At 45.6% G+C, this 136,230-nt stretch overlaps 2 protein-coding genes and 3 long non-coding RNA genes across 8 annotated transcripts; all 5 read right to left on the bottom strand.

Moving 5' to 3' along the window:
• Positions 1-24,209: 24,209 nt before the first annotated feature.
• LOC138765341 (uncharacterized) lies at positions 24,210-128,775 on the bottom strand. The gene is made up of 9 exons (XM_069942382.1): positions 128,750-128,775; positions 126,060-126,122; positions 125,277-125,446; positions 121,887-122,062; positions 113,283-113,380; positions 110,977-111,059; positions 106,317-106,414; positions 37,535-37,617; positions 24,210-24,374 (listed from the first exon to the last, which is right to left on the bottom strand). Exons 1-8 carry the CDS (start codon positions 128,773-128,775, stop codon positions 37,567-37,569), a joined length of 765 nt encoding a protein of 254 aa, XP_069798483.1. The 3' UTR covers positions 24,210-24,374; positions 37,535-37,566.
• Positions 41,316-57,326, bottom strand: LOC138764002 (uncharacterized). Its single transcript, XR_011357955.1, has 3 exons — positions 57,231-57,326; positions 54,936-55,023; positions 41,316-41,484 (listed from the first exon to the last, which is right to left on the bottom strand). It is a non-coding gene; the product is annotated as an uncharacterized lncRNA (long non-coding RNA).
• Positions 74,464-89,961, bottom strand: LOC138764000 (glycogen synthase kinase-3 beta-like). 4 transcript variants are annotated; one of them, XR_011357952.1, is made up of 5 exons: positions 89,691-89,961; positions 87,386-87,468; positions 82,876-82,973; positions 78,529-78,603; positions 74,464-74,742 (listed from the first exon to the last, which is right to left on the bottom strand). XR_011357952.1 is itself a non-coding variant. In XM_069939164.1 (2 exons), exons 1-2 carry the CDS (start codon positions 89,946-89,948, stop codon positions 74,662-74,664), a joined length of 339 nt encoding a protein of 112 aa, XP_069795265.1. In that variant the 5' UTR covers positions 89,949-89,961; the 3' UTR covers positions 74,464-74,661. The 4 variants fall into 4 exon arrangements, 1 of the variants encoding a protein (XP_069795265.1); XR_011357951.1 differs by lacking the exon at positions 78,529-78,603 and having other exon boundaries at positions 89,691-89,944; XR_011357953.1 differs by lacking the exons at positions 78,529-78,603; positions 82,876-82,973.
• On the bottom strand, positions 91,252-98,152 carry LOC138764001 (uncharacterized). Its single transcript, XR_011357954.1, has 3 exons — positions 96,845-98,152; positions 94,241-94,556; positions 91,252-91,327 (listed from the first exon to the last, which is right to left on the bottom strand). It is a non-coding gene; the product is annotated as an uncharacterized lncRNA (long non-coding RNA).
• LOC138764003 (uncharacterized) lies at positions 114,687-121,212 on the bottom strand. The gene is made up of 3 exons (XR_011357956.1): positions 121,096-121,212; positions 119,567-119,654; positions 114,687-114,855 (listed from the first exon to the last, which is right to left on the bottom strand). It is a non-coding gene; the product is annotated as an uncharacterized lncRNA (long non-coding RNA).
• Positions 128,776-136,230: the final 7,455 nt, after the last annotated feature.

Below are 136,230 nucleotides of genomic sequence, written 5' to 3'. Positions count from 1 at the left end.
AATTTTGTGACCAAAATTGTACACAGTACTCCAAATTTGGCCTTACCAATGCCTTGTACAATTTCATCATAACCTCCCTACTCTTGAATTCAATACTCCGATTTATGAAGGCCAACATTCCAAATGCCTTCGTCACCACACCTTCTATCTGAGTATCAGCCCTGAGGGTACTATTTACCATCACTCCTAAATCCCTTTGTTGCTCTGCACATCTCAATAGCCTACCATTTAATGTATTTGACCTATTTAGATTTGCTTCCACTCTCTGGCACCTCTATCTCTGGCACCTCTCTCATCCTCCACCTCTCTGGCACCTCTTTCTCTGGCATATCCCTCATCCCTCTCTATGTCACATCTCTCCCTCGGATAACTCTGCCTCAATCTATCTCTTTCCACCTTGGATGAAGCTTTCTCTATTTTACATGAGTACACTCAACACGCACCCCTCCCTCCCTATTTGGGACATCACCATCTCAGTCATCATGGGATACTCTCTCCATCTCAATCTCTATGCCCAACACCCCCCAACCCGTGACATCAACTTCTTCCCTATGGGATAACCCTCTGTCTCTGTGCTGGACAGTTCTGCCTTTTTGCCTCAAGTGACAGGGCTGCCTTCCTAAACTCTGGTTTATTACTCACCGATATTCGAGATGTCGTCAGGAGCTCTAAAGATGAGCTCTGGTGCTCGATAATACTGGGGCCAATCAAATCTATGTGGTGGAAAGCAGGGGTGGATCAATCGAAAATAGCACCTATGGCAGTGGTGGCCATCCTCTTGCAAGAGCAGGGCTTGATGGTGGCCATATTATCTATACAGATCGAGAGGAAATACTGAGCGTTTGTGTTCTTTGTACCTTTGATAGTGCCCCCACCCCCACCCATCCAGTGCCGGCCAAGTCATCCCACCCCCCCAACAACACACCGTTAAACTGTCGGAAATCCATGCCTGGGGGTCGATGAGGGATCAAACGTTCCATGAAGGGGTTGATGGTCTAAAAAATTTGGGGATGTCCTTGAGACACACCAAGAGTCATAGCCTCCAGTCAGAGAGCCAGTCATCCACAACCACCCTCTGGTTTCTCCCACAAAGATAATGCTGAAACCAATTTACGCATCACCTGAAATACCAAGCAACTGAACCTTCCTCCCATGTGGGAACATCTTAAATGCTTTACTCAAGTCCATGTAGACAAGTCTTTTCTTCATCAATGTTCCTAGTATGTGCACAAAGCCGTGTTGGCTGGTCCTTATTTGTCCCTAACTGTCAAAATACTTCTATATCCAATCTCTTAGAGCACCTTCTAATGACTTGTTTACTCCTGATTTTAGGCTCACCGGCCTATCATTTCCTAGGTTATTTTTGGAGCCTCTTTTTAAACAACGGGACAAGATGAGCTCCCCTCCAATCCTCCGGCACCTCACCTGTGGCTAAGGATGTTATTATATCTATCTGCCAGGGCGTTTGCAATTTCTGCCCCAGCCTCCCTCAAATTCCAAGGCAACTGGGGATTTATCCCCCTTTATTCACTTTAATACTACAAGCACTTCCTCCTCTTTATCTAGGTTCCCTGACCTCACTGCTTATATGCCTCGCTCCCCTAGACTCTGTGCCAGTTTCCTGAATAAAAAGAGATTTAAGAAAAATCTAGAAGATCTCCCCCATCTCTTGTAGCTTCATACATAAGTGATCACACTGATCTACAAGAGGACCAATTTTGTCCCTCCAGATTTCCCTATTAATTTGGTCCTGCATTTTTTAATCCTCCTCTCAAGATCCTCATTTGCTCCTTGTTGCCTGTACCAGCTGTACACCAGTCTCTTCTTTGGAAAATCAAGGTTCCCTCTGCTTCCTAACTTTGCTTTTAATCTTCACATGCAGACCTTGTGTTTCCACTTTGAAAGCCTCCCACTGACTGAACTCATTTGCCTGAGAACAACCTGTCCCAATCCATGCATTCTAGACCCTTTCTCATTTCCTCAAACTTTCGCTTTCTCCAATTTAGAATCTCAACCCGAAGACCAGACCAATCCATCTCCATAATAAACTTGAAACAAATGGCCTGATCATCACTGGACCCAAAATATTCCCCTCCATATATATATGTCCCGTCTTGTCTTGTTTGACAATAGGTGATCCAGTACTGCATTCTCTCTGGTTGGTACCTCTATATATCGATTGAAAAACTTTCCTGGACACATTTGACAGACTCCAAGCCATCAGTCCCAGTCAATATGTGGAAAGTTCAAATCTACTATTCCACCCTTATGTTTGGAGCATAGGAACATAGTAAGTAGGAACAGGAGTAGGCCAAAAATGGCCCATCGATCCTGCTCCACCATTCAATACGATCATGGCTGATCCAATTTATGACCCAACTCCACCTACCTGCCTTCTCCCCATATCCCCTAATTCCTCTATCATTTAAAAATTTATCTACCTGAATTTTAAATATCTTTAATGAGGCAGCCTCAACCACTTCCCTGGTTAGAGCATTCCAAACATGCACTGCACTCTGGGAAAAACTATTTTTCCTCATCTCTGTGCTAAATCTACTCCCCCGAATCTTGAGGCTGTGTTCTCTCATTTTAGTTTCCCCAGCCAGCTCAAAAAACCTTCCTACATCTATCCTATCCATACCCTTCATAATCCTAAATGTTTCTATAAGATCTCCTCTCATTCTTCTGAACTCGAGCGAAAACAATCCTCGACGATTTAATCTTTCCTGCAACTCTCTGCTATTTTCTCCAGATTTGCTCCTCTAATTCTCATTTACTGATGGGCAGTCTATAATACAAGCCCATGAGTGTGGTTATCCCTTTCCCATTTAACAATTCCACCCACAGAGCCTCAATAGACAAGCCCGAGGGTCTGTCCTGTCTGAGCACTGCAATAATATTTCATCTGATGTAACGCCACTCCTCTCCCTTTCATTCCTCTCCCTCTATCACATCGGAAACCACTGAAACGTCGTGCTGCCAGTACTGGGCTTCCTCCCACCAAGCCTTACTAATGGCTACAGTTTCAAAATTCTATGTGCCAATCCATGCTCTAAACATCTGCCTTTCTGACAATACCCCTTACAGTGAAACAGATACACCTGAGAACATTTCCACCAGATACAACCGTTTGATTTCTGAATTGACACAGTCTGGACATCATCTTTTCCCTCCTCCACTCCCCTATCTGCTCTGTTTGTCTGGTTCCAATCTCCTTGCAAATCTAGATTAAACATCACCCAACCCCCACCCCACCAGAGGAACACTAGCAAATCTTCCTGCAAGAATAATCATCTCCCTTAACTTCAGATTAACCGTCCATCAGAACAGGTTCCAACTTCCCTGGAAGACCGCGTCAAATTTGAAACTGGGGTTAGTGGCACCATTAATAGCCCCGGGTGGGCGAACTAGGCTAGTCTGGTCACACTGTGTCTTGGTGCAGGATCGCTCGCCAAGAGGTGGCACGGTTAGTGTTGCGGTAAGTGCAATGGTGTTACAGAGCCAATGATCGGGGTATGAATCCAGCACTGTCTCCCTGGCTTTACGTGGGTTTCCATCAGCTGCATAGTTACTTCCCACCCTTCAAAAACACATCAGGGGGGTAGGTCAATTGGGTGTAATTTGGTCGCAGGGGTTTATTTGATGAAAGGACCTGTGTTCATGCTGCATGTCTAAATTTAAATTTCAGGCTGTCCCATTGCTGAAAAACTGTTCTTCCCCCTCACCTTGAATCTTTTGCCCTGCAAGACCTTCGTGATGGTTATTAGCTCTCCACCACCCACCAGCCAGGCCTCGTACACCACACCGAAAGACCCACTGCCGATAATTTAAACATCTGCGTAGGGCACCTCCTTGATCCAGTGTGGCCACCACTCTTGTGGCCTTGTTGCTATCTCCTGTGGGGCAGTTGCAGTAGCATTTACACACCCAGAGAGCACAGAACTGGCCATTTGTCCAACATGGTGTCTATCCTTCCCTCGAACTTTCTTCCAAACATCACCTCAATGTCAGAATTCCTCCTCTGGTGGTTCGTTCCACACTCTATTTTTTTTTAAATTTTATTGAAGAATTTTACAAAACCAAAATATATATAATCTAAAACTAACCCCTACTACCCCCCTCCTCCCCCATCCCCCCTAAACCCTCCCCCCTTCGGAGCTTTTTTAAAACACAGTAAGACCGATTATGACAGGTTGCTGGATGGTATGCTATGTTTTTACACCTTTCATCAGAAATAAAACTTTTATTTAACATCTAAACACATACGTTCCAAATACACTGTTGGATAAGTCTCCAAAAATTGTGAAGGAAACCAAATTGGCAAAAAGAATAATTGAGTTGATGGGGGGGTTTAAATTTGGTTGAAATATGGCGACGGATGAATCCGACTGAGAAGGATTATTCTTTTATGTAGCTCGTCATGAGTCATTCTCAAGAATAGATTTTTTTGGGAATCAGCTCATTTGCAGGTTAGGATTGAACAAGCTGAGTACAAGAGTAGGATTTTATCAGTCCATTCATTGTTCTTAATTAAATGTAATGTTGCCGAGATGGCGGGAATTAACTATCGTTGGAGATTTAATGAGATGTTGCTACAAAGGCCTGAATTTATTTTGTATGTAAAAGATCAGATTAAGATTTTTCAGAAACAAACGCGGGATCAGTTCACAGTAAATTTACGTTATGGGGTTCTTTAAAAGGATTCTTACCGGGTCAAATTATTAGTTACACAGCAAAAGTGAAGAAGCAGCATAAAGCAGAACTTCAAGATTTAGAAAAAGAAATTGCAGTATTGGAGAAGATATTTCAGAAAGATGCAGCAAAAGAAAACAAGATACAGTTATCGACATCGAAGCTTCAATTATCATACACAGCAAACTATCATTATGAAGAACGACTTATCCTTTCCAAATGAATACATGATTGAATTTTGTTCTGCCATCTTTGTATACTCAGTTCAACATCATTTTTCCAAGTGACAGCGAGACATTTTCGACCTACTGCCAACCGTGGACGTATAAATGCAATTTGAGGTTTCTCCAATCGTAAACCTGTCATTATCGTATTCATGTATCCCAATAAACATACCCATGGGTTGACATACAGATCTATTTTGAATAAACCTCACAAAAAGTTAATTATTTGTTCCCAAAAGAGCCTAACTTTTGTACATTCCCATACTGAATCTAAGGAAGTACCTGTCTTTTCACCAAACCGAAAACACCAATCTGACACACTAAATCCAACTATTTCCAATTTTTCAGGAGTTTTATATAACTGATGCAAAAAGTTATCATAAACCAAACTATATTGAACATTAATTAACTTCATAACACTATCAAGACACATATCAGACCACTCCTCCACAGATATAGGCATATAGAAGCATATATGTTTTAAATATATCCACATTGGTCATTTTTTCTTGTAGTAACATACATTTCTGAAACAAATCCCTTTTTGCCCTTATCAACAATAAATTTCTCAAATTTCAATTGACCAGGCAATACTTACTCTCATCAAAAACATTCTAACAAATAAATCTTGTACTTGATAATATGCATGTAAAGTGTTTGTGATACACCAAACTTCTCTCTAAGTAGAACCATCTCCCTGTGGGGGACAGGGTTCACAGCCATTCCTTTTGTCCACAACCCTCCTTCTCCAAGAGGGTCAGGTCACCCCTCATTCTCCAGCATGCTCCAAGGGAGATAGAACACTCTGAATTCCTCCCCAACTCCAAAAGCTCAGCAGGACTGAAACCTTCCACAACACAAACGAGACTTCGTCCCCCAAGACATCTCATGGAGTGGAAGGAGTCCCTTGCTTCATCGCTAAACGCTGTTGAGTCGCCACATCAGCAACGCTTTCCAGGACCTTGATCTGGGATTGTTGGTGGTGGGATGGGGCGGGTGGGGGAGGTGGGAAAAGATAGAACAGGTTCTATAATCCGGTGTTGTGGGGTGTGGACGGGCGATTCTGTCTCACAGTGGGAGAGATCGCATTCTGGGGTGAGGGGAGAGCTCTTTACCATTCCTGTTGGAAGGGCTACCTTCCCTCCCACTCCCGAAAACTGCTCTCCCAAGATACCTCACCCGCGCCCCACGCCAATTCCTCGATCCTTTTTTCATCTCTCACCCAATACCACACTCCCAGTTCCTCAGTGCCTTCCATCCCCTCCAACCCCAGCTCTCCAGCTCAACCCTACTTCTGATCCAATCTCCCTCCGCCTGTGGTGCACCCCCATATTTTCGTTCTGCCCTCCACATAACCTCCACTGCTACAGACCACATCCCTGCATCCCTGCCCAAGCCACTGATCTCTCGCACCTGCCTATAAAGCGCCTTGCATTCAGGATGGAGAGAGGGTGTTAAATGTGGCCTCCATTCTCTCTGGCCACACCAGGTGATGTATGGTGCTGGAGGAGGCTCTGTCCCAGTAGTGGGGCCGGTGACAGGATCTTTATCTCACCCATGGGCCTTGGGCGCTTCCAAACACAACGCCGTTGCTCAGAAAGGGTCCCTGGGATGTTCCCTCATGCGGGCCTCATTGCCCTTCCAGGAGAGACATCCTACTTGTGCTGCTCTGCCCTGGTGCAGCTCAGCTATGGCAACACAGCAGCAGTTGCCCCACTCTGTGACATCATCTCCCCATCTGTGTCACCTCCCCTCTTTGTGACACCACTAGTGTAATGGCCAGGGACATTCAGCTGTTTCAATCCTCCTCAATTTTCCCAAGCGAGGGCTGTGGAGGGGGGTGGGGAGGGTGTCGTTCAACTTGTATAAATTACTTGAGTTGTTATCTCTTCTACCTCCTTGATATTTGATTCCATTTTGAGGACATTTTAGTTGACTATTTTATTGACATTGCCTGTAATCTCCCTTCATAAGTGACATGATTTTGTATTTATCCCAATTGATCTTATACCCAAAGATCTCCCCATTGTACTCCAGAGTGGAGCGCAACTTGGGCAACGAGTGTGTCAGGTCTGTCAGATCTGTCAGAACATCACAGCAAATAAATTGGATTGATGCTCTTCCTGCCCTGTTCTGAATATTTTAATGACTGAATCCTGGCAAATGGCCACGGCTGATGCCCCCATGGCTCACAAAAACTGCGCTGGAGATAGCGGGAAACCCTGCCTGCATGATCTTTTCAGAGGGAAGGCTCAAGTAATTTGTCCATTGGTCACAAATTTAGCAATGGGCGCACGGTGAGACGCCCTTATCCAATGTATAAAAGTTGGCCGCAGCCCCAATTTTCCCAGCACTTAAATAATTCTCCCACTCTAACTAGTGTGAGAAACACAGCTCACTGATTAAATAATTTTGAAGTCAATAGGTGAAGCGATATAACCTTTGTATTCAATGTTCTTCCAAGAGCGGGTCTCGTTCAGAAAGGCACACACACTGCTATTCAACAACCTTTTTTTCTACATTTCTTTCTGTTAATAACCACTTAGTTTAATTGGTTAGTTCACTGAGTAATTGATAAGTTAGTTTAACATATCAAAAGATGTTCCTCTTCTTGTATTAAAGCCCGACCTAGTTTCCATCTCCTACTCCCCTTATTTCACTACCCCCTACCTTTATTTATTCTCATCCTTATCTGGTATGATGCCCAGTTCTTTCGCAATGTTTTTGGTATCATTTTGGCTTTCTCTGCAATTTTTTGCAGGAAGTGACCTTCCTTGGTAATCTAGCAGACAGCCCCCCCACCCCCGCCCTCCCCTTAAGGTACGCATCGGCTTTCTCTGGGCAACCATATTAACTCTGCAGAAACAGGCCTTTGGCTACTTTCCACAATCCCGCCTCCTCCTTTTCTATTTATTCTACTGTTTCTTCGTCACTGGAGATAGAACCATAAAATGCCTCCAATTTGGATAACATCATCCCACGAGTCTCTTCCATTTTCTAAAGCTTTCACTCTCAAGTCAATACAGATTATCCCGTGTTGACCCATTTGTTTAATAATTGCAGTTTCCATAAGCCGCTGTGTAAGCCCGTGCACACAGGGCATATATAATACATTATCCCACACCAGTTAGTACTCCTACCACCACTATTAAGGAGGGCAGTATGGAGACGTTTACTCCCTCCCATTTTCCAAAGTACAACTCCAGCCACCCAGTTAGTGAGGTGTCCACTCCTGAACTTTCAGCCAACCCCTCAGCCAGGGAGGAGAGGCCCTGCTACACTTTTGTAATAGTTCCATCTGGGCTGGATCGTGTGGGATAAAAGTACAGCAATTTCCACTTAGCATTACACAGTCTCCTCCTTTCTCTGCTCACACCAAATCTAGCGCTATTCTGTTTTCACAAGCCACGCGACTGGTGGCATCCAATTGATCAGTGATCCCCTTTACAGCAACCAGGATATAATTTATAAACCATTGTTGATTGTAGTAAATATAGTTTATCCAGTCCACGTTTTTTTATTAATAGTTTCCCACCAAAAGATAGTTAACTCAAACTCTGCTGCTATGTGACTGCGTGCGTTAAATTTATTAGGTACTCCCCTTGGCACCCCAATTGAATCAATATACATTTGGTTACATAAAGACGTTCCCAGGAACTCCCTCTTACTTCTCTTTATCCCTATTACCTTCTCCCATTCAAATTTCAAGATGAAGGGTATGGCCAATTGAATGATTGCTCAGGTACCCTTCCAGTTGGGAGGAAGAATCAGTCTAAGGATCCTCCCTCTCCATAATCACCATAGATCCATTCAGGGTACATTCAAGGCTGAGTAGTGGCCTCCCCTCTCCTCTGTCACACCTCGTACCTTTATACATATTGTAGATTTCCTACATTCCTCGTGAACTGTCTTCCTTTTGTCTAGAAGTTCAGGCTGTGTGATTTCCTGACACAGCCGACAATGCCGCGGAATCCGGACATGCTTCTTCAGAGCAGGAGGGAAATCAGGGACAGAAATTTACAGGACTGGTTACCCCAGGCCATTTTATCCTGATACAAGGCCATCGTTCACCTCATTCCTTGTTTGTCTTTATCCCAACCCAGTGGAAATGGAATCACTGCCCTGTAAGTGCATGCATAGCAATTGCTCTTTTTTAAACCCTTCACTGTATATTTTACCTATTCTACCCAGACATTTGTATCGCCATAACTTGTCTCAATCGTCTGTCTAAGGTCCTCTACCTCTACTATCTTTACTACATTCAGATCATTGGATGGAGTATAGGGTTTCTCGCTCGGCATTATTGTGAAGGTACGATCAGTTGGATGAGTCTTGGATCCTTCTACGATTATTCTAAATCAACACGCCAACGGGTCCTTTTCCCTGATGTTTATCCCCATTCCAAATTGATTTCTCATCTAACCCCTTTCGAGTAGGTTTTTTCCATTCATTTCCTCAATCCCTGAGGTACGTTTAATGGACATATAGATAGGATACACTCTTTGTTCCTGCAGTTAATGGCAAAGGTCCTCTCCAGATTGATATCCGACATTTTACTACCAGATCTTGTACTAGGCGTCCAGCACCGGGTCTGGGTGGTCCACCATGCATCACACCAATAGGGACAGTGTCTATTAAGACACATATGTTTCTCCTGAACATGATGTCATCTCTGACTCTCAACCCCACCACATTTTATTAAGCTACAAGCATGACATTGAATCACCTGCAGTTTAGAAATCTCGGGGCTGGTCATGGTTAACTTTACTGGCCCTGAAGGCTTGAGAGTGGATTCTAATCCTCTCCCTATTGGGGTATGAATCTCATTGGACTCACCCTAGTACTTCTTACACTATATAACCATATAACCACTTACAGCACAGAACAGGCCAGTTCGGCCCTATTAGTCCATGCCGTAGCCAATCCCCACCCTCCTAGTCCCACTGACCAGCACCCGGTCCATACCCCTCCAGTCCTCTCCTATCCATGTAATGATCCAGTCTTTCCTTAAACGTAACCAATGATCCTGCCTCAACCACGTCTGTTGGAAGCTCATTCCACATCCCCACCACCCTCTGCGTAAAGAAATTTCACCTCATGTTCCCCTTATAATTTTCCCCCTTCAATCTTAAACCATGTCCTCGAGTTTGAATCTCCTCCTTTCTTAATTGAAAAAGCCTATCCACATTTACTCTGACTGTCCCTTTTAAAATCTTAAACACCTCTAACAAGTCCCCTCTCAATCTTCTACGCTCCAGAGAAAAAAGCCCCATTCTGCACAACCTTTCCCTCTAATTCAAACATTGAAATCCTGTCAAATTTCTCGTGAACCTTCTCTGCACTCTCTCTATTTTGTTTATATATCTCCTATAATTTGGTGACCAAAACTGTACATAGTACTCCAAATTTGGCCTCACCAATGCCTTGTACAATTTCATCATAACCTCCCTACTCCTGAATTCAATACTCAAATTTATGAAGGCCAACATTCCAAATGCCTTCTTCACCACACCATCCACCTGAGTATCAGCCTTGAGGTTACTATTTACCAGAACTCCTAAATCCCTTTGTTGCTCTGCACGCCTCAATTGTCGACCATTCAATGTATATGACCTATTTAAATTTGCCTTTCAAAAATGCAGCACCTCACATTTATCTGTATTAAATTACATCAGCCATTTCTCAGCCCACACCTCCAGCCTTCCTAAATCACCTTTTAATCTACGGTAATCTACCTCAGTGTCCACAACACCACCGACCGTTGTGACATCCGCAAACTTGCTTATCCAATTCTCCACCCCTACATCCAGATCGTTAATATATATAACAAATAATAGTGGACCCAGGACCGAACCATGAGGAACTCCACTTGTCACCGGCCTCAAATTGGACAAACAATTTTCTACCACGACTCTTTGACACCTCCCATCCAACCATTGCTGAATCCATTTCACTTCCACCTTATTTATACCTAATGCCTCTACCTTTTTTCCTAACCTCCTGTGGGGAACTTTGTCAAAAGCTTTACTAATGTCCAAATAGACAACATCCACAGCTTTCCCTTCATCAACCTTTTTTGTAACCCCCTCGAAGAACTCAAAATGTTTTGTCAAGCATGATCTACCCCTGACAAAACCATGCTGATTACTCCCTCGCAATCCCTGAACCTCCAAATAATTGTAAATACCATCCCTCGGAACACTTTCCATCAACTTGCACACCACAGATGTCAGACTCACAGGCCTAGAATTCCCAGGTTTACATTTAACCCTTTCTTAAACAGCGGAACAACATGCGCCACCCTCCAATCCTTTGGCAGCACCCCCGTGGCCAGTGACATCCTAAATAACTCTGTTAATGGCCCCACTAACCGTCCACTAGCCTCCCTGAGTGTCCTAGGGAATATTTTGTCTGGTCCAGGAGATTTATCCACCTTCATCATTTTTAACACAGCCATCACTACCTCCTCGGTTATGCTTATATGCTTCACGACCTCCCCACGATTCTTCTTTACTTCAACTGGTTCAACATTTTTTTCCTGAGTGAATACCGAGGCAAAGAAATCATTCAAAATTTGCCCCATTTCCTCTGACTTCTCACTCAGCCTACCCTCGCTATCTACAAGGGGACCAATTTTATCCCTCACTAATCTTTTACTTTTAATGTACTTATAGAAACCCTTTGAATTTATTTTTACTCTGTCAGCCAAAACCTCTTCATGCCTTTTTTTGGCCTTTCTAATTTCTTTCTTAAGGTTCCTTCTACACTCCTTGTAGTCCTCCTTCAACTTCTCAGCTCCCTGCTCTTTATACCTCTTGTACACCTCCCTTTTTCTCCTAAGCAAATTTCCAATATTCCTCGAAAACCAAGCCTTCCTCTGACTTCCAGCCTTTCCTTTGATCCACACTGTGACATAACTACGCTGTACCCTCAAAATTTCTTATTTGTATATCCTCCATTTTTCATTTACATCCTTAAGTGAAAATATCCCGTCCCGCTCAATACTCACCAAATCCCTTCTTATTCCTTCGAAATTTGCTCTTTACCAATCCAGAACCTCAACTGGTCTATCACATCTAAAACAAATGTATCCAGGAATATTAAGATGCCAGTTGCAATATCGTGACCCCAAGTATCTGTCCATGCTCTCAGCTCATCTACCTTGTTCACTATGCTTCTTGCATTAAAATATATGCATCTCAGAGAATGACCCTCACATATATTCTCTTTTTTACCTTCTACCCTAATCTCCATCCTACCTTTCTTATCTTTTTTATTCCTAGCTAGGTGGCCATACTCCCTGGACACTGCTCTCACACTCTGTTCCCGACCCCCCTGCCAAACTAGTTTAAACCTTCCCCCACAGCTCTAGCAAATCTGCTTGCAAGCACGTTGGTCCCCTCCAGTTCAAGTGGAGTCCGTCCCTCTTGTAACAGGTCCGACATTCCCCAGAAGAGATCCCAATGATCCAGAAATCTTATCCCTTGCACCCTGCATCATCTCTTTAGCCACGCATTCAACCTCCACATCCTCCTATTTCTACCCTCACTAGCTCGTGGCACGGGCAGCAATCCAGAGATTACTACCTTGGAGGTCCTGTTTTTTAACTTCCTACCTAATTCCACATAATCCTGGTTCAGGACCACATCCCCACTTCTAACTAAGTCATTGGTCACCACATGGACCACGACTTCTGGCTGTTCTCCTTCCCCTTGCAGAATGCAATGTACTCGATCAGAGATATCCCTGACCCTGGCACCAGGGAGGCAACATACCAACCTGGATCCCCGATCTCATCCCACAAACCTTCTATCTGTCCCTCTGACTAATGAATCCCCAACTACAAGAATCCTATCCTTATCCTTCTTTCCGATCTGAACCTCAGGGGCAGCCCCTGTGCCAGCGACCTGACCCCCACGAATCGTCCCTGATAGGCTGTTCAACCCAGCAGTATCCAAAGCCAAATACATGTTGCTGAGGGGCACATCCACAGGGGTACTCTGCACTGGCGCTCTCCCTCCTTTCCTAACAGTCACCCAATTCCCTGACTCCTGCCTTCTAGTGGTGACTGTCTCCCTGTAACTCCTCTCTATCACTGCCTCTGCTTCCCTTACGATCCTCAGTTCATCCATTTGCAGCTCAAGCTCCCGAACACGGTCACTCATTATATACAATTGGATGCACCTTTTGCACATGTAGTCATCAGGAACAGCTGTACAGTCTCTGATTTCCCACATCCCACAAATGGAGCACTTAACTACCCCAACTGACTCCATTTCCTCCTTTCTTACTATAACACCCTTGACTAATAAGTTCCTTCTTAGCCCCTGCTCACCGAAGTCCCTCGAGCCAAAGTCCCTACTCCTTCACTGGGCCACTCCTCGAGCCAAAGTCCCCACTCCTTCACTGAGCCACTCCTCGAGCCAAAGTCCCCACTCCTTCACTGGGCCACTCACTCACTTCGACGCTCCACGCTGGCAGCTCCCTCCTTTTCTACTCCTTTTATTAGCCCCTTACCAATTAACCCCAATTAACTCCCGGCTCCTCCTCCTCCTCCTCTCACCTGACACCAGGCACTGACTCACTGTCTCCTCCGACCCCAAGTCTGACCTGACCGTGGATAACAAGGGAAATTGGAGACAGTATTAGGTTCAAAGAGAGAGCATATCCATTGGCCAAAAAAATTACCACAGCCAAACAGTGGGAGCCGTTCAAGATGCCTCAAAGGAGGACAAAGGGATTAATCAAGAGAGCAAAAATAAATTACGAAAGTAAGCTTGCGGCAAATATAAAAACCGACTGCAAAAGCTTTTATAAATATGTCAAGAGGAAAAGATTGGTGAAATCCAGAGTAGGTCCTTTGCAGTCGGAATCAGGGAATATCTAATGGGGAATAAGGAAATGGCAGACCAATTAAAATCTTACTTTAGATCTGTTTTTACAAGAGAGGATACAAATAACCTCCCAAGGATGTTGGGAAACATTGAGACTAATGCAAGGGAGGAACTGAAAGAAATCAGTATCTCTAAGGACATGGTCTTGGGGAAATTGATGGGATTGAACGCAAATAAATCCCAAGGGCCCGATAATCTACATCCTAGGGTACTTAAGGAAGTGAACATTCAGATAGCAGATGCTTTAAGAATTATTTTCCAGAACTCAATAGACTCAGGATCAGTACCCATGGATTGGAGGGTAGCTAATGTTACCCAACTATTTAAAAATTGGAATAGAGAAAAAGCAGGGAATTATAGGGCTGTGAGCCTGACATCAGTAGTGGGCAAAATGATGGAATCCATTATTAAGGATGTAATAGCGGAGCATATGACTAGCAGAGAAGGGATCGGAGGGAGTCAACATGGATTTACAAAAGGTAAATCGCGCTAAACAAATCTATTGGAAATCTTCGAGATTGTGACAGGTAAAATAAATGGGGGAGAGCCAGTGGATGTGGTCTACCTGGACTTCCAAAAGGCCTTCGGTAAGGTTCCACATAAACCACTGGCTTCCAAAATCAAGGCTCATGGGATTGGGGGCAAAGTATTGATGTGGTTGAGAACTGTCTGACAGGTAGAAGACAGAGAGTTGGGATAAATGGCTCGTTTCCTGAGTGGCAGGCAGTGACCAGTGGGGTGCCACGGGGATCTGTAATGGGACCCCAGCTGTTCACAATTTACATTAATGATTCAGATAAGGGGATTGGATGTAATATCTCCAAATTTGCAGATGACACTAAGCTAGGAGGGGTTGTGTGCACAGAAGAGGGGGTCAGGAAGCTCCAGTGTGATTTGGATAAATTGAGGGACTGGGCAGATCCATGGCAAATGCACTACAATGTGGATAAATGTGAGGTGATCCACTTTGGTGATACAAACCGCAGGGCAGATTACTATTTGAATGGCAATAGATTAAGAGATGGGGAAGTGCAGAGAGACCTAGGGGTACTTGTACACCAGTCTCTGAAGGCGAGCATGCAAGTACAGCAGGCAGTTAAAAAGGCAAATGCTATGTTGGCCTTCATATAAAGAGTGTTTGAGTATAGGAACAAGGATACCTTACAGCAGCTGTACAGGGCCTTGGTGAGACCCCACCTGGAGTATTGTGTGCAGTTTTGGTCACCTTATCTAAGGAAGGAAGTTCTTGCAATGGAGGGAGTGCAGTGTCGATTCAACAGGCTGATACCTGGAATGGCAGGAATGACTTATGAGGAAAGATTGGACAAGTTGAGATTGTACTCGCTGGAGTTTAGAAGATTGGGATGGGATCTCAAAGAGACATATAAAATTCTGGCAGGACTGGACAGAATGGATGCAGATTGGATGTTTCCAAGGATGGGAAAATCCAGAACCCGGGGCCATGGTTTGAGGATAATAGGCAAACCATTTAGGACCGAGATGAGGACGAATTTCTTTACCCAGAGGGTGGTGAATCTGTGGAATTCATTGCCACCCAGGGCAGTAGAGGCAGGTTCATTAAATATATTTAAGAGGGAATTAGATCTATTTCTTCAGTATAAGTGTATTAAAGGTTACGAAGAGAAGGCGGGGACGGGGTACTGAACTTAAAGATCAGCCATGATTTTGTTGAATGGCGGAGCAGGCTCGAAGGGTCGAATGACCTACTCCTGCTCCGATGTTTCTATGTTTCTATCCTGACAGTTCCCTCCCCCTTCCACCTGTATTCACCAAGCACCTCGCTTTTCCTTTCCCACATATATCCTCCAATCAGCTCTCTCACCCTCTCCCACCTTCTGCTGCAGGTCTCATCTGGACAGGCAGGACTGGGTGAAGGGTAGGGTGAGGTTTGGTCTGACCCACCCCACCACTCCTGACTCAACGTTGCTTACCTTGATCATCAACACCAGCTGCTCCACCCCACTGTCCCTGGGGAAGCTGAGCTGTCCCAATAACAGCTCAGCCAACACACAGCCAGCTGAATAGATATCTGCAAGAGAGGGAAGGCCTGGAGTCAATGTCACAGGGTACCGAGGGACGTGAGAGACGGTGGAGTTGAGTGTGTGTACTGTCCCATTGAACAACCCTGGGTCAGACACAGGGTGAAGCTCTGAGATGTGCTGAGCAACAAAGACTGTACCCCGCTTCCACATGCTCTCTGTAACCTTCAATACCCTTATACTTAAGAAATAGATCTAATTCCCTCTTAAATATATTTAATGACACACTCTGAGGCACCTCACCCTCCCTCTCCCTAGTACTTCTTACCCTATATAACCATATAACCACTTACAACACAGAACAGGCCAGTTCGGCCCTACTAGTCCATGCCGTAGCAAATCCCCATGCTCCTAGTCCCACTGACCAGCACCCGGTCCATACCCCTCCAGTCCTCTCCTATCCATGTAATGATCCAGTCTTTCCTTAAACGTAACCAATGATCCCGCCTCAACCACGTCTATCGGAAGTTCATTCCACATCCCCACCACCCTCTGCGTAAAGAAATGTCCACTCATGTTCCCCTTATAATTTTCCCCCTTCAATCTTAAACCGTCCTCGAGTTTGAATCTCCCCCTTTCTTAATTGAAAAAGCCAATCCACATTTACTCTGTCTGTCCCCTTTAAAATTTTAAACACCTCTATGAAGTCGCCCCTCAATCTTCTACGCTCCAGAGACAAAAGCCCCAGTTTGCACAACCTTTCCCTGTAAATCAAACCTTGAAATCCTGTCAACATTCTCATGAACCTTCTCTGCACTCTCTCTATTTTCTTTATATCTTTCCTATAATTTGGTGACCAAAACTGTACACAGTACTCCATATTTGGCCTCACCACTGCCTTGTACAATTTCATCATAACCTCCCTGCTCTTGAATTCAATACTCCAATTTATGAAGGCCAACATTCCAAATCCCTTCTTCACCACACCATCTACCTGAGTATCAGCCTTGAGGGTACTATTTACCATAACTCCTAAATCCCTTTGTTGCTCTGCACGTCTCAATTGTCGAACATTCAATGTATATGACCTATTTAAATTTGCCTTTCCAAAATGCAGCACCTCACATTTATCTGTATTAAATTCCATCAGCCATTTCTCAGCCCACACCTCCAGCCTTCCGAAATCACCTTTTGATCTACGGTAATCTACCTCACTGTCCACAACACCACCGACCGTTGTGTCATCCGCAAACTTGCTTATCCAATTGTCCACCCCTACATCCAGATCGTTTATATATATAACAAATAATAGTGGACCCAGGACAGAACCCTTAGGAACTCCACTAGGTACAGGCCTCCAATTGGACAAACAATTTTCTACCACGACTCTCTGACACCTCCCATCCAACCATTGCTGAATCCATTTCACTACCACCTTATTTATACTTTATGCCTCTACCTTTCTTCCTAACCTCCTGTGGGGAACTTTTTCAAAAGCTTTACTAAAGTCCAAATAGACAACATCCACAACTTTCCCTTCATCAAACTTTTCTGTAACCCCCTCGAAGAACTCAAAATGTTTTGTCAAGCATGATCTACCCCTGACAAAACCATGCTGATTACTCCCTATCAATCCCTGTACCTCCAAAAATTTGTAAATACCATCCCTCAGAACACTTTCCATCAACTTGCCCATCACAGACGTCAGACATACAGGCCTATAATTCCTAGGTTTGCATTTGGACCCTTTCTTAAACAGAGGAACAACATGCGCCACCCTCCAATCCTTTGGCACCACCCCCGTGGCCAGTGACATCCTAAATATCTCTGTTAATGGCCCCACTAACCGTCCACTAGCCTCACTGAGTGTCCTAGGGAATATTTTGTCCGGTCCGGGAGATTTATCCACCTTTATCTTTTTTAACACAGCCATCACTACCTCCTCGGTTATCCATATATGCTTCATGACGACCCCACTATTCTTCTTAACTTCAACTGGTTCAACATTTTTTTCCTGAGTGAATACCGAGGCAAAGAAATCATTCAAAATTTCCCCCATTTCCTCTGACTTCTCACTCAGCCTACTCTCGCTATCTACAAGGGGACCAATTTTATCCCTCACTAATCTTTTACTTTTAATGTACTTATAGAAACCCTTTGGATTTATTTTTACTCTGTCAGCCAAAACCTCTTCATGCCTTTTTTTGGCCTTTCTAATTTTTTTCTTAAGATTCCTTCTACACTCCTTGTAGTCCTCCTTCAACTTCTCAGCTCCCTGCTCTTTATACCTCTTGTACACCTCCCTTTTTCTCCTAACCAAATTTCCAATATTCCTCAAAAACCAAGCCTCCCTATGACTTCCAGCCTTTCCTTTGATCCACACTGGGACATAACTATTCTGTACCCTCAAAATTTCTTATTTGAATATCCTCCATTTTTCATTAACATCCTTACCTGAAAATATCCTGTCCCACTCAATACTCCCCAAATCCCTTCTTATTCCTTCGAAATTTGCTCTTTTCCAATCCAGAACCTCAACTGATCTATCACAAGTAAAACAAATGTATCCAGGAATATTAAGGTGCCAGTTGCAATATCATGACCCCAAGTATCTGTCCATGCTCTCAGCTCATCTACCTTGTTCACTTTGCTTCTTGCATTAAAATATATGCATCTCAGAGAATGACCCTCACATATATTCTCTTTTTTACATTCTACCCTTATCTCCATCCTACCTTTCTTATCTTTTTTATTCCTATCTAGGGGGCCATACTCCCTGGACACTGCTTTCACACTCTGTTCCCCACCCCCCTGCCAAACTAGTTTAAACCATCCCCCACAGCTCTAGCAAATCAGCTTGCCAGCACATTGGTCCCCCTGCAGTTCAAGTGGAGTCCGTCCCTCTTTTACAGGTCCGACCTTCCCCAGAAGAGATCCCAATGATCCAGAAATCTTATCCCTTGCCCCCTGCACAATCTCATTAGCCACGCATTCATCGTCCACATCCTCCTATTTCTACCCTCACTAGCTCGTGGCACGGGCAGCAATCCAGACATTACGACCTTGGAGATCCTGTTTTTTAACTTCCTACCAAATTCTACATAATCCTGTTTCAGGACCACATCCCCACTTTTAACTAAGTCATAGGTCCCCACATGGACCACGACTTCTGGCTGTTCTCCTTCCCCTTGCAGAATTCTATGTTGTCGATAAGAGATATCCCTGACCCTGGCACCAGGGAGGCAACATACCAACCTGGATCCCCGATCTCATCCCACAAACCTTCTATCTGTCCCTCTGACTAATGAATCCCCAACTACAAGAATCCTATCCTTATCCTTCTTTCACTTCTGAATCTCAGGGGAAGCCCCTGTGTCAGACACCTGACCCCCACGACTCGTCCCTGATAAGCTGTTCCCCCCAGCAGTATCCAAAGCCAAATAAATGTTGCTGAGGGGCAATTCCACAGGGGTACTCTGCACTAGCGCACTCCCTCCTTTCCTCACAGTCACCCAATTCCCTGACTCCTGCCTTCTAGGGGTGACTGTCTCCCTAAAACTCCTCTCTATCATGCCTTTGCTTCCCTTATGATCCTCAGTTCATCCATTTGCAGCTCAAGCTCCCCAACACGGTCACTCATTATATACAATTCGATGCACCTTTTGCACATGTAGTCGTCAGGAACAGCTGTGCAGTCTCTGATTTCCAACATCCCACAATTGGAGCACTTAACTACCCCAACTGACTCCATTTCCTCCTTTCTTACTATAATACCCTTGACTAATAAGTTCCTTCTTAGTCCCTGCTCACCGAAGTCCCTCAAGCCAAAGTCCCCACTCCTTCACTGGGCAATTCCTCGAGCCAAAGTCCCCACTCCTTCACTGGGCCACTCCTCGAGCCAAAGTCCCCACTCCTTCACTGGGCCGCTCCTCGAGCCAAAGTCCCCATTCCTTCACTGGGCCACTCCTCGAGCCAAAGTCCCCACTCCTTCACTGGGCCGCTCCTTGAGCCAAAGTCCCCACTCCTTCACTGGGCCACTCCTCGAGCCAAAGTCCCCACTCCTTCACTGGGCCACTCCTCGAGCCAAAATCCACACTCCTTCACTGGGCCACTCCTCGAGCCAAAGTCTCCACTCCTTCACTGGGCCACTCCTCGAGCCAAAGTCCCCACTCCTTCACTGGGACACTCCTCGAGCCAAAGTCCCTACTCCTTCACTGGGCCACTCCTCGAGCCAAAGTCCCCACTCCTTCACTGGGCCACTCCTCGAGCCAAAGTCCCCACTCCTTCACTGGGCCACTCCTCGAGCCAAAGTCCCCACTCCTTCACTGGGCCACTCCTCGAGCCAAAGTCCCCACTCCTTCACTGGGCCACTCCTCGAGCCAAAGTCCCCACTCCTTCACTGGGCCATTCACTCACTTCGACGCTCCACGCTGGCCGCTCCCTCCTTTTCTACTCCTTTTATTAGCCCCTTACCAATTAACCCCAATTAACTCCAAGCTCCTCCTTCTCCTCCTCTCACCCGACACCAGGCACTGACTCACTGTCTCCTCCAACCCCGAGTCGGACCTGCCTGTGCCCAAGTCCCGGTAAGTGCAGCTTTTATTTGACTCACCCTCTAATTCTGTCTCTTGGCTCCTCCTCCTCTCACCTGACACCAGGCACTGACTCACTGTCTCCTCCGACCCAAAGTCTGACCTGACCGTGGATAAGAAGGGAAATTGGAGACAGTATTAGGTCCAAAGAGAGAGCATATCAATTGGCCAAAAAAATTACCTCAACTGAAGACTGGGATCAGTTCAAGATGCATCAAAGGAGGACAAAGGGATTAATCAAGAGAGCAAAAATAAATTATGAATGGAAGCTTGCGGAAAATATAAAAACCGACTGCAAAAGCTTTTATAAATATGTCAAGAGGAAAAGATTGGTGAAATCCAGAGTAGGTCCTTTGCAGTCGGAATCAGGGGAATATATAATTGGGAATAAGGAAATGGCAGACCAATTAAATTCTTAATTTAGTTCTGTTTTTACAAGAGACGATACAAATAACCTCCCAAGGATGTTGGGAAACATAGAGACTAATGCAATGGAGGAACTGAAAGAAATCAGTATATCTAAGGACATGGTCTTGGGGAAATTGATGGGATTGAAGGCCAATAAATCCCAAGGGCCTGATAATCTACATCTTAGGGTACTTAAGGAAGTGGCCATTCAGATAGCAGATGCTTTAAGAATTATTTTCCAGAACTCGATAGACTCAGGATCAGTACCCATGAATTGGAGGGTAACTAATGTTACCCCACTATTTAAAAATTGGGGTAGAGAAAAAGCGGGGAATTATATGCCGGTGAGCCTGACATCAGTAGTGGGCAAAATGATGGAATCCATTATTAAGGATGTAATAGCGGAGCATATGACTAGCAGAGAAGGGATCGGAGGGAGTCAACATGGATTTACAAAAGGTAAATCGTGCTTGACAAATCTATTGGAATTCTTTGAGATGGTGACAGGTAAAATAAATGGGGGAGAGCCAGGGGATGTGGTCTACCGGGACTTCCAAAATTCCTTCGATAAGTTCCCACATAAATGACTGGCTTCCAAAATCAAGGCTCATGCGATTGGGGGCAAAGTATTGATGTGGATTGAGAACTGTCTGGCAGGTAGAAGACAGAGAGTTGGAATAAATGGCTCGTTTTCTGAGTGGCAGGCGGAGACCAGTGGGGTTCCACAGGGATCTGTACTGGAACCCCAGCTGTTCACAATTTACATTAATGATCAGGATGAGGGGATTGGATGTAATATCTCCAAATTTACAGATGACATTAAGCTAGGAGGGGTTGTGTGCACGGAAGAGGGAGTCAGGAAGCTCCAGTGTGATTTGGATAAATTGAGGGACTGGGCAGATCCATGGCAAATGCACTACAATGTGGATAAATGTGAGGTGATCCACTTTGGTGATACAAACCGCAGGGCAGATTACTATTTGAATGGCAATAGATTAAGAGATGGGGAAGTGCAGAGAGACCTAGGGGCACTTGTACACCAGTCTCTGAAGGCGAGCATGCAGGTAGTGCAGGCGGTTAAAAAGGCAAATGGTATTTTGTCCTTCATATAAAGAGTGTTTGAGTATAGGAACAAGGATACCTTACTTTAGCTGTACAGGGCCTTGGTGAGACCCCACCTGGAGTATTGTGTGCACTTTTGGTCACCTTATCTAAGGAAGGAAGTTCTTGCAATGGAGGGAGTGCAGAGGTGATTCACCAGGCTGATACCTGGAATGGCAGGAATGACTTATGAGGAAAGATTGGACAAATTGGGATTGTACTCGCTGGAGTTTAGAAGATTGAGAGGGGATCTCATAGAGACGTTTAAAATTCTGGCAGGACTGGACAGAATGGATGCAGATGGGATGTTCCCAAGGATGGGAAAATCCAGAACCCGGGGCCATGGTTTGAGGATAATTGGCAAACCATTTAGGAATTTCTTGTCCCAGAGGGTCGTGAATCTGTGGAATTCATTGCCACAGAGGGCAGTGGAGGCAGGTTCATTAAATATATTTAAGAGGGAATTCGATCTATTTCTTAAGTATAAGGTTATTAAAGGTTACAGAGAGAAGGCGGGGACGTGGCACTGAATTTAAGATCAGCCATGATTTCGTTGAATGGCGGAGCAGGCTTGAAGGGGCGAATGACCTACTCCTGCTCCTATGTTTCTATGTTTCTATCCTGACAGTTCCCTCACCCTTCCACCTGTATACACCAAGCACCTCGCATGTCACTTCCCACATATATCCACCCATCAGCTCTCTCACCCTCTCCCACCTTCTGCTGCGGGTCTCATCTGGACTGGCAGGTCTGGGTGTAGGGTAGGGTGAGGTTGGGTCTGACCCACCCCCACCACTCCTGACTCAACATTGCTTACCTTGGTCGTCTGCACCAGCTGCTCCACCCCACTGTCCCTGGGGAAGATGAGCTGTCCCAATAACAGCTCAGCCAACACACAGCCAGCTGAATAGATATCTGCAAGAGAGGGAAGGCCTGGCGTTAATGTCACAGGGTGTCGAGGGACGTGAGAGACAGTGAAGTTGAGTGTGGGGACTGTCCAATTGAACAACCCGGGGGGGTGAGACACAGTGTGAAGCTCCCTCTGCACCGTCATATCACACACTCTGATGCACATCACCCTCCCTTGCCCTGGTACCTCTCCATCCCTCTCCATAGTCCTTCATACCCTATATAACCATATAACCCCTTCCTGCACAGAACAGGCCAGTTCAGCACTACTAGTCCATGCCATAACAAATCCCCACCCTCCTAGTCCCACTGAGCAGCGCCTGGTCCATACCCCTACAGTCCTCTCCTATCCATGTAACTATCTAGTCTTTCCTTAAATGTAACCAATGATCCCGCCTCGACCACGTCTGCCGGAAGCTCATTCCACGTCCCCACCACCCTCTGCGTAAAGAAATTTCCCCTCATGTTCCCCTTATAATTTTCCCCCTTCAATCTTGAACCATGCCCTCTCGTTTGAATCTCCCCCACTCTTAATTGAAAAAGCCTATCCACGTTTACTGTGTGTCCCTTTTAAAATCTTAAACACCTCTATCAAGTCCCCTCTCAATCTTATACACTCCAGAGAATAAAGCCCCAGTCTGCATAACCTTTCCCTGTAACTCAGACCCTGAAATCCTGTCAACATTCTCGTGAACCTTCTCTGCACTCTCTCTATTTTGTTTATTTCTTTCCTATAATTTTGTGACCAAAACTGTACACAGTACTCCAAATTTGGCCTCACCAATGCCTTGTACAATTTCATCATAACCTCCCTACTCTTGAATTCAATACTCCGATTTATGAAGGCCAACATTCCAAATGCCTTCGTCACCACACCATCTAACTGTGTATCAGCCCTGAGGGTACTATTTACCATCACTCCTAAATGCCTTTGTTGCTCTGCACATCTCAGTAGCCTCCCATTTAATGCATATGACTTATTTAGGTATGCTTCCACTCTCTGGCACCTCTATCTCTGGCACCTCTGTCATCCTCTCGCTCTCTGACACCTCTCCCTTCTTTCTCTGGCATATCCCTCATCCCTCTCTATGTCACATCTCTCCCTCGGATAACTCTGCCTCAATCTATCTCTTTCCACCTTGGATGAAGCTTTCTCTATTTTACATGAGAACACTCAACACGCACCCCTCCCTCCCTATTTGGGACATCACCATCTCAGTCATCATGGGATACTCTCTCCATCTCAATCTCTATGCCCAACACCCCCCAACCCGTGACATCAACTTCATACCTACGGGAAAAACCTCACTCTCTGTGCTGGACAGTTCTATCTTTTTGCCTCAAGTGACAGGGCTGCCTTCCTAAAGTCTGGTTTATTACTCACCGATATTCGAGATGTCGTCAGGAGCTCTAAAGATGAGCTCTGGTGCTCGATAATACTGGGGCCAATCAAATCTATGTGGTGGAAAGCAGGGGTGGATCAATCGAAAATAGCACCTATGGCAGTGGTGGCCGTCCTCTTGCAAGAGCAGGGCTTGATGGTGGCCATATTATCTATACAGATCGAGAGGAAATACTGAGCGTTTGTGTTCTTTGTACCTTTGATAGTGCCCCCACGCCCACCCATCCAGTGCCGGCCAAGTCATCCCACCCCCTCCACAACACAACGTTAAACTGTCGGAAATCCATGCCTGGGGGTCGATGAGGGATCAAACGTTCCATGAAGGGGTTGATGGTCTAAAAAATTTGGGGATGTCCTTGAGACACACCAAGAGTCATAGCCTCCAGTCAGAGAGCCAGTCATCCACAACCACACTCTGGTTTCTCCCACAAAGATAATGCTGAAACCAATTTACGCATCACCAGAAATACCAAGCAACTGAAACTTCCTCCCATGTGGGAACATCTTAAAGGCTTTACTCAAGTCCATGTAGACAAGTCTTTTCTTCATCAATGTTCCTAGTATGTGCACAAAGCCGTGTTGGCTGGTCCTTATTTGTCCCTAACTGTCAAAATACTTCTATATCCAATCTCTTAGAGCACCTTCTAATGACTTGTTTACTCCTGATATTAGGCTCACCGGCCTATCATTTCCTAGGTTATATTTGGAGCCTCTTTTTAAACAACGGGACAAATGAGCTCCCCTCCAATCCTCCGGCACCTCACCGGTGGCTAAGGATGTTATTATATCTATCTGCCAGGGCGTTTGCAATTTCTGCAACAGCCTCCCTCAAATTCCAAGGGAACTGGGGATTTATCCCCCTTGATTCACTTTAAGACTACAAGCACTTCCTCCTCTTTATCTAGGTTCCCTGACCTCACTGCTTATATGCCTCGCTCCCCTAGACTCCGTGCCAGTTTCCTGAATAAAAAGAGATTTAAGAAAAATCTAGAAGATCTCCCCCATCTCTTCTAGCTTCATACATAAGTGATCACTCTGATCTACAAGAGGACCAATTTTGTCCCTCCAGATTTCCCTATTAATTTGGTCCTGCATTTTTTAATCCTCCTCTCAAGATCCTCATTTGCTCCTTGTTGCCTGTACCAGCTGTACACCACTCTCTTCTTTGGAAAATCAAGGTTCCCTCTGCGTCCTAACTTTGCCTTTAATCTTCACATGCAGACCTTGTGTTTCCACTTTGAAAGCCTCCCACTGACTGAACTCATTTGCCTGAGAACAACCTGTCCCAATCCATGCTTTCTAGACCCTTTCTCATTTCCTCAAACTTGCCCTTTCTCCAACTGAGAATCTCAGCCTGAAGACCAGACCAATCCTTCTCCATAATAAACTTGAAACAAATGGACTTATCATCACTGGACCCAAAATATTCCCCTCCATATATATATGTCCCGTCTTGTCTTGTTTGACAATAGGTGATCCAGTACTGCATTCTCTCTGGTTGGTACCTCTATATATCGATTGAAAAACTTTCCTGGACACATTTGACAGAGTCCAAGCCATCAGTCCCAGTCAATATGTGGAAAGTTCAAATCTACTATTCCACCCTTATGTTTGGAACACAGGAACATAGGAAGTAGGAACAGGAGTAGGCCAAAAATGGCCCATCGATCCTGCTCCACCATTCAATACGATCATGGCTGATCTAATTGATGACCCAACTCCACCTACCTGCCTTTTCCCCATATCCCCTAATTCCTCTATCATTTAAAAATTTATCTACCTGAATTTTAAATATCTTTAATGAGGCAGCCTCAACCACTTCCCTGGTTAGAGCATTCCAAACATGCACTGCACTCTGGGAAAAACTATTTTTCCTCATCTCTGTGCTAAATCTACTCCCCCGAATCTTGAGGCTGTGTTCTCTCATTTTAGTTTCCCCGGCCAGCTCAAAAACCTTCCTACATCTATCCTATCCATACCCTTCATAATCCTAAATGTTTCTATAAGATCTCCTCTCATTCTTCTGAACTCGAGCGAAAACAATCCTCGACGATTTAATCTTTCCTGCAACTCTCTGCTATTTTCTCCAGATTTGCTCCTCTAATTCTCATTTACTGATGGGCAGTCTATAATACAAGCCCATGAATGTGGTTATCCCTTTCCCATTTAACAATTCCACCCACAGAGCCTCAATAGACAAGCCCGAGGGTCTGTCCTGTCTGAGCACTGCAATAATATTTCACCTGATAAAACGCCACTCCTCTCCCTTTCATTCCTCTCCCTCTATCACATCGGAAACCACTGAAACGTCGTGCTGCCAGTACTGGGCTTCCTCCCACCAAGCCATATTAATGGCTACAGTTTCAAAATTCTATGTGCTAATCCATGCTCTAAACATCTGCCTTTCTGACACTACCCCTTTCAGTGAAACAGATACACCTGAGAACATTTCCACCAGATACAACCGTTTGATTTCTGAATTGACACAGTCTGGACATCATCTTTCCCTCCTCCACTCTCCTATCTGCTCTGTTTGTCTGGTTCCAATCTCCTTGCAAATCTAGATTAAACATCACCCATCCCCCACCCGACCAGAGGAACACTAGCAAATCTTCCTGCAAGAATAATCATCTCCCTTAACTTCAGATTAACCGTCCATCAGAACAGGTTCCAACTTCCCTGGAAGACCGCGTCAAATTTGAAACTGGGGTTAGTGGCACCATTAATAGCCCCGGGTGGGCGAACTAGGCTAGTCTGGTCACACTGTGTCTTGGTGCAGGATCGCTCGCCAAGAGGTGGCACGGTTAGTGTTGCGGTAAGTGCAATGGTGTTACAGAGCCAGCGACCGGGGTATGAATCCAGCACTGTCTCCCTGGCTTTACGTGGGTTTCCATCAGCTGCATAGTTACCTCCCACCCTTCAAAAACACATCAGGGGTGTAGTTCAATTGGGTGTAATTTGGTCGCAGGGGTTTATTTGATGAAAGGACCTGTGTTCATGCTGCATGTCTAAATTTAAATTTCAGGCTGTCCCATTGCTGAAAAACTGTTCTTCCCCCTCACCTTGAATCTTTTGCCCTGCAAGACCTTCGTGATGGTTATTAGCTCTACACCACCCACCAGCCAGGCCTCGTACACCACACCGAAAGACCCACTGCCGATAATTTAAACATCTGCGTAGGGCACCTCCTTGATCCAGTGTGGCCACCACCCTTGGGGCCTTGTTGCTATCTCCTGTGGGGCAGTTTCAGTAGCATTTACACACCCAGAGAGCACAGAACTGGCCATTTGTCCAACATGGTGTCTATCCTTCCCTCGAACTTTCTTCCAAACATCACCTCAATGTCAGAATTCATCCTCTGGTGGTTCGTTCCAGACTCTTATTTTTTTTTAAATTTTATTGAAGAATTTTACAAAACCAAAATATATATAATCTAAAACTAACCCCTACTACCCCCCTCCTCCCCCGTCCCCCCTACACCCTCCCCCCTTCGGAGCTTTTTTAAAACACAGTAAGACCGATTATGACAGGTTGCTGGATGGTGTGCTATGTTTTTACACCTTTCATCAGAAATAAAACTTTTATTTAACATCTAAACACATACGTTCCAAATACACTGTTGGATAAGTCTCCAAAAATTGTGAAGGAAACCAAATTGGCAAAAAGAATAATTGAGTTGATGGGGGGGTTTAAATTTGGTTGAAAAATGGCGACGGATGAATCCGACTGAGAAGGATTATTCTTTTTATGTAGCTCGTCATGAGTCATTCTCAAGAATAGATTTTTTTGGGAATCAGCTCATTTGCAGGGTAGGATTTAACAAGCTGAGTACAAGAGTAGGATTTTATCAGTCCATTCATTGTTCTTAATTAAATGTAATGTTGCCGAGATGGCGGGAATTAACTATCGTTGGAGATTTAATGAGATGTTGCTACAAAGGCCTGAATTTATTTTGTATGTAAAAGATCAGATTAAGATTTTTCAGAAACAAATGCGGGATCAGTTCACAGTAAATTTACGTTATGGGGTTCTTTAAAAGGATTCTTACAGGGTCAAATTATTAGTTACACAGCAAAAGTGAAGGAGCAGCATAAAGCAGAACTTCAAGATTTAGAAAAAGAAATTGCAGTATTGGAGAAGATATTTCAGAAAGATGCAGCAAAAGAAAACAAGATACAGTCATCGACATCGAAGCTTCAATTATCATACACAGCAAACTATCATTATGAAGAACGACTTATCCTTTCCAAATGAATACATGATTGAATTTTGTTCTGCCATCTTTGTATACTCAGTTCAACATCATTTTTCCAAGTGACAGCGAGACATTTTCGACCTACTGCCAACCGTGGACGTATAAATGCAATTTAAGGTTTCTCCAATCGTAAACCTGTCATTATTGTCTTCATGTATCCCAATAAACATACCCATGGGTTGACATACAGATCTATTTTGAATAAACCTCACAAAAAGTTAATTATTTGTTCCCAAAAGAGCCTAACTTTTGTACATTCCCATACTGAATCTAAGGAAGTACCTGTCTTTTCACCAAACCGAAAACACCAATCTGACACACTAAATCCAACTATTTCCAATTTTTCAGGAGTTTTATATAACTGATGCAAAAAGTTATCATAAACCAAACTATATTGAACATTAATTAACTTCATAACACTATCAAGACACATATCAGACCACTCCTCCACAGATATAGGCATATAGAAGCATATATGTTTTAAATACATTGGTCATTTTTTTTGTAGTAACATACATTTCTGAAACAAATCCCTTTTTGCCTTATCAACAATAAATTTCTCAAATTTCAATTGACCAGGCAATACTTACTCTCATCAAAAACATTCTAACAAATAAATCTTGTACTTGATAATATGCATGTAAAGTGCTTGTGATACACCAAACTTCTCTCTAAGTAGAACCATCTCCCTGGGGGGGACAGGGTTCACAGCCATTCCTTTTGTCCACAACCCTCCTTCTCCAAGAGGGTCAGGTCACCCCTCATTCTCCAGCATGCTCCAAGGGAGATAGAACACTCTGAATTCCTCCCCAACTCCAAAAGCTCAGCAGGACTGAGACCTTCCTCAACACAAACGAGAGTTCGTCCCCCAAGACATCTCATGGAGTGGAAGGAGCCCCTTGCTTCATCGCTAAACGCTGTTGAGTCGCCACACCAGCAACGCTTTCCAGGACCTTGATCTGGGATTGTTGGTGGTGGGATGGGGGGTTGGGGAGGTGGGAAAAGATGGAACAGGTTCTATAATCCGGTGTTGTGGGGTGTGGAAGGGCGATCTGTCTCACAGTAGGAGAGATCGCATTCTGGGGTGAGGGGAGAGCTCTTTAACATTCCTTTTGGAAGGGCTACCTTCCCTCCCACTCCCGAAAACTGCTCTCCCAAGATACCTCACCCGCGCCCCACGCCAATTCCTCGATCCTTTTTTCATCTCTCACCCAATACCACACTCCCGGTTCCTCAGTGCCTTACATCCCCTCCAACCCCAGCTCTCCAGCTCAACCCTACTTCTGATCCAATCTCCCTCCGCCTGTGGTGCACCCCCATATTTTCGTTCCGCCCTCCACATAACCTCCACTGCTACAGACCACATCCCTGCAACCCTGCCCAAGCCACTGCTCTCTCGCACCTGCCTAGAAAGCGCCTTGCATTCAGGATGGAGAGAGGGTGTTAAATGTGGCCTCCATTCTCTCTGGCCACACCGGGTGATGTATGGTGCTGGAGGAGGCTCTGTCCCAGTAGTGGAGCCGGTGACAGGATCTTTATCTCACCCATGGGCCCTGGGCGCTTCCAAACACAACGCCGTTGCTCAGAAAGGGTCCCTGGGATGTTCCCTCATGCGGGCCTCATTGCCCTTCCAGGAGAGACATCCTACTTGTGCTGCTCGGCCCTGGTGCAGCTCAGCTATGGCAACACAGCAGCAGTTGCCCCACTCTGTGACATCATCTCCCCATCTGTGTCACCTCCCCTATTTGTGACACCACTAGTGTAATGGCCAGGGACATTCAGCTATTTCAATCCTCCTCAATTTTCCCAAGCGAGGGCTGGGGAGGGGGTTGGGGGGGGGGGTAGTTCAACTTGTATAAATTACTTGAGTTGTTATCTCTTCTACCTCCTTGATATTTGATTCCATTTTGAGGACATTTTAGTTGACTATTTTATTGACATTGCCTGTAATCTCCCTTCTTAAGTGACATGATTTTGTATTTATCCCAATTGATCTTATACCCAAAGATCTCCCCATTGTCCTCCAGAGTGGAGCGCAACTTGGGCAACGAGTGTGTCAGGTCTGTCAGATCTGTCAGAACATCTCAGCAAATAAATTGGATTGATGCTCTTCCTGCCCTGTTCTGAATATTTTAATGACTGAATCCTGGCAAATGGCCACGGCTGATGGCCCCATGGCTCACAAAAACTGCGCTGGAGATAGCGGGAAACCCTGCCTGCATGATCTTTTCAGTGGGAAGGCTCAAGTAATTTGTCCATTGGTCACAAATTTAGCCTTGGGCGCACGGTGAAACACCCTTATCCAATGTATAAAAGTTGGCCGCAGCCCCAATTTTCCCAGCACTTAAATAATTCTCCCACTCTAACTAGTGTGAGAAACACAGCTCACTGATTAAATAATTTTGAAGTCGATAGGTGAAGCGATATAATCTTTGTTTTCAACGTTCTTGCAAGAGCGGGTCTCGTTCAGAAAGGCACACACACTGCTATTCAACAACCTTTTTTTCTACATTTCTTTCTGTTAATAACCACTCCTCCGTTAGTTTAATTGGTTAGTTCACTGAGTAATTGATAAGTTCGTTTAACATATCAAAAGATGTTCCTCTTCTTGTATTAAAGCCTGACCTAGTTTCCATCTCCTACTCCCCTTATTTCACTACCCCTACCTTTATTTATTCTCATCCTTATCTGGTATGATGCCCAGTTCTTTCGCAATGTTTTTGGTATCATTTTGGCTTTCTCTGCAATTTTTTGCAGGAAGTGACCTTCCTTGGTAATGTAGCTGACTGCCCCCCCACCCCCGACCTCCCCTTAAGGTACACATCGGCTTTCTCTGGGCAACCATATTAACTCTGCAGAAACAGGCCTTTGGCTACTTTCCACAATCCCGCCTCCTCCTTTTCTATTTATTCTATTGTTTCTTCATCACTGGAGATAGAACCATAAAATGCCTCCAATTTGGATAACATCATCCCACGAGTCTCTTCCATTTTCTAAAGCTTTCACTCTCAAGTCAATACAGATTATCCCGTGTTGACCCATTTGTTTAATAATTGCAGTTTCCATAAGCCGCTGTGTAAGCCCGTGCACACAGGGCATATATAATACATTATCCCACACCAGTTAGTACTCCTACCACCACTATTAAGGAGGGCAGTATGGAGACGCTTACTCCCTCCCATTTTCCAAAGTACAACTCCAGCCACCCAGTTAGTGAGGTGTCCACTCCTGAACTTTCGGCCAACGCCTCAGCCAGGGTGGAGAGGCCCTGCTACACTTTTGTAATAGTTCCATCTGGGCTGCATCGTGTGGGATAAAAGTACAGCAATTTCCACTTAGCATTACACAGTCTCCTCCTCTCTCTGCTCACACCAAATCTAGCGCTATTCTGTTTTCACAAGCCACGCGACTGGTGGCATCCAATTGATCAGTGATCCCCTTTACAGCATCGAGGATATAATTTATAAACCATTGTTGATTGTGGTAAATATAGTTTATCCAGTCCACGTTTTTTTATTGATAGTTTCCCACCAAAAGATAGTTAACTCAAACTCTGCTGCTATCTGATTGCGTGCGTTAAATTTATTAGGTACTCCCCTTGGCACCCCAATTGAATCAATATAAATTTGGTTACATAAAGACATTCCCAGGAACTCCCTCTTACTTCTCTTTATCCCTATTACCTTCTCCCATTCAAATTTCAAGGTGAAGGGTATGGCCAATTGAATGATTGCACAGGTACCCTTCCAGTTGGGAGGAAGAATCAGTCTAAGGATCCTCCCTCTCCACAATCACCATAGATCCATTCAAGGTACATTCAAGGCTGAGTAGTGGCCTCCCCTCTCCTCTGTCACATCTCGTACCTTGAAACATATTTTAGATTTCCTACATTCCTCGTGAACTGTCTTCCTTTTGTCTAGAAGTTCAGGCTGTGTGATTTCCTGACACAGCCGAGAATGCCGCGGAATCCGGACATCCTTCTTCAGAGCAGGAGGGAAATCAGGGACAGAAATTTACAGGACTGGTTACCCCAGGCCATTTTATCCTGATACAAGGCCATCGTTCACCTCATTCCTTGTTTGTCTTTATCCCAACCCAGTGGAAATGGAATCACCTGTCCTATAAGTGCATGCATAGCTATTTCTCTTTTTTAAACCCTTCACTGTATATTTTACCTATTCTACCCAGACATTTGTATCGCCATAACTTGTCTCAATCGTCTGTCTAAGGTCCTCTACCTCCACTATATTTACTAATTTCAGATCATTGGATGGAGTATAGGGTTTCTCGCTGGGCATTATTGTGAAGGTACGATCAGTTGGATGAGTCTTGGATACTTCTGCGATTATTCTAAATCAACACGCCAACGGGTCCTTTCCCCTGATGTTTATCCCCATTCCAAATTGATTTCTCATCTACCCCTTTCGAGTAGGTTTTTTCCATTCATTTCCTCAAGCCCTGAGGTACGTTTAATGGTCATATAGATAGGATTACACTCTTTGTTCCTGCAGTTAATGGCAAAGGTCCTCTCCAGATTGATATCCGACATTTTACTACCAGATCTTGTACTAGGCGTCCAGCACCGGGTCTGGGTGGTCCACCATGCATCACACCAATAGGGACAGTGTCTATTAAGACACATATGTTTCTCCTGAACACTATGTCATCTCTGACTCTCAACCCCACCACATTTTATTAAGCTACAAGCATGACATTGAATCACCTGCAGTTTAGAACTCTCGGGGATGGTCATGGAGAACTTTACTGGCCCTGAAGGCTTGAGGGAGGATTCTAATCCTCTCCCTATTGGGGTATGAATCTCATTGGACCCACCCTAGTACTTCTTACCCTATATAACCATATAACCACTTACAGCACAGAACAGGCCAGTTCAGCCCTACTAGTCAAGGCCTTAGCAAATCCCCACCCTCCTAGTCCCAGTGACCAGCACCCGGTCCATACCCCTCTAGTCCCCTCCTATTCATGTAACGATCCAGTCTTTCCTTAAACGTAACCAATGATCCCGCCTCAACCACGTCTGTCGGAAGCTCATTCCACATCCCCACCACCCTTTGTATAATGAAATTTCCCCACATGTTCCCCTTAAAATTTTCCCCCTTCAATCTTCAACCATGCCCTCTCGTTTGAATCTCCCCCACTCTTAATTGAAAAAGCCTATCCACGTTTACTCTGTCTGTCCCTTTTAAAATCTTAAACACCTCTATCAAGTCCCCTCTCAATCTTCTACGCTCCAAAGAAAAAAGCCCCAGTCTGCAATACCTTTCCCTGTAACTCAAACCCTGAAATCCTGTCAACATTCTCGTGAACCTTCTCTGCACTCTCTCTATTTTGTTTATATATCTCCTATAATTTAGTGACCAAAACTGTACATAGTACTCCAAATTTGGCCTCACCAATGCCTTGTACAATTTCATCATAACCTCCCTACTCTTGAATTCAATACTCAAATTTATGAAGGCCAACATTCCAAATGCCTTCTTCACCACACCATCCACCTGAGTATCAGCCTTGAGGTTACTATTTACCAGAACTCCTAAATCCCTTTGTTGCTCTGCACGCCTCAATTGTCGACCATTCAATGTATATGACCTATTTAAATTTGCCTTTCCAAAATGCAGCACCTCACATTTATCTGTACTAAATTCCATCAGCCATTTCTCAGCCCACACCTCCAGCCTTCCTAAGTCACCTTTTAATCTACGGTAATCCACCTCACTGTCCACAACACCACCGACCGTTGTGTCATCCGCAAACTTGCTTATCCAATTCTCCACCCCTACATCCAGATCGTTAATATATTTAACAAATAATAGTGGACCCAGGACCGAACGCTGAGGAACTCCACTAGTCACCGGCCTCAAATTGGACAAACAATTTTCTACCACGACTCTTTGACACCTCCCATCCAACCATTGCTGAATCCATTTCACTTCCACCTTATTTATACCTAATGCCTCTACCTTTTTTCCTAACCTCCTGTGGGGAACTTTGTCAAAAGCTTTACTAAAGTCCAAATAGACAACATCCACAGCTTTCCCTTCATCAACCATTTTTGTAACCCCCTCGAAGAACTCAAAATGTTTTGTCAAGCATGATCTACCCCTGACAAAACCATGCTGATTACTCCCTCGCAATCCCTGAACCTCCAAATAATTGTAAATACCATCGCTCAGAACACTTTCCATCAACTTGCCCACCACAGATGTCAGACTCACAGGCCTAGAATTCCCAGGTTTACATTTAGACCCTTTCTTAAACAGCGGAACAACATGCACCACCCTCCAATCCTTTGGCACCACCCCCGTGGCCAGTGACATCCTAAATATCTCTGTTAATGGCCCCACTAACCGTCCACTAGTCTCCCTGAGTGTCCTAGGGAATATTTTGTCCGGTCCAGGAGATTTATCCACCTTTATCTTTTTTAACACAGCCATCACTACCTCCTCGGTTATGCTTATATGCTTCATGACCTCCCCACGATTCTTCTTTACTTCAACTGGTTCAACATTTTTTTCCTGAGTGAATACCGAGGCAAAGAAATCATTCAAAATTTGCCCCATTTCCTCTGACTTCTCACTCAGCCTACCCTCGCTATCTACAAGGGGACCAATTTTATCCCTCACTAATCTTTTACTTTTAATGTACTTATAGAAACCCTTTGAATTTATTTTTACTCTGTCAGCCAAAACCTCTTCATGCCTTTTTTTGGCCTTTCTAATTTCTTTCTTAAGATTCCTTCTACACTCCTTGTAGTCCTCCTTCAACTTCTCAGCTCCCTGCTCTTTATACCTCTTGTACACCTCCCTTTTTCTCCTAACCAAATTTCCAATATTCCTCGAAAACCAAGCCTTCCTCTGACTTCCAGCTTTTCCTTTGATCCACACTGTGACATAACTACGCTGTACCCTCAAAATTTCTTATTTGTATATCCTCCATTTTTCATTTACATCCTTACCTGAAAATATCCCGTCCCGCTCAATACTCACCAAATCCCTTCTTATTCCTTCGAAATTTGCTCTTTTCCAATCCAGAACCTCAACTGATCTATCACATCTAAAACAAATGTATCCAGGAATATTAAGATGCCAGTTGCAATATCGTGACCCCAAGTATCTGTCCATGCTCTCAGCTCATCTACCTTGTTCACTATGCTTCTTGCATTAAAATATATGCATCTCAGAGAATGACCCTCACATATATTATCTTTTTTACCTTCTACCCTAATCTCCATCCTACCTTTCTTATCTTTTTTATTCCTAGCTAGGTGGCCATACTCCCTGGACACTGCTCTCACACTCTGTTCCCGACCCCCCTGCCAAACTAGTTTAAACCTTCCCCCACAGCTCTAGCAAATCTGCTTGCCAGCACGTTGGTCCCCCTCCAGTTCAAGTGGAGTCCGTCCCTCTTTTGCAGGTCCGACATTCCCCAGAAGAGATCCCAATGATCCAGAAATCTTATCCCTTGCACCCTGCATCATCTCTTTAGCCACGCATTCAACCTCCACATCCTCCTATTTTACCCTCACAAGCTCGTGGCACGGGCAGCAATCCAGAGATTACTACCTTGGAGGTCCTGTTTTTTAACTTCCTACCTAATTCCACATAATCCTGGTTCAGGACCACATTCCCACTTCTAACTAAGTCATTGGTCCCCACATGGACCACGACTTCTGGCTGTTCTCCTTCCCCTTGCAGAATGCAATGTACTCGATCAGAGATATCCCTGACCCTGGCACCAGGGAGGCAACATACCAACCTGGATCCCCGATCTCATCCCACAAACCTTCTATCTGTCCCTCTGACTAATGAATCCCCAACTACAAGAATCCTATCCTTATCCTTCTTTCCGATCTGAACCTCAGGGGCAGCCCCTGTGCCAGCGACCTGACCCCCACGAATCGTCCCTGATAGGCTGTTCAACCCAGCAGTATCCAAAGCCAAATACATGTTGCTGAGGGGCACATCCACAGGGGTACTCTGCACTGGCGCTCTCCCTCCTTTCCTCACAGTCACCCAATTCCCTGACTCCTGCCTTCTAGTGGTGACTGTCTCCCTGTAACTCCTCTCTATCACTGCCTCTGCTTCCCTTACGATCCTCAGTTCATCCATTTGCAGCTCAAGCACCCGAACACGGTCACTCATTATATACAATTGGATGCACCTTTTGCACATGTAGTCATCAGGAACAGCTGTACAGTCTCTGATTTCCCACATCCCACAAATGGAGCACTTAACTACCCCAACTGACTCCATTTCCTCCTTTCTTACTATAACACCCTTGACTAATAAGTTCCTTCTTAGCCCCTGCTCACCGAAGTCCCTCGAGCCAAAGTCCCTACTCCTTCACTGGGCCACTCCTCGAGCCAAATTCCCCACTCCTTCACTGAGCCACTCCTCGAGCCAAAGTCCCCACTCCTTCACTGGGCCGCTCCTCGAGCCAAAGTCCCCATTCCTTCACTGGGCCACTCCTCGAGCCAAAATCCACACTCCTTCACTGGGCCACTCCTCGAGCCAAAGTCCCCACTCCTTCACTGGGCCACTCCTCGAGCCAAAGTCCCCACTCCTTCACTGGGACACTCCTCGAGCCAAAGTCCCTACTCCTTCACTGGGCCACTCCTCGAGCCAAAGTCCCCACTCCTTCACTGGGCCACTCCTCGAGCCAAAGTCCCCACTCCTTCACTGGGCCACTCCTCGAGCCAAAGTCCCCACTCCTTCACTGGGCCACTCCTCGAGCCAAAGTCCCCACTCCTTCACTGGGCCACTCGTCGAGCCAAAGTCCCCACTCCTTCACTGGGACACTCCTCGAGCCAAAGTCCCCACTCCTTCACTGGGCCATTCACTCATTTCGACGCTCCACGCTGGCCGCTCCCTCCTTTTCTACTCGTTTTATTAGCCCCTTACCAATTAACCCCAATTAACTCCAAGCTCCTCCTTCTCCTCTCACCCGACACCAGGCACTGACTCACTGTCTCCTCCAACCCCGAGTCGGACCTGCCTGAGCCCAAGTCCCGGTAAGTGCAGCTTTTATTTGACTCACCCTCTAATTCTGTCTCTTGGCTCCTCCTCCTCTCACCTGACACCAGGCACTGACTCACTGTCTCCTCCGACCCCAAGTCTGACCTGACCATAGATAAGAAGGGAAATTGGAGACAGTATTAGGTCCAAAGAGAGAGCATATCAATTGGCCAAAAAAATTACCTCAACTGAAGACTGGGATCAGTTCAAGATGCATCAAAGGAGGACAAAGGGATTAATCAAGAGAGCAAAAATAAATTATGAATGGAAGCTTGCGGAAAATATAAAAACCGACTGCAAAAGCTTTTATAAATATGTCAAGAGGAAAAGATTGGTGAAATCCAGAGTAGGTCCTTTGCAGTCGGAATCAGGGGAATATATAATTGGGAATAAGGAAATGGCAGACCAATTAAATTCTTAATTTAGTTCTGTTTTTGCAAGAGACGATACAAATAACCTCCCAAGGATGTTGGGAAACATAGAGACTAATGCAAGGGAGGAACTGAAAGAAATCAGTATATCTAAGGACATGGTCTTGGGGAAATTGATGGGATTGAAGGCCAATAAATCCCAAGGGCCTGATAATCTACATCTTAGGGTACTTAAGGAAGTGGCCATTCAGATAGCAGATGCTTTAAGAATTATTTTCCAGAACTCGATAGACTCAGGATCAGTACCCATGAATTGGAGGGTAGCTAATGTTACCCCACTATTTAAAAATTGGGGTAGAGAAAAAGCGGGGAATTATATGCCGGTGAGCCTGACATCAGTAGTGGGCAAAATGATGGAATCCATTATTAAGGATGTAATAGAGGAGCATATGACTAGCAGAGAAGGGATCGGAGGGAGTCAACATGGATTTACAAAAGGTAAATCGTGCTTGACAAATCTATTGGAATTCTTTGAGATGGTGACAGGTAAAATAAATGGGGGAGAGCCAGGGGATGTGGTCTACCGGGACTTCCAAAATTCCTTCGATAAGTTCCCACATAAATGATTGGCTTCCAAAATCAAGGCTCATGCGATTGGGGGCAAAGTATTGATGTGGATTGAGAACTGTCTGGCAGGTAGAAGACAGAGAGTTGGAATAAATGGCTCGTTTTCTGAGTGGCAGGCGGAGACCAGTGGGGTTCCACAGGGATCTGTACTGGGACCCCATCTGTTCACAATTTACATTAATGATCAGGATGAGGGGATTGGATGTAATATCTCCAAATTTGCAGATGACATTAAGCTAGGAGGGGTTGTGTGCACGGAAGAGGGAGTCAGGAAGCTCCAGTGTGATTTGGATAAATTGAGGGACTGGGCAGATCCATGGCAAATGCACTACAATGTGGATAAATGTGAGGTTATCCACTTTGGTAATACAAACCAGAGGGCAGATTACTATTTGAATGGCAATAGATTAAGAGATGGGGAAGTGCAGAGAGACCTAGGGGCACTTGTACACCAGTCTCTGAAGGCGAGCATGCAGGTAGTGCAGGCGGTTAAAAAGGCAAATGGTATTTTGTCCTTCATATAAAGAGTGTTTGAGTATAGGAACAAGGATACCTTACTGCAGCTGTACAGGGCCTTGGTGAGACCCCACCTGGAGTATTGTGTGCAGTTTTGGTCACCTTATCTAAGGAAGGAAGTTCTTGCAATGGAGGGAGTGCAGAGGTGATTCACCAGGCTGATACCTGGAATGGCAGGAATGACTTATGAGGAAAGATTGCGCAAATTGGGATTGTACTCGCTGGAGTTTAGAAGATTGAGAGGGGATCTCATAGAGATGTATAAAATTCTGGCAGGACTGGACAGAATGGATGCAGATGGGATGTTCCCAAGGATGGGAAAATCCAGAACCCGGGGCCATGGTTTGAGGATAATTGGCAAACCATTTAGGAATTTCTTGTCCCAGAGGGTGGTGAATTGTGGAATTCATTGCCACAGAGGGCAGTGGAGGCAGGTTCATTAAATATATTTAAGAGGGAATTCGATCTATTTCTTAAGTATAAGGTTATTAAAGGTTACAGAGAGAAGGCGGGGACTTGGCACTGAATTTAAGATCAGCCATGATTTCGTTGAATGGCGGAGCAGGCTTGAAGGGGCGAATGACCTACTCCTGCTCCTATGTTTCTATGTTTCTATCCTGACAGTTCCCTCACCCTTCCACCTGTATACACCAAGCACCTCGCATGTCACTTCCCACATATATCCACCCATCAGCTCTCTCACCCTCTCCCACCTTCTGCTGCGGGTCTCATCTGGACGGGCAGGTCTGGGTGTAGGGTAGGGTGAGCTTGGGTCTGACCCACCCCCACCACTCCTGACTCAACATTGCTTACCTTGGTCGTCTGCACCAGCTGTTCCACCCCACTGTCCCTGGGGAAGATGAGCTGTCCCAATAACAGCTCAGCCAACACACAGCCAGCTGAATAGATATCTGCAAGAGAGGGAAGGCCTGGCGTTAATGTCACAGGGTGTCGAGGGACGTGAGAGACAGTGAAGTTGAGTGTGGGGACTGTCCAATTGAACAACCCGGGGGGGTGAGACACAGGGTGAAGCTCCCTCTGCACTGTCATATCACACACTCTGATGCACATCACCCTCCCTTGCCCTGGTACCTCTCCATCCCTCTCCATAGTCCTTCATACCCTATATAACCATATAACCATATAACCCCTTACAGCACAGAACAGGCCAGTTCAGCACTACTAGTCCATGCCATAACAAATCCCCACCCTCCTAGTCCCACTGAGCAGCGCCTGGTCCATACCCCTACAGTCCTCTCCTATCCATGTAACTATCTAGTCTTTCCTTAAATGTAACCAATGATCCCGCCTCGACCACGTCTGCCGGAAGCTCATTCCACATCCCCACCACCCTCTGCGTAAAGAAATTTCCCCTCATGTTCCCCTTATAATTTTCCCCCTTCAATCTTGAACCATGCCCTCTCGTTTGAATCTCCCCCACTCTTAATTGAAAAAGCCTATCCACGTTTACTGTGTGTCCCTTTTAAAATCTTAAACACCTCTATCAAGTCCCCTCTCAATCTTATACACTCCAGAGAATAAAGCCCCAGTCTGCATAACCTTTCCCTGTAACTCAGACCCTGAAATCCTGTCAACATTCTCGTGAACCTTCTCTGCACTCTCTCTATTTTGTTTATTTCTTTCCTATAATTTTGTGACCAAAACTGTACACAGTACTCCAAATTTGGCCTCACCAATGCCTTGTACAATTTCATCATAACCTCCCTACTCTTGAATTCAATACTCCGATTTATGAAGGCCAACATTCCAAATGCCTTCGTCACCACACCATCTAACTGAGTATCAGCCCTGAGGGTACTATTTACCATCACTCCTAAATGCCTTTGTTGCTCTGCACATCTCAATAGCCTCCCATTTAATGCATATGACCTATTTAGGTTTGCTTCCACTCTCTGGCACCTCTATCTCTGGCACCTCTCTCATCCTCTTCCTCTCTGACACCTCTCCCTTCTTTCTCTGGCATATCCCTCATCCCTCTCTATGTCACATCTCTCCCTCGGATAACTCTGCCTCAATCTATCTCTTTCCACCTTGGATGAAGCTTTCTCTATTTTACATGAGAACACTCAACACGCACCCCTCCCTCCCTATTTGGGACATCACCATCTCAGTCATCTCTCTCCATCTCAATCTCTATGCCCAACACCCCCCAACCCGTGACATCAACTTCTTACCTACGGGAAAAACCTCACTCTCTGTGCTGGACAGTTCTATCTTTTTGCCTCAAGTGACAGGGCTGCCTTCCTAAATTCTGGTTTATTACTCACCGATATTCGAGATGTCGTCAGGAGCTCTAAAGATGAGCTCTGGTGCTCGATAATACTGGGGCCAATCAAATCTATGTGGTGGAAAGCAGGGGTGGATCAATCGAAAATAGCACCTATGGCAGTGGTGGCCATCCTCTTGCAAGAGCAGGGCTTGATGGTGGCCATATTATCTATACAGATCGAGAGGAAATACTGAGCGTTTGTGTTCTTTGTACCTTTGATAGTGCCCCCACGCCCACCCATCCAGTGCCGGCCAAGTCATCCCACCCCCCCAACAACACAACGTTAAACTGTCGGAAATCCATGCCTGGGGGTCAATGAGGGATCAAACGTTCCATGAAGGGGTTGATGGTCTAAAAAATTTGGGGATGTCCTTGAGACACACCAAGAGTCATAGCCTCCAGTCAGAGAGCCAGTCATCCACAACCACACTCTGGTTTCTCCCACAAAGATAATGCTGAAACCAATTTACGCATCACCAGAAATACCAAGCAACTGAAACTTCCTCCCATGTGGGAACATCTTAAATGCTTTACTCAAGTCCATGTAGACAAGTCTTTTCTTCATCAATGTTCCTAGTATGTGCACAAAGCCGTGTTGGCTGGTCCTTATTTGTCCCTAACTGTCAAAATACTTCTATATCCAATCTCTTAGAGCACCTTCTAATGACTTGTTTACTCCTGATATTAGGCTCACCGGCCTATCATTTCCTAGGTTATTTTTGGAGCCTCTTTTTAAACAACGGGACAAGATGAGCTCCCCTCCAATCCTCCGGCACCTCACCGGTGGCTAAGGATGTTATTATATCTATCTGCCAGGGCGTTTGCAATTTCTGCAACAGCCTCCCTCAAATTCCAAGGGAACTGGGGATTTATCCCCCTTGATTCACTTTAAGACTACAAGCACTTCCTCCTCTTTATCTAGGTTCCCTGACCTCACTGCTTATATGCCTCGCTCCCCTAGACTCCATGCCAGTTTCCTGAATAAAAAGAGATTTAAGAAAAATCTAGAAGATCTCCCCCATCTCTTGTAGCTTCATACATAAGTGATCACACTGATCTACAAGAGGACCAATTTTGTCCCTCCAGATTTCCCTATTAATTTGGTCCTGCATTTTTTAATCCTCCTCTCAAGATCCTCATTTGCTCCTTGTTGCCTGTACCAGCTGTACACCACTCTCTTCTTTGGAAAATCAAGGTTCCCTCTGCGTCCTAACTTTGCCTTTAATCTTCACATGCAGACCTTGTGTTTCCACTTTGAAAGCCTCCCACTGACTGAACTCATTTGCCTGAGAACAACCTGTCCCAATCCATGCATTCTAGACCCTTTCTCATTTCCTCAAACTTTCGCTTTCTCCAATTTAGAATCTCAACCCGAAGACCAGACCAATCCATCTCCATAATAAACTTGAAACAAATGGCCTGATCATCACTGGACCCAAAATATTCCCCTCCATATATATATGTCCCGTCTTGTCTTGTTTGACAATAGGTGATCCAGTACTGCATTCTCTCTGGTTGGTACCTCTATATATCGATTGAAAAACTTTCCTGGACACATTTGACAGAGTCCAAGCCATCAGTCCCAGTCAATATGTGGAAAGTTCAAATCTACTATTCCACCCTTATGTTTGGAACATAGGAACATAGGAAGTAGGAACAGGAGTAGGCTAAAAATGGCCCATCGATCCTGCTCCACCATTCAATACAATCATGGCTGATCCAATTTATGACCCAACTCCACCTACCTGCCTTCTCCCCATATCCCCTAATTCCTCTATCATTTAAAAATTTATCTACCTGAATTTTAAATATCTTTAATGAGGCAGCCTCAACCACTTCCCTGGTTAGAGCATTCCAAACATGCACTGCACTCTGGGAAAAACTATTTTTCCTCATCTCTGTGCTAAATCTACTCCCCCGAATCTTGAGGCTGTGTTCTCTCATTTTAGTTTCCCCGGCCAGCTCAAAAAACCTTCATACATCTATCCTATCCATACCCTTCATAATCCTAAATGTTTCTATAAGATCTCCTCTCATTCTTCTGAACTCGAGCGAAAACAATCCTCGACGATTTAATCTTTCCTGCAACTCTCTGCTATTTTCTCCAGATTTGCTCCTCTAATTCTCATTTACTGATGGGCAGTCTATAATACAAGCCCATGAGTGTGGTTATCCCTTTCCCATTTAACAATTCCACCCACAGAGCCTCAATAGACAAGCCCGAGGGTCTGTCCTGTCTGAGCACTGCAATAATATTTCATCTGATGTAACGCCACTCCTCTCCCTTTCATTCCTCTCCCTCTATCACATCGGAAACCACTGAAACGTCGTGCTGCCAGTACTGGGCTTCCTCCCACCAAGCCTTACTAATGGCTACAGTTTCAAAATTCTATGTGCCAATCCATGCTCTAAACATCTGCCTTTCTGACAATACCCCTTTCAGTGAAACAGATACACCTGAGAACATTTCCACCAGATACAACCGTTTGATTTCTGTATTGACACAGTCTGGACATCATCTTTTCCCTCCTCCACTCCCCTATCTGCTCTGTTTGTCTGGTTCCAATCTCCTTGCAAATCTAGATTAAACATCACCCATCCCCCACCCCACCAGAGGAACACTAGCAAATCTTCCTGCAAGAATAATCATCTCCCTTAACTTCAGATTAACCGTCCATCAGAACAGGTTCCAACTTCCCTGGAAGACCGCGTCAAATTTGAAACTGGGGTTAGTGGCACCATTAATAGCCCCGGGTGGGCGAACTAGGCCAGTCTGGTCACACTGTGTCTTGGTGCAGGATCGCTCTCCAAGAGGTGGCACGGTTAGTGTTGCGGTAAGTGCAATGGTGTTACAGAGCCAACGACCGGGGTATGAATCCAGCACTGTCTCCCTGGCTTTACGTGGGTTTCCATCAGCTGCATAGTTACCTCCCACCCTTCAAAAACACATCAGGGGGGTAGGTCAATTGGGTGTAATTTGGTCGCAGGGGTTTATTTGATGAAAGGACCTGTGTTCATGCTGCATGTCTAAATTTAAATTTCAGGCTGTCCCATTGCTGAAAAACTGTTCTTCCCCCTCACCTTGAATCTTTTGCCCTGCAAGACCTTCGTGATGGTTATTAGCTCTCCACCACCCACCAGCCAGGCCTCGTACACCACACCGAAAGACCCACTGCCGATAATTTAAACATCTGCGTAGGGCACCTCCTTGATCCAGTGTGGCCACCACTCTTGTGGCCTTGTTGCTATCTCCTGTGGGGCAGTTGCAGTAGCATTTACACACCCAGAGAGCACAGAACTGGCCATTTGTCCAACATGGTGTCTATCCTTCCCTCGAACTTTCTTCCAAACATCACCTCAATGTCAGAATTCATCCTCTGGTGGTTCGTTCCAGACTCTATTTTTTTTTAAATTTTATTGAAGAATTTTACAAAACCAAAATATAAATAATCTAAAACTAACCCCTACTACCCCCCTCCTCCCCCGTCCTCCCTACACCCTCCCCCTTCGGAGCTTTTTTAAAACACAGTAAGACCGATTATGACAGGTTGCTGGATGGTGTGCTATGTTTTTACACCTTTCATCAGAAATAAAACTTTTATTTAACATCTAAACACATACGTTCCAAATACACTGTTGGATAAGTCTCCAAAAATTGTGAAGGAAACCAAATTGGCAAAAAGAATAATTGAGTTGATGGGGGGGTTTAAATTTGGTTGAAATATGGCGACGGATGAATCCGACTGAGAAGGATTATTCTTTTTATGTAGCTCATCATGAGTCATTCTCAAGAATAGATTTTTTTGGGAATCAGCTCATTTGCAGGTTAGGATTGAACAAGCTGAGTACAAGAGTAGGATTTTATCAGTCCATTCATTGTTCTTAATTAAATGTAATGTTGCCGAGATGGCGGGAATTAACTATCGTTGGAGATTTAATGAGATGTTGCTACAAAGGCCTGAATTTATTTTGTATGTAAAAGATCAGATTAAGATTTTTCAGAAACAAACGCGGGATCAGTTCACAGTAAATTTACGTTATGGGGTTCTTTAAAAGGATTCTTACCGGGTCAAATTATTAGTTACACAGCAAAAGTGAAGAAGCAGCATAAAGCAGAACTTCAACATTTAGAAAAAGAAATTGCAGTATTGGAGAAGATATTTCAGAAAGATGCAGCAAAAGAAAACAAGATACAGTTATCGACATCGAAGCTTCAATTATCATACACAGCAAACTATCATTATGAAGAACGACTTATCCTTTCCAAATGAATACATGATTGAATTTTGTTCTGCCATCTTTGTATACTCAGTTCAACATCATTTTTCCAAGTGACAGCGAGACATTTTCGACCTACTGCCAACCGTGGACGTATAAATGCAATTTGAGGTTTCTCCAATCGTAAACCTGTCATTATCGTATTCATGTATCCCAATAAACATACCCATGGGTTGACATACAGATCTATTTTGAATAAACCTCACAAAAAGTTAATTATTTGTTCCCAAAAGAGCCTAACTTTTGTACATTCCCATACTGAATCTAAGGAAGTACCTGTCTTTTCACCAAACCGAAAACACCAATCTGACACACTAAATCCAACTATTTCCAATTTTTCAGGAGTTTTATATAACTGATGCAAAAAGTTATCATAAACCAAACTATATTGAACATTAATTAACTTCATAACACTATCAAGACACATATCAGACCACTCCTCCACAGATATAGGCAAAAAGAAGCATATATGTTTTAAATATATCCACATTGGTCATTTTTTCTTGTAGTAACATACATTTCTGAAACAAATCCCTTTTTGCCCTTATCAACAATAAATTTCTCAAATTTCAATTGACCAGGCAATACTAACTCTCATCAAAAACATTCTAACAAATAAATCTTGTACTTGATAATATGCATGTAAAGTGTTTGTGATACACCAAACTTCTCTCTAAGTAGAACCATCTCCCTGGGGGGGACAGGGTTCACAGCCATTCCTTTTGTCCACAACCCTCCTTTTCCAAGAGGGTCAGGTCACCCCTCATTCTCCAGCATGCTCCAAGGGAGATAGAACACTCTGAATTCCTCCCCAACTCCAAAAGCTCAGCAGGACTGAGACCTTCCACAACACAAACGAGACTTCGTCCCCCAAGACAACTCATGGAGTGGAAGGAGCCCCTTGCTTCATCGCTAAACGCTGTTGAGTCGCCACATCAGCAACGCTTTCCAGGACCTTGATCTGGGATTGTTGGTGGTGGGATGGGGCGGGTGGTGGAGGTGGGAAAAGATAGAACAGGTTCTATAATCCGGTGTTGTGGGGTGTGGACGGGCGATTCTGTCTCACAGTGGGAGAGATCGCATTCTGGGGTGAGGGGAGAGCTCTTTACCATTCCTGTTGGAAGGGCTACCTTCCCTCCCACTCCCGAAAACTGCTCTCCCAAGATACCTCACCCGCGCCCCACGCCAATTCCTCGATCCTTTTTTCATCTCTCACCCAATACCACACTCCCAGTTCCTCAGTGCCTTCCATCCCCTCCAACCCCAGCTCTCCAGCTCAACCCTACTTCTGATCCAATCTCCCTCCGCCTGTGGTGCACCCCCATATTTTCGTTCTGCCCTCCACATAACCTCCACTGCTACAGACCACATCCCTGCATCCCTGCCCAAGCCACTGATCTCTCGCACCTGCCTAGAAAGCGCAATGCATTCAGGATGGAGAGAGGGTGTTAAATGTGGCCTCCATTCTCTCTGGCCACACCAGGTGATGTATGGTGCTGGAGGAGGCTCTGTCCCAGTAGTGGAGCCGGTGACAGGATCTTTATCTCACCCATGGGCCTTGGGCGCTTCCAAACACAACACCGTTGCTCAGAAAGGGTCCCTGGGATGTTCCCTCATGCGGGCCTCATTGCCCTTCCAGGAGAGACATCCTACTTGTGCTGCTCTGCCCTGGTGCAGCTCAGCTATGGCAACACAGCAGCAGTTGCCCCACTCTGTGACATCATCTCCCCATCTGTGTCACCTCCCCTCTTTGTGACACCACTAGTGTAATGGCCAGGGACATTCAGCTATTTCAATCCTCCTCAATATTCCCAAGCGAGGGCTGTGGAGGGGGGTGGGGAGGGGGTCGTTCAACTTGTATAAATTACTTGAGTTGTTATCTCTTCTACCTCCTTGATATTTGATTCCATTTTGAGGACATTTTAGTTGACTATTTTATTGACATTGCCTGTAATCTCCCTTCATAAGTGACATGATTTTGTATTTATCCCAATTATACCCAAAGATCTCCCCATTGTCCTCCAGAGTGGAGCGCAACTTTGGCAACGAGTGTGTCAGGTCTGTCAGATCTGTCAGAACATCTCAGCAAATAAATTGGATTGATGCTCTTCCTGCCCTGTTCTGAATATTTTAATGACTGAATCCTGGCAAATGGCCACGGCTGATGCCCCCATGGCTCACAAAAACTGCGCTGGAGATAACGGGAAACCCTGCCTGCATGATCTTTTCAGAGGGAAGGCTCAAGTAATTTGTCCATTGGTCACAAATTTAGCAATGGGCGCACGGTGAAACGCCCTTATCCAATGTATAAAAGTTGGCCGCAGCCCCAATTTTCCCAGCACTTAAATAATTCTCCCACTCTAACTAGTGTGAGAAACACAGCTCACTGATTAAATAATTTTGAAGTCAATAGGTGAAGCGATATAACCTTTGTATTCAACGTTCTTCCAAGAGCGGGTCTCGTTCAGAAAGGCACACACACTGCTATTCAACAACCTTTTTTTCTACATTTCTTTCTGTTAATAACCACTCCTCCGTTAGTTTAATTGGTTAGTTCACTGAGTAATTGATAAGTTAGTTTAACATATCAAAAGATGTTCCTCTTCTTGTATTAAAGCCCGACCTAGTTTCCATCTCCTACTCCCCTTATTTCACTACCCCCTACCTTTATTTATTCTCATCCTTATCTGGTATGATGCCCAGTTCTTTCGCAATGTTTTTGGTATCATTTTGGCTTTCTCTGCAATTTTTTGCAGGAAGTGACCTTCCTTGGTAATCTAGCAGACCGCCCCCCCACCCCCACCCTCCCCTTAAGGTACGCATCGGCTTTCTCTGGGCAACCATATTAACTCTGCAGAAACAGGCCTTTGGCTACTTTCCACAATCCCGCCTCCTCCTTTTCTATTTATTCTACTGTTTCTTCATCACTGGAGATAGAACCATAAAATGCCTCCAATTTGGATAACATCATCCCACGAGTCTCTTCCATTTTCTAAAGATTTCACTCTCAAGTCAATACAGATTATCCCGTGTTGACCCATTTGTTTAATGATTGCAGTTTCCATAAGCCGCTGTGTAAGCCCGTGCACACAGGGCATATATAATACATTATCCCACACCAGTTGGTACTCCTACCACCACTATTAAGGAGGGCAGTATGGAGACGTTTACTCCCTCCCATTTTCCAAAGTACAACTCCAGCCACCCAGTTAGTGAGGTGTCCACTCCTGAACTTTCGGCCAACCCCTCAGCCAGGGAGGAAAGGCCCTGCTACACTTTTGTAATAGTTCCATCTGGGCTGGATCGTGTGGGATAAAAGTACAGCAATTTCCACTTAGCATTACACAGTCTCCTCCTTTCTCTGCTCACACCAAATCTAGCGCTATTCTGTTTTCACAAGCCACGCGACTGGTGGCATCCAATTGATCAGTGATCCCCTTTACAGCAACCAGGATATAATTTATAAACCATTGTTGACTGTAGTAAATATAGTTTATCCAGTCCACGTTTTTTTATTAATAGTTTCCCACCAAAAGATAGTTAACTCAAACTCTGCTGCTATCTGACTGCGTGCGTTAAATTTAATAGGTACTCCCCTTGGCACCCCAATTGAATCAATATAAATTTGGTTACATAAAGACGTTCCCAGGAACTCCCTCTTACTTCTCTTTATCCCTATTACCTTCTCCCATTCAAATTTCAAGGTGAAGGGTATGGCCAATTGAATGATTGCACAGGTACCCTTCCAGTTGGGAGGAAGAATCAGTCTAAGGATCCTCCCTCTCCACAATCACCATAGATCCATTCAAGGTACATTCAAGGCTGAGTAGTGGCCTCCCCTCTCCTCTGTCACATCTCGTACCTTTATACATATTGTAGATTTCCTACATTCCTCGTGAACTGTCTTCCTTTTGTCTAGAAGTTCAGGCTGTGTGATTTCGTGACACATCCGAGAATGCCGCGGAATCCGGACATCCTTCTTCAGAGCAGGAGGGAAATCAGGGACAGAAATTTACAGGACTGGTTACCCCAGGCCATTTTATCCTGATACAAGGCCATCGTTCACCTCATTCCTTGTTTGTCTTTATCCCAACCCAGTGGAAATGGAATCACCTGTCCTATAAGTGCATGCATAGCAATTTCTCTTTTTTAAACCCTTCACTGTATATTTTACCTATTCTACCCAGACATTTGTATCGCCATAACTTGTCTCAATCGTCTGTCTAAGGTCCTCTACCTCCACTATATTTACTACTTTCAGATCATTGGATGGAGTATAGGGTTTCTCGCTGGGCATTATTGTGAAGGTACGATCAGTTGGATGAGTCTTGGATCCTTCTACGATTATTCTAAATCAACACGCCAACGGGTCCTTTCCCCTGATGTTTATCCCCATTCCAAATTGATTTCTCATCTACCCCTTTCGAGTAGGTTTTTTCCATTCATTTCCTCAATCCCTGAGGTACGTTTAATGGTCATATAGATAGGATTACACTCTTTGTTCCTGCAGTTAATGGCAAAGGTCCTCTCCAGATTGATATCCGACATTTTACTACCAGATCCTGTACTAGGCGTCCAGCACCGGGTCTGGGTGGTCCACCATTCATCACACCAATAGGGACAGTGTCTATTAAGACACATATGTTTCTCCTGAACACTATGTCATCTCTGACTCTCAACCCCACCACATTTTATTAAGCTACAAGCATGACATTGAATCACCTGCAGTTTAGAACTCTCGGGGATGGTCATGGAGAACTTTACTGGCCCTGAAGGCTTGAGGGAGGATTCTAATCCTCTCCCTATTGGGGTATGAATCTCATTGGACCCACCCTAGTACTTCTTACCCTATATAACCATATAACCACTTACAGCACAGAACAGGCCAGTTCGGCCCTACTAGTCCATGCCGTAGCAAATCCCCACCCTCCTAGTCCCACTGACCAGCACCCGGTCCATACGCCTCCAGTCCTCTCCTATCCATGTAATGATACAGTCTTTCCTTAAACGTAACCAATGATCCCGCCTCAACCACGTCTGTTGGAAGCTCATTCCACATCCCCACCACCCTCTGCGTAAAGAAATTTCACCTCATGTTCCCCTTATAATTTTCCCCCTTCAATCTTAAACCATGTCCTCGAGTTTGAATCTCCTCCTTTCTTAATTGAAAAAGCCTATCCACATTTATTCTGTCTGTCCCTTTTAAAATCTTAAACACCTCTAACAAGTCCCCTCTCAATCTTCTACACTCCAGAGAAAAAAGCCCCATTCTGCACAACCTTTCCCTCTAATTCAAACATTGAAATACTGTCAAATTTCTCGTGAACCTTCTCTGCACTCTCTCTATTTTGTTTATATATCTCCTATAATTTCGTGACCAAAACTGTACACAGTACTCCAAATTTGGCCTTACCAATGCCTTGTACAATTTCACCATAACCTCCCTACTCTTGAATTCAATACTCCAATTTATGAAGGCCAACATTCCAAATGCCTTCTTCACCACACCATTCACCTGAGTATCAGCCTTGAGGGTACTATTTACCATAACTCCTAAATCCCTTTGTTGCACTGCACGCCTAAATTTTCTACCATTCAATGTATATGACCTATTTAAATTTGCCTTTCCAAAATGCAGCACCTCACATTTATCTGTATTAAATTCCATCAGCCATTTCTCAGCCCACACCTCCAGCCTTCCGAAATCACCTTTTAATCTACTGTAATCTACCTCACTGTCCACAACACCACCGACCTTTGTGTCATCTGCAAACTTGCTTATCCAATTCTCCACCCCTACATCCAGATCGTTAATATATATAACAAATAATAGTGGACCCAGGACCGAACCCTGAGGAACTCCACTAGTCACCGGCCTCCAATTGGACAAACAATTTTCTACCACGACTCTCTGACACCTCCCATCCAACCATTGCTGAATCCATTTCACCACCACCTTATTTATACCTAATGCCTCTACCTTTCTTCCTAACCTCCTGTGGGGAACATTTTCAAAAGCTTTACTAAAGTCCAAATAGACAACATCCACAACTTTCCCTTCATCAAACTTTTCTGTAACCCCCTCGAAGAACTCAAAATGTTTTGTCAAGCATGATCTACCCCTGACAAAACCATGCTGATTACTCCCTATCAATCACTGTACCTCCAAAAATATGTAAATACCATCCCTCAGAACACTTTCCATCAACTTGCCCACCACAGACTTCAGACTTACAGGCCTAAAATACCTAGGTTTGCATTTGGACCCATTCTTAAACAGAGGAACAACATGCGCCACCCTCCAATCGTTTCGCACCACCCTCGTGGCCAGTGACATCCTAAATATCTCTGTTAATGGCCCCACGAACCGTCCACAAGCCTCCGTGAGTGTCCTAGGGAATATTTTGTCCGGTCCAGGAGATTTATCCACCTTTATCTTTTTTAACACAGCCATCACTGCCTCCTCGGTTATTCTTATATGCTTCATGACCTCACCACGATTCTTCTTTACTTCAACTGGTTCAACATTTTTTTCCTTAGTGAATAGTGAGGCAAATAAATCATTCAAAATTTGCCCCATTTCCTCTGACTTCTCACTCAGCCTACCCTCGCTATCTACAAGGGGACCAATTTTATCCCTCACTAATCTTTTACTTTTAATGTACTTATAGAAACCCTTTGGATTTATTTTTACTCTGTCAGCCAAAGCCTCTTCATGCCTTTCTTTGGCCTTTCTAATTTCTTTCTTAAGATTCCTTCTACACTCCTTGTAGTCCTCCTTCAACTTCTCAGCTCCCTGCACTTTATACCTCTTGTACACCTCCCTTTTTCTCCTGACCAAATTTCCAATATTCCTCGAAAACCAAGCCTCCATATGACTTACAGCCTTTTCTTTGATCCACACTGGGACATAACTACTCTGTACCCTCAAAATTTATTTTTTGAATATCCTCCATTTTTCATTAACACCCTTACCTGAAAATATCCTGTCCCACTCAATACTCCCCAAATCCCTTCTTATTCCTTCGAAATTTGCTCTTTTCCAATCCAGAACCTCAACTTTAGGCCTCTCCTTGCTCTTCCCTAAAATTACCCTAAAACTTACAGAATTATGATCACTAGACCCAATTGGATCTCCAACATTAATGTCCGCCTCCTGACCTAGCTCGTTCCCAAACAGGAGATCCAGTATTACACCATCCCAAGTCGATTTTTCTACTAACTGATTTAGAAAACAATCCTGAACACATTTAACGAACTTCAGCCCATCCAGCCCTCTAACTGTATGGGTATCCCAATCAATGTGTGGGAAGTTAAAATCTCCCATGATCACTACCTTATGATTTTCACACATATACGTTATCTCCCGACAAATTTGTTCCTCTAATTTTCTTCGCCCATTTGGTGGTGTGTAATACACCCCTATTAGCACCCTCTTGCATCCTCCACCCCTCAATTCCACCCAAACAGCCTCACTGGTCGATCCCTCCATACCATCCTGCCACCTCACGGCAGTAATGTCCTCCTTAACAAGCAGAGCAACTCCTCCTCCTTTTTAACCCCCTGATCTATCACATCTAAAACAAAGGTATCCTGGAATATTAAGTGGCCAGTCCTGCCCCTCCTGCAGCCAGAACACACTAATTGCCACAATATCGTGACCCCAAGTATACGTCCATGCTCTCAGCTCATCTACCTTGTTCACTATGCTTCTTGCATTAAAATATATGTATCTCAGAGAATGACCCTCACATATATTCTCTATTTTACCTTCTACCCTTATCTCCATCCTACCTTTCTTATCTTTTTTATTCCTAGCTAGGTGGCCATACTCCCTGGACACTGCTCTCACACTCTGTTCCCGACCCCCCTGCCAAACTAGTTTAAACCTTCCCCCACAGCTCTAGCAAATCTGCTTGCCAGCACATTGGTCCCCCTCCAGTTCAAGTGGAGTCCGTCCCTCTTGTAACAGGTCCGACATTCCCCAGAAGAGATCCCAATGATCCAGAAATCTTATCCCTTGCCCCCTGCACCATCTCATTAGCCACGCATTCATCCTCCACATCCTCCTATTCCTACCCTCACTAGCTCGTGGCACGGGCAGCAATCCAGAGATTACTACCTTGGAGGTCCTGTTTTTTAACTTCCTACCAAATTCTACATAATCCTGTTTCAGGACCTCATCCCCAATTCTAACTAAGTTATAGGTCCCCACATGGACCACAACTTCTAGCTGTTCTCCTTTGCCTTGCAGAATTCTATGTACTCGATCAGAGATATCCCTGACCCTGGCACCAGGGAGGCAACATACCAACCTGGATCCCCGATCTCATCCCACAAACCTTCTATCTGTCCCTCTGATTAAATGAATCCCCAACTACAAGAATCCTATCCTTATCCTTCTTTCCCTTCTGAACCTCAGGGGAAGCCACTGTGCCAGACACCTGACCCCCACGACTCGTCCCTGATAAGCTTTTCCCCCCAGCAGTATCCAAAGCCAAATACATGTTGCTGAGGGGCACTTCCACAGGGGTACTCTGCACTGGCATTCTCCCTCCTTTCCTCACAATCACCCAATTCCCTAACTCCTGCCTTCTAGGGGTGACTGTCTCCCTGTAACTCCTCTCTATCACTGCCTCTGCTTCCCTTATGATCCTCAGTTCATCCATTTGCAGCTCAAGTTCCCCAACACGGTCACTCATTATATACAATTGGATGTACCTTTTGCAGATGTAGTCGTCAGGAACAGCTGTGCAGTCTCTGATTTCTAACACACCACAATTGGAGCACTTAACTACCCCAACTGACTCCATTTCCTCCGTTCTTACTATAATACCCTTGACTAATAAGTTCCTTCTTAGCCCCTGCTCACCGAAGTCCCTCAAGCCAAAGTCCCCACTCCTTCACTGGGCTACTCCTCTAGCCAAAGTCCCCACTCCTTCACTGGGCCACTCCTCGAGCCAAAGTCCCCACTCCTTCACTGGGCCACTCCTCGAGCCAAAGTCCCCACTCCTTCACTGGGCCACTCCTCGAGCCAAAGTCCCCACTCCTTCACTGGGCCACTCCTCGAGCCAAAGTCCCCACTCCTTCACTGGGCCACTCCTCGAGCCAAAGTCCCCACTCCTTCACTGGTCCACTCACTCACTTCGACGGTCCACGCTGGCCGCTCCCTCCTTTTCTACTCCTTTTATTAGCCCCTTACCAATTAACCCCAATTTACTCCCATCTCCTCCTTCTCCTCCTCTCACCCGACACCAGGCACTGACTCACTGTCTCCTCCAACCCCGAGTTTGACCTGCCTGAGCCCAAGTCCCGGTAAGTACTGCTTTTATTTGACTTACTCTCTGATTCTGTCTCTTGGCTCCTCCTCCTCTCACCCGACACCAGGCACTGACTCACTGTCTCCTCCGACCCCAAGTCTGACCTGACCTTGGATAACAATGGAAATTAGAGACAGTATTAGGTCCAAAGAGAGACCATGTCAATTGGCCAAAAAAATTACCACAACCGAAGACTGGAAGCAGTTCAAGATGCATCAAAGTAGGACAAAGGGATTAATCAAGAGAGCAAAAATAAATTACGAAAGTAAGCTTGTGGCAAATATAAAAACCGACAGCAAAAGCTTTTATAAATATGTCAAGAGGAAAAGATTGGTGAAATCCAGAGTAGGTCCTTTACAGTCGGAATCAGGGGAATATATAATGGGGAATAAGGAAATGGCAGACCAATTAAATTCTTACTTTATTTCTGTTTTTACAAGAGACGATACAAATAACCTCCCAAGGATGTTGGGAAACATAGAGACTAATGCAAGGGAGGAACTGAAAGAAATCAGTATCTCTAAGGACATGGTCTTGGGGAAATTGATGGGATTGAATGCAGATAAATCCCAAGAGCCTGATAATCTGCATCCTAGAGTACTTAAGGAAGTGGACATTCAGATAGCAGATGCTTTAAGAATTATTTTCCAGAACTCGATAGGAGAGTAGCTAATGTTACCCAACTATTTAAAAAGGGGGGTAGAGAAAAAGCAGGGAATTATAGGGTGGTGAGCCTGACATCAGTAGAGGGCAAAATGATGGAATCCTTTATTAAGGATGTAATAGGGGAGCATATGACTAGCAGAGAAGGGATCGGACGGAGTCAACATGGATTTACAAAAGGTAAATCGTGCTTGACAAATCTATTGGAAATCTTTCAGATGGTGACAGGTAAAATAAATGGGGGAGAGCCAGTGGATGTGGTGTACCTGGACTTCCAAAAGGCCTTCGATAAGGTCCCGCATAAACCACTGGCTTCTAAAATCAAGGCTCATGGGATTGGGGGCAAAGTATTGATGTGGATTGAGAACTGTCTGGCAGGTAGAAGACAGAGAGTTGGGAAAAATGGCTCGTTTTCTGAGTGGCAGGCGGTGACCAGTGGGGTGCCACAGGGATCTGTACTGGGACCCCATCTGTTCACAGTTTACATTAATGATCTAGATGAGGGGATTGGATGTAATATCTCCAAATTTGCAGATGACACTAAGCTAGGAGGGGTTGTGTGCACGGAAGAGGGGGTCAGGAAGCTCCAGTGTGATTTGGATAAATTGAGGGACTGGGCAGATCCATGGAAAATGCACTACAATGTGGATAAATGTGAGGTTATCCACTTTGGTAATACAAACCGGAGGGCAGATTACTATTTGAATGGCAATAGATTAAGAGATAGGGAAGTGCAGAGAGACCTAGGGGTACTTGTACACCAGTATCCGAATGCGAGCATGCAGGTAGAGCAGGTGGTTAAAAAGGCAAATGGTATTTTGTCCTCCATATCAAGAGGGTTTTAACATAGGAACAAGGATACCTTACTGTATCTGTACAGGGCCTTGGTGAGACCACACCTGGAGTATTTTGTGCAGTTTTGGTCACCTTATCCAAGGAAGGAAGTTCTTGCAATGGAGGGAGTGCAGAGGCGATTCACCAGGCTGATACCTGGAATGGCAGGAATGACTTATGAGGAAAGATTCTGCGAATTGGGATTGTACTTGCTGAAGTTTACAAGATTGAGAGGGGATCTCATAGAGACATATAAAATTCTGGCAGGACTGGACAGAATGGATGCTGATGGGATGTTTCCAAGGATGGGAAAATCCAGAACCAGTGGCCATGGTTTAAGGATAATAGGCAAACCATTTAGGACCGAGATGAGGAGGAATTTCTTGACCCAGAGGGTGGTGAATCTGTGGAATTCATTGCCACAGAGGGCAGTGGAGGCAGGTTCATTAAATATATTTAAGAGGGAATTAGATCTATTTCTTCAGTATGTGTTTTAAAGGTTATGGAGAGAAGGCGGGGATGGGGTACTGAACTTTAAGATCAGCCATGATCTCGTTCAATGGTGGAGCAGGCTCGAAGGGTCGAATGACCTACTCCTGCTCCGATGTTTCTATGTTTCTATCCTAACATTTCCCTCCCCCTTCCACATGTATTCACCAAGCAATTCACTTGTCCCTTCCCACATATATCCACCAATCAGCTCTCTCACCCTCTCCCACCTTCTGCTGCGGGTCTAATCTGGACGAGCAGGTCTGGGCGTAGGGTAGGGTGAGGTTGGGTCTGACCCACCCCCACCACTCCTGACTCAACATTGCTTACCTTGATCATCTCCACCAGCTGCTCCACCCCACTGTCCCTGGGGAAGATGAGCTGTCCCAATAACAGCTCAGCCAACACACAGCCAGCTGAATAGATATCTGCAAGAGAGGGAAGGCCTGGCGTTAATGTCACAGGGTGTCGAGGGACGTGAGAGACAGTGAAGTTGAGTGTGGGGACTGTCCAATTGAATAACCCGGGGTCAGACACAGGGTGAATGAAGCTCCATCTGCACCGTCATATCACACACTCTGAGGCACCTCAACCTCCCTTGCCATTGTACCTCTCCCTCCCTCTCCGTAGTCCTTCTTACCCTATATAACCATATAACCATATAACCCCTTACAGCACAGAACAGGCCAGTTCAGCCCTACTAGTCCATGCCATAACAAATCCCCACCCTCCTAGTCCCACTGACCAGAGCCCGGTCCATATCCCTCCAGTCCTCTCCTATCCATGTAACTATCTAGTCTTTCCTTTATGTAACCAATGATCCCGCCTCGACCACGTCTATCGGAAGCTCATTCCACATCCCCACAACCCTCTGCGTAAAGAAATTTCCCCTCATGTTCCCCTTATAATTTTCCCCCTTCAATCGTAAACCATGCCCTCTCGTTTGAATCTCCCCCACTCTTAATTGAAAACGCCTATCCACGTTTACTCTGTCTGTCCCTTTTAAAATCTTTTTTTTTTTGAAATTTATTTATAGTATCTCCAAACATTCATTTCAAATTGACTTAGTATAATATTACATAATAGATACTAAATAATTTTCAAATTTTCACCCCTCCCCCCCCCACCCTACCTCCCCTAACCTCTTAGGAAACCACCTTGTGGTGGTTAATTCCCAAAAACCCAAATGGGTGCGGTTTAACCACAAGTGGCCTATGACTCTCGGGGGCAGATGTACCACTCCCTCCCCCCCCACTAGGCAGACAAAATACACGTATAAACCGAAAAATCATCAATTCTTATATCCATAAAACCCCGGTCTATCAATTTAACCAATCTTATTCATAAACTCTTTTTTTTGAAAATCCAAACTTGATATTAAATTTTGCACCCTTTCCACCCTCCCAACACTAAGTTAAACATTGTTTACAATCAATAAAACCTTTTTTTTTAATTTTTTTTTCAAGTCTTCCTGAATTTCATCCACTGAATTAAAACACCTCTGAACATCCCAGTTCAACACCGAATCTTCCATTTATCTCAGTCTCAAGTTGAATTTGTAGCTTACTTTCAAAAAAAGTTTTTTCTAATCTTTTCAAATTTTCTTGAACATAATTCCTTCGGTCTTGATCTTCTAAAGCATCAATGTTATTCATAAGTTCTTTCTTCTATGTTTCCCAATCTAATATCAAATTTTCCACTTTGTCAATCTTCTCAATGTTAAGTTGAAATTATTGTTTATTTTCAAGAAAAACTTATTCAAAATTTTTAACTCTTCTTGGACATTGCTCCTTCGACTTTAATTTTATAAATCATCATTCTTGTTCATAGTTTCTTTCTACTGAGTTTCCAAATTTAATAAAGTTTCTGTTTTTTCCAATATTGTCAATATTAAACTGATCTTGTTGTTTAGTTTAAAAAAAAACCTTTTCAAAACTATTAAAATCTGTTTGCAATGTATGCATACACACAGATAATAAATTCACTCTTCCAATATTCCATCCAAAAAAAAAATCACTGATAAACCTTATTGCAGGTCAAGGAGTTCCATATATATGTTTATCTTCAGAAAATATTTCAAATATTTCAAATCAACATTCGTCGCCATCTTTCAAAAAGGATTCCGAAATCAACTTTAATAAGTTCTGTTCTTGAGAAAGTTCCAGCACCAACTCCGGCTCTGTCTGGGGAAATAGGTCAAATTTCTTCCAAAGTCTCCCCCAATCTTAATTGAAATAGCCTATCCACGTTTACTCTGTCTGTCCCTTTTAAAAACTTAAACATCTCTATCAAGTCTCCTCTCAATCTTCTACACTCCAGAGAAAAAAGCCCCAGTCTGCATAACCTTTCCCTGTAACTCAAACCTTGAAATCCTGTCAACATTCTTGTGAACCTTCTCTGCACTCTCTCTATTTTCTTTATATCTTTCCTATAATTTAGTGACCAAAACTGTACACAGTACTCCAAATTTGGCCTCACCAATGCCTTGTACAATTTCATCATAACCTCTCTACTCTTGAATTCAATACTCCGATTTATGAAGGCCAACATTCCAAATGCCTTCGTCACCACACCATCTAACTGAGTATCAGCCATGAGGGTACTATTTACCATCACTCCTAAATGCCTTTGTTGCTCTGCACATCTCAATAGCCTCCCATTTAATGCATATGACCTATTTAGGTTTGCTTCCACTCTCTGGCACCTCTATCTCTGGCACCTTTCTCATCCTCCCGCTCTCTGACACCTCTCCCCTCTTTCTCTGGCATATCCCTCATCCCTCTCTATGTCACATCTCTCCCTCGGATAACTCTGCCTCAATCTATCTCTTCCCACCTTGGATGAAGCTTTCTCTATTTTACATGAGAACACTCAACACGCACCCCTCCCTCCCTATTTGGGACATCACCATCTCAGTCATCATGGGATACTCTCTCCATCTCAATCTCTATGCCCAACACCCCCCAACCCGTGACATCAACTTCTTCCCTACGGGATAACCCTCTGTCTCTGTGCTGGACAGTTCTGCCTATTTGCCTCAAGTGACAGGGCTGCCTTCCTAAAGTCTGGTTTATTACTCACCGATATTTGAGATGTCGTCAGGAGCTCTAAAGATGAGCTCTGGTGCTCGATAATACTGGGGCCAATCAAATCTATGTGGTGGAAAGCAGGGGTGGATCAACTGAAAATAGCACCTATGGCAGTGGTGGCCATCCTCTTGCAAGAGCAGGGCTTGATGGTGGCCATATTTTCTGTAGAGAACGAGAGGAAATACTGAGCGTTTGTGTTCTTTGTACCTTTGATAGTGCCCCCATCCCCACCCATCCAGTGCCGGCCAAGTCATCCCACCCCCCCAACAACACACCGTCAAACTGTCGGGATTCCATGCCTGGGGGTCGATGAGGGATCAAAAGTTCCATGAAGGGGTTGATGGTCTAAAAAATTTGGGGATGTCCTTGAGACACACCAAGAGTCATAGCCTCCAGTCAGAGAGCCAGTCATCCACAACCACCCTCTGGTTTCTCCCACAAAGCTAATGCTGAAACCAATCTACGCATCACCAGAAATACCAAGCAACTGAACCTTCCTCCCATGTGGGAACATCTTAAATGCTTTACTCAAGTCCATGTAGACAAGTCTTTTCTTCATCAAAGTTCCTAGTATGTGCACAAAGCCGTGTTGGCTGGTCCTTATTTGTCCCTAACTGTCAAAATACTTCTATATCCAATCTCTTAGAGCACCTTCTAATGACTTGTTTACTCCTGATATTAGGCTCACCGGCCTATCATTTCCTAGGTTATTTTTGGAGTCTCTTTTTAAACAACGGGACAAGATGAGCTCCCCTCCAATCCTCCGGCACCTCACCTGTGGCTAAGGATGTTATTATATATATCTGCCAGGGCGTTTGCAATTTCTGCCCCAGCCTCCCTCAAATTCCAAGGCAACTGGGGATTTATCCCCCTTTATTCACTTTAAGACTACAAGCACTTCCTCCTCTTTATCTAGGTTCCCTGACCTCACTGCTTATATGCCTCGCTCCCCTAGACTCTGTGCCAGTTTCCTGAATAAAAAGAGATTTAAGAAAAATCTAGAAGATCTCCCCCATCTCTTGTAGCTTCATACATAAGTGATCACACTGATATACAAGAGGACCAATTTTGTCCCTCCAGATTTCCCTATTAATTTGGTCCTGCATTTTTTAATCCTCCTCTCAAGATCCTCATTTGCTCCTTGTTGCCTGTACCAGCTGTACACCACTCTCTTCTTTGGAAAATCAAGGTTCCCTCTGCGTCCTAATTTTGCCTTTAATCTTCACATGCAGACCTTGTGTTTCCACTTTGAAAGCCTCCCACTGACTGAACTCATTTGCCTGAGAACAACCTGTCTCAATCCATGCTTTCTAGACCCTTTCTCATTTCCTCAAACTTGCCCTTTCTCCAACTGAGAATCTCAGCCTGAAGACCAGACCAATCCTTCTCCACAATAAACTTGAAACAAATCGCCTTATCATCACTGACCCCAAAATATTCTCCCCCATATACATATGTCCCCTGTCTTGTCTTGTTTGACAATAGGTGATCCAGTACTGCATTCTCTCTGGTTGGTACCTCTATATATCGATTGAAAAAACTTTCCTGGACACATTTGACAGACTCCAAGCCTTCAGTCCCAGTCAATATGTGGAATGTTAAAATCTACTATTCCACACTTATATTTGGAACATAGGAATATAGGAAATAGGAACACCTACGGCTCCTAGAACGCTTCCACCAGCGTTGTCTCCGCTCCATCCTCAACATCCATTGGAGCGCTTACACCCCTAACGTCGAAGTACTCGAGATGGCAGAGGTCGACAGCATCGAGTCCACGCTGCTAAAGATCCAGCTGCGCTGGATGGGTCACGTCTCCAGAATGGAGGACCATCGCCTTCCCAAGATCGTGTTATATGGCGAGCTCTCCACTGGCCACCGTGACAGAGGTGCACCAAAGAAAAGGTACAAGGACTGCCTAAAGAAATCTCTTGGTTCCTGCCACATTGACCACCGCCAGTGGGCTGATAACGCCTCAAACCGTGCATCTTGGCGCCTCACAGTTTGGCGGGCAGCAACCTCCTTTGAAGAAGACCGCAGAGCCCACCTCACTGACAAAAGACAAAGGAGGAAAAACCCAACACCCAACCCCAACCAACCAATTTTCCCTTGCAACCGCTGCAATCGTGTCTGCCTGTCCCGCATCGGACTTGTCAGCCACAAACCAGCCTGCAGCTGACGTGGAATTTTTACCCCCTCCATAAATCTTCGTCCGCGAAGCCAAGCCAAAGAAAGAAGATGTATATAATTAAAGTTTTTTTTATAGATTAGTTAATTATGAATTTATTTATCAATTATATTTAATGCCACATAAATTAATTTATTCCACCTTTTTCAAATTTATTTTTCAGATGTGGCACAGAAATTCGTACGTTTATACATTGTACCTGGTCATGTACCAAGGTAACATCAATTTGGAAAGATGTGGGCAAGTTTTTGGAACAACACCTCAGCTTATTCTTTTGGGAAATGTATATGATTCGGAACCCCAATTCAAGTTCTCAAAAAATCAATTATTTTTTGAAAGTTGCACTGGCGGCGGTCAGGAGATGTATAGCAATTACATGGAAATCTGAATCTCGTCTTAAAATTGATTGTTGGAACGAGAAGCAAAATTGTATTCCCTTAGAAAAGGTGACTTATAATATAGAAGTGGGAATGAAACATAATTAAAGATATGGAAAACATATTTAGAAAGTATGGGTTTGGATAGCTAATGTTTTCTCTTCTACACCCCACCTTTTCTTTAATATTAATGGTTGATCCTTATCGTGTTGCTTTAATTCTACTATTTTATTAATATACTGTCTTTCTTTTTGGGAGGGTAGGGGATGGAGGGGGGTATTTATTATAGTCGATTTGCACAATAATCTATATTCATTTTTCTTGTCTACATTTTTTCTCTTCTCACTTTTATGTACAGTACAACCTTTTATTTTTTATTCTATTTTAATAATTATAAGTATTAATTCAATTTGATTCTATTATTATATTGCACTGTATACAAAGCTATAAATATATATTTTTCAAAAACTGAAATGTTTCACTGCAAGATCGATAGCTAAGAGTCTTCGCACAAACATATTATAATTTGCCTGAGTCGGTGAGAGCTTGGCTGAAAAAAGACACCAGAGACTCCAAATGCTCTCAGCCTCATCGTTCTAACAGATCCCACAACACTAACAGATGCATCTGTGGTGAGAGAGCAAGGTATTGGGCTTCTGATGTACGAGGATAATGGAATTGTAAGAACAGTTTTCACATCATGGAAAGCAGACATAGCATTGTCTCCCAAAGTTAAGGCCATTTTTGGAAACGGACATCAGATCACTTTAGTAGTTCAGAAAGAGGTCATAGGGATACTGCGGCATTCACCAGGAAACAACAATAAAAATTCATCATGCCAAAAAGAAATCACAACTGACCAAACGTAACAGGTGTAGGAAATTCTCAAATTCCACTCACTTTCGATTCATCAGGAAAAATACCATGTTGCGTAACTCTATGTCCCAACAATAGAAGATCAGCAGGCCTCAAAACACTTGACTGGGATTGATCACGATGCCAAATTCCTCAAACCTCTGGAACCATGAGAAAAGGTGGCACTGGTGCTCCTCTTCATCCACACTTGCAACCAGAATCTCCTCGATGAAATCAACCACCAATAAAACCCAAGGCCAGTGAGTCCGTGGTCCATGAACTGCCGGAATGTCTGAACTGCATTCCATAGACCGAATGGTATTCTCAGAAACTCAAACATGCCGAAAGGCGTCATCACTACAGTCTTCGTGACATCAGAAACCTCAAATGGAATCTAATAGTAAGCACGTACTCGATCTATTTTGGCAAATACATATTTGCCGTTGATTTTGCTGAGAAGTCTTGGTAATTGGGAATAGGGTATCAGTCAGGCACGGTCAAATTGTTCAGGGCAGGATAATCACTGCAAATTTGCCAATCCTCAGTGTTTAGCCAGAACCATATGCAATGGTGAAAGCCAGCAGTTGTCAGATCTGTAAACTATGCCCATCTCATGCAATTCCAAATGTACGATTTTAAGATAATCCGGTGGTACAACGAGCTCCCGTCTCGTATACCCTGGGACTCTATATGGTAGCTTATTGCATGTCTGTATGGCAATACGATGGCGTCACTAGGCGAGGGAAACACTTGAGCAAGGCTTGCAAAGGGCAGAAGCCAGGTTGAAGGCTTGTCAGGTGGCAGATGATATTGGAGGGACAACAAATGCAGCTCACATGCATTCAAAAACTGCAGTCCACAAAACAGTGATTTTTTAAAATACATCAATGAAACATGAGAGAAGAAATCCATTCCCAAAATGGAATTTGCCACATTTACAACTAAAAACCACCAAAACAGTTTGTGAGACTGAAATGAAACACGAGTGACCTCTGGCCACGTTCTCTGACCACAAGGACAGGCCATTTGGCAAACAATGTCTGTGGTGACCAGGAAGCTCATTTCAATTCATTCCATCTGTCAGCACATGGTCCACACACATCATCCGTTCCCTGCTTGTTCATGTGCCCAACCAAATGACTCTTAAATCGTGGTGATTGCATCTCCTTTCACCACTGTCCTGGCAGCTTGGTCCAGACCCCCACCGCATTGTGTAAAATCTTGCCTCACTTCTCTCCTTTCCCCCTCTCATGTTCAATCTAGGCATCGTCGTATTTTTACATTTCCCACGGGGGTGGGGGAAGAAGAAATCTACCCTCTCTGGGACTACAATAATTTTTTAAGTTTCAACCAGGTCATTTCTCAGCCGCCAATGCTCCAGAGAAAACTTTCCAAATTTGTCCAACCTCTCCTCAGAGCCAATGCTCCAACCCAAGCAACACCCTGACAAACTCCTTTAGTAACCCAGCAACCAGAATTGCATGAAATACTCAAAATGTGGTCTAACCACATTTATACTTTAAGCCCTGCTCAATAAAGAATACTTTCTTTAACACCGTACACTTGTGTTGCCACTTTCAAGGAGCTAAGGCTTACACCGCAAGGTCCCTCTTTGCAACACTACAGCAAGTCCTCTCAAAGTGCAAGACACTTGTCCAGATTAAACTCCATCTGCCATTTCTCTGCCCACATTTTTTAGTTATCTGGTTTGCAATGGAGAATACGAGGGGATGTGGGTGAATCAGCAGGAGATAGAATGAAACATGGGGGGGTGGGGTGGGCAGGTTACCATTGAGTCATAGGACTACACAAATGAAATAAGAGATGGTTCCTCTGGATTTGACCTCACCCGGACAGTGGAGGAGGCAATGGAATGGAACTTAAAGCAGCTTGTGACCATGAGCCAAGAGGGCCATGGTGATCAAATGGTGCTCAGCCAATCTGTCATTAACTCTGAATTGGATTTACTGCCATAGAGGAGGATACTTGAAGAGCACGGACATGGTCAGTGGAGATGAATGTGAAACTTTACCCTGCAAGATAATGGTTCTTTATGCCCCTGGATGGTGGTGACTGATGCATGTTGCAGGGAAAAAATGCCCAGGAATGGAGAGGAAGGTGTGAGGAGAGATGAGCAAACTAGAAAGTCTGGATGAAAGCAGACCCTGACAAAAACAGAAAGTAGGGAGGGGATGATGTAACTCCATCGTGTTGTGGTTGGCCGAAATGATCAAGTTAATGGCTACAACACATGCTATGGATTGCATGTGGTAATGAGGAGTCTGTAATTTGTTGAAAGATCTCACTGCTAAATTCATCACCAATGAGTAGGAAAGCAGCTTCAGTCTAGTCTCCCTCTCAGAAAGATTTAGTTCATAAACAAAACAACCTTTCAACAGGGACAGGGGCAAAAGGGCTCTTCATTTTGTCTTACATTCAACATACTTTGAAGTTCCCCACTGTAAATGACTCCAAATTCAATTCTGGTGGAAGAGTAGGAGCCAAGGCCTTGCCAAATCAGATGAGCCTTATTCTGGGTATCTACTTCGACTTTCACACCATTAAATGCAAGCCCCAGTTATTGATTCCCAACCATTTTCTATACTTACCCTTATCCTGCAACAAATACAAATTATAATTTTGCAACCACCCCACCTGAAATTGAAACAAACAACAGCTAATTTTTCCATGTATAAATTACATATAAAATAATTTCCCCACATTTTAACTTCACTGTGGCCATTCATGGATAACTTCTGACATCAGGAAACTGCACCAGCCATTATTGACTCTTCTCCAATGTTACTGGCAGACATGAGATCATATTTAACACGCACAATATTTCTTTTCTCACTGACCAGAACTCTCAAGCACAGTGTAAAAATGAGAAAAGCTCAAGTCAACCACGAGATACGAACTCCCGTCCGCAATGTTGCTGAGCGCATTTGTTACAATATTGAAGTGTTTACGACAGATATTCACAGTCAAGCAATAACAGAAATAACAGAATATTACAGCATATTAGAAGCCCTTTGGCCCATGATGTTGTGCCAACCAAGATATTTCTACCAAAAAAACCAATTCTCTTTCATACAAGTATGCCCAAGAGTCTCTTAAATGCCCCTTACGTGATATCTGCTTGGATAATGACCTTGGGCCTGTTCAAAGTAGGACATGGCTTCTACCAGCAGGAGTTTCTATTTGAGGAAAATACTGATAGATGGCTGACCATATACGTTTCCTAAAAATTAATACCCTCTCCCTCTCTACAACACATTCAGCCCCGTGGCATCTTCCTGCGTTGCATTACTAGGATCACCAAAGACCGGACCCATTTCCCATGTCTCCTTGCAATGCCAAAATGGCAGCTGCCATTGAGAACTGACCAATCACATTTTAATTCTGCAGGCAAGATGAAAATCATCCTGACATCCTGCTTCAAAATAAGGCTAAACAAACCTTCCCCATTTTGTAACTTCATTTTTAATTCGATTCCCATGGCACATTAACAAAAAATGTCCCATCCATTTGCTCACCAAATGAAGAGCAAAATCATGATGCCTGATATTGAAATCCCATAACCTTCAATGTTACACAGGTAATCAAGGAAGTCTTCTGTCATAAAAGTGAATGAAACCTTGAAAATATTACCCCCTCACAAACACTGAGATTGGGGCGGGCTGAGCCACCGCGACCAAACAGTCTGAACCACCACAAAACGCGGTCAGTCCAACAGGACACAGGCTCCCCTTCACTGCAAAGAAGGAGCCAGCTATGTGCAGGGTAAAGAGCCCTTCACTTCCGCCTTGCAATGACGTCACTTCTGGAAGTTGGGAGGATAAGTCACCAGAAGTGGGCAGGCCAGCGAGCACACACGGGGAATTCAAACAAATAAAGCCAGTCTTTGTTTGACAGTCAGCTTGTGTGGACGTCTCTTTATTTGGGAGCGATGCCACTGCGGACGCTACAGTATGATGGATGAAATTCTTACTTGATGTGACCACACAGGTGCGCAAGTTACATCAATCTCAATAGAAAAAATGACCAGAAATCTTTACTATGTATTGTCAACACCGAAGTCCCTGTCGTTTTCAAGGCATTCTGACAAGTAACTTAGAAACATTACATTTTAAACACATGATATGTCAGGAGAAGAAGAATTGTTCAAGGAACACAAGTTTAAAAAATGACATCTAACTTTATTAAGAATGGAATACAACAACAGGAAAAACTGATTGAATCAGACTAATTCTATGAGCATTGTCGAGCAGAGAAAAATGGATTAGTTTTCCATCCCTTACGAAGCTCCCCCATTACCATTGAAGGTACTACCTGTCTTACGACCGTAATTAATACTGAAAGATCAGTTATATCTCAAAATGGGCGCAAGTTCGAATTTTGTCCCTGTGTGTGGAGCACTGAAGTTTTAGAGCAGATTTTTAAAATCAAATGTTGTATTTGACATAGCTTAACAGGGATACAGGGCACGTCAGAAACAAAATGTGCGTATTTACTTTGTTAGTCAGTGTCTCGAGGTCAATAGGCTGGGTGCAGCCGTCTTGATTCCTGTGCACATGCACCAATCTTCTGTTGGTGCTTGCACACTGGGTTCGCCGATTGGAACCCGTCACACATGTGCCAACAGATGGAGAGCGGGATTTTAACTAACAAAGTAAGTATCGCACCTTTTAGCTGACGTGCCCTGTATCCCTGTTAGAGTTTGTCAAAAACACTGTCAATTTTGTATTTTTTCTTCAATATATTGATAAAAATTTGGTCGAATATGCGGATTCACGCAAGTCGCATAGGGCGCAAGTCGGGGATTCCCTGTCATTGCTTTGGAGCAAAGGAAACTGTGGTACCAAACCAATAGAGTAGATGTTATAGGCCTAGCGAAAAGGAAGAGAGAGTGACTACAAACTCAATCTATTGAATGAATCAGTGGGAGAAAAGAATGGGAAGCAATTCAAGGCAAAACTCTTCATCAGAGAACAGGGTGGGAGGCCTGAGGCAGGGACTCTCACAGAATTGGCAAACCAGGCCAGGGTAAGACACAACAGACAGAGTCAGAAGGAGTAAAAATAAGGCCTAGTGATTGGAGTTAATAATGAAAAGGACTGGAGAAACCCAGCAGTTCCAACAGCACCCATAGTCGGCCAAGATATACGAGCAATGTTTTGGGCTAAGTTATGAACAATTGCTGGCAAGCACCGGAATTAAAAAGGTGGGGACAGGAGGGCAGGGGAAGGGGAGGGAGGGAAGCACAGCTGGACATGGATAATAGGGCAGGACTGAAAAGCTGTGAATCGATGAGGGGACAGGTGGGGGTCTGTGAATGCAGAGCTGGATGAAAGAAGTCAAGAGGGATAGGGAAAGAGAGAGACACAGGGTGGGGACTGTTCGAAAGGAGACATGGGGTTAGACAAAGAGAAAGCAGCAGTGAGATGACAAAGGGAGGCAGAGATAAAAGGTCAAGTGGGTAAGTGTGTGAATAGGATGGTGTGGGTGGATAGAAGAACAAAGGCAACCTGTATGAGAATCTGACAAGTGGAGGTGAGAATGGGAGTAGAAAGAGAGAATAGGTCGAAAGTGAATCCCTGGCGGACTGTTACCTGGCACAGATCAGGCTTCCACTTTATGACAAGTCACTAGAAAATCTTTCATGTCCTCTTTGGGGTCTCCTCAAGAAGAACATTTGATGTATTATCACTGTTGCAACAAACAAAATATCACTGTCCCCTCCCCTCCCCCACCCCCTCTCTCTTGCCAAGCCCCCTTCCACTCACCGTCCCCCTAGTCCCACTCCCCTCCCCCTACTCTTTGCACGGCTCCCCTCCCTCCCTCCATCTTTCACATCCCCCCCGGCCTTCTCCCTGCCCTTTCCCGGCCCCTCATCCCCTCCCCCAGCTCATCGTCCCCTCCCCGTCCCTTGCTCCTCCCCTTCCCCTCTTCTCCTTCCCCTAACGTGCCCCCACCCCTGGATCCTGCCTCTCCCCGTACCTTGAGCACTCCTACCCTTGAACCCCGCCCACCCGGCTCCCCGTAGACTCCCTCCCATTAACCGGCCATCCTCTCCACCCTCCCTCCCCGGCCCCTCCCCTCACCCTGCCCGTCCCCTCCCCTCCCTCTACCCGGCCCCTCCCACACCCCCTACCCGGCCCCTCCCACTCCCCTTTCCAGGTCCCTCCCCCTGCTCGGCCCCTCACCTTGCCCCGCCCCTCCCCATCCCCGTACCCTCATGACCAATCCAATCGCCGCCTCACTGAGTCAACCCATTGGCTCGCGCCACTGAACCAACCAATCAGCAAGTGAGGGAACTCACAGGTTCACCCAATGAGAAGCTCCAGTCAGAAAACAGAGGCTGGCGAAGGAGACCCTTCAGCCCTTCCACCTCAACTACCCCAACAACTCAATCCCATTCTGGTGAAACTCAGTTTCTCTTTATCTGAGCTCCAGGATTCCTCTGATATTAAGAAATACATTGAACTCCAACTGCAAGTGAGACTCTTGATTCTCTCACTTTGTTCCTTTTTATCACCACTTTCCATTTCATGTCCTCTACTTTTGTTCAAGTCTCTGCATCGAAGTTCCATGCATTTGTCCCCTCCACAAATGTGGACGGCAATAAACTCATCACAAGTCCATGGAACCCAATTTCAAACCTCCCGGATGGAGAATCCCAAGGATATTACATTTTCATTCAAGACATTCCTTAAAGTCGAAGCAGCCGAGAGGTGATTTGGAAATTGGGACACTTAGTTCCCGGTTCCTTTGCATTATCATCACTGGATCTGTGTTGGATTTGTCCTTTCTGGTTTCAAATTGATCAATAATATGTTTAAAAACGACCAGAGGTTCATCCACATGACCACGAGGGGCCGAGAGCAACAAAGGGGACTCCCTCCTGCTCTCCGCCCGCCCAAATATCAATGTGATCTACCGGGATCGTTGTCAAAATCGCCGAGGACCCCTTCCACCCGGCCAACAACATCTCCAGTTGTTCCCCTCGGGCAAGAGATCCAAGAATATCAGAGCCGGTACAAGCAGCCCCAGGAACAGGGCAGGGAGAATGTTAAACGATTGATGAATTGTTCAGACAAATACACCACGATTTTACTATTTATTCAACAACACTGAGTTATTCTTCTGGATGGACCTCACCTGCATCATTTGTCTGTCTGTGTGTCGATCTGGTTGTGTTTTTACATGGGCTTCCCCCAAGATCGCGGTTTCATCGGGTTGTACTTGTGCAATCAAATGGTAATAAATTACCCCAGCCCCAAGAATGGATTTTATTCACAAATTATTTACAAAGAGGAAGACTGTTCCAAGATTTTTCACCTCCTCGTGTTGCATCCATACATTCCCTTCACTGCACGTTGCTGCATAGGGACTCTGTTTAGCTTCATTGCCACAACCTTGTGGTTCCAATGTGATTTTCCTGCCTGAACCATGCAGATTTGGTCTGGGTGGATCATCTACCCTAAAGTAGACTTGACTCGATTGGTAAGCGCCTTGGACAGGATTTTATACTTGGCTTTTAATTATGATATGGGTCTCCAACTCCAGATACCCTCCTTAAGACAAGGGTAATGATGTCCTTCCACATGGTCTGACATGCTGCCTGCCAGAAGCAAAGCATTGTAGAATTCCTGACCCACCCACTCCCAGATATGAACAACATAGCCAGTCTCCCCGAGCTGGGGGTGTCTGTACTGCTCCTCATCTCCTGCAATTGGGGCTTTCTTCTCCACCAGCCCCACAAGACAACCCAGACTGCTGGACAGAAGGCAGAGTTATGGAGAGATCACGGGTAGCTTGAGAAGGGTGGAGTCTATCCAGGAGCCCAATAACAGCAGGGAACCCAAGTGGAAGGGGGAGAAAGTGCATTCGATGGTGTGCCAGCAGGACGTTGCTGAGGGTGTGGATTCCCTCGGGCTCTGAGGAGAGAAGGTGCTGGTCGTTCCAATGGTTTAGGTGAGGCCAGGGCCCAAATGCGAAGGGGCGCAGGTCATCAAGGGCAGATCTAACAGTTGACTGGAAGTGTTGTGGGGATACTGAGGGCTGGTAGAGGAGCATAAGGAGGAGGCAGTTGTGTTTTGACAAGGGAGTGCTGAGGGAGAGGCCACATAGTTGGGACTTCGAAGCAATGCGCCTCTGATTGTCTGCAGGGATGGGACCTGTCAATAAAACTGCAGACATTAAGGACACAACGTCTTTGTCCCAGGATCATCAGGAAGGAGATATGGAGGAACAAAATCAGGACTGCCAGGCAGGGAAATAACTACTTCCCACAGGCTATGAGATGGAAAATGCAATGTGAGTTGGATGGGTCCGAAGAATGAAAAGGTGTCTTTACAAAAATGAAACCATTTTATTAATTTAATGACAATGGTAGAGAATAAAAGAGACAAGATGTCTGCCAAGCAGCGAACTTTGAAGGCACTTCCTGAAACGGAGACATTGAAATCACACGGATGGTTCTGGCCAGAATGAGGACGCCTTCTTCTGGAAGGAGGTGAGGTGAAGCAGGGGTAATGGGGAAGGCAGTCAGGGAATGGGCACAGGGAAGGGGAAGGTGGAGAAGAGGGCTTAGGGAGGGGGAGGAGTGCTTTTTGCGTGGTTGGGGAAGGGTTTGGGGATGGTGTTGGGGAGGGTAGTGAGAGGGGAGAGGAGGCGGTTGGGGAGGGGAGGGGAGGGGAGGGTATGGGGAGGGGGAAGGGGAGAGGGGAGGGGAGTGGAGGGGAGGGGGAGGAGGTGGGTGAGGGGGAGGGGATGGGGAGAGGGGAGTGGAAGGGGAGGGGGAGGGGGAGGGGGGAGGGGGAGGGGGGAGGGGCGGGGGAGGGGCGGGGGCGGGGCGGGGCGGGGGAGGGGCGGGGGAGGGGCGGGGGAGGGGCGGGGGAGGGGCGGGGGAGGGGCGGGGGAGGGGCGGGGGAGGGGCGGGGGAGGGGCGGGGGAGGGGCGGGGGAGGGGCGGGGGAGGGGCGGGGGAGGGGCGGGGGAGGGGCGGGGGAGGGGCGGGGAGGGGCGGGGAGGGGCGGGGAGGGGCGGGGGAGGGGCGGGGAGGGGCGGGGAGGGGCGGGGAGGGGCGGGGAGGGGCGGGGCGGGGCGGGGCGGGGCGGGGAGGGGCGGGGCGGGGCGGGGGCGGGGGGCGGGGGCGGGGGCGCGGGGGCGCGGGGCGGGGGCGCGGGGCGGGGGCGCGGGGCGGGGGCGCGGGGCGGGGGCGCGGGGAGGGGGCGCGGGGAGGGGGCGCGGGGAGGGGGCGCGGGGAGGGGGCGCGGGCAGGGGGCGCGGGCAGGGGGCGCGGGCAGGGGGCGCGGGGAGGGGGCGCGGGGAGGGGGCGCGGGGAGGGGGCGCGGGGAGGGGGCGCGGGGAGGGGGCGCGGGGAGGGGGCGCGGGGAGGGGGCGCGGGGAGGGGGCGCGGGGAGGGGGCGCGGGGAGGGGGCGCGGGGAGGGGGCGCGGGGAGGGGGCGCGGGGAGGGGGCGCGGGGAGGGGGCGCGGGGAGGGGGCGCGGGCAGGGGGCGCGGGCAGGGGGCGCGGGGAGGGGGCGCGGGGAGGGGGCGCGGGGAGGGGGCGCGGGGAGGGGGCGCGGGGAGGGGGCGCGGGGAGGGGGCGCGGGGAGGGGGCGCGGGGAGGGGGCGCGGGGAGGGGGCGCGGGGAGGGGGCGCGGGGAGGGGGGGCGCGGGGAGGGGGCGCGGGGAGGGGGCGCGGGGAGGGGGCGCGGGGAGGGGGCGCGGGGAGGGGGCGCGGGGAGGGGGCGCGGGGAGGGGGCGCGGGGAGGGGGCGCGGGGAGGGGGCGCGGGGAGGGGGCGCGGGGAGGGGGCGCGGGGTTGGGGCGCGGGGAGGGGGCGCGGGGAGGGGGCGCGGGGAGGGGGCGCGGGGAGGGGGCGCGGGGAGGGGGCGCGGGGAGGGGGCGCGGGGAGGGGGCGCGGGGAGGGGGCGCGGGGAGGGGGCGCGGGGAGGGGGCGCGGGGAGGGGGCGCGGGGAGGGGGCGCGGGGAGGGGGCGCGGGGAGGGGGCGCGGGGAGGGGGCGCGGGGAGGGGGCGCGGGGAGGGGGCGCGGGGAGGGGGCGCGGGGAGGGGGCGCGGGGAGGGGGCGCGGGGAGGGGGCGCGGGGAGGGGGCGCGGGGAGGGGGCGCGGGGAGGGGGCGCGGGGAGGGGGCGCGGGGAGGGGGCGCGGGGAGGGGGCGCGGGGAGGGGGCGCGGGGAGGGGGCGCGGGGAGGGGGCGCGGGGAGGGGGCGCGGGGAGGGGGCGCGGGGAGGGGGCGCGGGGAGGGGGCGCGGGGAGGGGGCGCGGGGAGGGGGCGCGGGGAGGGGGCGCGGGGAGGGGGCGCGGGGAGGGGGCGCGGGGAGGGGGCGCGGGGAGGGGGCGCGGGGAGGGGGCGCGGGGAGGGGGCGCGGGGAGGGGGCGCGGGGAGGGGGCGCGGGGAGGGGGCGCGGGGAGGGGGCGCGGGGAGGGGGCGCGGGGAGGGGGCGCGGGGAGGGGGCGCGGGGAGGGGGCGCGGGGAGGGGGCGCGGGGAGGGGGCGCGGGGAGGGGGCGCGGGGAGGGGGCGCGGGGAGGGGGCGCGGGGAGGGGGCGCGGGGAGGGGGCGCGGGGAGGGGGCGCGGGGAGGGGGCGCGGGGAGGGGGCGCGGGGAGGGGGCGCGGGGAGGGGGCGCGGGGAGGGGGCGCGGGGAGGGGGCGCGGGGAGGGGGCGCGGGGAGGGGGCGCGGGGAGGGGGCGCGGGGAGGGGGCGCGGGGAGGGGCGGGGAGGGGGGCGGGGCGGGGAGGGGCGGGGCGGGGCGGGGCGGGGCGGGGCGGGGCGGGGCGGGGCGGGGAGGGGCGGGGAGGGGCGGGGAGGGGCGGGGAGGGGCGGGGAGGGGCGGGGAGGGGCGGGGAGGGGCGGGGAGGGGCGGGGAGGGGCGGGGAGGGGCGGGGAGGGGCGGGGAGGGGCGGGGAGGGGCGGGGAGGGGCGGGGAGGGGCGGGGAGGGGCGGGGAGGGGCGGGGAGGGGCGGGGAGGAGGGGAGGGGAGGAGGGGAGGAGGGGAGGAGGGGAGGGGAGGAGGGGAGGGGAGGAGGGGAGGGGAGGAGGGGAGGAGGGGAGGGGAGGAGGGGAGGGGAGGAGGGGAGGGGAGGAGGGGAGAGGAGGGAGTAGAGGGGCTAGGGCAGGGGATAGGTTAAGTGGAAGGGGGAAAGGCAAGGGGAAGTGTAAGGGGAATGGTTGAAAATGGGGTGCTTGCTCGTGGAAGGGGAAGAAGGAGGGGTTCAGGCCGTCATGGGATTGTCCATCCCTCTTCACTGCAAGGCCAGATGGTTGTAGACACCTGGCTCGTCTCCATAGTTTGCTCCTTCTCCTGGGAAGAGAAGCATGTGTTAATGACGAACTGTTTCCTGGACCTGACCACGTTGACTGAGGAGGATCCAAATCACTCCCCCCAATCCCCACACTTCAGCCTTTCCATTTCCACTCCTTTTGATCTGGTGTGTGTGAGTAACCCACGATCTTGTCTCTTCTTCTCAGGCTCACCATCATCCAAAACCTTGTTCACCACTTCATGGCAGCAAGGTGTTGGACAAATCACGGACTAGTTGAGCCCCTTCAGCTGTTCCATCCGAACCTACCCCACAACAATATAACTCTTCCTTCCCTCACATGAATTTATATTCACGTACCTATCTTCGAGTCTTTTCAATATCCCTATTGTACCAGTTTTGACCATCACCACTTCAACGCATTCCAGGGACCCACTACACTGTTAAAAAAACATATCGCTCTCGTCTCCGCTAAACGTTTCTCCTCTCATCTTATTTAGGAGTCCTCTGGTATTCTTGCCCCAGAATAAATGTGTTGGTTGTCAACCCAATCTGTACCTCTCATCATCTCGTGGGCCTCTATTTCACTCACCTCTCATCCTTCTTTGGTGTCCAGAGAAAAGCCCTAACTCTGCTAACCTTGCCTCATCAGACCTTTTCCAATCCAGCCACCATCCTTGTAAATCTCCTCTGCACTCTCTCCAAAGCTTCCACGTCCATCCTGTCATGAGGCAACCAGGAATGCACGCAACAGCCCAGTGTGGTCTGACTCAAGATTTAGAGTTCTGCAACTTTACTTCTCCGTTCTTGAACTCAATTCCCCTGATTAATGAAGGCCAGCACTCAATACTCCTCCTTAACTAACCTATCAATTTGCGCAGCAACCTTGGGAGATCTATGGAGATGGACCTTAACATTTCTCTGATCTGCCACACTGTTAATAATGCTGCCATTAACCACGAACTCTGCCCTCAAGTACAACCTTCAAAATTGCATCACTTCACATTTCTCCAGATTGATCACCATCTGCCAATTCTCTATGACAACGTTCTACATTGTCCACAACACCACTACCTTTGATTCATCCGCTGATGTCCTCACCCTTCCACGCCCATCGACATTAATAAAAAAAAACACACAGCAGGGGTCCCAGGACACTGGAGCATTGGCCTCCAGGCATCATATGTTGCATATCATCATATAACCATTTATGGAGTGGAAACAGGCCATGTTCCATCTACTACTACTCTCTCCTTTCTGCAGGCAAATGAATTCTGAATCCAAACAACCAAGGCTCCATGGATTCCATGCCTCAGGACGTACTGAATAAGGCCACTGTGGTGACCTAGCCCAAAACCTCAAAAAAATCCACGTGTAGCACCCTTTTACCTTCCTCAATTTCCTTCATCACCTCCTTGGAAAACTCAATCATGAACATGGGGCGAGCCCTAGGACTGCGGTGTGGAGGCTTCCCTAAACAAGGAAGGCACTGTTCAATGGAGGAGTAACAAGCCTCCACTCATTCTCCAGCCCTGGCCCACACAAAGACAGGAGTGGGGTTCCATTCACAGTCCAGTGACCCATCATCCATCTCAGCCATGTTAACGGCTCCACTCACCAGAAAGTCCCGGACCCTCCAAACTCTCCCTCTTTCCCTTTCCACTGCCCATCACACCCACCGCGCCCTCCTCCAGTCAGAGAGAAACTTTCGCTGTCCTGACCATCTCCCGCTTGCTTCCACCGATCCCCTCATAACCCCCCCTTCTCCACCACCAGCATCCACCAATCACCTGCCAATGCCATCTCACCCGCCTCCTGTATCAACCAATCACCTGCCAGTCCCCTTTCCCTGTATCCGCAAATATCTAGACTGATATATCTAGGAACCAACTCGGGAGCAGGCCATTTTAGATTGGGTATTATGCAATGATAAGGGGATAATCAACACTCTAGTTGTGCGAGGCCCTTTGGGTAGGAGTGATCACAATATGATCGAATTCTCACTCGACATGGAGAGTGATGAAATTAAAACCGAGACTAAGGTCCTGAATTTAACTAAAGAGAATTATGATGGTATGAGACGGGAGTTGAGTAAGATTGATTTCGTGGTTTATGGGGGAGTTGACTGTGGATAGGCGATGGACAGCATTCACAGATCTAATCGAGAAATTGCAAAAATCGTTTATACCGGTTTGGCATAAAAATAAACCAAAAAAGGTGACTCTATATAACCACTTACAGCACAGAACAGGCCAGTTCAGCCCTACTAGTCAAGGCCTTAGCAAATCCCCACCCTCCTAGTCCCAGTGACCAGCAACCGGTCCATACCCCTCTAGTCCACTCCTATTCATGTAACGATCCAGTCTTTCCTTAAACATAACCAATGATCCCGCCTCAACCACGTCTGTCGGAAGCTCATTCCACATCCCCACCACCCTTTGCATAATGAAATTTCCCCACATGTTCCCCTTAAAATTTTCCCCCTTCAATCTTCAACCATGCCCTCTCGTTTGAATCTCCCCCACTCTTAATTGAAAAAGCCTATCCACGTTTACTCTGTCTGTCCCTTTTAAAATCTTAAACACCTCTATCAAGTCCCCTCTCAATCTTCTACGCTCCAAAGAAAAAAGCCCCAGTCTGCAATACCTTTCCCTGTAACTCAAACCCTGAAATCCTGTCAACATTCTCGTGAACCTTCTCTGCACTCTCTCTATTTTGTTTATATATCTCCTATAATTTCGTGACCAAAACTGTACATAGTACTCCAAATTTGGCCTCACCAATGCCTTGTACAATTTCATCATAACCTCCCTACTCTTGAATTCAATACTCAAATTTATGAAGGCCAACATTCCAAATGCCTTCTTCACCACACCATCCACCTGAGTATCAGCCTTGAGGTTACTATTTACCAGAACTCCTAAATCCCTTTGTTGCTCTGCACGCCTCAATTGTCGACCATTCAATGTATATGACCTATTTAAATTTGCCTTTCCAAAATGCAGCACCTCACATTTATCTGTATTAAATTCCATCAGCCATTTCTCAGCCCACACCTCCAGCCTTCCTAAATCACCTTTTAATCTACGGTAATCCACCTCACTGTCCACAACACCACCGACCGTTGTGTCATCCGCAAACTTGCTTATCCAATTCTCCACCCCTACATCCAGATCGTTAATATATATAACAAATAATAGTGGACCCAGGACCGAACCCTGAGGAACTCCACTAGTCACCGGCCTCAAATTGGACAAACAATTTTCTACCACGTCTCTTTGACACCTCCCATCCAACCACTGCTGAATCCATTTCACTTCCACCTTATTTATACCTAATGCCTCTACCTTTTTTCCTAACCTCCTGTGGGGAACTTTGTCAAAAGCTTTGCTAAAGTCCAAATAGACAACATCCACAGCTTTCCCTTCATCAACCATTTTTGTAACCCCCTCGAAGAACTCAAAATGTTTTGTCAAGCATGATCTACCCCTGACAAAACCATGCTGATTACTCCCTCGCAATCCCTGAACCTCCAAATAATTGTAAATACCATCGCTCAGAACACTTTCCATCAACTTGCCCACCACAGATGTCAGACTCACAGGCCTAGAATTCCCAGGTTTACATTTAGACCCTTTCTTAAACAGCGGAACAACATGCACCACCCTCCAATCCTTTGGCACCACCCCCGTGGCCAGTGACATCCTAAATATCTCTGTTAATGGCCCCACTAACCGTCCACTAGTCTCCCTGAGTGTCCTAGGGAATATTTTGTCCGGTCCAGGAGATTTATCCACCTTTATCTTTTTTAACACAGCCATCAATACCTCCTCGGTTATCCTTATATGCTTCATGACCTCCCCACGATTCTTCTTTACTTCAACTGGTTCAACATTTTTTTCCTGAGTGAATACCGAGGCAAAGAAATCATTCAAAATTTGCCCCATTTCCTCTGACTTCTCACTCAGCCTACCCTCGCTATCTACAAGGGGACCAATTTTATCCCTCACTAATCTTTTACTTTTAATGTACTTATAGAAACCCTTTGAATTTATTTTTACTCTGTCAGCCAAAACCTCTTCATGCCTTTTTTTGGCCTTTCTAATTTTTTTCTTAAGATTCCTTCTACACTCCTTGTAGTCCTCCTTCAACTTCTCAGCTCCCTGCTCTTTATACCTCTTGTACACCTCCCTTTTTCTCCAAACCAAATTTCCAATATTCCTCGAAAACCAAGCCTCCCTCTGACTTCCAGCCTTTCCTTTGATCCACACTGTAAAATAACTACGCTGTACCCTCAAAATTTCTTAGTTGTATATCCTCCATTTTTCATTTACATCCATACCTGAAAATATCCTGTCCTGTTCAATACGCCCCAAATCCCTTCTTATTCCTTTGAAATTTGCTCTTTTCCAATCCAGAACCTCAACTGATCTATCACATCTAAAACAAATGTATCCAGGAATATTAAGATGCCAGTTGCAATATCGTGACCCCAAGTATCTGTCCATGCTCTCAGCTCATCTACCTTGTTCACTATGCTTCTTGCATTAAAATATATGCATCTCAGAGAATGACCCTCACATATATTCTCTTTTTTACCTTCTACCCTAATCTCCATCCTACCTTTCTTATCTTTTTTATTCCTAGCTAGGTGGCCATACTCCCTGGACACTGCTCTCAAACTCTGTTCCCGACCCCCCTGCCAAACTAGTTTAAACCTTCCCCCACAGCTCTAGCAAATCTGCTTGCCAGCACATTGGTCCCCCTCCAGTTCAAGTGGAGTCCGTCCCTCTTGTAACAGTTCCGACATTCCCCAGAAGAGATCCCAATGATCCAGAAATCTTATCCCTTTCACCCTGCATCATCTCTTTAGCCACGCATTCAACCTCCACATCCTCCTATTTCTACCCTCACTAGCTCGTGGCACGGGCAGCAATCCAGAGATTACTACCTTGGAGGTCCTGTTTTTTAACTTCCTACCTAATTCCACATAATCCTGGTTCAGGACCTCATCCCCACTTCTAACTAAGTCATTGGTCCCCACATGGACCACGACTTCTGGCTGTTCTCCTTCCCCTTGCAGAATGCAATGTACTCGATCAGAGATATCCCTGACCCTGGCACCAGGGAGGCAACATACCAACCTGGATCCCCGATCTCATCCCACAAACCTTCTATCTGTCCCTCTGACTAATGAATCCCCAACTACAAGAATCCTATCCTTATCCTTCTTTCCGATCTGAACCTCAGGGGCAGCCCCTGTGCCAGCGACCTGACACCCACGAATCGTCCCTGATAGGCTGTTCAACCCAGCAGTATCCAAAGCCAAATACATGTTGCTGAGGGGCACTTCCACAGGGGTACTCTGCACTGGCGCTCTCCCTCCTTTCCTCACAGTCACCCAATTCCCTGACTCCTGCCTTCTAGGGGTGACTGTCTCCCTGTAACTCCTCTCTATCACTGCCTCTGCTTCCCTTATGATCCTCAGTTCATCCATTTGCAGCTCAAGCTCCCGAACACGGTCACTCATTATATACAATAGGATGCACCTTTTGCAGATGAAGTCATCAGGAACAGCTGTGCAGTCTCTGATTTCCCACATCCCACAATTGGAACACTTAACTACCCCAACTGACTCCATTTCCTCCTTTCTTACTATAACACCCTTGACTAATAAGTTACTTCTTAGCCCCTGCTCACCGAAGTCCCTCGAGCCAAAGTCCCTACTCCTTCACTGGGCCACTCCTCGAGCCAAAGTCCCCACTCCTTCACTGGGCCACTCACTCACTTCGACGCTCCACGCTGGCAGCTCCCTCCTTTTCTACTCCTTTTATTAGCCCCTTACCAATTAACCCCAATTAACTCCCGGCTCCTCCTCCTCCTCCTCTCACCTGACACCCGGCACTGACTCACTGTCTCCTCCGACCCCAAGTCTGACCTGACCGTGGATAACAAGGGAAATTGGAGACAGTATTAGGTCCAAAGTGAGAGCATATCCATTGGCCAAAAAAATTACCACAGCCAAACAGTGGGAGCAGTTCAAGATGCATCAAAGGAGGACAAAGGGATTAATCAAGAGAGCAAAAATAAATTACGAAAGTAAGCTTGCAGCAAATATAAAAACCGACTGCAAAAGCTTTTATAAATATGTCAAGAGGAAAAGATTGGTGAAATCCAGAGTAGGTCCTTTGCAGTCGGAATCAGGGAATATCTAATGGGGAATAAGGAAATGGCAGACCAATTAAAATCTTACTTTAGTTCTATTTTTACAAGAGAGGATACAAATAACCTCCCAAGGATGTTGGGAAACATAGAGACTAATGCAAGTGAGGAACTGAAAGAAATCAGTATCTCTAAGGACATGGTCTTGGGGAAATTGATGGGACTGAACGCAGATAAATCCCAAGGGCCCGATAATCTACATCCTAGGGTACTTAAGGAAGTGAACATTCAGATAGCAGATGCTTTAAGAATTATTTTCCAGAACTCAACAGACTCAGGATCAGTACCCATGGATTGGAGGGTAGCTAATGTTACCCAACTATTTAAAAATTGGAATAGAGAAAACGCAGGGAATTATAGGGCTGTGAGCCTGACATCAGAAGTGGGCAAAATGATGGAATCCATTATTAAGGATGTAATAGCGGAGCATATGACTAGCAGAGAAGGGATCGGACGGAGTCAACATGGATTTACAAAAGGTAAATCGCGCTAAACAAATCTATTGGAAATCTTCGAGATTGTGACAGGTAAAATAAATGGGGGAGAGCCAGTGGATGTGGTCTACCTGGACTTCCAAAAGGCCTTCGATAAGGTCCCGCATAAACCACTGGCTTCCAAAATCAAGGCTCATGGGATTGGGGGCAAAGTATTGATGTGGTTGAGAACTGTCTGGCAGGTAGAAGACAGAGAGTTGGGATAAATGGCTCGTTTTCTGAGTGGCAGGCGGTGACCAGTGGGGTGCCACGGGGATCTGTACTGGGACCCCAGCTGTTCACAATTTACATTAATGATTCAGATAAGGGGATTGGATGTAATATCTCCAAATTTGCAGATGACACTAAGCTAGGAGGGGTTGTGTGCACGGAAGAGGGGGTCAGGAAGCTCCAGTGTTATTTGGATAAATTGAGGGACTGGGCAGATCCATGGCAAATGCACTACAATGTGGATAAATGTGAGGTGATCCACTTTGGTGATACAAACCGCAGGGCAGATTACTATTTGAATGGCAATAGATTAAGAGATGGGGAAGTGCAGAGAGACCTAGGGGTACTTGTACACCAGTCTCTGAAGGCGAGCATGCAAGTACAGCAGGCAGTTAAAAAGGCAAATGCTATGTTGGCCTTCATATAAAGAGTGCTTGAGTATAGGAACAAGGATACCTTACTGCAGCTGTACAGGGCCTTGGTGAGACCCCACCTGGAGTATTGTGTGCAGTTTTGGTCACCTTATCTAAGGAAGGAAGTTCTTGCAATGGAGGGAGTGCAGAGGCGATTCACCAGGCTGATACCTGGAATGGCAGGAATGACTTATGAGGAAAGATTGCGCAAATTGGGATTGTACTCGCTGGAGTTTAGAAGATTGAGAGGGGATCTCATAGAGACATATAAAATTCTGGCAGGACAGGACAGAATGGATGCAGATTGGATGTTTCCAAGGATGGGAAAATCCAGAACCCGGGGCCATGTTTTGAGGATAATAGGCAAACCATTTAGGACCGAGATGAGGACGAATTTCTTTACCCAAAGGGTGGTGAATCTGTGGAATTCATTGCCACCCAGGGCAGTAGAGGCAGGTTCATTAAATATATTTAAGAGGGAATTAGATCTATTTCTTCAGTATAAGTGTATTAAAGGTTACGAAGAGAAGGCGGGGACGGGGTACTGAACTTAAAGATCAGCCATGATTTTGTTGAATGGCGGAGCAGGCTCGAAGGGTCGAATGACCTACTCCTGCTCCGATGTTTCTATGTTTCTATCCTGACAGTTCCCTTCCCCTTCCACCTGTATTCACCAAGCACCTCGCTTTTCCTTTCCCACATATATCCACCAATCAGCTCTCTCACCCTCTCCCACCTTCTGCTGCAGGTCTCATCTGGACGGGCAGGTCTGGGTGAAGGGTAGGGTGAGGTTGGGTCTGACCCACCCCACCACTCCTGACTCAACATTGCTTACCTTGATCATCTTCACCAGCTGCTCCACCCCACTGTCCCTGGGGAAGATGAGCTGTCCCAATAGCAGCTCAGCCAACACACAGCCAGCTGAATAGATATCTGCAAGAGAGGGAAGGCCTGGAGTCAATGTCACAGGGTACCGAGGTTCGTGAGAGATGGTGGAGTTGAGTGTGGGTACTGTCCCATTGAACAACCTGGGGTCAGACACAGGGTGAAGCTCTGAGATGTGCAGAGCAACAAAGACAGTACCCCGGTTCCGCATGCTCTCCGTAACCTTCAATACCCTTATACATAAGAAATAGATCTAATTCCCTCTTAAATATACTTAATGACACACTCTGAGGCACCTCACCCTCCCTCTCCCTAGTACTTCTTACCCTATATAACCATATAACCACTTACAACACAGAACAGGCCAGTTCGGCCCTACTAGTCCATGCCGTAGCAAATCCCCACCCTCCTAGTCCCACTGACCACCATCCGGTCCATACCCCTCCAGTCCTCTCCTATCCATGTAATGATCCAGTCTTTCCTTAAACGTAACCAATGATCCCGCCTCAACCACGTCTATAGGAAGCTCATTCCACATCCCCACAACCCTCTGCGTAAAGAATTTTCCACTCATGTTCCCCGTATAATTATCCTTCAAACTTAAACCGTCCTCGAGTTTGAAACTCCCACTTTCTTAATTGAAAAAGCCTATCCACATTTACTCTGTCTGTCCCTTTTAAAATCTTAAACACCTCTATGAAGTCGCCCCTCAATCTTCTACGCTCCAGAGACAAAAGCCCCAGTTTGCACAACCTTTCCCTGTAAATCAAACCTTGAAATCCTGTCAACATTCTCATGAACCTTCTCTGCACTCTCTCTATTTTGTTTATATCTTTCCTATAATTTGGTGACCAAAACTGTACACAGTACTCCAAATTTGGCCTCACCAATGCCTTGTACAATTTCACCATAACCTCCCTACTCTTGAATTCAATACTCCAATTTATGAAGGACAACATTCCAAATGACTTCTTCACCACACCATCTACCTGAATATCAGCCTTTGAGGGTACTATTTACCATAACTCCTAAATCCCTTTGTTGCTCTGCACGCCTCAATTGTCGACCATTCAATGTATATGACCTATTTAAATTTGCCTTTCCAAAATGCAGCACCTCACATTTATCTGATTTAAATTCCATCAGCCATTTCTCAGCCCACACCTCCAGCCTTCCTAAATCACCTTTTAATCTACGGTAATCTACCTCACTGTCCACAACACCACCGACCTTTGTGTCATCCGCAAACTTGCTTATCCAATTCTCCACCCCTACATCCAGATCGTTTATATATATAACAAATAATAGTGGACCCAGGATAGAACCCTGAGGAACTCCACTAGTCACCGGCCTCCAATTGGACAAACAATTTTCTACCACGACTCTCTGACACCTCCCATCCAACCATTGCTGAATCCATTTCACTACCACCTTCTTTATACTTTATGCCTCTACCTTTCTTCCTAACCTCCTGTGGGGAACTTTTTCAAAAGCTTTACTAAAGTCCAAATAGACAACATCCACAACTTTCCCTTCATCAAACTTTTCTGTAACCCCCTCGAAGAACTCAAAATGTTTTGTCAAGCATGATCTACCCCTGACAAAACCATGCTGATTACTCCCTATCAATCCCTGTACCTCCAAAAATTTGTAAATACCATCCCTCAGAACACTTTCCATCAACTTGCCCATGACAGACGTCAGACATACAGGCCTATAATTCCTAGGTTTGCATTTGGACCCTTTCTTAAACAGAGGAACAACATGCGCCACCCTCCAATCCTTTGGCACCACCCCCGTGGCCAGTGACATCCTAAATATCTCTGTTAATGGCCCCACTAACCGTCCACTAGCCTCACTGAGTGTCCTAGGGAATATTTTGTCCGGTCCGGGAGATTTATCCACCTTTATCTTTTTTAACACAGCCATCACTACCTCCTCGGTTATCCATATATGCTTCATGACGACCCCACTATTCTTCTTAACTTCAACTGGTTCAACATTTTTTTCCTGAGTGAATACCGAGGCAAAGAAATCATTCAAAATTTGCCCCATTTCCTCTGACTTCTCACTCAGCCTACTCTCGCTATCTACAAGGGGACCAATTTTATCCCTCACTAATCTTTTACTTTTAATGTATTTATAGAAACCCTTTGGATTTATTTTTACTCTGTCAGCCAAAACCTCTTCATGCCTTTTTTTGGCCTTTCTAATTTTTTTCTTAAGATTCCTTCTACACTCCTTGTAGTCCTCCTTCAACTTCTCAGCTCCCTGCTCTTTATACCTCTTGTACACCTCCCTTTTTCTCCTAACCAAATTTCCAATATTCCTCAAAAACCAAGCCTCCCTATGACTTCCAGCCTTTCCTTTGATCCACACTGGGACATAACTACTCTGTACCCTCAAAATTTCTTATTTGAATATCCTCCATTTTTCATTAACATCCTTACCTGAAAATATCCTGTCCCACTCAATACTCCCCAAATCCCTTCTTATTCCTTCGAAATTTGCTCTTTTCCAATCCAGAACCTCAACTGATCTATCACATCTAAAACAAATGTATCCAGGAATATTAAGGTGCCAGTTGCAATATCATGACCCCAAGTATCTGTCCATGCTCTCAGCTCATCTACCTTGTTCACTTTGCTTCTTGCATTAAAATATATGCATCTCAGAGAATGACCCTCACATATATTCTCTTTTTTACATTCTACCCTTATCTCCATCCTACCTTTCTTATCTTTTTTATTCCTATCTAGGAGGCCATACTCCCTGGACACTGCTTTCACACTCTGTTCCCCACCCCCCTGCCAAACTAGTTTAAACCATCCCCCACAGCTCTAGCAAATCTGCTTGCCAGCACATTGGTCCCCCTGCAGTTCAAGTGGAGTCCGTCCCTCTTTTACAGGTCCGACCTTCCCCAGAAGAGATCCCAATGATCCAGAAATCTTATCCCTTGCCCCCTGCACAATCTCATTAGCCACGCATTCATCCTCCACATCCTCCTATTTCTACCCTCACTAGCTCGTGGCACGGGCAGCAATCCAGAAATTACTACCTTGGAGGTCCTGTTTTTTAACTTCCTACCAAATTCTACATAATCCTGTTTCAGGACCTCATCCCCACTTTTAAGTAAGTCATAGGTCCCCACATGGACCACGACTTCTGGCTGTTCTCCTTCCCCTTGCAGAATGCAATGTACTCGATCAGAGATATCCCTGACCCTGGCACCAGGGAGGCAACATACCAACCTGGATCCCCGATCACATCCCACAAACCTTCTATCTGTCCCTCTGACTAATGAATCCCCAACTACAAGAATCCTATCCTTATCCTTCTTTCCCTTCTAAATCTCAGGGGAAGCCCAGTGTCAGACACCTGACCCCCACGACTCGTCCCTGATAAGCTGTTCCCCACAGCAGTATCCAAAGCCAAATACATGTTGCTGAGGGGCAATTCCACAGGGGTACTCTGCACTGGCGCCCTCCCTCCTTTCCTCACAGACACCCAATTCCCTGACTCCTGCCTTCTAGGGGTGACTGTCTCCCTGTAACTCCTCTCTATCACTGCCTCTGCTTCCCTTATGATCCTCAGTTCATCCATTTGCAGCTCAAGCTCCCCAACACGGTCACTCATGATATACAATTGGATGCACCTTTTGCACATGTAGTCGTCAGGAACAGCTGTGCAGTCTCTGATTTCCAACATCCCACAATTGGAGCACTTAACTACCCCAACTGACTCCATTTCCTCATTTCTTACTATAATACCCTTGACTAATAAGTTCCTTCTTAGACCCTGCCCACCGAAGTCCCTCGAGCCAAAGTCCCTACTCCTTCACTGGGCCACTCCTCGAGCCAAAGTCCCCACTCCTTCACTGGGCCACTCCTCGAGCCAAAGTCCCCACTCCTTCACTGGGCCACTCCTCGAGCCAAAGTCCCCACTCCTTCACTGGGCCGCTCCTCGAGCCAAAGTCCCCATTCCTTCACTGGGCCACTCCTTGAGCCAAAGTCCCCACTCCTTCACTGGGCCACTCGTCGAGCCAAAGTCCCCACTCCTTCACTGGGCCACTCCTCGAGCCAAAGTCCCCACTCCTTCACTGGGCCACTCCTCGAGCCAAAGTCCCCACTCCTTCACTGGGCCACTCCTCGAGCCAAAGTCCCCACTCATTCACTGGGCCACTCCTCGAGCCAAAGTCCCCACTCCTTCACTGGGCCACTCCTCGAGCCAAAGTCCCCACTCCTTCACTGGGCCACTCACTCACTTCGACGCTCCACGCTGGCCGCTCCCTCCTTTTCTACTCCTTTTATTAGCCCCTTACCAATTAACCCCAATTAACTCCAAGCTCCTCCTTCTCCTCCTCGCACCCGACACCAGGCACTGACTCACTGTCTCCTCCAAACCCGAGTCTGACCTGCCTGAGCCCAAGTCCCGGTAAGTGCAGCTTTTATTTGACTCACCCTCTGATTCTGTCTCTTGGATCCTCCTCCTCTCACCTGACACCAGGCACTGACTCACTGTCTCCTCCGACCCCAAGTCTGACCTGACCGCGGATAACAAGGGAAATTGGAGACAATATTAGGTCCAAAGAGAGAGCATATCAATTGGCCAAAAAAATTACCACAACCGAAGACTGGGATCAGTTCAAGATGCATCAAAGGAGGACAAAGGGATTAATCAAGAGAGCAAAAATAAATTACGAATGGAAGCTTGCGGAAAATATAAAAACCGACTGCAAAAGCTTTTATAAATATGTCAAGAGGAAAAGATTGGTGAAATCCAGAGTAGGTCCTTTGCAGTCGGAATCAGGGAATATCTAATGGGGAATTAGGAAATGGCAGACCAATTAAAATCTTACTTTAGTTCTGTTTTTACAAGAGAGGATACAAATAACCTCCCAAGGATGTTGGGAAACATAGAGACTAATGCAAGGGAGTAACTGAAAGAAATCAGTATATCTAAGGACATGGTCTTGGGGAAATTGATGGGATTGAAGGCCCATAAATCCCAAGGGCCTGATAATCTACATCTTAGGGTACTTAAGGAAGTGGCCATTCAGATAGCAGATGCTTTAAGAATTATTTTCCAGAACTCGATAGACTCAGGATCAGTACCCATGAATTGGAGGGTCGCTAATGTTACCCCACTATTTAAAAATTGGGGTAGAGAAAAAGCGGGGAATTATATGCGGGTGAGCCTGACATCAGTAGTGGGCAAAATGATGGAATCCATTATTAAGGATGAAATAGCGGAGCATATGACTAGCAGAGAAGGGATTGGAGGGAGTCAACATGGATTTACAAAAGGTAAATCGTGCTTGACAAATCTATTGGAATTCTTTGAGATGGTGACAGGTAAAATAAATGGGGGAGAGCCAGGGGATGTGGTCTACCGGGACTTCCAAAAGTCCTTCGATAAGGTCCCACATAAATGACTGGCTTCCAAAATCAAGGCTCATGGGATTGGGGGCAAAGTATTGATGTGGATTGAGAACTGTCTGGCAGGTAGAAGACAGAGAGTTGGGATAAATGGCTCGTTTTCTGAGTGGAAGACGGAGACCAGTGGGGTGCCACAGGGATCTGTGCTGGGACCCCATCTGTTCACAATTTACATTAATTATCTGGATGAGGGGATTGGATGTAATATCTCCAAATTTGCAGATGACACTAAGCTAGGAGGGGTTGTGTGCACGGAAGAGGGGGTCAGGAAGCTCCAGTGTGATTTGGATAAATTGAGGGACTGGGCAGATCCATGGCAAATGCACTACAATGTGGTTAAATGTGAGGTTATCCACTTTGGTAATACAAACCGGAGGGCAGATTACTATTTGAATGGCAATAGATTAAGAGATGGGGAAGTGCAGAGAGACCTAGGGGCACTTGTACACCAGTCTCTGAAGGCGAGCATGCAGGTAGTGCAGGCGGTTAAAAAGGCAAATGGTATTTTGTCCTTCATATAAAGAGTGTTTGAGTATAGGAACAAGGATACCTTACTGCAGCTGTACAGGGCCTTGGTGAGACCCCACCTGGAGTATTGTGTGCACTTTTGGTCACCTTATCTAAGGAAGGAAGTGCTTGCAATGGAGGGAGTGCAGAGGCGATTCACCAGGGTGATACCTGGAATGGCAGGAATGACTTATGAGGAAAGATTGCGCAAATTGGGATTGTACTCGCTGGAGTTTAGAAGATTGACAGGGGATCTCATAGAGACGTATAAAATTCTGGCAGGACTGGACAGAATGGATGCAGATGGGATGTTCCCAAGGATGGGAAAATCCAGAACCCGGGGCCATGGTTTGAGGATAATTGGCAAACCATTTAGGAACTTCTTGACCCAGAGGGTGGTGAATCTGTGGAATTCATTGCAACAGAGGGCAGTGGAGGCAGGTTCATTAAATATATTTAAGAGGGAATTACATCTATTTCTTAAGTATAAGGTTATTAAAGGTTACGGAGAGAAGGCGGGGACGTGGCACTGAATTTAAGATCAGACATGATTTCGTTGAATGGCAGAGCAGGCTCGAAGGGTCGAATGACCTACTCCTGCTCCTATGTTTCTATATTTCTATCCTGACAGTTCCCTCACCCTTCCACCTGTATTCACCAAGCACCTCGCATGTCACTTCCCACATATATCCACCAATCAGCTCTCTCACCCTCTCCCACCTTCTGCTGCGGGTCTCATCTGGACGGGCAGGTCTGGGTGTAGGGTAGGGTGAGGTTGGGTCTGACCCACCCCCAGCACTCCTGATTCAACATTGCTTACCTTGGTCGTCTGCACCAGCTGCTCCACCCCACTGTCCCTGGGGAAGATTAGCTGTCCCAATAACAGCTCAGCCAACACACAGCCAGCTGAATAGATATCTGCAAGAGAGGGAAGGCCTGGAGTCAATGTCACAGGGTGCCGAGGGACGTGAGAGATGGTGTAGTTGAGTGTGGGGACTGTCCAATTGAACAACCCGGGGGGGTGAGACACAGGGTGAAGCTCCCTCTGCACCGTCATATCACACACTCTAATGCACATCACCCTCCCTTGCCCTGGTACCTCTCCCTCCCTCTCCATGGTCCTGCATACCCTATATAACCATATAACCCCTTACAGCACAGAACAGGCCAGTTCAGCACTACTAGTCCATGCCGTAACAAATCCCCACCCTCCTAGTCCCACTGAGCAGCGCCTGGTCCATACCCCTACAGTCCTCTCCTATCCATGTAACTATCTAGTCTTTCCTTAAATGTAACCAATGATCCCGCCTCAACCACGTCTGCCGGAAGCTCATTCCACATCCCCACCACCCTCTGCGTAAAGAAATTTCCCCTCATGTTCCCCTTATAATTTTCCCCCTTCAATCGTAAACCATGCCCTCTCGTTTGAATCTCCCCCACTCTTAATTGAAAAAGCCTATCCACGTTTACTGTGTCCCTTTTAAAATCTTAAACACCTCTATCAAGTCCCCTCTCAATCTTATACACTCCAGAGAATAAAGCCCCAGTCTGCATAACCTTTCCCTGTAACTCAGACCCTGAAATCCTGTCAACATTCTCGTGAACCTTCTCTGCACTCTCTCTATTTTGTTTATTTCTTTCCTATAATTTTGTGACCAAAATTGTACACAGTACTCCAAATTTGGCCTTACCAATGCCTTGTACAATTTCATCATAACCTCCCTACTCTTGAATTCAATACTCCGATTTATGAAGGCCAACATTCCAAATGCCTTCGTCACCACACCTTCTATCTGAGTATCAGCCCTGAGGGTACTATTTACCATCACTCCTAAATCCCTTTGTTGCTCTGCACATCTCAATAGCCTACCATTTAATGTATTTGACCTATTTAGATTTGCTTCCACTCTCTGGCACCTCTATCTCTGGCACCTCTCTCATCCTCCACCTCTCTGGCACCTCTTTCTCTGGCATATCCCTCATCCCTCTCTATGTCACATCTCTCCCTCGGATAACTCTGCCTCAATCTATCTCTTTCCACCTTGGATGAAGCTTTCTCTATTTTACATGAGTACACTCAACACGCACCCCTCCCTCCCTATTTGGGACATCACCATCTCAGTCATCATGGGATACTCTCTCCATCTCAATCTCTATGCCCAACACCCCCCAACCCGTGACATCAACTTCTTCCCTACGGGATAACCCTCTCTCTCTGTGCTGGACAGTTCTGCCTTTTTGCCTCAAGTGACAGGGCTGCCTTCCTAAACTCTGGTTTATTACTCACCGATATTCGAGATGTCGTCAGGAGCTCTAAAGATGAGCTCTGGTGCTCGATAATACTGGGGCCAATCAAATCTATGTGGTGGAAAGCAGGGGTGGATCAATCGAAAATAGCACCTATGGCAGTGGTGGCCGTCCTCTTGCAAGAGCAGGGCTTGATGGTGGCCATATTATCTATACAGATCGAGAGGAAATACTGAGCGTTTGTGTTCTTTGTACCTTTGATAGTGCCCCCACCCCCACCCATCCAGTGCCGGCCAAGTCATCCCACCCCCCCAACAACACACCGTTAAACTGTCGGAAATCCATGCCTGGGGGTCGATGAGGGATCAAACGTTCCATGAAGGGGTTGATGGTCTAAAAAATTTGGGGATGTCCTTGAGACACACCAAGAGTCATAGCCTCCAGTCAGAGAGCCAGTCATCCACAACCACCCTCTGGTTTCTCCCACAAAGATAATGCTGAAACCAATTTACGCATCACCTGAAATACCAAGCAACTGAACCTTCCTCCCATGTGGGAACATCTTAAATGCTTTACTCAAGTCCATGTAGACAAGTCTTTTCTTCATCAATGTTCCTAGTATGTGCACAAAGCCGTGTTGGCTGGTCCTTATTTGTCCCTAACTGTCAAAATACTTCTATATCCAATCTCTTAGAGCACCTTCTAATGACTTGTTTACTCCTGATTTTAGGCTCACCGGCCTATCATTTCCTAGGTTATTTTTGGAGCCTCTTTTTAAACAACGGGACAAGATGAGCTCCCCTCCAATCCTCCGGCACCTCACCTGTGGCTAAGGATGTTATTATATCTATCTGCCAGGGCGTTTGCAATTTCTGCCCCAGCCTCCCTCAAATTCCAAGGCAACTGGGGATTTATCCCCCTTTATTCACTTTAATACTACAAGCACTTCCTCCTCTTTATCTAGGTTCCCTGACCTCACTGCTTATATGCCTCGCTCCCCTAGACTCTGTGCCAGTTTCCTGAATAAAAAGAGATTTAAGAAAAATCTAGAAGATCTCCCCCATCTCTTGTAGCTTCATACATAAGTGATCACACTGATCTACAAGAGGACCAATTTTGTCCCTCCAGATTTCCCTATTAATTTGGTCCTGCATTTTTTAATCCTCCTCTCAAGATCCTCATTTGCTCCTTGTTGCCTGTACCAGCTGTACACCACTCTCTTCTTTGGAAAATCAAGGTTCCCTCTGCGTCCTAACTTTGCCTTTAATCTTCACATGCAGACCTTGTGTTTCCACTTTGAAAGCCTCCCACTGACTGAACCCATTTGGCTGAGAACAACCTGTCCCAATCCATGCATTCTAGACCCTTTCTCATTTCCTCAAACTTTCGCTTTCTCCAATTTAGAATCTCAACCCGAAGACCAGACCAATCCATCTCCATAATAAACTTGAAACAAATGGCCTGATCATCACTGGACCCAAAATATTCCCCTCCATATATATATGTCCCGTCTTGTCTTGTTTGACAATAGGTGATCCAGTACTGCATTCTCTCTGGTTGGTACCTCTATATATCGATTGAAAAACTTTCCTGGACACATTTGACAGACTCCAAGCCATCAGTCCCAGTCAATATGTGGAAAGTTCAAATCTACTATTCCACCCTTATGTTTGGAGCATAGGAACATAGTAAGTAGGAACAGGAGTAGGCCAAAAATGGCCCATCGATCCTGCTCCACCATTCAATACGATCATGGCTGATCCAATTTATGACCCAACTCCACCTACCTGCCTTCTCCCCATATCCCCTAATTCCTCTATCATTTAAAAATTTATCTACCTGAATTTTAAATATCTTTAATGAGGCAGCCTCAACCACTTCCCTGGTTATAGCATTCCAAACATGCACTGCACTCTGGGAAAAACTATTTTTCCTCATCTCTGTGCTAAATCTACTCCCCCGAATCTTGAGGCTGTGTTCTCTCATTTTAGTTTCCCCAGCCAGCTCATAAAACCTTCCTACATCTATCCTATCCATACCCTTCATAATCCTAAATGTTTCTATAAGATCTCCTCTCATTCTTCTGAACTCGAGCGAAAACAATCCTCGACGATTTAATCTTTCCTGCAACTCTCTGCTATTTTCTCCAGATTTGCTCCTCTAATTCTCATTTACTGATGGGCAGTCTATAATACAAGCCCATGAGTGTGGTTATCCCTTTCCCATTTAACAATTCCACCCACAGAGCCTCAATAGACAAGCCCGAGGGTCTGTCCTGTCTGAGCACTGCAATAATATTTCATCTGATGTAACGCCACTCCTCTCCCTTTCATTCCTCTCCCTCTATCACATCGGAAACCACTGAAACGTCGTGCTGCCAGTACTGGGCTTCCTCCCACCAAGCCTTACTAATGGCTACAGTTTCAAAATTCTATGTGCCAATCCATGCTCTAAACATCTGCCTTTCTGACAATACCCCTTTCAGTGAAACAGATACACCTGAGAACATTTCCACCAGATACAACCGTTTGATTTCTGAATTGACACAGTCTGGACATCATCTTTTCCCTCCTCCACTCCCCTATCTGCTCTGTTTGTCTGGTTCCAATCTCCTTGCAAATCTAGATTAAACATCACCCAACCCCCACCCCACCAGAGGAACACTAGCAAATCTTCCTGCAAGAATAATCATCTCCCTTAACTTCAGATTAACCGTCCATCAGAACAGGTTCCAACTTCCCTGGAAGACCGCGTCAAATTTGAAACTGGGGTTAGTGGCACCATTAATAGCCCCGGGTGGGCGAACTAGGCTAGTCTGGTCACACTGTGTCTTGGTGCAGGATCGCTCGCCAAGAGGTGGCACGGTTAGTGTTGCGGTAAGTGCAATGGTGTTACAGAGCCAATGATCGGGGTATGAATCCAGCACTGTCTCCCTGGCTTTACGTGGGTTTCCATCAGCTGCATAGTTACTTCCCACCCTTCAAAAACACATCAGGGGGGTAGGTCAATTGGGTGTAATTTGGTCGCAGGGGTTTATTTGATGAAAGGACCTGTGTTCATGCTGCATGTCTAAATTTAAATTTCAGGCTGTCCCATTGCTGAAAAACTGTTCTTCCCCCTCACCTTGAATCTTTTGCCCTGCAAGACCTTCGTGATGGTTATTAGCTCTCCACCACCCACCAGCCAGGCCTCGTACACCACACCGAAAGACCCACTGCCGATAATTTAAACATCTGCGTAGGGCACCTCCTTGATCCAGTGTGGCCACCACTCTTGTGGCCTTGTTGCTATCTCCTGTGGGGCAGTTGCAGTAGCATTTACACACCCAGAGAGCACAGAACTGGCCATTTGTCCAACATGGTGTCTATCCTTCCCTCGAACTTTCTTCCAAACATCACCTCAATGTCAGAATTCCTCCTCTGGTGGTTCGTTCCAGACTCTATTTTTTTAAAAATTTTATTGAAGAATTTTACAAAACCAAAATATATATAATCTAAAACTAACCCCTACTACCCCCCTCCTCCCCCATCCCCCCTAAACCCTCCCCCCTTCGGAGCTTTTTTAAAACACAGTAAGACCGATTATGACAGGTTGCTGGATGGTGTGCTATGTTTTTACACCTTTCATCAGAAATAAAACTTTTATTTAACATCTAAACACATACGTTCCAAATACACTGTTGGATAAGTCTCCAAAAATTGTGAAGGAAACCAAATTGGCAAAAAGAATAATTGAGTTGATGGGGGGGTTTAAATTTGGTTGAAATATGGCGACGGATGAATCCGACTGAGAAGGATTATTCTTTTATGTAGCTCGTCATGAGTCATTCTCAAGAATAGATTTTTTTGGGAATCAGCTCATTTGCAGGTTAGGATTGAACAAGCTGAGTACAAGAGTAGGATTTTATCAGTCCATTCATTGTTCTTAATTAAATGTAATGTTGCCGAGATGGCGGGAATTAACTATCGTTGGAGATTTAATGAGATGTTGCTACAAAGGCCTGAATTTATTTTGTATGTAAAAGATCAGATTAAGATTTTTCAGAAACAAACGCGGGATCAGTTCACAGTAAATTTACGTTATGGGGTTCTTTAAAAGGATTCTTACAGGGTCAAATTATTAGTTACACAGCAAAAGTGAAGAAGCAGCATAAAGCAGAACTTCAACATTTAGAAAAAGAAATTGCAGTATTGGAGAAGATATTTCAGAAAGATGCAGCAAAAGAAAACAAGATACAGTTATCGACATCGAAGCTTCAATTATCATACACAGCAAACTATCATTATGAAGAACGACTTATCCTTTCCAAATGAATACATGATTGAATTTTGTTCTGCCATCTTTGTATACTCAGTTCAACATCATTTTTCCAAGTGACAGCGAGACATTTTCGACCTACTGCCAACCGTGGACGTATAAATGCAATTTGAGGTTTCTCCAATCGTAAACCTGTCATTATCGTATTCATGTATCCCAATAAACATACCCATGGGTTGACATACAGATCTATTTTGAATAAACCTCACAAAAAGTTAATTATTTGTTCCCAAAAGAGCCTAACTTTTGTACATTCCCATACTGAATCTAAGGAAGTACCTGTCTTTTCACCAAACCGAAAACACCAATCTGACACACTAAATCCAACTATTTCCAATTTTTCAGGAGTTTTATATAACTGATGCAAAAAGTTATCATAAACCAAACTATATTGAACATTAATTAACTTCATAACACTATCAAGACACATATCAGACCACTCCTCCACAGATATAGGCATATAGAAGCATATATGTTTTAAATATATCCACATTGGTCATTTTTTCTTGTAGTAACATACATTTCTGAAACAAATCCCTTTTTGCCCTTATCAACAATAAATTTCTCAAATTTCAATTGACCAGGCAATACTTACTCTCATCAAAAACATTCTAACAAATAAATCTTGTACTTGATAATATGCATGTAAAGTGTTTGTGATACACCAAACTTCTCTCTAAGTAGAACCATCTCCCTGTGGGGGACAGGGTTCACAGCCATTCCTTTTGTCCACAACCCTCCTTCTCCAAGAGGGTCAGGTCACCCCTCATTCTCCAGCATGCTCCAAGGGAGATAGAACACTCTGAATTCCTCCCCAACTCCAAAAGCTCAGCAGGACTGAAACCTTCCACAACACAAACGAGACTTCGTCCCCCAAGACATCTCATGGAGTGGAAGGAGCCCCTTGCTTCATCGCTAAACGCTGTTGAGTCGCCACATCAGCAACGCTTTCCAGGACCTTGATCTGGGATTGTTGGTGGTGGGATGGGGCGGGTGGGGGAGGTGGGAAAAGATAGAACAGGTTCTATAATCCGGTGTTGTGGGGTGTGGACGGGCGATTCTGTCTCACAGTGGGAGAGATCGCATTCTGGGGTGAGGGGAGAGCTCTTTACCATTCCTGTTGGAAGGGCTACCTTCCCTCCCACTCCCGAAAACTGCTCTCCCAAGATACCTCACCCGCGCCCCACGCCAATTCCTCGATCCTTTTTTCATCTCTCACCCAATACCACACTCCCAGTTCCTCAGTGCCTTCCATCCCCTCCAACCCCAGCTCTCCAGCTCAACCCTACTTCTGATCCAATCTCCCTCCGCCTGTGGTGCACCCCCATATTTTCGTTCTGCCCTCCACATAACCTCCACTGCTACAGACCACATCCCTGCATCCCTGCCCAAGCCACTGATCTCTCGCACCTGCCTAGAAAGCGCCTTGCATTCAGGATGGAGAGAGGGTGTTAAATGTGGCCTCCATTCTCTCTGGCCACACCAGGTGATGTATGGTGCTGGAGGAGGCTCTGTCCCAGTAGTGGAGCCGGTGACAGGATCTTTATCTCACCCATGGGCCTTGGGCGCTTCCAAACACAACGCCGTTGCTCAGAAAGGGTCCCTGGGATGTTCCCTCATGCGGGCCTCATTGCCCTTCCAGGAGAGACATCCTACTTGTGCTGCTCTGCCCTGGTGCAGCTCAGCTATGGCAACACAGCAGCAGTTGCCCCACTCTGTGACATCATCTCCCCATCTGTGTCACCTCCCCTCTTTGTGACACCACTAGTGTAATGGCCAGGGACATTCAGCTATTTCAATCCTCCTCAATTTTCCCAAGCGAGGGCTGTGGAGGGGGGTGGGGAGGGTGTCGTTCAACTTGTATAAATTACTTGAGTTGTTATCTCTTCTACCTCCTTGATATTTGATTCCATTTTGAGGACATTTTAGTTGACTATTTTATTGACATTGCCTGTAATCTCCCTTCATAAGTGACATGATTTTGTATTTATCCCAATTGATCTTATACCCAAAGATCTCCCCATTGTACTCCAGAGTGGAGCGCAACTTGGGCAACGAGTGTGTCAGGTCTGTCAGATCTGTCAGAACATCTCAGCAAATAAATTGGATTGATGCTCTTCCTGCCCTGTTCTGAATATTTTAATGACTGAATCCTGGCAAATGGCCACGGCTGATGCCCCCATGGCTCACAAAAACTGCGCTGGAGATAGCGGGAAACCCTGCCTGCATGATCTTTTCAGAGGGAAGGCTCAAGTAATTTGTCCATTGGTCACAAATTTAGCAATGGGCGCACGGTGAAACGCCCTTATCCAATGTATAAAAGTTGGCCGCAGCCCCAATTTTCCCAGCACTTAAATAATTCTCCCACTCTAACTAGTGTGAGAAACACAGCTCACTGATTAAATAATTTTGAAGTCAATAGGTGAAGCGATATAACCTTTGTATTCAACGTTCTTCCAAGAGCGGGTCTCGTTCAGAAAGGCACACACACTGCTATTCAACAACCTTTTTTTCTACATTTCTTTCTGTTAATAACCACTTAGTTTAATTGGTTAGTTCACTGAGTAATTGATAAGTTAGTTTAACATATCAAAAGATGTTCCTCTTCTTGTATTAAAGCCCGACCTAGTTTCCATCTCCTACTCCCCTTATTTCACTACCCCCTACCTTTATTTATTCTCATCCTTATCTGGTATGATGCCCAGTTCTTTCGCAATGTTTTTGGTATCATTTTGGCTTTCTCTGCAATTTTTTGCAGGAAGTGACCTTCCTTGGTAATCTAGCAGACCGCCCCCCCACCCCCGCCCTCCCCTTAAGGTACGCATCGGCTTTCTCTGGGCAACCATATTAACTCTGCAGAAACAGGCCTTTGGCTACTTTCCACAATCCCGCCTCCTCCTTTTCTATTTATTCTACTGTTTCTTCATCACTGGAGATAGAACCATAAAATGCCTCCAATTTGGATAACATCATCCCACGAGTCTCTTCCATTTTCTAAAGCTTTCACTCTCAAGTCAATACAGATTATCCCGTGTTGACCCATTTGTTTAATAATTGCAGTTTCCATAAGCCGCTGTGTAAGCCCGTGCACACAGGGCATATATAATACATTATCCCATACCAGTTAGTACTCCTACCACCACTATTAAGGAGGGCAGTATGGAGACGTTTACTCCCTCCCATTTTCCAAAGTACAACTCCAGCCACCCAGTTAGTGAGGTGTCCACTCCTGAACTTTCAGCCAACCCCTCAGCCAGGGAGGAGAGGCCCTGCTACACTTTTGTAATAGTTCCATCTGGGCTGGATCGTGTGGGATAAAAGTACAGCAATTTCCACTTAGCATTACACAGTCTCCTCCTTTCTCTGCTCACACCAAATCTAGCGCTATTCTGTTTTCACAAGCCACGCGACTGGTGGCATCCAATTGATCAGTGATCCCCTTTACAGCATCCAGGATATAATTTATAAACCATTGTTGATTGTAGTAAATATAGTTTATCCAGTCCACGTTTTTTTATTAATAGTTTCCCACCAAAAGATAGTTAACTCAAACTCTGCTGCTATGTGACTGCGTGCGTTAAATTTATTAGGTACTCCCCTTGGCACCCCAATTGAATCAATATACATTTGGTTACATAAAGACGTTCCCAGGAACTCCCTCTTACTTCTCTTTATCCCTATTACCTTCTCCCATTCAAATTTCAAGGTGAAGGGTATGGCCAATTGAATGATTGCTCAGGTACCCTTCCAGTTGGGAGGAAGAATCAGTCTAAGGATCCTCCCTCTCCATAATCACCATAGATCCATTCAGGGTACATTCAAGGCTGAGTAGTGGCCTCCCCTCTCCTCTGTCACACCTCGTACCTTTATACATATTGTAGATTTCCTACATTCCTCGTGAACTGTCTTCCTTTTGTCTAGAAGTTCAGGCTGTGTGATTTCCTGACACAGCCGACAATGCCGCGGAATCCGGACATGCTTCTTCAGAGCAGGAGGGAAATCAGGGACAGAAATTTACAGGACTGGTTACCCCAGGCCATTTTATCCTGATACAAGGCCATCGTTCACCTCATTCCTTGTTTGTCTTTATCCCAACCCAGTGGAAATGGAATCAGCTGCCCTGTAAGTGCATGCATAGCAATTGCTCTTTTTTAAACCCTTCACTGTATATTTTACCTATTCTACCCAGACATTTGTATCGCCATAACTTGTCTCAATCGTCTGTCTAAGGTCCTCTACCTCCACTATCTTTACTACATTCAGATCATTGGATGGAGTATAGGGTTTCTCGCTGGGCATTATTGTGAAGGTACGATCAGTTGGATGAGTCTTGGATCCTTCTACGATTATTCTAAATCAACACGCCAACGGGTCCTTTTCCCTGATGTTTATCCCCATTCCAAATTGATTTCTCATCTAACCCCTTTCGAGTAGGTTTTTTCCATTCATTTCCTCAATCCCTGAGGTACGTTTAATGGACATATAGATAGGATACACTCTTTGTTCCTGCAGTTAATGGCAAAGGTCCTCTCCAGATTGATATCCGACATTTTACTACCAGATCTTGTACTAGGCGTCCATCACCGGGTCTGGGTGGTCCACCATGCATCACACCAATAGGGACAGTGTCTATTAAGACACATATGTTTCTCCTGAACATGATGTCATCTCTGACTCTCAACCCCACCACATTTTATTAAGCTACAAGCATGACATTGAATCACCTGCAGTTTAGAACTCTCGGGGCTGGTCATGGTTAACTTTACTGGCCCTGAAGGCTTGAGAGTGGATTCTAATCCTCTCCCTATTGGGGTATGAATCTCATTGGACTCACCCTAGTACTTCTTACACTATATAACCATATAACCACTTACAGCACAGAACAGGCCAGTTCGGCCCTATTAGTCCATGCCGTAGCCAATCCCCACCCTCCTAGTCCCACTGACCAGCACCCGGTCCATACCCCTCCAGTCCTCTCCTATCCATGTAATGATCCAGTCTTTCCTTAAACGTAACCAATGATCCTGCCTCAACCACGTCTGTTGGAAGCTCATTCCACATCCCCACCACCCTCTGCGTAAAGAAATTTCACCTCATGTTCCCCTTATAATTTTCCCCCTTCAATCTTAAACCATGTCCTCGAGTTTGAATCTCCTCCTTTCTTAATTGAAAAAGCCTATCCACATTTACTCTGACTGTCCCTTTTAAAATCTTAAACACCTCTAACAAGTCCCCTCTCAATCTTCTACGCTCCAGAGAAAAAAGCCCCATTCTGCACACCCTTTCCCTCTAATTCAAACATTGAAATCCTGTCAAATTTCTCGTGAACCTTCTCTGCACTCTCTCTATTTTGTTTATATATCTCCTATAATTTGGTGACCAAAACTGTACATAGTACTCCAAATTTGGCCTCACCAATGCCTTGTACAATTTCATCATAACCTCCCTACTCCTGAATTCAATACTCAAATTTATGAAGGCCAACATTCCAAATGCCTTCTTCACCACACCATCCACCTGAGTATCAGCCTTGAGGTTACTATTTACCAGAACTCCTAAATCCCTTTGTTGCTCTGCACGCCTCAATTGTCGACCATTCAATGTATATGACCTATTTAAATTTGCCTTTCAAAAATGCAGCACCTCACATTTATCTGTATTAAATTACATCAGCCATTTCTCAGCCCACACCTCCAGCCTTCCTAAATCACCTTTTAATCTACGGTAATCTACCTCAGTGTCCACAACACCACCGACCGTTGTGTCATCCGTAAACTTGCTTATCCAATTCACCACCCCTACATCCAGATCGTTAATATATATAACAAATAATAGTGGACCCAGGATCGAACCATGAGGAACTCCACTTGTCACCGGCCTCAAATTGGACAAACAATTTTCTACCACGACTCTTTGACACCTCCCATCCAACCATTGCTGAATCCATTTCACTTCCACCTTATTTATACCTAATGCCTCTACCTTTTTTCCTAACCTCCTGTGGGGAACTTTGTCAAAAGCTTTACTAATGTCCAAATAGACAACATCCACAGCATTCCCTTCATCAACCTTTTTTGTAACCCCCTCGAAGAACTCAAAATGTTTTGTCAAGCATGATCTACCCCTGACAAAACCATGCTGATTACTCCCTCGCAATCCCTGAACCTCCAAATAATTGTAAATACCATCCCTCAGAACACTTTCCATCAACTTGCACACCACAGATGTCAGACTCACAGGCCTAGAATTCCCAGGTTTACATTTAGACCCTTTCTTAAACAGCGGAACAACATGCGCCACCCTCCAATCCTTTGGCAGCACCCCCGTGGCCAGTGACATCCTAAATAACTCTGTTAATGGCCCCACTAACCGTCCACTAGCCTCCCTGAGTGTCCTAGGGAATATTTTGTCTGGTCCAGGAGATTTATCCACCTTCATCATTTTTAACACAGCCATCACTACCTCCTCGGTTATGCTTATATGCTTCATGACCTCCCCACGATTCTTCTTTACTTCAACTGGTTCAACATTTTTTTCCTGAGTGAATACCGAGGCAAAGAAATCATTCAAAATTTGCCCCATTTCCTCTGACTTCTCACTCAGCCTACCCTCGCTATCTACAAGGGGACCAATTTTATCCCTCACTAATCTTTTAGTTTTAATGCACTTATAGAAACCCTTTGAATTTATTTTTACTCTGTCAGCCAAAACCTCTTCATGCCTTTTTTTGGCCTTTCTAATTTCTTTCTTAAGATTCCTTCTACACTCCTTGTAGTCCTCCTTCAACTTCTCAGCTCCCTGCTCTTTATACCTCTTGTACACCTCCCTTTTTCTCCTAACCAAATTTCCAATATTCCTCGAAAACCAAGCCTTCCTCTGACTTCCAGCCTTTCCTTTGATCCACACTGTGACATAACTACGCTGTACCCTCAAAATTTCTTATTTGTATATCCTCCATTTTTCATTTACATCCTTACCTGAAAATATCCCGTCCCGCTCAATACTCACCAAATCCCTTCTTATTCCTTCGAAATTTGCTCTTTACCAATCCAGAACCTCAACTGATCTATCACATCTAAAACAAATGTATCCAGGAATATTAAGATGCCAGTTGCAATATCGTGACCCCAAGTATCTGTCCATGCTCTCAGCTCATCTACCTTGTTCACTATGCTTCTTGCATTAAAATATATGCATCTCAGAGAATGACCCTCACATATATTCTCTTTTTTACCTTCTACCCTAATCTCCATCCTACCTTTCTTATCTTTTTTATTCCTAGCTAGGTGGCCATACTCCCTGGACACTGCTCTCACACTCTGTTCCCGACCCCCCTGCCAAACTAGTTTAAACCTTCCCCCACAGCTCTAGCAAATCTGCTTGCCAGCACGTTGGTCCCCTCCAGTTCAAGTGGAGTCCGTCCCTCTTGTAACAGGTCCGACATTCCCCAGAAGAGATCCCAATGATCCAGAAACCTTATCCCTTGCACCCTGCATCATCTCTTTAGCCACGCATTCAACCTCCACATCCTCCTATTTCTACCCTCACTAGCTCGTGGCACGGGCAGCAATCCAGAGATTACTACCTTGGAGGTCCTGTTTTTTAACTTCCTACCTAATTCCACATAATCCTGGTTCAGGACCACATCCCCACTTCTAACTAAGTCATTGGTCCCCACATGGACCACGACTTCTGGCTGTTCTCCTTCCCCTTGCAGAATGCAATGTACTCAATCAGAGATATCCCTGACCCTGGCACCAGGGAGGCAACATACCAACCTGGATCCCCGATCTCATCCCACAAACCTTCTATCTGTCCCTCTGACTAATGAATCCCCAACTACAAGAATCCTATCCTTATCCTTCTTTCCGATCTGAACCTCAGGGGCAGCCCCTGTGCCAGCGACCTGACCCCCACGAGTCGTCCCTGATAGGCTGTTCAACCCAGCAGTATCCAAAGCCAAATACATGTTGCTGAGGGGCACATCCACAGGGGTACTCTGCACTGGCGCTCTCCCTCCTTTCCTAACAATCACCCAATTCCCTGACTCCTGCCTTCTAGTGGTGACTGTCTCCCTGTAACTCCTCTCTATCACTGCCTCTGCTTCCCTTACGATCCTCAGTTCATCCATTTGCAGCTCAAGCTCCCGAACACGGTCACTCATTATATACAATTGGATGCACCTTTTGCACATGTAGTCATCAGGAACAGCTGTACAGTCTCTGATTTCCCACATCCCACAAATGGAGCACTTAACTACCCCAACTGACTCCATTTCCTCCTTTCTTACTATAACACCCTTGACTAATAAGTTCCTTCTTAGCCCCTGCTCACCGAAGTCCCTCGAGCCAAAGTCCCTACTCCTTCACTGGGCCACTCCTCGAGCCAAAGTCCCCACTCCTTCACTGAGCCACTCCTCGAGCCAAAGTCCCCACTCCTTCACTGAGCCACTCCTCGAGCCAAAGTCCCCACTCCTTCACTGGGCCACTCACTCACTTCGACGCTCCACGCTGGCAGCTCCCTCCTTTTCTACTCCTTTTATTAGCCCCTTACCAATTAACCCCAATTAACTCCCGGCTCCTCCTCCTCCTCCTCTCACCTGACACCAGGCACTGACTCACTGTCTCCTCCGACCCCAAGTCTGACCTGACCGTGGATAACAAGGGAAATTGGAGACAGTATTAGGTTCAAAGAGAGAGCATATCCATTGGCCAAAAAAATTACCACAGCCAAACAGTGGGAGCCGTTCAAGATGCCTCAAAGGAGGACAAAGGGATTAATCAAGAGAGCAAAAATAAATTACGAAAGTAAGCTTGCGGCAAATATAAAAACCGACTGCAAAAGCTTTTATAAATATGTCAAGAGGAAAAGATTGGTGAAATCCAGAGTAGGTCCTTTGCAGTCGGAATCAGGGAATATCTAATGGGGAATAAGGAAATGGCAGACCAATTAAAATCTTACTTTAGATCTGTTTTTACAAGAGAGGATACAAATAACCTCCCAAGGATGTTGGGAAACATAGAGACTAATGCAAGGGAGGAACTGAAAGAAATCAGTATTTCTAAGGACATGGTCTTGGGGAAATTGATGGGATTGAACGCAAATAAATCCCAAGGGCCCGATAATCTACATCCTAGGGTACTTAAGGAAGTGAACATTCAGATAGCAGATGCTTTAAGAATTATTTTCCAGAACTCAATAGACTCAGGATCAGTACCCATGGATTGGAGGGTAGCTAATGTTACCCAACTATTTAAAAATTGGAATAGAGAAAAAGCAGGGAATTATAGGGCTGTGAGCCTGACATCAGTAGTGGGCAAAATGATGGAATCCATTATTAAGGATGTAATAGCGGAGCATATGACTAGCAGAGAAGGGATCGGAGGGAGTCAACATGGATTTACAAAAGGTAAATCGCGCTAAACAAATCTATTGGAAATCTTCGAGATTGTGACAGGTAAAATAAATGGGGGAGAGCCAGTGGATGTGGTCTACCTGGACTTCCAAAAGGCCTTCGGTAAGGTTCCACATAAACCACTGGCTTCCAAAATCAAGGCTCATGGGATTGGGGGCAAAGTATTGATGTGGTTGAGAACTGTCTGACAGGTAGAAGACAGAGAGTTGGGATAAATGGCTCGTTTCCTGAGTGGCAGGCAGTGACCAGTGGGGTGCCACGGGGATCTGTAATGGGACCCCAGCTGTTCACAATTTACATTAATGATTCAGATAAGGGGATTGGATGTAATATCTCCAAATTTGCAGATGACACTAAGCTAGGAGGGGTTGTGTGCACAGAAGAGGGGGTCAGGAAGCTCCAGTGTGATTTGGATAAATTGAGGGACTGGGCAGATCCATGGCAAATGCACTACAATGTGGATAAATGTGAGGTGATCCACTTTGGTGATACAAACCGCAGGGCAGATTACTATTTGAATGGCAATAGATTAAGAGATGGGGAAGTGCAGAGAGACCTAGGGGTACTTGTACACCAGTCTCTGAAGGCGAGCATGCAAGTACAGCAGGCAGTTAAAAATGCAAATGCTATGTTGGCCTTCATATAAAGAGTGTTTGAGTATAGGAACAAGGATACCTTACAGCAGCTGTACAGGGCCTTGGTGAGACCCCACCTGGAGTATTGTGTGCAGTTTTGGTCACCTTATCTAAGGAAGGAAGTTCTTGCAATGGAGGGAGTGCAGTGTCGATTCAACAGGCTGATACCTGGAATGGCAGGAATGACTTATGAGGAAAGATTGGACAAATTGAGATTGTATTCGCTGGAGTTTAGAAGATTGGGATGGGATCTCAAAGAGACATATAAAATTCTGGCAGGACTGGACAGAATGGATGCAGATTGGATGTTTCCAAGGATGGGAAAATCCAGAACCCGGGGCCATGGTTTGAGGATAATAGGCAAACCATTTAGGACCGAGATGAGGACGAATTTCTTTACCCAGAGGGTGGTGAATCTGTGGAATTCATTGCCACCCAGGGCAGTAGAGGCAGGTTCATTAAATATATTTAAGAGGGAATTAGATCTATTTCTTCAGTATAAGTGTATTAAAGGTTACGAAGAGAAGGCGGGGACGGGGTACTGAACTTAAAGATCAGCCATGATTTTGTTGAATGGCGGAGCAGGCTCGAAGGGTCGAATGACCTACTCCTGCTCCGATGTTTCTATGTTTCTATCCTGACAGTTCCCTCCCCCTTCCACCTGTATTCACCAAGCACCTCGCTTTTCCTTTCCCACATATATCCACCAATCAGCTCTCTCACCCTATTCCACCTTCTGCTGCAGGTCTCATCTGGACAGGCAGGACTGGGTGAAGGGTAGGGTGAGGTTTGGTCTGACCCACCCCACCACTCCTGACTCAACGTTGCTTACCTTGATCATCATCACCAGCTGCTCCACCCCACTGTCCCTGGGGAAGCTGAGCTGTCCCAATAACAGCTCAGCCAACACACAGCCAGCTGAATAGATATCTGCAAGAGAGGGAAGGCCTGGAGTCAATGTCACAGGGAACCGAGGGACGTGAGAGACGGTGGAGTTGAGTGTGTGTACTGTCCCATTGAACAACCCTGGGTCAGACACAGGGTGAAGCTCTGAGATGTGCTGAGCAACAAAGACTGTACCCCGCTTCCACATGCTCTCTGTAACCTTCAATACCCTTATACTGAAGAAATAGATCTAATTCCCTCTTAAATATATTTAATGACACACTCTGAGGCACCTCACCCTCCCTCTCCCTAGTACTTCTTACCCTATATAACCATATAACCACTTACAACACAGAACAGGCCAGTTCGGCCCTACTAGTCCATGCCGTAGCAAATCCCCATGCTCCTAGTCCCACTGACCAGCACCCGGTCCATACCCCTCCAGTCCTCTCCTATCCATGTAATGATCCAGTCTTTCCTTAAACGTAACCAATGATCCCGCCTCAACCACGTCTATCGGAAGTTCATTCCACATCCCCACCACCCTCTGCGTAAAGAAATGTCCACTCATGTTCCCCTTATAATTTTCCCCCTTCAATCTTAAACCGTCCTCGAGTTTGAATCTCCCCCTTTCTTAATTGAAAAAGCCGATCCACATTTACTCTGTCTGTCCCCTTTAAAATTTTAAACACCTCTATGAAGTCGCCCCTCAATCTTCTACGCTCCAGAGACAAAAGCCCCAGTTTGCACAACCTTTCCCTGTAAATCAAACCTTGAAATCCTGTCAACATTCTCATGAACCTTCTCTGCACTCTCTCTATTTTCTTTATATCTTTCCTATAATTTGGTGACCAAAACTGTACACAGTACTCCAAATTTGGCCTCACCACTGCCTTGTACAATTTCATCATAACCTCCCTGCTCTTGAATTCAATACTCCAATTTATGAAGGCCAACATTCCAAATCCCTTCTTCACCACACCATCTACCTGAGTATCAGCCTTGAGGGTACTATTTACCATAACTCCTAAATCCCTTTGTTGCTCTGCACGTCTCAATTGTCGAACATTCAATGTATATGACCTATTTAAATTTGCCTTTCCAAAATGCAGCACCTCACATTTATCTGTATTAAATTCCATCAGCCATTTCTCAGCCCACACCTCCAGCCTTCCGAAATCACCTTTTGATCTACGGTAATCTACCTCACTGTCCACAACACCACCGACCGTTGTGTCATCCGCAAACTTGCTTATCCAATTGTCCACCCCTACATCCAGATCGTTTATATATATAACAAATAATAGTGGACCCAGGACAGAACCCTTAGGAACTCCACTAGGTACAGGCCTCCAATTGGACAAACAATTTTCTACCACGACTCTCTGACACCTCCCATCCAACCATTGCTGAATCCATTTCACTACCACCTTATTTATACTTTATGCCTCTACCTTTCTTCCTAACCTCCTGTGGGGAACTTTTTCAAAAGCTTTACTAAAGTCCAAATAGACAACATCCACAACTTTCCCTTCATCAAACTTTTCTGTAACCCCCTCGAAGAACTCAAAATGTTTTGTCAAGCATGATCTACCCCTGACAAAACCATGCTGATTACTCCCTATCAATCCCTGTACCTCCAAAAATTTGTAAATACCATCCCTCAGAACACTTTCCATCAACTTGCCCATGACAGACGTCAGACATACAGGCCTATAATTCCTAGGTTTGCATTTGGACCCTTTCTTAAACAGAGGAACAACATGCGCCACCCTCCAATCCTTTGGCACCACCCCCGTGGCCAGTGACATCCTAAATATCTCTGTTAATGGCCCCACTAACCGTCCACTAGCCTCACTGAGTGTCCTAGGGAATATTTTGTCCGGTCCGGGAGATTTATCCACCTTTATCTTTTTTAACACAGCCATCACTACCTCCTCGGTTATCCATATATGCTTCATGACGACCCCACTATTCTTCTTAACTTCAACTGGTTCAACATTTTTTTCCTGAGTGAATACCGAGGCAAAGAAATCATTCAAAATTTCCCCCATTTCCTCTGACTTCTCACTCAGCCTACTCTCGCTATCTACAAGGGGACCAATTTTATCCCTCACTAATCTTTTACTTTTAATGTACTTATAGAAACCCTTTGGATTTATTTTTACTCAGTCAGCGAAAACCTCTTCATGCCTTTTTTTGGCCTTTCTAATTTTTTTCTTAAGATTCCTTCTACACTCCTTGTAGTCCTCCTTCAACTTCTCAGCTCCCTGCTCTTTATACCTCTTGTACACCTCCCTTTTTCTCCTAACCAAAATTCCAATATTCCTCAAAAACCAAGCCTCCCTATGACTTCCAGCCTTTCCTTTGATCCACACTGGGACATAACTACTCTGTACCCTCAAAATTTCTTATTTGAATATCCTCCATTTTTCATTAACATCCTTACCTGAAAATATCCTGTCCCACTCAATACTCCCCAAATCCCTTCTTATTCCTTCGAAATTTGCTCTTTTCCAATCTAGAACCTCAACTGATCTATCACATCTAAAACAAATGTATCCAGGAATATTAAGGTGCCAGTTGCAATATCATGACCCCAAGTATCTGTCCATGCTCTCAGCTCATCTACCTTGTTCACTTTGCTTCTTGCATTAAAATATATGCATCTCAGAGAATGACCCTCACATATATTCTCTTTTTTACATTCTACCCTTATCTCCATCCTACCTTTCTTATCTTTTTTATTCCTATCTAGGGGGCCATACTCCCTGGACACTGCTTTCACACTCTGTTCCCCACCCCCCTGCCAAACTAGTTTAAACCATCCCCCACAGCTCTAGCAAATCTGCTTGCCAGCACATTGGTCCCCCTGCAGTTCAAGTGGAGTCCGTCCCTCTTTTACAGGTCCGACCTTCCCCAGAAGAGATCCCAATGATCCAGAAATCTTATCCCTTGCCCCCTGCACAATCTCATTAGCCACGCATTCATCCTCCACATCCTCCTATTTCTACCCTCACTAGCTCGTGGCACGGGCAGCAATCCAGACATTACGACCTTGGAGATCCTGTTTTTTAACTTCCTACCAAATTCTACATAATCCTGTTTCAGGACCACATCCCCACTTTTAACTAAGTCATAGGTCCCCACATGGACCACGACTTCTGGCTGTTCTCCTTCCCCTTGCAGAATTCTATGTTGTCGATAAGATATATCCCTGACCCTGGCACCAGGGAGGCAACATACCAACCTGGATCCCCGATCTCATCCCACAAACCTTCTATCTGTCCCTCTGACTAATGAATCCCCAACTACAAGAATCCTATCCTTATCCTTCTTTCACTTCTGAATCTCAGGGGAAGCCCCTGTGTCAGACACCTGACCCCCACAACTCGTCCCTGATAAGCTGTTCCCCCCAGCAGTATCCAAAGCCAAATAAATGTTGCTGAGGGGCAATTCCACAGGGGTACTCTGCACTAGCGCTCTCCCTCCTTTCCTCACAGTCACCCAATTCCCTGACTCCTGCCTTCTAGGGGTGACTGTCTCCCTGAAACTCCTCTCTATCATGCCTTTGCTTCCCTTATGATCCTCAGTTCATCCATTTGCAGCTCAAGCTCCCCAACACGGTCACTCATTATATACAATTGGATGCACCTTTTGCACATGTAGTCGTCAGGAACAGCTGTGCAGTCTCTGATTTCCAACATCCCACAATTGGAGCACTTAACTACCCCAACTGACTCCATTTCCTCCTTTCTTACTATAATACCCTTGACTAATAAGTTCCTTCTTAGCCCCTGCTCACCGAAGTCCCTCGAGCCAAAGTCCCTACTCCTTCACTGGGCAATTCCTCGAGCCAAAGTCCCCACTCCTTCACTGGGCCACTCCTCGAGCCAAAGTCCCCGCTCCTTCACTGGGCCGCTCCTCGAGCCAAAGTCCCCATTCCTTCACTGGGCCACTTCTCGAGCCAAAGTCCCCACTCCTTCACTGGGCAGCTCCTTGAGCCAAAGTCCCCACTCCTTCACTGGGCCACTCCTCGAGCCAAAGTCCCCACTCCTTCACTGGGCCACTCCTCGAGCCAAAATCCACACTCCTTCACTGGGCCACTCCTCGAGCCAAAGTCCCCACTCCTTCACTGGGCCACTCCTCGAGCCAAAGTCCCCACTCCTTCACTGGGACACTCCTCGAGCCAAAGTCCCTACTCCTTCACTGGGCCACTCCTCGAGCCAAAGTCCCCACTCCTTCACTGGGCCACTCCTCGAGCCAAAGTCCCCACTCCTTCACTGGGCCACTCCTCGAGCCAAAGTCCCCACTCCTTCACTGGGCCACTCCTCGAGCCAAAGTCCCCACTCCTTCACTGGGCCACTCGTCGAGCCAAAGTCCCCACTCCTTCACTGGGCCATTCACTCACTTCGACGCTCCACGCTGGCCGCTCCCTCCTTTTCTACTCCTTTTATTAGCCCCTTACCAATTAACCCCAATTAACTCCAAGCTCCTCCTTCTCCTCCTCTCACCCGACACCAGGCACTGACTCACTGTCTCCTCCAACCCCGAGTCGGACCTGCCTGAGCCCAAGTCCCGGTAAGTGCAGCTTTTATTTGACTCACCCTCTAATTCTGTCTCTTGGCTCCTCCTCCTCTCACCTGACACCAGGCACTGACTCACTGTCTCCTCCGACCCCAAGTCTGACCTGACCGTGGATAAGAAGGGAAATTGGAGACAGTATTAGGTCCAAAGAGAGAGCATATCAATTGGCCAAAAAAATTACCTCAACTGAAGACTGGGATCAGTTCAAGATGCATCAAAGGAGGACAAAGGGATTAATCAAGAGAGCAAAAATAAATTATGAATGGAAGCTTGCGGAAAATATAAAAACCGACTGCAAAAGCTTTTATAAATATGTCAAGAGGAAAAGATTGGTGAAATCCAGAGTAGGTCCTTTGCAGTCGGAATCAGTGGAATATATAATTGGGAATAAGGAAATGGCAGACCAATTAAATTCTTAATTTAGTTCTGTTTTTACAAGAGACGATACAAATAACCTCCCAAGGATGTTGGGAAACATAGAGACTAATGCAACGGAGGAACTGAAAGAAATCAGTATATCTAAGGACATGGTCTTGGGGAAATTGATGGGATTGAAGGCCAATAAATCCCAAGGGCCTGATAATCTACATCTTAGGGTACTTAAGGAAGTGGCCATTCAGATAGCAGATGCTTTAAGAATTATTTTCCAGAACTCGATAGACTCAGGATCAGTACCTATGAATTGGAGGGTTACTAATGTTACCCCACTATTTAAAAATTGGGGTAGAGAAAAAGCGGGGAATTATATGCCGGTGAGCCTGACATCAGTAGTGGGCAAAATGATGGAATCCATTATTAAGGATGTAATAGCGGAGCATATGACTAGCAGAGAAGGGATCGGAGGGAGTCAACATGGATTTACAAAAGGTAAATCGTGCTTGACAAATCTATTGGAATTCTTTGAGATGGTGACAGGTAAAATAAATGGGGGAGAGCCAGGGGATGTGGTCTACCGGGACTTCCAAAATTCCTTCGATAAGTTCCCACATAAATGACTGGCTTCCAAAATCAAGGCTCATGCGATTGGGGGCAAAGTATTGATGTGGATTGAGAACTGTCTGGCAGGTAGAAGACAGAGAGTTGGAATAAATGGCTCGTTTTCTGAGTGGCAGGCGGAGACCAGTGGGGTTCCACAGGGATCTGTACTGGAACCCCAGCTGTTCACAATTTACATTAATGATCAGGATGAGGGGATTGGATGTAATATCTCCAAATTTACAGATGACATTAAGCTAGGAGGGGTTGTGTGCACGGAAGAGGGAGTCAGGAAGCTCCATTGTGATTTGGATAAATTGAGGGACTGGGCAGATCCATGGCAAATGCACTACAATGTGGATAAATGTGAGGTGATCCACTTTGGTGATACAAACCGCAGGGCAGATTACTATTTGAATGGCAATAGATTAAGAGATGGGGAAGTGCAGAGAGACCTAGGGGCACTTGTACACCAGTCTCTGAAGGCGAGCATGCAGGTAGTGCAGGCGGTTAAAAAGGCAAATGGTATTTTGTCCTTCATATAAAGAGTGTTTGAGTATAGGAACAAGGATACCTTACTTTAGCTGTACAGGGCCTTGGTGAGACCCCACCTGGAGTATTGTGTGCACTTTTGGTCACCTTATCTAAGGAAGGAAGTTCTTGCAATGGAGGGAGTGCAGAGGTGATTCACCAGGCTGATACCTGGAATGGCAGGAATGACTTATGAGGAAAGATTGCGCAAATTGGGATTGTACTCGCTGGAGTTTAGAAGATTGAGAGGCGATCTCATAGAGACGTATAAAATTCTGGCAGGACTGGACAGAATGGATGCAGATGGGATGTTCCCAAGGATGGGAAAATCCAGAACCCGGGGCCATGGTTTGAGGATAATTGGCAAACCATTTAGGAATTTCTTGTCCCAGAGGGTCGTGAATCTGTGGAATTCATTGCCACAGAGGGCAGTGGAGGCAGGTTCATTAAATATATTTAAGAGGGAATTCGATCTATTTCTTAAGTATAAGGTTATTAAAGGTTACAGAGAGAAGGCGGGGACGTGGCACTGAATTTAAGATCAGCCATGATTTCGTTGAATGGCGGAGCAGGCTTGAAGGGGCGAATGACCTACTCCTGCTCCTATGTTTCTATGTTTCTATCCTGACAGTTCCCTCACCCTTCCACCTGTATACACCAAGCACCTCGCATGTCACTTCCCACATATATCCACCAATCAGCTCTCTCACCCTCTCCCACCTTCTGCTGCGGGTCTCATCTGGACTGGCAGGTCTGGGTGTAGGGTAGGGTGAGGTTGGGTCTGACCCACCCCCACCACTCCTGACTCAACATTGCTTACCTTGGTCGTCTGCACCAGCTGCTCCACCCCACTGTCCCTGGGGAAGATGAGCTGTCCCAATAACAGCTCAGCCAACACACAGCCAGCTGAATAGATATCTGCAAGAGAGGGAAGGCCTGGCGTTAATGTCACAGGGTGTCGAGGGACGTGAGAGACAGTGAAGTTGAGTGTGGGGACTGTCCAATTGAACAACCCGGGGGGGTGAGACACAGTGTGAAGCTCCCTCTGCACCGTCATATCACACACTCTGATGCACATCACCCTCCCTTGCCCTGGTACCTCTCCATCCCTCTCCATAGTCCTTCATACCCTATATAACCATATTACCCCTTACAGCACAGAACAGGCCAGTTCAGCACTACTAGTCCATGCCATAACAAATCCCCACCCTCCTAGTCCCACTGAGCAGCGCCTGGTCCATACCCCTACAACCCTCTCCTATCCATGTAACTATTTAGACTTTCCTTAAATGTAACCAATGATCCAGCACCAACTCCGGCTCTGTCTGGGGAAATAGGTCAAATTTCTTCCAAAGTCTCCCCCAATCTTAATTGAAATAGCCTATCCACGTTTACTCTGTCTGTCCCTTTTAAAAACTTAAACACCTCTATCAAGTCCCCTCTCAATCTTATACACTCCAGAGAATAAAGCCCCAGTCTGCATAACCTTTCCCTGTAACTCAGACCCTGAAATCCTGTCAACATTCTCGTGAACCTTCTCTGCACTCTCTCTATTTTGTTTATTTCTTTCCTATAATTTTGTGACCAAAACTGTACACAGTACTCCAAATTTGGCCTCACCAATGCCTTGTACAATTTCATCATAACCTCCCTACTCTTGAATTCAATACTCCGATTTATGAAGGCCAACATTCCAAATGCCTTCGTCACCACACCATCTAACTGAGTATCAGCCCTGAGGGTACTATTTACCATCACTCCTAAATGCCTTTGTTGCTCTGCACATCTCAATAGCCTCCCATTTAATGCATATGACCTATTTAGGTTTGCTTCCACTCTCTGGCACCTCTATCTCTGGCACCTCTCTCATCCTCTCGCTCTCTGACACCTCTCCCCTCTTTCTCTGGCATATCCCTCATCCCTCTCTATGTCACATCTCTCCCTCGGATAACTCTGCCTCAATCTATCTCTTTCCACCTTGGATGAAGCTTTCTCTATTTTACATGAGAACACTCAACACGCACCCCTCCCTCCCTATTTGGGACATCACCATCTCAGTCATCATGGGATACTCTCTCCATCTCAATCTCTATGCCCAACACCCCCCAACCCGTGACATCAACTTCTTACCTACGGGAAAAACCTCACTCTCTGTGCTGGACAGTTCTATCTTTTTGCCTCAAGTGACAGGGCTGCCTTCCTAAATTCTGGTTTATTACTCACCGATATTCGAGATGTCGTCAGGAGCTCTAAAGATGAGCTCTGGTGCTCGATAATACTGGGGCCAATCAAATCTATGTGGTGGAAAGCAGGGGTGGATCAATCGAAAATAGCACCTATGGCAGTGGTGGCCATCCTCTTGCAAGAGCAGGGCTTGATGGTGGCCATATTATCTATACAGATCGAGAGGAAATACTGAGCGTTTGTGTTCTTTGTACCTTTGATAGTGCCCCCACGCCCACCCATCCAGTGCCGGCCAAGTCATCCCACCCCCCCAACAACACAACGTTAAACTGTCGGAAATCCATGCCTGGGGGTCGATGAGGGATCAAACGTTCCATGAAGGGGTTGATGGTCTAAAAAATTTGGGGATGTCCTTGAGACACACCAAGAGTCATAGCCTCCAGTCAGAGAGCCAGTCATCCACAACCACACTCTGGTTTCTCCCACAAAGATAATGCTGAAACCAATTTACGCATCACCAGAAATGCCAAGCAACTGAAACTTCCTCCCATGTGGGAACATCTTAAATGCTTTATTCAAGTCCATGTAGACAAGTCTTTTCTTCATCAATGTTCCTAGTATGTGCACAAAGCCGTGTTGGCTGGTCCTTATTTGTCCCTAACTGTCAAAATACTTCTATATCCAATCTCTTAGAGCACCTTCTAATGACTTGTTTACTCCTGATATTAGGCTCACCGGCCTATCATTTCCTAGGTTATTTTTGGAGCCTCTTTTTAAACAACGGGACAAGATGAGCTCCCCTCCAATCCTCCGGCACCTCACCGGTGGCTAAGGATGTTATTATATCTATCTGCCAGGGCGTTTGCAATTTCTGCAACAGCCTCCCTCAAATTCCAAGGGAACTGGGGATTTATCCCCCTTGATTCACTTTAAGACTACAAGCACTTCCTCCTCTTTATCTAGGTTCCCTGACCTCACTGCTTATATGCCTCGCTCCCCTAGACTCCGTGCCAGTTTCCTGAATAAAAAGAGATTTAAGAAAAATCTAGAAGATCTCCCCCATCTCTTCTAGCTTCATACATAAGTGATCACTCTGATCTACAAGAGGACCAATTTTGTCCCTCCAGATTTCCCTATTAATTTGGTCCTGCATTTTTTAATCCTCCTCTCAAGATCCTCATTTGCTCCTTGTTGCCTGTACCAGCTGTACACCACTCTCTTCTTTGGAAAATCAAGGTTCCCTCTGCGTCGTAACTTTGCCTTTAATCTTCACATGCAGACCTTGTGTTTCCACTTTGAAAGCCTCCTACTGACTGAACTCATTTGCCTGAGAACAACCTGTCCCAATCCATGCTTTCTAGACCCTTTCTCATTTCCTCAAACTTTCCCTTTCTCCAATTTAGAATCTCAACCCGAAGACCAGACCAATCTATCTCCATAATAAACTTGAAACAAATGGCCTGATCATCACTGGACCCAAAATATTCCCCTCCATATATATATGTCCCGTCTTGTCTTGTTTGACAATAGGTGATCCAGTACTGCATTCTCTCTGGTTGGTCCCTCCATATATCGATTGAAAAACTTTCCTGGACACATTTGACAGAGTCCAAGCCATCAGTCCCAGTCAATATGTGGAAAGTTCAAATCTACTATTCCACCCTTATGTTTGGAACATAGGAACATAGGAAGTAGGAACAGGAGTAGGCCAAAAATGGCCCATCGATCCTGCTCCACCATTCAATACGATCATGGCTGATCCAATTTATGACCCAACTCCACCTACCTGCCTTCTCCCCATATCCCCTAATTCCTCTATCATTTAAAAATTTATCTACCTGAATTTTAAATATCTTTAATGAGGCAGCCTCAACCACTTCCCTGGTTAGAGCATTCCAAACATGCACTGCACTCTGGGAAAAACTATTTTTCCTCATCTCTGTGCTAAATCTACTCCCCCGAATCTTGAGGCTGTGTTCTCTCATTTTAGTTTCCCCGGCCAGCTCAAAAAACCTTCCTACATCTATCCTATCCATACCCTTCATAATCCTAAATGTTTCTATAAGATCTCCTCTCATTCTTCTGAACTCGAGCGAAAACAATCCTCGACGATTTAATCTTTCCTGCAACTCTCTGCTATTTTCTCCAGATTTGCTCCTCTAATTCTCATTTACTGATGGGCAGTCTATAATACAAGCCCATGAGTGTGGTTATCCCTTTCCCATTTAACAATTCCACCCACAGAGCCTCAATAGACAAGCCCGAGGGTCTGTCCTGTCTGAGCACTGCAATAATATTTCATCTGATGTAACGCCACTCCTCTCCCTTTCATTCCTCTCCCTCTATCACATCGGAAACCACTGAAACGTCGTGCTGCCAGTACTGGGCTTCCTCCCACCAAGCCTTACTAATGGCTACAGTTTCAAAATTCTATGTGCCAATCCATGCTCTAAACATCTGCCTTTCTGACAATACCCCTTTCAGTGAAACAGATACACCTGAGAACATTTCCACCAGATACAACCGTTTGATTTCTGAATTGACACAGTCTGGACATCATCTTTTCCCTCCTCCACTCCCCTATCTGCTCTGTTTGTCTGGTTCCAATCTCCTTGCAAATCTAGATTAAACATCACCCATCCCCCACCCCACCAGAGGAACACTAGCAAATCTTCCTGCAAGAATAATCATCTCCCTTAACTTCAGATTAACCGTCCATCAGAACAGGTTCCAACTTCCCTGGAAGACCGCGTCAAATTTGAAACTGGGGTTAGTGGCACCATTAATAGCCCCGGGTGGGCGAACTAGGCCAGTCTGGTCACACTGTGTCTTGGTGCAGGATCGCTCGCCAAGAGGTGGCACGGTTAGTGTTGCGGTAAGTGCAATGGTGTTACAGAGCCAACGACCGGTGTATGAATCCAGCACCGTCTCCCTGGCTTTACGTGGGTTTCCATCAGCTGCATAGTTACCTCCCACCCTTCAAAAACACATCAGGGGGGTAGGTCAATTGGGTGTAATTTGGTCGCAGGGGTTTATTTGATGAAAGGACCTGTGTTCATGCTGCATGTCTAAATTTAAATTTCAGGCTGTCCCATTGCTGAAAAACTGTTCTTCCCCCTCACCTTGAATCTTTTGCCCTGCAAGACCTTCGTGATGGTTATTAGCTCTCCACCACCCACCAGCCAGGCCTCGTACACCACACCGAAAGACCCACTGCCGATAATTTAAACATCTGCGTAGGGCACCTCCTTGATCCAGTGTGGCCACCACTCTTGTGGCCTTGTTGCTATCTCCTGTGGGGCAGTTGCAGTAGCATTTACACACCCAGAGAGCACAGAACTGGCCATTTGTCCAACATGGTGTCTATCCTTCCCTCGAACTTTCTTCCAAACATCACCTCAATGTCAGAATTCATCCTCTGGTGGTTCGTTCCAGACTCTATTTTTTTTTAAATTTTATTGAAGAATTTTACAAAACCAAAATATAAATAATCTAAAACTAACCCCTACTACCCCCCTCCTCCCCCGTCCTCCCTACATCCTCCCCCTTCGGAGCTTTTTTAAAACACAGTAAGACCGATTATGACAGGTTGCTGGATGGTGTGCTATGTTTTTACACCTTTCATCAGAAATAAAACTTTTATTTAACATCTAAACACATACGATCCAAATACACTGTTGGATAAGTCTCCAAAAATTGTGAAGGAAACCAAATTGGCAAAAAGAATAATTGAGTTGATGGGGGGGTTTAAATTTGGTTGAAATATGGCGACGGATGAATCCGACTGAGAAGGATTATTCTTTTTATGTAGCTCATCATGAGTCATTCTCAAGAATAGATTTTTTTGGGAATCAGCTCATTTGCAGGTTAGGATTGAACAAGCTGAGTACAAGAGTAGGATTTTATCAGTCCATTCATTGTTCTTAATTAAATGTAATGTTGCCGAGATGGCGGGAATTAACTATCGTTGGAGATTTAATGAGATGTTGCTACAAAGGCCTGAATTTATTTTGTATGTAAAAGATCAGATTAAGATTTTTCAGAAACAAACGCGGGATCAGTTCACAGTAAATTTACGTTATGGGGTCCAGTGGGGAGCACTTCCACAGGGGTACTCTGCACTGGCATTCTCCCTCCTTTCCTCACAGTCACCCAATTCCCTAACTCCTGCCTTCTAGGGGTGACTGTCTCCCTGTAACTCCTCTCTATCACTGCCTCTGCTTCCCTTATGATCCTCAGTTCATCCATTTGCAGCTCAAGTTCCCCAACACGGTCACTCATTATATACAATTGGATGTACCTTTTGCAGATGTAGTCGTCAGGAACAGCTGTGCAGTCTCTGATTTCCAACATCCCACAATTGGAGCACTTAACTACCCCAACTGACTCCATTTCCTCCGTTCTTACTATAATACCCTTGACTAATAAGTTCCTTCTTAGCCCCTGCTCACCGAAGTCCCTCAAGCCAAAGTCCCCACTCCTTCACTGGGCTACTCCTCTAGCCAAAGTCCCCACTCCTTCACTGGGCCACTCCTCGAGCCAAAGTCCCCACTCCTTCACTGGGCCACTCCTCGAGCCAAAGTCCCCACTCCTTCACTGGGCCACTCCTCGAGCCAAAGTCCCCACTCCTTCACTGGGCCACTCCTCGAGCCAAAGTCCCCACTCCTTCACTGGGCCACTCCTCGAGCCAAAGTCCCCACTCCTTCACTGGTCCACTCACTCACTTCGACGGTCCACGCTGGCCGCTCCCTCCTTTTCTACTCCTTTTATTAGCCCCTTACCAATTAACCCCAATTTACTCCCATCTCCTCCTTCTCCTCCTCTCACCCGACACCAGGCACTGACTCACTGTCTCCTCCAACCCCGAGTTTGACCTGCCTGAGCCCAAGTCCCGGTAAGTACTGCTTTTATTTGACTTACTCTCTGATTCTGTCTCTTGGCTCCTCCTCCTCTCACCCGACACCAGGCACTGACTCACTGTCTCCTCCGACCCCAAGTCTGACCTGACCTTGGATAACAATGGAAATTAGAGACAGTATTAGGTCCAAAGAGAGACCATGTCAATTGGCCAAAAAAATTACCACAACCGAAGACTGGAAGCAGTTCAAGATGCATCAAAGTAGGACAAAGGGATTAATCAAGAGAGCAAAAATAAATTACGAAAGTAAGCTTGTGGCAAATATAAAAACCGACAGCAAAAGCTTTTATAAATATGTCAAGAGGAAAAGATTGGTGAAATCCAGAGTAGGTCCTTTACAGTCGGAATCAGGGGAATATATAATGGGGAATAAGGAAATGGCAGACCAATTAAATTCTTACTTTATTTCTGTTTTTACAAGAGACGATACAAATAACCTCCCAAGGATGTTGGGAAACATAGAGACTAATGCAAGGGAGGAACTGAAAGAAATCAGTATCTCTAAGGACATGGTCTTGGGGAAATTGATGGGATTGAACGCAGATAAATCCCAAGGGCCTGATAATCTGCATCCTAGAGTACTTAAGGAAGTGGACATTCAGATAGCAGATGCTTTAAGAATTATTTTCCAGAACTCGATAGACTCAGGATCAGTACCCATGGATTGGAGGGTAGCTAATGTTACCCAACTATTTAAAAAGGGGGGTAGAGAAAAAGCAGGGAATTATAGGGTGGTGAGCCTGACATCAGTAGAGGGCAAAATGATGGAATCCTTTATTAAGGATGTAATAGGGGAGCATATGACTAGCAGAGAAGGGATCGGACGGAGTCAACATGGATTTACAAAAGGTAAATCGTGCTTGACAAATCTATTGGAAATCTTTCAGATGGTGACAGGTAAAATAAATGGGGGAGAGCCACTGGATGTGGTGTACCTGGACTTCCAAAAGGCCTTCGATAAGGTCCCGCATAAACCACTGGCTTCTAAAATCAAGGCTCATGGGATTGGGGGCAAAGTATTGATGTGGATTGAGAACTGTCTGGCAGGTAGAAGACAGAGAGTTGGGATAAATGGCTCGTTTTCTGAGTGGCAGGCGGTGACCAGTGGGGTGCCACAGGGATCTGTACTGGGACCCCATCTGTTCACAGTTTACATTAATGATCTAGATGAGGGGATTGGATGTAATATCTCCAAATTTGCAGATGACACTAAGCTAGGAGGGGTTGTGTGCACGGAAGAGGGGGTCAGGAAGCTCCAGTGTGATTTGGATAAATTGAGGGACTGGGCAGATCCATGGAAAATGCACTACAATGTGGATAAATGTGAGGTTATCCACTTTGGTAATACAAACCGGAGGGCAGATTACTATTTGAATGGCAATAGATTAAGAGATAGGGAAGTGCAGAGAGACCTAGGGGTACTTGTACACCAGTATCCGAATGCGAGCATGCAGGTAGAGCAGGTGGTTAAAAAGGCAAATGGTATTTTGTCCTCCATATCAAGAGGGTTTTAACATAGGAACAAGGATACCTTACTGTATCTGTACAGGGCCTTGGTGAGACCACACCTGGAGTATTGTGTGCAGTTTTGGTCACCTTATCCAAGGAAGGAAGTTCTTGCAATGGAGGGAGTGCAGAGGCGATTCACCAGGCTGATACCTGGAATGGCAGGAATGACTTATGAGGAAAGATTCTGCGAATTGGGATTGTACTTGCTGAAGTTTACAAGATTGAGAGGGGATCTCATAGAGACATATAAAATTCTGGCAGGACTGGACAGAATGGATGCTGATGGGATGTTTCCAAGGATGGGAAAATCCAGAACCCGTGGCCATGGTTTAAGGATAATAGGCAAACCATTTAGGACCGAGATGAGGAGGAATTTCTTGACCCAGAGGGTGGTGAATCTGTGGAATTCATTGCCACAGAGGGCAGTGGAGGCAGGTTCATTAAATATATTTAAGAGGGAATTAGATCTATTTCTTCAGTATGTGTTTTAAAGGTTATGGAGAGAAGGCGGGGATGGGGTACTGAACTTTAAGATCAGCCATGATCTCGTTCAATGGTGGAGCAGGCTCGAAGGGTCGAATGACCTACTCCTGCTCCGATGTTTCTATGTTTCTATCCTAACATTTCCCTCCCCCTTCCACATGTATTCACCAAGCACTTCACTTGTCCCTTCCCACATATATCCACCAATCAGCTCTCTCACCCTCTCCCACCTTCTGCTGCGGGTCTCATCTGGACGGGCAGGTCTGGGCGTAGGGTAGGGTGAGGTTGGGTCTGACCCACCCCCACCACTCCTGACTCAACATTGCTTACCTTGATCATCTCCACCAGCTGCTCCACCCCACTGTCCCTGGGGAAGATGAGCTGTCCCAATAACAGCTCAGCCAACACACAGCCAGCTGAATAGATATATGCAAGAGAGGGAAGGCCTGGCGTTAATGTCACAGGGTGTCGAGGGACGTGAGAGACAGTGAAGTTGAGTGTGGGGACTGTCCAATTGAATAACCCAGGGTCAGACACAGGGTGAGTGAAGCTCCATCTGCACCGTCATATCACACACTCTGAGGCACCTCAACCTCCCTTGCCATTGTACCTCTCCCTCCCTCTCCGTAGTCCTTCTTACCCTATATAACCATATAACCATATAACCCCTTACAGCACAGAACAGGCCAGTTCAGCCCTACTAGTCCATGCCATAACAAATCCCCACCCTCCTAGTCCCACTGACCAGAGCCCGGTCCATATCCCTCCAGTCCTCTCCTATCCATGTAACTATCTAGTCTTTCCTTTATGTAACCAATGATCCCGCCTCGACCACGTCTATCGGAAGCTCATTCCACATCCCCACAACCCTCTCCTCGACGCAAGCATGAGCCGGGCATGAACTCTGTTCACCGGTTGATCATACAGTCCTTTCAGTACCTTTATGGCTGCGGTGTAAGTGGTCTCATCCTGGATGTTCTCGTAGACTCTCAAGGACACCATAGACAGCAATGCTGTTAGACGCTGGTTATCCTCCTCTACCTGAATGAATCTCAGGAAGTTTTCAAAGTTCAGCAGCCAGAACTTAAAGGCTTTGAAGGCTGTAGCTGACTGTGGGTCGATATCAAGTTTTTCTGGCCGAGTTAAACGCTCCATCCCTTTCAAAAAAAATTCCTTTTGCTAATAAAATTGTAGAGCTCGTCGAAAGAACCAAAGACTTGTTGATCCAAACCAAGGCTTTTATTAGCAAAAGACCGGAGCTCTTCACAGGTGGCCGACCAGTCCGGAATGATCCGACCTGGCTAGGGACACAACCCTTTAAGGCCCAAACAATAGGTGTGGCTTAGCTCTCAGCCAATCGCTGTAAGCACAGTCTAGATACAGTAACTATATACACTATGTACATTGGTGATAGATCTGTACTATCACAACTATCTAGTCTTTCCTTTATGTAACCAATGATCCCGCCTCGACCACGTCTATCGGAAGCTCATTCCACATCCCCACAACCCTCTGCGTAAAGAAATTTCCCCTCATGTTCCCCTTATAATTTTCCCCCTTCAATCGTAAACCATGCCCTCTCGTTTGAATCTCCCCCACTCTTAATTGAAAACGCCTATCCACGTTTACTCTGTCTGTCCCTTTTAAAATCTTTTTTTTTTGAAATTTATTTATAGTATCTCCAAACATTCATTTCAAATTGACTTAGTATAATATTACATAATAGATACTAAATAATTTTCAAATTTTCACCCCTCCCCCCCCCACCCTACCTCCCCTAACCTCTTAGGAAACCACCTTGTGGTGGTTAATTCCCAAAAACCCAAATGGGTGCGGTTTAACCACAAGTGGCCTATGACTCTCGGGGGCAGATGTACCACTCACTCCCCCCCCACTAGGCAGACAAAATACACGTATAAACCGAAAAATCATCAATTCTTATATCCATAAAACCCGGTCTATCAATTTAACCAATCTTATTCATAAACTCTTTTTTTTGAAAATCCAAACTTGATATTAAATTTTGCACCCTTTCCACCCTCCCAACACTAAGTTAAACATTGTTTACAATCAATAAAACCTTTTTTTGAAATTTTTTTTTCAAGTCTTCCTGAATTTCATCCACTGAATTAAAACACCTCTGAACATCCCAGTTCAACACCGAATCTTCCATTCATCTCAGTCTCAAGTTGAATTTGTAGCTTACTTTCAAAAAAAGTTTTTTCAAATCTTTTAAAATTTTCTTGAACATAATTCCTTCGGTCTTGATCTTCTAAAGCATCAATGTTATTCATAAGTTCTTTCTTCTATGTTTCCCAATTTAATATCAAATTTTCCACTTTGTCAATCTTCTCAATGTTAAGTTGAAATTATTGTTTATTTTCAAGAAAAACTTATTCAAAATTTTTAACTCTTCTTGGACATTGCTCCTTCGACTTTAATTTTATAAATCATCATTCTTGTTCATAGTTTCTTTCTACTGAGTTTCCAAATTTAATAAAGTTTCTGTTTTTTCCAATATTGTCAATATTAAACTGATCTTGTTGTTTAGTTTAAAAAAAAACCTTTTCAAAACTATTAAAATCTGTTTGCAATGTATGCATACACACAGATAATAAATTCACTCTTCCAATATTCCATCCAAAAAAAAAATCACTGATAAACCTTATTGCAGGTCAAGGAGTTCCATATATATGTTTATCTTCAGAAAATATTTCAAATATTTCAAATCAACATTCGTCGCCATCTTTCAAAAAGGATTCCGAAATCAACTTTAATAAGTTCTGTTCTTGAGAAAGTTCCAGCACCAACTCCGGCTCTGTCTGGGGAAATAGGTCAAATTTCTTCCAAAGTCTCCCCCAATCTTAATTGAAATAGCCTATCCACGTTTACTCTGTCTGTCCCTTTTAAAAACTTAAACATCTCTATCAAGTCTCCTCTCAATCTTCTACACTCCAGAGAAAAAAGCCCCAGTCTGCATAACCTTTCCCTGTAACTCAAACCTTGAAATCCTGTCAACATTCTTGTGAACCTTCTCTGCACTCTCTCTATTTTCTTTATATCTTTCCTATAATTTAGTGACCAAAACTGTACACAGTACTCCAAATTTGGCCTCACCAATGCCTTGTACAATTTCATCATAACCTCTCTACTCTTGAATTCAATACTCCGATTTATGAAGGCCAACATTCCAAATGCCTTCGTCACCACACCATCTAACTGAGTATCAGCCATGAGGGTACTATTTACCATCACTCCTAAATGCCTTTGTTGCTCTGCACATCTCAATAGCCTCCCATTTAATGCATATGACCTATTTAGGTTTGCTTCCACTCTCTGGCACCTCTATCTCTGGCACCTCTCTCATCCTCCCGCTCTCTGACACCTCTCCCCTCTTTCTCTGGCATATCCCTCATCCCTCTCTATGTCACATCTCTCCCTCGGATAACTCTGCCTCAATCTATCTCTTCCCACCTTGGATGAAGCTTTCTCTATTTTACATGAGAACACTCAACACGCACCCCTCCCTCCCTATTTGGGACATCACCATCTCAGTCATCATGGGATACTCTCTCCATCTCAATCTCTATGCCCAACACCCCCCAACCCGTGACATCAACTTCTTCCCTACGGGATAACCCTCTGTCTCTGTGCTGGACAGTTCTGCCTTTTTGCCTCAAGTGACAGGGCTGCCTTCCTAAAGTCTGGTTTATTACTCACCGATATTTGAGATGTCGTCAGGAGCTCTAAAGATGAGCTCTGGTGCTCGATAATACTGGGGCCAATCAAATCTATGTGGTGGAAAGCAGGGGTGGATCAACCGAAAATAGCACCTATGGCAGTGGTGGCCATCCTCTTGCAAGAGCAGGGCTTGATGGTGGCCATATTTTCTGTAGAGAACGAGAGGAAAGACTGAGCGTTTGTGTTCTTTGTACCTTTGATAGTGCCCCCATCCCCACCCATCCAGTGCCGGCCAAGTCATCCCACCCCCCCAACAACACACCGTCAAACTGTCGGGATTCCATGCCTGGGGGTCGATGAGGGATCAAAAGTTCCATGAAGGGGTTGATGGTCTAAAAAATTTGGGGATGTCCTTGAGACACACCAAGAGTCATAGCCTCCAGTCAGAGAGCCAGTCATCCAAAACCACCCTCTGGTTTCTCCCACAAAGCTAATGCTGAAACCAATCTACGCATCACCAGAAATACCAAACAACTGAACCTTCCTCCCATGTGGGAACATCTTAAATGCTTTACTCAAGTCCATGTAGACAAGTCTTTTCTTCATCAATGTTCCTAGTATGTGCACAAAGCCGTGTTGGCTGGTCCTTATTTGTCCCTAACTGTCAAAATACTTCTATATCCAATCTCTTAGAGCACCTTCTAATGACTTGTTTACTCCTGATATTAGGCTCACCGGCCTATCATTTCCTAGGTTATTTTTGGAGCCTCTTTTTAAACAACGGGACAAGATGAGCTCCCCTCCAATCCTCCGGCACCTCACCTGTGGCTAAGGATGTTATTATATATATCTGCCAGGGCGTTTGCAATTTCTGCCCCAGCCTCCCTCAAATTCCAAGGCAACTGGGGATTTATCCCCCTTTATTCACTTTAAGACTACAAGCACTTCCTCCTCTTTATCTAGGTTCCCTGACCTCACTGCTTATATGCCTCGCTCCCCTAGACTCTGTGCCAGTTTCCTGAATAAAAAGAGATTTAAGAAAAATCTAGAAGATCTCCCCCATCTCTTGTAGCTTCATACATAAGTGATCACACTGATATACAAGAGGACCAATTTTGTCCCTCCAGATTTCCCTATTAATTTGGTCCTGCATTTTTTAATCCTCCTCTCAAGATCCTCATTTGCTCCTTGTTGCCTGTACCAGCTGTACACCACTCTCTTCTTTGGAAAATCAAGGTTCCCTCTGCGTCCTAATTTTGCCTTTAATCTTCACATGCAGACCTTGTGTTTCCACTTTGAAAGCCTCCCACTGACTGAACTCATTTGCCTGAGAACAACCTGTCCCAATCCATGCTTTCTAGACCCTTTCTCATTTCCTCAAACTTGCCCTTTCTCCATCTGAGAATCTCAGCCTGAAGACCAGACCAATCCTTCTCCACAATAAACTTGAAACAAATCGCCTTATCATCACTGACCCCAAAATATTCCCCCCCATATACATATGTCCCCTGTCTTGTCTTGTTTGACAATAGGTGATCCAGTACTGCATTCTCTCTGGTTGGTACCTCTATATATCGATTGAAAAAACTTTCCTGGACACATTTGACAGACTCCAAGCCTTCAGTCCCAGTCAATATGTGGAATGTTAAAATCTACTATTCCACACTTATATTTGGAACATAGGAATATAGGAAATAGGAACACCTACGGCTCCTAGAACGCTTCCACCAGCGTTGTCTCCGCTCCATCCTCAACATCCATTGGAGCGCTTACACCCCTAACGTCGAAGTACTCGAGATGGCAGAGGTCGACAGCATCGAGTCCACGCTGCTAAAGATCCAGCTGCGCTGGATGGGTCACGTCTCCAGAATGGAGGACCATCGCCTTCCCAAGATCGTGTTATATGGCGAGCTCTCCACTGGCCACCGTGACAGAGGTGCACCAAAGAAAAGGTACAAGGACTGCCTAAAGAAATCTCTTGGTGCCTGCCACATTGACCACCGCCAGTGGGCTGATAACGCCTCAAACCGTGCATCTTGGCGCCTCACAGTTTGGCGGGCAGCAACCTCCTTTGAAGAAGACCGCAGAGCCCACCTCACTGACAAAAGACAAAGGAGGAAAAACCCAACACCCAACCCCAACCAACCAATTTTCCCTTGCAACCGCTGCAATCGTGTCTGCCTGTCCCGCATCGGACTTGTCAGCCACAAACCAGCCTGCAGCTGACGTGGAATTTTTACCCCCTCCATAAATCTTCGTCCGCGAAGCCAAGCCAAAGAAAGAAGATGTATATAATTAAAGTTTTTTTTATAGATTAGTTAATTATGAATTTATTTATCAATTATATTTAATGCCACATAAATTAATTTATTCCACCTTTTTCAAATTTATTTTTCAGATGTGGCACAGAAATTCGTACGTTTATACATTGTACCTGGTCATGTACCAAGGTAACATCAATTTGGAAAGATGTGGGCAAGTTTTTGGAACAACACCTCAGCTTATTCTTTTGGGAAATGTATATGATTCGGAACCCCAATTCAAGTTCTCAAAAAATCAATTATTTTTTGAAAGTTGCACTGGCGGCGGTCAGGAGATGTATAGCAATTACATGGAAATCTGAATCTCGTCTTAAAATTGATTGTTGGAACGAGAAGCAAAATTGTATTCCCTTAGAAAAGGTGACTTATAATATAGAAGTGGGAATGAAACATAATTAAAGATATGGAAAACATATTTAGAAAGTATGGGTTTGGATAGCTAATGTTTTCTCTTCTACACCCCACCTTTTCTTTAATATTAATGGTTGATCCTTATCGTGTTGCTTTAATTCTACTATTTTATTAATATACTGTCTTTCTTTTTGGGAGGGTAGGGGATGGAGGGGGGTATTTATTATAGTCGATTTGCACAATAATCTATATTCATTTTTCTTGTCTACATTTTTTCTCTTCTCACTTTTATGTACAGTACAACCTTTTATTTTTTATTCTATTTTAATAATTATAAGTATTAATTCAATTTGATTCTATTATTATATTGCACTGTATACAAAGCTATAAATATATATTTTTCAAAAACTGAAATGTTTCACTGCAAGATCGATAGCTAAGAGTCTTCGCACAAACATATTATAATTTGCCTGAGTCGGTGAGAGCTTGGCTGAAAAAAGACACCAGAGACTCCAAATGCTCTCAGCCTCATCGTTCTAACAGATCCCACAACACTAACAGATGCATCTGTGGTGAGAGAGCAAGGTATTGGGCTTCTGATGTACGAGGATAATGGAATTGTAAGAACAGTTTTCACATCATGGAAAGCAGACATAGCATTGTCTCCCAAAGTTAAGGCCATTTTTGGAAACGGACATCAGATCACTTTAGTAGTTCAGAAAGAGGTCATAGGGATACTGCGGCATTCACCAGGAAACAACAATAAAAATTCATCATGCCAAAAAGAAATCACAACTGACCAAACGTAACAGGTGTAGGAAATTCTCAAATTCCACTCACTTTCGATTCATCAGGAAAAATACCATGTTGCGTAACTCTATGTCCCAACAATAGAAGATCAGCAGGCCTCAAAACACTTGACTGGGATTGATCACGATGCCAAATTCCTCAAACCTCTGGAACCATGAGAAAAGGTGGCACTGGTGCTCCTCTTCATCCACACTTGCAACCAGAATCTCCTCGATGAAATCAACCACCAATAAAACCCAAGGCCAGTGAGTCCGTGGTCCATGAACTGCCGGAATGTCTGAACTGCATTCCATAGACCGAATGGTATTCTCAGAAACTCAAACATGCCGAAAGGCGTCATCACTACAGTCTTCGTGACATCAGAAACCTCAAATGGAATCTAATAGTAAGCACGGACTCGATCTATTTTGGCAAATACATATTTGCCATTGAGGTTTGCTGAGAAGTCTCGGTAATTGGGAATAGGGTATCAGTCAGGCACCGTCAAATTGTTCAGGGCAGGATAATCACTGCAAATTTGCCAATCCTCAGTGTTTAGCCAGAACCATATGCAATGGTGAAAGCCAGCAGTTGTCAGATCTGTAAACTATGCCCATCTCATGCAATTCCAAATGTACGATTTTAAGATAATCCGGTGGTACAACGAGCTCCCGTCTCGTATACCCTGGGACTCTATATGGTAGCTTATTGCATGTCTGTATGGCAATACGATGGCGTCACTAGGCGAGGGAAACACTTGAGCAAGGCTTGCAAAGGGCAGAAGCCAGGTTGAAGGCTTGTCAGGTGGCAGATGATATTGGAGGGACAACAAATGCAGCTCACATGCATTCAAAAACTGCAGTCCACAAAACAGTGATTTTTTAAAATACATCAATGAAACATGAGAGAAGAAATCCATTCCCAAAATGGAATTTGCCACATTTACAACTAAAAACCACCAAAACAATTTGTGAGACTGAAATGAAACACGAGTGACCTCTGGCCACGTTCTCTGACCACAAGGACAGGCCATTTGGCAAACAATGTCTGTGGTGACCAGGAAGCTCATTTCAATTCATTCCATCTGTCAGCACATGGTCCACACACATCATCCGTTCCCTGCTTGTTCATGTGCCCAACCAAATGACTCTTAAATCGTGGTGATTGCATCTCCTTTCACCACTGTCCTGGCAGCTTGGTCCAGACCCCCACCGCATTGTGTAAAATCTTGCCTCACTTCTCTCCTTTCCCCCTCTCATGTTCAATCTAGGCATCGTCGTATTTTTACATTTCCCACGGGGGTCGGGGAAGAAGAAATCTACCCTCTCTGGGACTACAATAATTTTTTAAGTTTCAACCAGGTCATTTCTCAGCCGCCAATGCTCCAGAGAAAACTTTCCAAATTTGTCCAACCTCTCCTCAGAGCCAATACTCCAACCCAAGCAACACCCTGACAAACTCCTTTAGTAACCCAGCAACCAGAATTGCATGAAATACTCAAAATGTGGTCTAACCACATTTATACTTTAAGCCCTGCTCAATAAAGAATACTTTCTTTAACACCATACACTTGTGTTGCCACTTTCAAGGAGCTAAGGCTTACACCGCAAGGTCCCTCTTTGCAACACTACAGCAAGTCCTCTCAAAGTGCAAGACACTTGTCCAGATTAAACTCCATCTGCCATTTCTCTGCCCACATTTTTTAGTTATCTGGTTTGCAATGGAGAATACGAGGGGATGTGGGTGAATCAGCAGGAGATAGAATGAAACATGGGGGGGTGGGGTGGGCAGGTTACCATTGAGTCATAGGACTACACAAATGAAATAAGAGATGGTTCCTCTGGATTTGACCTCACCCGGACAGTGGAGGAGGCAATGGAATGGAACTTAAAGCAGCTTGTGACCATGAGCCAAGATGGCCATTGTGATCAAATGGTGCTCAGCCAATCTGTCATTAACTCTGAATTGGATTTACTGCCATAGAGGAGGATACTTGAAGAGCACGGACATGGTCAGTGGAGATGAATGTGAAACTTTACCCTGCAAGATAATGGTTCTTTATGCCCCTGGATGGTGGTGACTGATGCATGTTGCAGGGAAAAAATGCCCAAGAATGGAGAGGAAGGTGTGAGGAGAGATGAGCAAACTAGAAAGTCTGGATGAAAGCAGACCCTGACAAAAACAGAAAGTAGGGAGGGGATGATGTAACTCCATCGTGTTGTGGTTGGCCAAAATGATCAAGTTAATGGCTACAACACATGCTAGGGATTGCATGTGGTAATGAGGAGTCTGTAATTTGTTGAAAGATCTCACTGCTAAATTCATCACCAATGAGTAGGAAAGCAGCTTCAGTCTAGTCTCCCTCTCAGAAAGATTTAGTTCATAAACAAAACAACCTTTCAACAGGGACAGGTGCAAAAGGGCTCTTCATTTTGTCTTACATTCAACATACTTTGAAGTTCCCCACTGTAAATGACTCCAAATTCAATTCTGGTGGAAGAGTAGGAGCCAAGGCCTTGCCAAATCAGATGAGCCTTATTCTGGGTATCTACTTCGACTTTCACACCATTAAATGCAAGCCCCAGTTATTGATTCCCAACCATTTTCTATACTTACCCTTATCCTGCAACAAATACAAATTATAATTTTGCAACCACCCCACCTGAAATTGAAACAAACAACAGCTAATTTTTCCATGTATAAATTACATATAAAATAATTTCCCCACATTTTAACTTCACTGTGGCCATTCATGGATAACTTCTGACATCAGGAAACTGCACCAGCCATTATTGACTCTTCTCCAATGTTACTGGCAGACATGAGATCATATTTAACACGCACAATATTTCTTTTCTCACTGACCAGAACTCTCAAGCACAGTGTAAAAATGAGAAAAGCTCAAGTCAACCACGAGATACGAACTCCCGTCCGCAATGTTGCTGAGCGCATTTGTTACAATATTGAAGTGTTTACGACAGATATTCACAGTCAAGCAATAACAGAAATAACAGAATATTACAGCATATTAGAAGCCCTTTGGCCCATGATGTTGTGCCAACCAAGATATTTCTACCAAAAAAAACAATTCTCTTTCATACAAGTATGCCCAAGAGTCTCTTAAATGCCCCTTACGTGATATCTGCTTGGATAATGACCTTGGGCCTGTTCAAAGTAGGACATGGCTTCTACCAGCAGGTGTTTCTATTTGAGGAAAATACTGATAGATGGCTGACCATATACGTTTCCTAAAAATTAATACCCTCTCCCTCTCTACAACACATTCAGCCCCGTGGCATCTTCCTGCGTTGCATTACTAGGATCACCAAAGACCGGACCCATTTCCCATCTCTCCTTGCAATGCCAATATGGCAGCTGCCATTGAGAACTGACCAATCACATTTTAATTCTGCAGGCAAGATGAAAATCATCCTGACATCCTGCTTCAAAATAAGGCTAAACAAACCTTCCCCATTTTGTACCTTCATTTTTAATTCGATTCCCATGGCACATTAACAAAAAATGTCCCATCCATTTGCTCACCAAATGAAGAGCAAAATCATGATGCCTGATATTGAAATCCCATAACCTTCAATGTTACACAGATAATCAAGGAAGTCTTCTGTCATAAAAGTGAATGAAACCTTGAAAATATTACCCCCTCACAAACACTGAGATTGGGGCGGGCTGAGCCACCGCGAGCAAACAGTCTGAACCACCACAAAACGCGGTCAGTCCAACAGGACACAGGCTCCCCTTCACTGCAAAGAAGGAGCCAGCTATGTGCGGGGTAAAGAGCCCTTCACTTCCGCCTTGCAATGACGTCACTTCTGGAAGTTTGGAGGATAAGTCACCAGAAGTGGGCAGGCCAGCGAGCACACACGGGGAATTCAAACAAATAAAGCCAGTCTTTGTTTGACAGTCAGCTTGTGTGGACGTCTCTTTATTTGGGAGCGATGCCACTGCGGACGCTACAGTATGATGGATGAAATTCTTACTTGATGTGACCACACAGGTGCGCAAGTTACATCAATCTCAATAGAAAAAATGACCAGAAATGCCAGAGGTAATAAATTCAAAAGGATTGGTGAAATCTTTACTATGTATTGTCAACACCGAAGTCCCTGTCGTTTTCAAGGCATTCTGACAAGTAACTTAGAAACATTACATTTTAAACACATGATATGTCAGGAGAAGAAGAATTGTTCAAGGAACACAAGTTTAAAAAATGACATCTAACTTTATTAAGAATGGAATACAACAACAGGAAAAACTGATTGAATCAGACAAATTCTATGAGCATTGTCGAGCAGAGAAAAATGGATTAGTTTTCCATCCCTTACGAAGCTCCCCCATTACCATTGAAGGTACTACCTGTCTTACGACCGTAATTGATACTGAAAGATCAGTTATATCTCAAAATGGGCGCAAGTTCGAATTTTGTCCCTGTGTGTGGAGCACTGAAGTTTTAGAGCAGATTTTTAAAATCAAATGTTGTATTTGACATAGCTTAACAGGGATACAGGGCACGTCAGAAACAAAATGTGCGTATTTACTTTGTTAGTCAGTGTCTCGAGGTCAATAGGCTGGGTGCAGCCGTCTTGATTCCTGTGCACATGCACCAATCTTCTGTTGGTGCTTGCACACTGGGTTCGCCGATTGGAACCCGTCACACATGTGCCAACAGATGGAGAGCGGGATTTTAACTAACAAAGTAAGTATCGCACCTTTTAGCTGACGTGCCCTGTATCCCTGTTAGAGTTTGTCAAAAACACTGTCAATTTTGTATTTTTTCTTCAATATATTGATAAAAATTTGGTCGAATATGCGGATTCACGCAAGTCGCATAGGGCGCAAGTCGGGGATTCCCTGTCATTGCTTTGGAGCAAAGGAAACTGTGGTACCAAACCAATAGAGTAGATGTTATAGGCCTAGCGAAAAGGAAGAGAGAGTGACTACAAACTCAATCTATTGAATGAATCAGTGGGAGAAAAGAATGGGAAGCAATTCAAGTCAAAACTCTTCATCAGAGAACAGGGTGGGAGGCCTGAGGCAGGGACTCTCACAGAATTGGCAAACCAGGCCAGGGTAAGACACAACAGACAGAGTCAGAAGGAGTAAAAATAAGGCCTAGTGATTGGAGTTAATAATGAAAAGGACTGGAGAAACCCAGCAGTTCCAACAGCACCCATAGTCGGCCAAGATATACGAGCAATGTTTTGGGCTAAGTTATGAACAATTGCTGGCAAGCACCGGAATTAAAAAGGTGGGGACAGGAGGGCAGGGGAAGGGGAGGGAGGGAAGCACAGCTGGACATGGATAATAGGGCAGGACTGAAAAGCTGTGAATCGATGAGGGGACAGGTGGGGGTCTGTGAATGCAGAGCTGGATGAAAGAAGTCAAGAGGGATAGGGAAAGAGAGAGACACAGGGTGGGGACTGTTCGAAAGGAGACATGGGGTTAGACAAAGAGAAAGCAGCAGTGAGATGACAAAGGGAGGCAGAGATAAAAGGTCAAGTGGGTAAGTGTGTGAATAGGATGGTGTGGGTGGATAGAAGAACAAAGGCAACCTGTATGAGAATCTGACAAGTGGAGGTGAGAATGGGAGTAGAAAGAGAGAATAGGTCGAAAGTGAATCCCTGGCGGACTGTTACCTGGCACAGATCAGGCTTCCACTTTCACTTCCAAGTGAGGGAACTCACAGGTTCACCCAATGAGAAGCTCCAGTCAGAAAACAGAGGCTGGCGAAGGAGACCCTTCAGCCCTTCCACCTCAACTACCCCAACAACTCAATCCCATTCTGGTGAAACTCAGTTTCTCTTTATCTGAGCTCCAGGATTCCTCTGATATTAAGAAATACATTGAACTCCAACTGCAAGTGAGACTCTTGATTCTCTCACTTTGTTCCTTTTTATCACCACTTTCCATTTCATGTCCTCTACTTTTGTTCAAGTCTCTGCATCGAAGTTCCATGCATTTGTCCCCTCCACAAATGTGGACGGCAATAAACTCATCACAAGTCCATGGAACCCAATTTCAAACCTCCCGGATGGAGAATCCCAAGGATATGACATTTTCATTCAAGACATTCCTTAAAGTCGAAGCAGCCGAGAGGTGATTTGGAAATTGGGACACTTAGTTCCCGGTTCCTTTGCATTATCATCACTGGATCTGTGTTGGATTTGTCCTTTCTGGTTTCAAATTGATCAATAATATGTTTAAAAACGACCAGAGGTTCATCCACATGACCACGAGGGGCCGAGAGCAACAAAGGGGACTCCCTCCTGCTCTCCGCCCGCCCAAATATCAATGTGATCTACCGGGATCGTTGTCAAAATCGCCGAGGACCCCTTCCACCCGGCCAACAACATCTCCAGTTGTTCCCCTCGGGCAAGAGATCCAAGAATATCAGAGCCGGTACAAGCAGCCCCAGAAACAGGGCAGGGAGAATGTTAAACGATTGATGAATTGTTCAAATACACCACGATTTTACTATTTATTCAACAACACTGAGTTATTCTTCTGGATGGACCTCACCTGCATCATTTGTCTGTCTGTGTGTCGATCTGGTTGTGTTTTTACATGGGCTTCCCCCAAGATCGCGGTTTCATCGGGTTGTACTTGTGCAATCAAATGGTAATAAATTACCCCAGCCCCAAGAATGGATTTTATTCACAAATTATTTACAAAGAGGAAGACTGTTCCAAGATTTTTCACCTCCTCGTGTTGCATCCATACATTCCCTTCACTGCACGTTGCTGCATAGGGACTCTGTTTAGCTTCATTGCCACAACCTTGTGGTTCCAATGTGATTTTCCTGCCTGAACCATGCAGATTTGGTCTGGGTGGATCATCTACCCTAAAGTAGACTTGACTCGATTGGTAAACGCCTTGGACAGGATTTTATACTTGGCTTTTAATTATGATATGGGTCTCCAACTCCAGATACCCTCCTTAAGACAAGGGTAATGATGTCCTTCCACATGGTCTGACATGCTGCCTGCCAGAAGCAAAGCATTGTAGAATTCCTGACCCACCCACTCCCAGATATGAACAACATAGCCAGTCTCCCCGAGCTGGGGGTGTCTGTACTGCTCCTCATCTCCTGCAATTGGGGCTTTCTTCTCCACCAGCCCCACAAGACAACCCAGACTGCTGGACAGAAGGCAGAGTTATGGAGAGATCACGGGTAGCTTGAGAAGGGTGGAGTCTATCCAGGAGCCCAATAACAGCAGGGAACCCAAGTGGAAGGGGGAGAAAGTGCATTCGATGGTGTGCCAGCAGGACGTTGCTGAGGGTGTGGATTCCCTCGGGCTCTGAGGAGAGAAGGTGCTGGTCGTTCCAATGGTTTAGGTGAGGCCAGGGCCCAAATGCGAAGGGGCGCAGGTCATCAAGGGCAGATCTAACAGTTGACTGGAAGTGTTGTGGGGATACTGAGGGCTGGTAGAGGAGCATAAGGAGGAGGCAGTTGTGTTTTGACAAGGGAGTGCTGAGGGAGAGGCCACATAGTTGGGACTTCGAAGCAATGCGCC

This window comes from Narcine bancroftii, chromosome 5 (genome assembly GCF_036971445.1).
Source record: "Narcine bancroftii isolate sNarBan1 chromosome 5, sNarBan1.hap1, whole genome shotgun sequence".
Taxonomy (NCBI): Eukaryota; Metazoa; Chordata; class Chondrichthyes; order Torpediniformes; family Narcinidae; genus Narcine; species Narcine bancroftii.
This window is presented reverse-complemented; position numbering and strand designations above follow the sequence as displayed.

Coding starts and splice junctions, on each gene's coding strand:
- LOC138764000 (XM_069939164.1), bottom strand. CDS start 89,948: ATGTGCATTAGAGTGTGTGATATGACGGTGCAGAGGGAGCTTCACCCT. Junction 74,743..89,690: donor AGCTGGTGCAGACGACCAAG/GTAAGCAATGTT, acceptor TTCTCTTCCCAG/GAGAAGGAGCAAACTATGGA.
- LOC138765341 (XM_069942382.1), bottom strand. CDS start 128,775: ATGGTATTTTTCCTGATGAATCGAAA. Junction 122,063..125,276: donor TGACGACATCTCAAATATCG/GTGAGTAATAAA, acceptor TCAATTGGACAG/TCCCCACACTCAACTTCACT. Junction 106,415..110,976: donor CCAAGAGACAGAATTAGAGG/GTGAGTCAAATA, acceptor CCTCTCTTGCAG/ATATCTATTCAGCTGGCTGT.